The sequence below is a fragment of the Diospyros lotus genome, chromosome 2 (assembly GCF_014633365.1).
Source record: "Diospyros lotus cultivar Yz01 chromosome 2, ASM1463336v1, whole genome shotgun sequence".
Taxonomy (NCBI): Eukaryota; Viridiplantae; Streptophyta; class Magnoliopsida; order Ericales; family Ebenaceae; genus Diospyros; species Diospyros lotus.
Genome location: NC_068339.1, coordinates 26,023,649 through 26,167,827, shown reverse-complemented (window position 1 = coordinate 26,167,827; position 144,179 = coordinate 26,023,649). Strand labels below are relative to the sequence as shown.

At 37.1% G+C, this 144,179-nt stretch overlaps 3 protein-coding genes and 1 long non-coding RNA gene across 10 annotated transcripts in view; 3 read left to right on the top strand and 1 right to left on the bottom strand.

Moving 5' to 3' along the window:
* The window catches only part of LOC127795814 (uncharacterized GPI-anchored protein At1g61900-like), a 13,480-nt gene extending 5,408 nt beyond the window's left edge, over nucleotides 1–8,072 (top strand). For 2 of the 3 annotated variants that reach the window (XM_052327720.1, XM_052327721.1), the window contains 5 exons: nucleotides 678–923; nucleotides 1,076–1,087; nucleotides 1,769–1,912; nucleotides 2,046–2,090; nucleotides 7,692–8,072. In XM_052327720.1, coding sequence (XP_052183680.1) covers nucleotides 678–923; nucleotides 1,076–1,087; nucleotides 1,769–1,912; nucleotides 2,046–2,090; nucleotides 7,692–7,762 — 518 coding nt within the window. In that variant the 3' untranslated portion in view covers nucleotides 7,763–8,072. The remainder of the gene's footprint in view (nucleotides 1–677; nucleotides 924–1,075; nucleotides 1,088–1,768; nucleotides 1,913–2,045; nucleotides 2,091–7,691) is intronic. The other variant, XM_052327722.1, reaches the window with a different exon arrangement.
* Nucleotides 8,073–46,873: 38,801 nt separating this feature from the next.
* Nucleotides 46,874–87,759, top strand: LOC127794282 (protein DETOXIFICATION 40-like). Of its 2 annotated transcripts, XR_008021595.1 has the most exons (8): nucleotides 46,874–47,272; nucleotides 47,690–48,321; nucleotides 49,249–49,305; nucleotides 81,215–81,453; nucleotides 81,578–81,696; nucleotides 81,901–81,987; nucleotides 87,297–87,528; nucleotides 87,616–87,759. XR_008021595.1 is itself a non-coding variant. In XM_052325263.1 (7 exons), the coding sequence occupies exons 1-7, from the start codon at nucleotides 46,967–46,969 to the stop codon at nucleotides 87,396–87,398; spliced, it is 1,542 nt and encodes a 513-aa protein (XP_052181223.1). In that variant the 5' UTR covers nucleotides 46,874–46,966; the 3' UTR covers nucleotides 87,399–87,720. The 2 variants fall into 2 exon arrangements, 1 of the variants encoding a protein (XP_052181223.1); XM_052325263.1 differs by having other exon boundaries at nucleotides 87,297–87,720.
* A 13-nt stretch (nucleotides 87,760–87,772) lies between these two features.
* Nucleotides 87,773–117,958, bottom strand: LOC127794280 (heat shock 70 kDa protein 16). Of its 4 annotated transcripts, none has more exons than XM_052325260.1 (10): nucleotides 117,754–117,958; nucleotides 116,282–117,563; nucleotides 113,977–114,189; nucleotides 95,041–95,136; nucleotides 94,804–94,950; nucleotides 93,561–93,776; nucleotides 91,390–91,536; nucleotides 91,138–91,266; nucleotides 90,881–91,011; nucleotides 87,774–88,345 (listed from the first exon to the last, which is right to left on the bottom strand). In XM_052325260.1, the coding sequence occupies exons 2-10, from the start codon at nucleotides 117,449–117,451 to the stop codon at nucleotides 88,243–88,245; spliced, it is 2,352 nt and encodes a 783-aa protein (XP_052181220.1). In that variant the 5' UTR covers nucleotides 117,452–117,563; nucleotides 117,754–117,958; the 3' UTR covers nucleotides 87,774–88,242. The 4 variants fall into 4 exon arrangements, 3 of the variants coding, with proteins under 3 accessions (XP_052181222.1, XP_052181220.1, XP_052181221.1); XM_052325261.1 differs by having other exon boundaries at nucleotides 87,777–88,345; nucleotides 93,561–93,764; XM_052325262.1 differs by lacking the exon at nucleotides 113,977–114,189 and having other exon boundaries at nucleotides 87,773–88,345.
* Nucleotides 90,044–90,815, top strand: LOC127794283 (uncharacterized). The gene is made up of 3 exons (XR_008021596.1): nucleotides 90,044–90,112; nucleotides 90,425–90,484; nucleotides 90,599–90,815. It is a non-coding gene; the product is annotated as an uncharacterized LOC127794283 (long non-coding RNA).
* Nucleotides 117,959–144,179: the final 26,221 nt, after the last annotated feature.

Below are 144,179 nucleotides of genomic sequence, written 5' to 3'. Positions count from 1 at the left end.
AATGTTTTGGATATATTACTTGGTTCCATAGAGCCAATAGTTATCTTTAGTTAGTGCTTTTAGGAAAGGACCATGGAGTTACATCTAGTATCAAAGTGAACCCAGGACCACTACTGAGTTGGTCAGGGAAGCATTTGAGTTAAGTCATATTAAGATATGAGATTTCTACTCTGGCGAGGAATCTAGGAATTAAAGGAGGTGAGTTTGTCACATACCTAATCCAACATTGACAGTATATTGGGGAGGCACTGGGTTTATATATTGCTTGGTCCCATTAACCCCATAGTCACCTTTAGCTAGCATTTTTTGGTGAAGACCTGAGATGTTACAGTATAGGATTGTTCATCTGCCATGAATAGTGATATCCTTTGCAAGAGTTAGATACAAAAACCATTCAGTACCCAAAAATATTTCACCATTGAAATTTGTAAGAATCAAAATTAATCATTTATTACAAGTTCCAGAATTAGCAATTGTACTGACTGGAAAGGAGATCTTCAGCACTTGGGAGTTTCTTAACTTTTCATGAAGGAAGTATTTTTTCCCCCGACACAGAAAATTATGTTAGCTTACAGTATACAACTGTTGTTTTTCTAGAGGTATCAAAATATCTTAACCTGGTCTAACTTTTATTTAATATTATTTCATTTTTTGATCTCTTTTTCCTTCTGCTTCAGTTTGCCCTTTGGTTTTTCCCAGCATGAGTCATGTAACCAAGAGCTGTGGAGATAGCATGAGGAACCAGACAGCTTGTTGCAATGCAATGGAGAGCTATGTTTCTCACTTGCAAAAACAGAGTTTTACGACAAACTTACAAGCTTTAAATTGTGCTGCATTTCTTGGCATGAAACTACAGAAAGCAAATATTACTGAAAATGTCTATAACATCTGTCACATTAGCCTGAAGGATTTTTCACTTCAAGGTTAGTTTTATTCTTCTTTTCCATAATATTGCTTTGATGGGCAAAGGAGGAAAATCCTTTGATTGTTTTGAAATGGACTTGACATTGACGTGTGATTTGCATGTCATTGTTGACGTTGGTGTAAATGGTGATTCTACAATTTGATGCCACAGCTGGAATTCAAGGTAAATTACATACTTATTTCTGTAAATTTCTGCTCAATAACTTCTTACATTCATGAGGTTGGTTTCTCAAATCATCTCCTGCAAGACTTGCATATAGCTGCTAATTTTGTGAATGGCTTTTTTGCCAATTTTTTTTTTTTTGCTTTCTTGTGTCCTGTTTTGTATTTGTGAATGATATTTAACTCCTCAGCTGGTTTTTCCACCAATATGATCTTTGTGTTCTTAAGTACGTGTAGATAATCCTCAATCTTCAGTGTCACAAATGGGCTGCCTACGAGGCCTTTCTTTATTTGCTTATACTAAGGAATGTAATTTAGTGAGAGAGTACTATCCAAAAAGATTTTGTGAGCCCTATCCCCATCCTCTCCAGTTTACTTTGCTAACAAGGAAACTAATAGAGATGACAAAAATGAGCTCTCTTTTCCTCTTTATATGTTGCTTCTTCGTCTAAGATAGAAACCAAATAAGTTAGATGATAGAAACATGTTTTTTCTTTTGTGTATGCATGTGTATTTTTCATGGGAGGACCATAAAATACTTGGAAATCTATCAGCATATACATATCCATATATTATTTTCTGCATGATAATTTGCTTGAACTTACTCCTTATTTTGTACTATCTGTAACTCAATATTATACGATACATAGTATCTGACTTGCCTTGCCTATTTTTGGAATAGAATCTGGATGCCTTTTGCCAAGTTTGCCGTCCGATGCAACATTTGACAGATATTCAGGAATCAGCTTCCTTTGTGATTTGAATGACAACATTCCTGCTCCTTGGCCCTCTACTTCACAGATACCAGCTTCTTCATGCAATAAAAGTATGTGCACCTGTAGCATTTATTCATCTACATGGAGCCATCCAAATCCATTTCCCTTGTATAATTAAAAGCGATATCTGCAATCCTCTGTGATCCTCTTACTAATTTATATCTGATATTCTTGGCATTGCAGCAATCAAATTGCCTGCACTTCCTGCTGCAGCATCTGGGCAAAGTGGTAAGCATGCCAGTTAGTTTATCATGTTCCACCATTTATGCATGTTTTTCTTTGTTGCTCCATCTTTGGTTATGGATATTTGTGGCATGCTTGATGGATTGCAGCTGTTAACTTCATTCAGTGATTGTACCTTTCTTGGTTATTGATACATTTTACTTAAACAATACCAAGCTTTAATTCCAAGCTGGCTACATGGATTTTAGCTCGCCAATTATCTCTATCCACCCTACATCTTATGTAAAAGTTCTCCACCAAGTTTCTTTTGGCTCCCTCTGTCTTTCTTATTACAAGCATCTTTTGTTCCATCTATTCTCCTCACAATTACATGTTTTTTGATCCGAGATATTTGTACTAATCTTTTCTTAAAATAACTTGATTTTCATGTCTCAGCACAACACGATTCCCATTATTATTAGCGATTTTAAGTTCAGCAAATTGAAAACCAAATACATGGAATATAAGTTAGTAAAAATATAAGTATCGATGATATGGTGAAACTTGAAGATAAATTCATCTAAAGAAGGCATCAATTCAAACATCTTGGATCAATCATCCAAAAAGATGTAGAAATTTATGGGGATGTTACCTATATTAAGGCATGATGGTTAAAATGAGAAAGTGCATTTGGTGTTCCATGTGATAGTAAGATTTCGTTAAAGTTAAATATAAAATTTTATGAGATGACTATAAGATCAATGTTGTTATATGGAATAGAATGTTGGATGATAAAGTACCAACACGTGCAGATAGATGTGCATAACAAAGATGTGGATGTTACAATGAATGTGTAGCCATACAAGAAAAGATAAAATTAGAAATGAGGTTAGTCATGTGAAAAAAAGACTAATAGAGGCTCTTGTGGGGGGAGTGTATGGGATAGAATAAGTCTTTACTTTAGCAAAAGAGATAGAGAAAGACTAAGAAAAACTTCGTGGGAGACTCTTAAGTATTATGAGTTAAAAGGGCCTAACAGAAGATATGGCCATAGGCTATAAAGGCTTGACATTTGTTGTTTAGACTTGCATCTACGTATTTGATTTTTGATTTGCTCAATTTGAAGCCTTTTGGATTTTAAGTTGCTTCTCCATAACTTGAGTTTAGTATTCATTCCTTATTTTATTTCACTCACTAAAACAATGTCATTTGTAAATAATGCACACTAAGGCACTTTTTCTTGGATGTGCTTAATGAGTCCATCCATGCTACAGCAAAGTAGTAAGGGTTATCCTTGATGTAATCTAATTTTAATTGAGACTTCAAATGCAAAATTTTGTTCTATGATATTTGTCTTTAATAACCTATATATATAAGCAATATGGTCTCTTTTTTCTCTAAAACTATACACAAAACTTTTCTAGGATTTTGTTGTAGGCTTTTCAAGTATATAAAAATCATACGCAAATCTTTTTGTTTATCTCTATATCTTTCTCTCAAACCTCTCAAAAAGTAAATAGCTTCCATTTTTGATCTACTAATGAAACCAAATTGATTTTTCAATTATGGCTCATTAGCTTGTTCTTTCTGTAGTAAATGTTAATATCATACTGTCACACTATTGGATTTTCATTGGTATGGTATGATACTGGCATAGGATGAAATTCGATACCATTTTTAATACATCCTTATAATGAATTAATAGTATATATCATAAAAATTTATACAAAATAGCATTGTAGAAGGATATACAAAATAGCGTTAAGAGTATGTCCTCAAGATATAATTTAACATAACACTACAAGGCATTTAAAATGATTATGACAAAGTAGGGATGAACACACTATGTTAACCCTAATTTTGGTTTAATGGAAATGTTGCTGTGAAGTTGAATTTCATATTTGAATATTAAGTACTTATGAAATTTTACAAAAACACAAAATATAAAATAAAATAAGATGATTGCAGGGCCTGGGAACTAGGTTTCCCGGGCTAGCATCTATCTTTCCCTTAGTTAGAAAGCTAGCTTTCCCTGGAACGTACAGCTTTGGAAAAGCTCCTTCTACCTTTCCAAGACTAAAAATCTAGTCCTTGGGATATAGAGCCTGGGAAAGTTATCTTTCCTAGTGCATCAGATCATTTTGCCTTTTCTTACAAGTTCTTTTTGGTACTGATGACATGTCAATACTACTGATACTGATCAATGCTTAATCAGAACAGAATTTTCATTTTTCTCCCCACCAATTTGTTTCCAGTATGGTGTGTGTAGTCCCGACTATCTGGTATGGGATGGAAATTATAACTGTGCTCTGAACTTCTTCTTTGTTTTTGTAAATGGGCTATGAGTACTGTCTCCACCTATGAGACAGTTTTTGATTTAAGGATCAAGTTAAGTGGTTTGATTAACCATAAAATGCCTTTTTATGCTTTTATTGAGATATTATCTGGTCCAATTGCTTTGTCATTCTTCATCTTTTTCATGGACTAATTCACTTCTTTTTGGCAAGTACATCTATGGCAAAAATAATTCATATCTCCTTCACAATTACCAAGGTGGCCTGATGTAATATTTTTTTCTCCACATTGGAGAATTCTCCTTCTCTGTGTCCTAAATCACCCCTTTATTAACTAGTACATTTTGGTCTCTGTCTTTTATGTATTTGATTTGACACAAGTCCATTATTTTTCTTTCTCTTGCTTTAGTCAGCTTCTGGATATCTCTTTCCTTGTCTTTTCTGTTAAGTTGTGGTGTAGATTCTGATTTTCAAAAGCTTTTGTGTTAAAAATTTAAGTTTTAGAAAATGCAAATGAATCATAATGGAGTGGCTCCCTTAAACATATATCTGTTAAACATATATCACAATTTTAGGATTTAATCATAGACTGAGAAGAATTTTAGGCGGTTACTCAAGAATTATGGATTGCAGATAACCATGATAAATTTTGTGAATGAACTACACTGGCTTCATTTTCCCTAAGAAAAATCCTGTTGTTTGAGTGGTTAAAAATCTTGGATGATCATAAAGATTAATCCATCAACTTGGCTCAGAATCTATTGGATGCTATTCCCAGACTATGCACGTCACAAGACTCACAACACGTAAAACATGCAAAATGAAACTGAATTGGGTGATAGTTTACCCAGGCTGATTTGGTACTAGTTGCTAGATCACAATAAGGGTGTTACTGTCAGCAGACTTGTATACTATATGCTTCTTTGGTATTAGCTAGCCACCACGTTCTGGAAATTTTCCTTTTGTGTTGCTTCTGGTTTCATCAAGTCTTCATTTCTTTAACTCCATTTCTCTAATGCTACCTTTTATTCTTGCTTCCACAACCAGTAGAAATCAGCTTTGATAGAATTGGTCTCCTTCAGAGTTTTGAGAAAAATATGTTAAAACTTTTTATTTATCTTATTTTACACTAGGTGTTCCCTGGATTATAAAACAACATATGAAGCCTTAACCCCACTAGGTGGGGTCAGCTCAATAAATTCCATCTATGGCCATATTTTGTGCAAGACCCTTGTATAGTACCAAAAAGCTTCCCACCAAACATGTCAAGCTGAATGTACCTTGGAGCATACTAGCAATATTTGTCCCATAATTCACCCTTGATTTTATGCTAGATTCGATGCGGGCACCTATATCAACCCGTATGCTTTCCCTTTCATGCATGCCTTTGATATCAATTTGATCTCTTTGTGTTGTCCGGCTATCTTTTTCTTTGCCACAGTGCAAGATCTGTTAGATCTGATTTTAGAGATAACCCATCCCCAAGAAAAAAAAAATAATCAATCTCCAAACCTTATTGTACATATGCTAATAATCTACAGCAGCATCTGCCGTTGTCACTGTTGTATGGTGACAAAGGTTGCAGGAAGCGCCAACTAGTCATCGAAGCAGATCCAGAAACTGGCGCTCCCCCCCGCCCCCGCCCCCCCCCTCCCGGTCAGTGGTTGGCTGCAGCAGCCCTTGCCTTGGGCAACTGCTGCTGCATTTTCCTTTTTCTATTTTTATAATTAGAGAGATTAGGAGAAAATTAAATAAAATTTAACTTAATTTTATGTTAATTAAAATCGCTTGTACTTAAAACTAATGGAGGGGGTATCCAAGCAACGAAGGTAAACCATTTGGAGCTCTAGGGACAAAAGTAAAGCACAAGGGGTCCTTTTGCAAATGACCAAAACCACAGAAGGTCTGGGTGCAATTTACTCTTTTAAATAACATTGAAACTTGTGTGGAAATTAACCAATATTTTTGTTACCTTATTATTTAACATTACCAGAAGAGGGGTCTCAGATACTTGGATTAGAAAGTTCCTGAAGACTGGCTCACGAAAATTCTCCTCTAGATTCATTGACATGAGAACCTAAGAAGTAAGGTTTTGAGTGAGTCGCTATCTTGGCAAATTTAGTCAACCACATAACAATTAAGAGGGGCAGAACCTTCTATGAAATGCGGATAGATATGGATTGCTGAAAGTTGGTATTTGATGATGAGTGACTGCTTGCTCCTAACCATTTTTAATGAACTGATAAGCAACAAGAAGAAATGAAAGATTAAATATCATGATGTTTGGAGTTCTACACTGTGGCTACGGGAACTTAAATTGGACACAAATTGCTGCAAGCTGCATGCAATAAACCTGTCATCCAGAGCAGATCTTAAATTTACATCCGTTAAACAGCACATCGATGGTAGAGGCATCCGTGATCTCCATCTGGATGTTGATGAGATGTGAACAGTGAGACCGGGAGGGTAAATCAGTTGGGTTATGCTTTGTGCTTAGCCAACCACTGTGAAGTTCACCTCTTTGCTTCCCTTGCTCAACTGTATCTACAATTTCAAGTTTAGGCTAACATTATTTTAATATGGTACAAAATGAGGAACATGTTTGTTTGACTTAAAGGTACATAATAACAGAAGAAAAGATGAGAAAATTACCATTTTGTGCACTTCTTCTCCTTTTTGCTATTACTAAACATGTTGGTCCCATGAGTGACAATGATTTTGTGGGAAGTAAGTTGAATTGCAATTACATCTTATTTACTGATAAATAATTCATAATCCTCTTAGCTGTTCCTCAAGTCATTCATGTTCATGATGTTGTGTTATAACTTCCAAAGGAATCAAATTGCTCTTTCCACTTGAATTGACACGTGAAAGTCTAGAAAATATTTCCAAGATTATGAAACTTGTTTTAGCACATACCATAATAGGGAGTATAGATGATCTCTACCTGAACTGATTCATCATTCAGCCCGAAATGTATCAACGCGACATAGATATGAGCTGTGAGCTGTGAACTGTTGGCAGTGATTGGTGACGGGATAGTCGAGTATACTTTTGGTTACCAATGGAAAGTTAGCCCATGATGTACACTGTTCTCCTGTTTCCTTGACTTTCTTCATTCTCTCCCAGCCCTTCATTCTACTGAATTTACTCCTATTATAGGTCTTCCAAATTTTATAGCATTCAGTGAATTTAGAACAACCCGATGAGTGGCAAAACTGTTTGGAACTTCTTTCATGATAATTTTTCTTCCCAATTTGAGAGGAAAGTCCAAGGATTTCTGTTGAACTTAGTGCGCTCATCTTTTCCATTTCTTCTTATTCTTTTCCTCCTCCTCCTCCTACAATCTCAAAACTCTTGTGCTCTTCTGCAGGTCTCTACGATGCAGATTCGCGGGCTTGGCTGCTCTTTGCGGTGGCGGCAGCTCTCATGGTTGTCCTGTAAATTCCAGTTGAGACAAAAATTGACGGAACTTGAGTTTCTCAGGCCTTGCAGAAGAACAAGTAAGAATTAGTTGAAGTTAGATGAAGGAAGCTCTCACCCCCTTCAATCCAACAGAGTTACAGACCAAGGTAAATCTAAGTTTGAGCTCATCATCACCCTCTATTCATCATTCATGCAAGCTTCCTACAATAAAATCTGTATAGCAGCTTTAAGAAAATCTATGAAATTGCCATGTAAATCCAGAATGGGTAGCTGTGTTGTAAGGATAATCCTCCCCTTAATTCATGACTAATTTCTGTTTCTCTTTGCATCTTTGATGTTCTATCTGGAGGGCTTTTTCAGTTGGTATGGACAAATATTTCTTCTTCTTTTTCCTTTCGGAAATGCCAAAAAAATGCAAATCACTTCTACTGACAAAGGAGTAAGTAGTTGACAATTAATGTAAATTTATCATATCAAATATTATGAATTTTAGTCAAATAACGAGTTAGAATTTGTGTAATAAAAACAATTAAGACTTTAACATTTTATTGTATAGCAAAAAAAATATTTTCAATGCACAAAGCTACCTGCTAATGCAAGGGTAAAAAAAGCGTCCTAGTTTATCTTTGTTTTTTTTGCAACTTCAGTGTATAATTTTTCAAAAAATTAACCATACCATTGTTACTGTAGATGGCAGGGATATTTACTAAGCCAACTCAAACCAAAAATGTGGATTTGAAATATGTTTGATTAGAAAAAATAACCTAATTGGTTAACCGTTACGGTCTTCTAAACCGGCTAACCAAATTGATTTGAACTGATTACATACATACATACATGCAAAACTATCTCGTTTAAGTTGTAAATATATATTTCGATTTTTTGTTAGTTGTTTTTTGTTTATCGGTTTGATTTGAACTTATAATTTTGATTTGTAACTTTGTTGTTTGTTGGTTTGATTAGACTTATAATTTGGATTTGTAAGTTTGTATTTTGTTAGTTAGTTGTTAGTTTGGTTGAATGTTTAATTTCAAATTTGTAGTTAAGACTTATAATTATTATTGTATGTTGTGTATATATATATATATATATTGATTGTTAAATGTTTAATATTATTTATAGTTGATTTAAGTTCATTAAATTTAAATTGATTGACATTTTAGATTAAAATTTATTTAATTTAAAAAAAATTAACTCAATAGCATAAAATCGACAAATAACCGCCCAAACCGAACCGAACCAAGAATGGTTGGTTTGGGTGGTTATTAACAATGGTTGGATTGGATATGAAAATTTCATAAGCGAAGAAATTAAATTGGTTATGATTATATCACATAACCGATCCAAAAACACATCTAGTAGATGGCAATGTTGTGTTGTCACAGTGGGTACGACACCAAGAATCCTCCATTGGAGCACAGCCCTGGGGTCATATAATTTTTGTTGGAAAATATTTCAAGATACTGTGGATAGTATAATGTTTTAGATTTTTAGTAAATTTGTGTATTTTATAATAATTTTTAATATTTATTTAGACCAATCAGTGTGCATTATGTCACTCTGGGTTTGAAAATCTCCTAGGTTATTATGGCAAGGTTCATTCTTATTGGTCAAGGATTAGGTATAGAGTCCCTATTTTATATAGAGAATAGTTTAATTTTGTTAGAAAGATTATTAGATAACTCTTTAATTTTAAATTTGATAGAAATACGAGTCTCAAGTAGAATTCAATCTAAACATGAATAGCGAAACGTAATATCATAAGGGTTGTTGTCTATAAGTAGGCTCTCTTTAGTATTGTTGATCGGCCCTATCAATAGTTTATAAGATGATGTAATTAGATCATTATGATTGTGTATCAAAGTATGTTTCATAACTAGATATACATAATTATTAAAGTATGTGACCAATTATCCAAAGTAAGTTTTGTTTGTGTAAAAATTGTGAGATCCTTGGTAACCATAAGAAGGGATGAAGTTGGATCTCCCGAAGTAGTCTTTAACGCTAAAGTCAATAAGGAGATTTGGCAAGTGATATGTATTGAGTAAGATGAGTTAGATTTATTTGTAGGGTTTTTATTTTTTAAATAAGTTGGGCGAGACAGAATATTCAGTCTTATCTTTAATATTTATAAGACTCGACAGTTGTAGGCTTGACGGATGATTTTTTTGAGTTAGATTAAAAAAAAACAAGGAATCTTTCAAATCCCTTTTGAATCAAATTAATGAAGATGGCATTGTGGTCATCATTTGCTTAGGTCTCCATCACGCAGAGTCTGCAAAATGACAATGGAACTTGCATTATGTATGGTTTGCGGTCCATCATGGGATCCCATTCATATCAAAATCCAACCAAACTTTTTTGCTACCATTTATTGTGTTCTTCTTTTCATTTTTAATTCGAAAGCTAACATTTATTAAAGTTGGTTTGATTTTGACATGATTTTGATGATAAGTATCTTTATATAAAACTTTAATAAGTGTTGTTTAAGTAAATGTTTCGGTCTTTAAAGTTGCGTTCTCTTTACTGTTTTCAAGTCCTCTTTACTGTTTTCAAGTCATTTTTAGTTTTCGATTTTTTAAAATAATGAAAATGCCTTTTCTTTACTATTTTTAAAAATATATTTTTGAAAATAAAAAAAAATTGTAAAAAAAACTCAAAACAACAAAAAATTATTTTGAGTGTTTTCATTTAAATCAAATTCTAAACTCAAAATACATTTATTTATTTATTTATATTTTATTATTATAATGAGAAAAAATATTACAAAATTTATTAATTTTAAAATGTATATATGTTTTTAATAATAAATTAACATTAAATATTTCTAATTTACTAAATAATCAAATTTAGTGAATAAAATATTATTAAAAACTTATTTTCAAAATTCCAAAGAGAACGCGTTTTCTAATTTTCTGTTTTGAGAAATAATTTTTCAAAATGACAAAGAGAACACGTTATCAATTTTCTAAAAACAGACTATCAAAACAGAAAACTGAAAATTTATTCAAAACTCAAAATTGAAAATTAAAAAGTAAAGAAAACGCAGCTTAAGATTTTAAACTCAAAATTACTTTAAATAACTTTTAAAAATGTCCTAAAATTGTCTTTTCAGGTCTGATGCATTTGAAAATATAATCAAGTTTTAAAAAGGAAAAGAGAGTAACTCGAATATGTGAAAAATATCAACTAATCATTGAATCCATTGTTAACTTAATTTTCATGATGTTTTGATGATGTATGACTTGGAACATATTTTAATGATGCGTTGATAATATTGAATTTAAAAATTTTGATGATGTATGACTTTAAGCTTTTGATTTTAAATAATTCTTGAAAATGGATTTAAAACTTGTCTTTTAAATCTATGAAATCTTGTAAATTCTAAAATATTGTTAGAGATTTAAAAGACGAATAAAGTAGCTTGAAAATGTAAAAAAAAAAAAAATCAATTAAACATCGAATTAGTGAAAAATTGCCTACCTATAATTTATAACCGTCGACTAATTTTCTAAACTATTGAATTTTTCTTTAAAATTGCTGACTGATTATTTAGAACTGTTGGGTAATTCTTAAAACAAGTCATCTGATTTAATAGGCACATTCTCGATCAATGTTTAAAGAGAAAACGATATTTAACTAATTTTGATTCTTAGAAAAGCTGTCAACTAATCTTTTAATATTTTGAAATAAACTATTTACTGCATGCAGCATTATGAAACTATCAACCATTTCTATTAGGAATTTACTAATGATTAGTTTTTTGTAGATTGATTCTTTGTGTTGTGCCATACTCATTGTATTTAGTATATATATACAATGAGTATGATTAATTAAATATAAAATATGTATAAGATTAGCTCCACACGCAAGTGCCCATGGGCCACGTTTTGACTTGGTCCACGCTCTCTCCAATTGTCCTTTCCATTTAATATATGTAAAAATATTAATATAATTAATTAATTATATATGATACAAACAATTAATTAAGTGGAGAAGAGTTAATTAATCATATTGCGACCCCTCTTGAAGAAATTTATCCTCACCGTATACAATCAAGATCTCATCTCAAAGATATGTCAAATTTAGAGTAATAAAGAATATCTAGAAATATCCTGTCAATCCGGATCTTCATCCGGCTAGGCTTCGTAGAGGCCAAGAATTTGCTCTTGTAGCTTGCCGTAAGGCCCACCTTCTTTTGGAGGACTCATTAGGCAGTTCAGCCCTCTGGGGGGATTCTTCTTAAGCCCACCTGAGTGCTCTTGACATGATTAGACCCTCTTTGTCAAGAAGAGTACACATTAATATTTGTTAATCATCTATTTTATTTATTACATTATTTTTCTTCCCGTACTGATTTAAGTATCGGAAGGCATACGCGGGTGAGGAATCCCCGCATGCCTTCTAACTTGTTCTTGTGAGTGTAGTTATGCCCCGAACACAGGAGAGGCTACTCCTAGATGAATTAATTCAGTACTGAAAATACCCTTGATGGCTTATTCTAGACCTCAATCAACTAATCGGAGACTAGAGCTACCTGACGCACACTTCCAACAACAGACATCTAACAACTGTTTGCCTCGCTCTACCGCGACTCTAGCATTCCTACATTATAAATTATAATTGTTGTATTTTTGACAACAACACTTTGCTATTTTGATCTCCAACGACTATAGTTTTGCAAGGGACATTCAAGAATATAAATACCAGCCATGTTGAAGATCATAAGAGTGGTTGAAAGAACGGGCTTTCTCATCTAAGAGATTATATTTTCAATTTTTTTTTTAGTTTAATTATTTCAATCTTTTCTCATTTAAGTCTTTTTCTATTATTTTTTAAATTTTATTTCACCTTTATTGTAACAAGATTTCATGTTGAGATTCTTGTGTTTAATTATATATTTTTAATTATTTTTTTTTGTAAAAAGTTTTTTAGGCGGGTAGTAGATTGTATTGGATTGTGATTTGCGGTCTTCGTTTTTGAATTAGTAAATTTGGAAATATCTAATGAGGAGTTAGAGTAATGGATGTAGGCTGGAGATAGCCGAACCACTCTAAAAATTTCTTGTTTTTTGTGCTTTTATATTTTCTCAAAACTTTTCATTATATTACACTTTATTTACACAATTTTCAACATTCCTTTTACTCACTTTTTTTAGAAAAACCCTATTTAAGATAGATTTTTAAAACACCCGATTCACCCTCTTCTTGGGTGTACGGTGCCATACAAACAAAGGTGATCTAACAATTAAATATTTTCAAGATTTATAATTTGTATTATTAATTCTTTTGTATTTTTTTTATCGAGAATTCTCTTTGACATATTAGATTTTATATATCAAAAAGAAAATGACCACATTGCCCTAATTAATCTCAAATAATTACACACAATTCTCTTATTGCAAATTAACTAAAAGTAAAAATATCAAATTTACCTTTAAATGGAGGAAAGTGCCACCAATTTATGAATTTTGAGAGAAAAAATGAAAAAAAGAAAGTAGAAATGTAACCACTAATCCTAATAAGTTCCTAATCAAACCAATTTATCTAAAAAAAAAAAACACACAAAAGCCAATTAGTTCATGACCTAATTAAAATCCAATTCATGTTTGAATCACAGAAGTAAATTAGTCCCTAATTTATGTTTAAATCGTGGATACAAAGTAATTCCCAAAGAATTAATTTTCTTTAGTAAATATGATTTTTGATTGAATTTTCAAACACACAATTCTTTAAATTTTCTTTTTTCTTTTTCAATAAATCCATGTTTCAATTGAATTTTCACACTATATTCGTGTTTATAATTTTAAAAGTTGGAAATTATTTTGGTTCCACAATTCAAAGATAAATTGGATACTAATTTACTTATGTGATTCAAAATTGAATTGAATTTCACTTAATTTATGAATTGCTTGAATTTTACATTTCTTTGACGATTTAGAGACTAATTAATTAGGGTTTAGGGTTATTGATTATATTTTCTCACTTTTTTTTTTAATTTTTTTTTTGTCAAATCATGAAATGACACCACTTTCCTCCACTTTACGGTAAGTTTGGCATTTTCTTATTTTGAATTGATGTATAATAATATAATTATTTGTAATTATTTAAGATTAATTAGGGTATTATGATTATTTTCTTTTTTTGACATGTATATCTAATTTTTTAATTGAAAAATGATATCAAATGGGGGTTCTTGGTTAATAAGAAAACTACAAGGGAATAAAGGAGAAGGTCGAGATTGGGCTCGGACGGTCCACAGCCCCTTAGGTCAGATGCTCGAGTAGCGAGCATTCGAGCTAGAAAATGGAGGCCTGGGCAATTTTTTGCTGCATGTGCTAGTTTTGGAAAGTTGGGTTAAAACGTGATCGAGGCAGTCGGCCGAGCTAACTTTGGCTTTGCTTAAATGGTGGCCCTAGAGTCGTTCGAGGTTGGCCTGACCTTGAAAGCAAGGTGATTTTCTTCGTGTGCTGACCTGTAATGCTCGTGGCTTCAGGATTCGAGGCATTAAACCTAGGAGATAAGGGTGCTATTTGGGTGACATTCGAGTGCAGAGGGCGGTTGGCTACGGTGAGTTCGCGTTGGCTAGGTCTCGTGTTATTGTTGGGACGTGTTTGGGGTATAGCCGAGTCCTTGTTCGCATATGTTATCTAAACTTGAGAGGAAAAGATCACGCTCCCCTCAATGAGGTTTTGAGTATGCTTTTGGAGGGTAGGTGCTCTGGCTATAGCGGCCTCTCCGTCCTTGTAAGGTGGGGATTGACTCTAGTGGAGGAGGAAGCCCCCCCGATGCATATGTCATGTGGGACTTCAGGGTATGGAGTGTTATGCTAAGAAGGCGCACTGTCGTAGGTATGCACAGTGCTTATGATTTCCCTCGAAAGATCTGTATGTGTGCCGGGAGCGTGACAGGTGGCATGCCTCTAGTGCTTACCAAGCGCCTGATGGCATTTTTCTTTCTTTATGGACGCGACGTGTGAAGCAGTATAAAAGGTGCATCTCCTCTCTTTTGGGTTTTTCATTGTTTCTTTCTCCTCGTCAAATGTGCACTATTTTCCTTGTCTTTCTTTCTACTTATTCCTTACAGGTATAGGCAGTCTCCTATTCTAGTAGGAAAATGTCGAGGGCTATCGTTGATGGACAGAGGGAGAACATTAGCGACGACGATGAAGGAGGCGCCAACCTTCCAACCATCAATCCGATGTCTTCTACCTCTACACCAATTCTTTCAACTTCTTCTGATGCCTATTTGTCGTTGGTGGGACTTGCTGCCTGCGAAGGGTGATTGTCGGTTGGGAAGCGCCCGATGGATGCCATAAGAGTTGAGTCGTCCGCTAGGGAGCCTCCTGTGGGTGTGTTCGATCCTTTCGCCTTGGGGGATCGTTGGGTGGCGTATCGTTGGGTAGAGGATCGGGTTCTGGGGGTTTTGGAGGAATGTCGGGCGCTGGAGTTTGAATTCCAATTGGAGGTGGTTGCTCTCAAGCGATCGCATCGAGAAGAGGTAAGACGCATCCAAGAGGCAGTAGAGAGCAAGACGGGGGAAAGAGTGGCCAGGGTGACGGCTGACTTGAGTCAGTAGCTAGAGGGGTCGGAGGTGTCTCTAATTCGCTGTCGTGAGGTCATAAGCCATCTCGGCCGCCAATGCAAGGATGCCAGAGCGGCGCTTCGCGATTTGAAGGAGGAGATTATCCATCTGCAAGCAGCGCTTGAGGCCACCCGATCGATAGCGAAGGCTGGGAAGGCTCAGATGTTGGAGGCCATGAACGAGTATCTGGAGAATTATGAGACAACTCTTCTCCATGTTCGGACTTTGTTCCTAAGCCTAGACTTGCAGCTTTACAAGCCATATATGAGGGTCGAAGGCGGCTGACTTGTTGACCCGACTGAAAAGCCGTGTACAGGGACTTCAAGGGGAACTTCAGGGGCAGACTGAGCTGAGGGAGGTGTTGTCGACGATGCCGAACCTTTGGCTGAGTTGGGCTAATTTACTACCTTCTTTTTTTATAGTAGCGTAGGTTTTCTAGCGTTTTCTTGATAGCCCGGTTTCATCAGGGCTTGTGATATTGCAGCTTGCTACTTTGTTGCCTTTTGTCTTGTCATTCGTGATGAAATGTCCAATTGATTTTCTTTTTCACAAGGCGCCTTCTTTGTTTTCTTTCTAGTATGTTATGCATTTTCCCAACCGAGCCTGGGAGCTTGAGTGTTGACGTAGTGGTTCTTGAGTTAAGTGGCATGGCTGGTGCCCAATTTTTTTAGAGATTGGGAGGAAAAATGTTTTTTGGGGTGCCAACTCTAGAGTTTGGTAGAGGTTTGGGGGAATTGTGCCTGTAGCACGAGATTTGAGGTTATAGATGAGGCGATGTTTCGGCTGCTTCAGGCATGTTACTTTGGCGAAACGCTTCGTCTATTGGGTGTCTCTATTAGCATGTGGAAGGCGTTGATTGGTCATGGTAGGAGTGACCCTTCGCTTTCAGAGGTGGGGATACGACCGTATTGATGACGCAATTTTTTGGAGCTTGTCCGTGCTGAGAGGTGGGGTTTCATCTGGGTGGGGTGTTTTTGTTGGTGACCTCGCCACTTCCCGAGTAGCTCGACAAGGGTCGAGAGGTTTGAGGCTAAGCGTATTAGGATGAGAGCAGTACTAGGATGTGTGAGACATGTTGTGTCTAGAATAGGTGATGTGGCTTTCTTGGAGTTTGCCTCTGGTTGAAGTATCGTGCTCCGGCGTTCAAGTGCTTGGGTCTTTAATGTCAGCATTATTAGGCAAGAGGTGGGGGATCGTCTGCCAGCTCCAAGGTTAAAAGTAGGGAATGTTGGCATCGCCTAGGCGCCAATTCGTCTTGAATTTGTTTCTGGGGCAGCTGCCTTGCTAGCGGAATCCGACCCTTTGGGGAAATGATGTCAAGCAGTACAAAAGGGTTCCATCTTTTCTCAAGCGGCTCATGGGGAAAACGATTATTGATGATTATCAGAGGAGCACGCCCTGCAACGACTACTGCTTGGCCTTGCTTTACTCCAGTTGTGTTTTCAGGCATTTGTGCTGTGTAGTGGTTGTAGTGTGATAGGCAAGTGTAACGTAAAATTATTATAGATATGAAGCCTATAATCAGATCTAAATTTCATAATGAAATGTAAGTGTCTTCTGAGTACCTTGTTTTTTATTGTGTCTTGTATACTCTTTTCGGTGGTAGCATCTTTTAACTTTTCCGATTGTGTCTTGATATAAAGTACTCTGGGATCGGACTGGTGTAGTTTCAAAGTCCAGCGTGCTTGTTTGCTACAAAGTACAACTTCGAGGTCGAACAGAGGTAGGCTCGAGGTTTGGCGTGCCTGTTTGTTACAAGGCAGGACTTTGGGATTGAACCGAGGTAGGCTCGAGATCCGACATGCCTGTTTGTTACAAGGCTCAACTTTGTGATTGGACTGAGGTAAGCTCGAGATCCTGTGCGCTTGTCTGATACAAGACGTGGCTCGATAGGGCCGAGGTAGGCTAGAGGCTCCTAGAGCAATGACGGGGTTGTGCCCGAGGTCCCCGTGGGGTTGACGACCATATCAATCTGGGTCTCGAGATGGTCCTGTACGCCTATTTGATACAAGGTGTGGCTCGATAAGGTCGAGATCGGCTCGAGGCGTCTAGAGCGATGACGAGGTTGTGCCCGAGGTTTGTATCAGGCAGACTGACCATGTCAGTCTGGGTCCTGAGCATAGTTTAAAGGAGGAGCAAGTCTGGCTCGAGATCCTATGCGCCTGTCTAATACAAGGGGTGGCTCGATAGGGCCGATGTAGGCTCGAGGCGCCTAGAGCGATGATGGGGTTATTCTTGAGATCCGCGTAGGGCGAACTGACCATGTCGATCTGGGTCCTGAGCACGGTTTAAATGAGGACCGAGTCTGACTCGAGGTCTTGTGCACCTGTCTGATACAAGGCGTGGCTCGATATCGTTGAGATAGGCTCGAGGCGCCTAGAGCAATGATGGGGCTATGGCCGAGATCTGTGCGGGGCGGACTGACCATGTCGATTTGGGTCTCGAGCACGGTTTAAAGGAGGATTGAGTCTGGCTAGAGGTTCTGTGCACCTATCTGATACAAGACGTGGCTCGATAGGGCTGAGGTAGGCTCGAGGCACCTAGAACGGTGATGGGGATGTGCCTGAGGTGCACGCGGGGCAGACTGACCATGTCTGTCTGGGTCCCGAGCATAGTTTAAAGGAAGACCAAGTCTAGCTCGAGGTCTTGTGTGCTTGTCTGATATAAGGCGTGACTTTGGGATCGGACCGAGGTAGGCTCGAGGTTCGGCGTGCCTGTTTGTTAGAAGGCAAGACTTTGGGATCGGACCGAGGTAGGCCCGAGGTCTGGAGTGCCTGTTTGTTATAAGGCAAGGCTTTGGGATCGGACCGAGGTAGGCTCGAGGTCCGGCATTCCTGTTAACACCTGTATTTGAATTTGCTTGATAAAATTGGAGTTTTGGAATACCTTGTTATTTTGGTCTGCTTTGCCAGTGGTTCGTTCGAACATTTGTCTTTGTCGGCGTGTGCACAAGGTGAGCTGAGGTTGCAGATGACTTGGTCTTGTATTTAGTTGGTCAGGTAGGGCCAGGGTGATCCTGGTTGAGGCTGTCTTAGGGTGATGGGGAAAACGAGAGTATGCCGAGGGTTATTGAGGACTGCCAAAGGAAAGTCTGTGTTTTGCACTTTGTGAAGCTACGACAAGTAATAAGTAGAAGCAACTATCTTTATTTAGTAAGACGTATTGTAACAGTGACTCCCCGAAAGGATGGTTGCTTAGCTATGGTGCGCCTTTGCTTCCCTACACCTTTCGGTCTAGGTAAAGGCTTCTTCTTGGGTTTAGCTAGGTAGTGGGCTTGGTTGCTGGTGCTGATCCAGTGATTTATTTTTTCCATAGATGATTTTCTCTGGGTGGGGGTCCAATCCTTTGAGATGGGGTTCTATTATGGGTTGACAATGGTCATCTACTGGTCGGTTTCGCTTTTCTAACTCTGCCATGTCCACGCTAGGGTGCAGGGCTTGGCTATTTGTTCCTGTCGCTTGACTGCTGCTCTTAGGAGTTTTGCTTCCCTTATTGTCCTTGTCGGGCTCGGGGCTTCGAATGCTGAGGCTGTAGTGGTAGCATTGCCTAGCCTCTTTCTGATCAGCGTGAATGGCTCCAACCTTGGTGTTTGACTCTGGGAACTTCATGGTTAGATGGGGAGTGGAAACTATTCTGCCTAAGTTGTTGAGAGAGGGGCAGCTGAGCAACGTGTTGTATGGTGTCCAGCAGTCAATAACTAGATATTAGATGCGGATTGTTTTAACGAGGGGAGCTGTCTGGAATGAAGTTTAAGTCGACGTAGCCCCTAATGCATACTTGTTCTCCAGAAAAACCAATCAGGTTTCTGTCAAATGGTCTTAGCTCCCTTTCGGAGATTCCCATTTTCTTGAGGGTTGGTAAGTATAACAGGTCAGCCAAGTTGCCCTGGTCCATGAGGACTTTCTTTACCAAGAAATTTGCGATGACGACTAAGATTACCATGGGATCATCAAGATTTTTGTCGATACCTTCGAAGTCCTCCTCAATGAAGTAGATTGTGGGGTGGCGGGCAATTCTCTTTGGTTTCCTCTCGACGTTATCTATTGACATTACAACCCGGAGGTGTCGTTTCCTTGCGAAGCTTGATTCGCCTTCGCCTGTGAAGCCTTCAGAGATGGTGTCAATGACCTCGATTACTGGATTTCCTGGGGGTTGTCCTAGTTTCCTTGTGGGGATTGCCTTCGGTCCGGTCTATAAATGTATTAACAGAGATAGCCTTCCCTAACCAACCGTTCTATTTGCTCCTTTAGGGCGACGCATTATTCGGTCGTATGTCCAAACATATGGTGGTAATCACACCGCTTACCGGTGTCGGTGTTGCGGCAAAGGGGTCATTGCTCGCTGATATCCGAAAAAGGGATGACTCTTGCGTTGTAGACTTTTCAGAAGATCCGATCATGCCTTGTTGTGAGGGTGGTGTATGCATTGTAGTGCAACTGGGCTCGAGGGCCCATGGTGGTTTTCTCTGCCCTTTGTTGTGATCTCAGCTTTCTTGGTTTCGGTAGGAGTCCCTCATGTGGTTGTGTTGATGCCTGGTAGAAGGTCCCGACTAGGGGGCTGGCTGCGATAGTACTTTTAGCTCAGCTTCGTTGTGCCTGGCGACCGAGGCTTCTTCGATGTTGATGTATCCTGTCGCGTGCATTCTGAATCAGCTAGGATGGCGGGGGGCTTTTAGGCCAGTGAATCGGAGAAGGGGCCTGCTCTTAGTCCAGCATAATGGCGTGTAAGGATACCGTAGGGTTGAGATCCTTGATTTGGAGGGCTTCCTAAAAGAACTTGTTCATGAATGCCCGTAGTAGCTCATGATCGCCTTACTTCAGGTTGATAAGACTGGCCAATGTCCTGTGATGGGCTCGGCTAGTGGAAAAATGAGTGAGGAAGTGAGTGGCTAGCTCGGAGAAGTCGTGGATAGAGTTCAGCTCCAAGGATGAGAACCACAACATGGCCGACTTTCTCAGGGTGCTAGGAAAGGATCGGCACATGATCGGGTCCGAGCCTTCGCTTATCAGCATGGCGACGTTAAATGTGGTGAGATGGTCCTGAGGGTCAGTAGTGTTGTCATAAGGTTCCAAGGTGCAGGAGGGCGAAAGCCGTCGGGTAAGGGGATGGCCATGATAAACTCGAAAAATAGGTGACTGAGGGAGTACAAGGGCACGGAAGGTAGGGGAATAGTGGTGTGGGTAGCCTGGTGGTGTTGGTGACGACTGCCTTCTGCATTGCAATCAACCAGCTCTTTGGGTTGGTCGCGATGCTGGTTTTGAGTCAATTCAGTAACTTGATTCTGGAGTTGTTGGAACATCTAAAGAAAGACTTCTATGACAACAGGGTTTTGCGAGAGATGGTCGACGTTATTTGATTCTTGGGAGAGGGCGCTTCTAGTTTGCACCATGGTATGGCAACGAGGAGGTTGGTTTGAAAGGTTCTAGTGAAATTATCGGGAGGTAAATTTTACCGAGCCCCATGGTGGGCACCAGATGTTACTTCCTGACCAAAAGAGGACGATCAGAGGCGGGATTGCAACGGCAGGGCACTGGTTCCAGCGACCGGTCCATCCGGGGGGCGGATGGCACTTACAAGCGGTAAGGAAATAATAGTGTATTAGTAGGTCAGAGATCAGAACATACATTGGCTCTGAAAAGAGCTGATTGATATAAGAGGAGGAGACATCCTCCTGTATGCATGCGTCGTGCATTTGCAAGTGATGAGACTGGCTATCCGGCCCCGGTGGGGATTCTTAGGTGGCAACAGGGTGGCAACGTGACCCTCATTAATGTGGATGGGATCCACCATTAATAAGAATGGGATCTGAGGCAGCCATGCTGATACCCAGCGAGGGTTACAATTATGCCATGGCAGGCTGGCGCTAGGTCGAGATTGGGCCCAAGGAGAGGGCCAAGGTTGGGCCTAAGGAGAGGGCCGAGATTGGTGACTGCTACGCTACCCTACACATTTATTTATCAAAACTATAACTAAATTCATCAGAGGTCAATCCTTTTATTAAAGTAGGTGTAGGGCGATTATACTCGCCAGTGTGCGAGTGTGCATGTAGTACAATTTTAAATTTATATTTCGGTGAGTCCGAGTCGGTTCACAGGGAGATTATTTATGGTTGAAAGAAAAAAACATAGAATATTTGATTTTAAGAGGTGATTAAGATGATTTAATGACAAAAATTAAAACTAAACTAATACTGAATTTAAGTAGCTTGGGTCAAGACAATTTCAGTGCCAAAAGTAATTAATTCTCAATTTAATAGAAAAGATCAATAATATTCATCTGATTTAAGTTTTGCAGATTTGTCAGTAATTTTAGTTCAAGATAATGATAGTTCTTGTTTAAATCATCTCCATACATGACATGAAAATTCTAAGTTAAGCAATTATCATAAATTGAATTATATTCCACAGACATAATTTATAGATATAGATTAACCATTTGGGCATGGGTATGAAAACATTTCCAGATCTAGCAATCTCCATACGTGGTATGAAAATTCTAAGTTGGACTTATGCTCCAATCCAAACTCAAAGATACACTATACGCACACTGCTCAAATTAAATCAGATTAATATTACATATTTGAAGCGTAGCTTTCTTTGGAAATCATTGGTGTTGGACACTGTCCTTGCCTTAACCCAAGATTGGATTTAGCTACTTATCTTCATTTTTAAATAAATTGGCAGGAATTTAAAGTTAGAAAATTAAAAGACAGTATTTAAAAGACAATTTTATAACCGACCATATAGGCGGTGTATAATTAAAAAATAATATTCAACCGACCATATAGGCGGTATATAATAAAAAGAAAATATTTAAAAGATAATATTCAACCGACCATATAGGCAGTATATAATGAAAAGACAATATTTAAAAGACAATATTCAACTGACCATATAGGTGGTATATAATAAAAAAATAATATGAATAACATAATACAACTATATGGAAACAAAAGTTGAACATTTGAGAGAGAAATTCTAAGAACGAAACTATATAAAAATAAAAGTGAAAAATTTGAGAGAGAAATCCTAAGAATACAACTATACTTTCATTATAAGAAAATTGAATTGTTACAAATGCTCCCTAAGTGCTCTATTTATAGGGTAAAAGATGCAATAGAGACCACTCAATTATATAATTTAATAATACAAAATATCTAAAGAAAAATAAAATAACTAATTTAAAAATACAAAGATAAATAAAATATTTAATTACTTAAAAAGTCCGGGCCAAAGTGTAGTTCTTGAAACTTTATGACTTGATGTAAGCGATGACATCATTCCAACCCATGATATAAGCGATGATGTCATTCAAACCCATGATGTATGCGATGATGTCATTCCAACCCATGATATAAGCAATGATGTCATCAATTTGTGAGATTTGGACTTTTCATATTTTTGGGCTTGGCCTTCCTTGTGTTGGGCTTGGTCCTTTCTTGTGTTGGCCTTAGGGCTAGGCCTTCCTTGTGTTGGGATTGGGCTTGGGCCTTTCTTGTTTTGGGCTTAGGTCTGGGCCTTTCTTGTTTTGGGTTTGGGCTGGGCTTTTCATATTTTTATATTATTATATATATTATATTATTATATATTATATTTATTTTTTTTTATTTTATATATTTTTTATATTAATATTTTTAAACCTGCACAAAATCACAAAATGCATAATAATATTCAATTTAAACCATTTTAAGATCAAAATAAGGGTGAAATTATAACAAAATTTTTAGAAAATTAATCACTAATCACACCCCCAACTTAAACATTGCTAGTCCCATAGCAATTAGACTTTACACTGGCCAGTATTTATTCACAATAATCGCATGAATATAGAAATTTCAAATTCGAAACCAAAATACATATAATAGAGCAAGTTATTTAACATACAATCGAATATTCTAAATCAGATTTCGATCAAAGGTCATACAATCTTAGGAACAGCAATTAGGATGACCATCATTCTACCTTACTCCCTCGAAGTTTCGACTTCAAACCTTACTATGGATTTTCTCTCCAATAAAAAAAAAAAATTCCTCTAGTGTACACACAAGGGGGTGCACCGTTTTAAGAGTAAATGCAAAACAAGTTCAAACTAGGTGTCATCCCAAATACAAAGAATGTATTTTCATGAAAGAACAGGGAACTTGACATAGTTTTATGATTGGAATAATGCCATAGATAAATAACTTTTGAATTTAAACAAAATTCCCTACTCCGAACTCGAATCCTGAGATCACATGATTTATAGCATCAAGAGGGACCAGATTGGGTTATAATGGGGCTATGAGGTTAATACGGGTTGTCAAGAAAAAGGGTAAAGTGTGCAAATGATGTGTTGAGATTTTTTTTTTTTTTAACACTAATATCAAATTGGACATATTGTTTTCTTCAACATTTATTTTGAAACACGTGCTGAAAAGCTAAGAGAACTTCCCCCTTTTTTTCTTTTTTGTTTTTTTATATGAAAATACCGAGATAGACTGATTCCTAAAAACACACCAGGTTGGAAAAACTTCATATGGTTATAGGTTAGACAAGGGTAAGAAAATGAATGGAATTATGCTAAGAACAGCTCAAATGGGCTAGCAAGAGAGGTTAATGTAAAGAAAGAAAAATGTTAATAGGTCCAAATTGAAATAAATTGATCCCCTATCATGCTTCTATAAAACGATGTTACTTAGTCAACTAATTCAGAGTTTGAAAGCAGTCAAATTCATCCGCTATCATACTAGACATTCAAAGCAAATTAATGTTTTGAAGCTATTGAAAATTTGAGATCAACAATAAAGCTCATTTAGAATAAGTGTTATTTCACTCAGAATTAATAATTATTAGGCTCAAACACTCACTCAGGTAATAGTCTCCACTTATGTTGAGGGATCATGCAGTGTACTAATTAACTAATTACCATTGCCTTTGACTTTATGATCGACAAACCAATTTCTAATTATTGAACACCCGATGCATGCAAATCACTTATTCTAATCCCATATATGTACGTTTTTAAATAAGAAATTAATGCATTCATGATTCATACTGCAAATTCAACTGGCTATCAATATATAACTCCAAAGCTTTAGGGATAACATTATTTAAAGCACACACAATTTTTTTAATTTTTAATAGGAGTAGATAAAAGTAAATAATTCACACAAAACTACAAGCATGCAGTTACAAATTCACAGTTAAACATGGACCAAATAGTTCATAAATATACCTTACTTCCCCTTAACTTGAATTGCAGTAATAAAATAGGGTTGTTAGGAATACCTGTAGCTCCACGAGTCTGTAAGTTTACTGTGAACTGCTAAATCTTCAACAAACAAGTGAGAATACCCTACATATATTTTTATATTTTTTTTTACACCGAAATAAGAAAAATTCATGCAAGTCATATAATTAAGGGATGCGTCTCAAGAGTACAAAAAGTACTCCTTACTCAGCCATCTTATCATAAACTTGCCTAGCTAACAACATTCCACAATTTTTGAAAACAAAACATAAAATAAATTCAAGCAAGTCAAAATGAACAGATGCGTCTCAAGAGTACAAAAAAGTACTCCTTACTCAGCCATCTTATCGTAGACTCTCCATTTTTAGAGGGATAAATCTAAATTAATCGGACCCCTTTGACACTTGCTTCCAATTGCCTTAGACCAGTCTATCCGAGGCTCGTAAGGATCGTGATGTGGAACATAAGCGTGTAATTTCTCTAGCAACTCCTCAATGGTGGATGCGAAAATGAGAATATTTCTTGCAGAAAGAGAAATGAACTTTTGCTCCACAGCCTGATCAAGTAAAGAAAGCAACCCATCAAAAAAATGGTTAATATTTAAAAGTCCAATGGGTTTGGTATGGAGATTGCTCTTAGCTTAGGAGATTATACAAAAAATTTCTTCAAGTGTACCAAAACTTCTCGACAAAGCAATGAAGGCGTCTGACTGATAAATCTTATAAGCCATGCTCTCAGACATAGAAGTCGTTCTTATAAGTTGACCTCGTGTATACTCGGAAATCTGTGGATCAACCAAAGGGATTGGCATAACACCTACCACATATGATTGCCCAAGATGTGCAGCCTGTGAAACAAATCCATTCAATCCACGACTTTCTCTTCCATAGACCAAATTAAATTTTCTCTCTCCCAATTTTAGGCCAAATTCGCTTGCTGCAAGTGTGTAACAAATATCGCTCCCAAGTTGAGAGCCACATAGTACACATATGGTATTGATTCGACGAACTGGTTGGCCTTCCATTTATGTTAGTTCTTTATATATGCCCTGAAAGTAGAACTGGTTAAAGAGGTTTGACAATCAAAAGTAACTACATAGAAATTCAACAATAAATAAACATAAACAAAAATCATGCGTATATACAAGTAGTTGTGATTGTGGCTCACATTTTTCTCTGGTTTTACGTCCAGAAATGGCTTAAACACCTTCTATGAAGTGAGGATAGGCTTCCTATCCAATTTTCTTATAGATTGGCAAACAAGGTCAATTATAGTCAGATTCCCAAAACTGTAGCGTTGGTGGTCACTTCTAAACTGGGTCCATAAAGTAAGAAATTCTCGTTATACTATTCCACACGGATGCGTCTCAAGAGTCAATCGGATATCATCCAAAGACTCCTTACTCAGCCTATCCTTTATGAAACAAATTTTATCATCTCGATTCATGGAAGTAAACCCCACATATTTGCATCGTGTGTTACAAGTCCATCGAGCACATTTGTGACAACCATTTAATCTTTTCACTCTTCTTTTTTTTCGAAAAACTACTCTTTTCCAAGCCTGAAAAATGCTTAAAACTAAGTGAGGTTTCGCCAAGAAATCGAACTTTTGCTTCAATTAACCAACGAATATCTTCAGGGATATTTTTACACATCAAAAGCCTAAGTCTTTCACACCTAGCGACATCAATCTTTTCAAATCATTTTGTGGGAGAGATGGATAGTACTTGCGAATTTTCAAGAGCTGAAGATCCATTTTTTAAAACAAAACTATAGTTAGAGAAAAGTAAAACAAAATAATGAACCTTACAAAAGGAACGGGAGTACCTGATCGGAGAACAACACAAAGGAGAGAAGACTGAGCTCAAAGAAGTGTGGCTTGCCTCATGTAGATACATGTCTCTTATAAGGTAGTGAAAGTCACCATTCTAATAACCACACTTGGCTCGAGGCGTACCACAAGTGTAGGGTCACGTCTGGCATCTCCTTTTTCAACGTTCGGTGTTTCCTTTTTCAACTTTCGGTGTCTCCTTTTTCAATTTTCGGCGTTTATTTTTCAACGCTTGACATTTCTTTTTCTTTATAGGGTATTGTGTCCTTTTTCTTTATAGGGTAGTGTGATTGCACTGTCCCAAAAAAGTGGTTGCCGTCAGCGATAAGTTTGTCTCCCTCTTTCTCTATCTCTTTTTTTTTGTATATATATATATATATTTATTTATTTATTTAACAAAATTATTTATTTTATTATATATTTTTAAATATTTTTTTAGAGTTTTTTTCTTTTCTTTCAGTTAAGGATCAGATAAGTGTTTTCCCATCTATTCGTATAATAACTCCCATTCATTACTCCACTTTCAAAGTTATTTTCAAAATTATGTAAATTGATTTTTCTCATAAATGCACATACATATTTTAAAAATATGTCATCCGAAGGTGTTGGTTTTATTACATTAGAGTACGGCACATCAATTCACACAAACACCTCACACATGTCTAGTTTAATTTGATCTCCAATAATATAGACTAACCTAAAAGACATAAATTTAGGCTCAAGTTTGGCTAGGCCCATGGTATCTTCACATTTGGACTCTTGGGTTTTATCCTCTTCTTCGTCCTGGGCTTCTTCTTTTCTCACATCATTTTGGCCCAATTTTTCTTCTATGATTGCTCGTACCATCTTAGGGTCATCAAGTCTCTCAATTGGTTCATCATTCCTAGGGATAGGTGTAGATTGGAACGACTCTTGACCTATGGGTGAATTGAACGACTATTCCTCCCCAAGACATTAACCTACAAAATTTTGATTGGGTTGGTTTGGAAACTCTCCAAGTTCACTCACGCTCAAGGTCTGTGTAAACTCGGTCAATTGTTCTAAAATGTCACCTATAGCCCTAGTGGTTTATTCTTGAAGTTCGACCACTTGTGCATTAAAACTCATTTGATCCTGCATAAACTCATGAAGGGTGTCCTCTAAAAATTTTTCATCCTGAGGTTGATAAACATCAAATCTAACCCTTTGTTCTAACTCAAATTGGTGAGGTGGTGGACGAAAAGGCTCATGAGATTGGAACATAGAGTCATTGTTTCAAGGATAATTCCAATGGTCGTAGGAACTGGGGTAATTAGTGTAAAGATTTGGGTCGTAGCCCAATAGATAAGAATTCTCCCTCTGACTCTGGTTAAAAGAAAACCTCTCATCACTGGGATCGGGATAGTCAAATGCATTAGAAGTCACAGACATACTAAAATACTGAGACATAGAGAATATGGAATGACAATTCAATGGTAGATAATGATGCTAATGAGTCAATTAATATTTCAAAAATCATACCTGACCGTAGTCTTTTGCACTGTTTAGTAACTAAAAGTTATTTAAATAATTTTTTTTAAATTTAATTTTTTAATTTATATATTTTTTATTTTATTTTTTTAAGTTTTTTTTTCAAATATATATTTTATATATATATACATATTTTTGAAAATATTTTTTTTTAATTATTATTTTTTTAATTTTTTTTTAAACAACAAAATTCAACCAAATTTAATTTCTCCGGCAACGGCACCAAAAACTGATTGCTACGCTACCCTGCACATTTATTTATCAAAACTACAACCAAATTCATCAGACATCAATCATTTTATTAAAGTAGGTGTAGGGCGATTATACTCGCCAGTGAGCGAGTGTGTGTAGTACAATTTTAAATTTATATTTCGGTGAGTTCGAGTCGGTTCACAGGGAGATTATTTATGGTTGAAAGAAAAAATCATAAAATATTTGATTTTAAGATGTGATTAAGATGATCTAATGGCAAAAATTAAAACTAAACTAATACTGAATTTAAGCAGCTTGGATCAAGACAATTTCAGTGCCAAAACTAATTAATTCTCAATTTAATAGAAAAGATCAGTAATATTTATCTGATTTAAGTTTTGCAGATCTGTCAATAATTTTAGTTCAAGATAATGATAATTCTTGTTTAAACAATCTCCATATATGGCATGAAAATTCTAAATTAAGCAATTACCATAAATTGAATTATATTCCATAGACAAAATTTATAGATACAGATTAATCATTTGGGTATGGGTATGAAAACATTTCCAGATCTAGCAGTCTCCATACGTGGCATGGAAATTCTAAGTTGGACTTATGCTCCAATCCAAACTCAAAGATACACTATACGCACACTGCTCAAATTAAATCAGATTAATATTACATATTTGAAGCGTAGCTTTTTTTGAAAATCATTGGCGTTGGACACTGTCCTTGCCTTAACCCAAGATTGGATTTAGCTACTTATTTTTATTTTTAAATAAATTGGTAGGAATTTAAATGACGAAAATTAAAAGACAGTATTTAAAAGACAATTTTATAATCGACCATATAGGCGGTGTATAATTAAAAGACAATATTCAACCTACCATATAGGCGGTATATAATAAAAAGACAATATTCAACCGACCATATAGGTGGTATATAATGAAATGATAATATTTAAAAGACAATATTCAACCAACCATATAGGCAGTATATAATAAAAAGACAATATGAATAACATAATACAACTATATGGAAACAAAAGTTGAACATTTGAGAGAAAAATTCTAAGAATGAAACTATATAAAAATTAAAGTGAAAAATTTGAGAGATAAATCCTTAGAACACAACTATACTTTCATTATAAGAAAATTGAATTGTTACAAATGCACCCCAAGTGCTCTATTTATAAGGTAAAAGATGCAATCAATTATATAATTTAATAATACAAAATATCTAAAGAAAAACAAAATAACTAATTTAAAAATACAAAGATAAATAAAATATCTAATTACTTAAAAAGTCCAGGCCAAAGTGTAGTTCTTGAAACTTTATGACTTGATGTAAGCGATGACATCATTCCAACCTATGATGTAAGCGATGATATCATTCCAACCCATGATGTATACGATGATGTCATTCCAACCCACGATGTAAGCAATGATGTCATTCCAACCCATGATGTAAGCAATGATATCATCAATTTATGAGACTTGGGCTTTTCATATTTTTGGGCTTGGGCGTTTTTCTTGTGTTGGGCTTGGGCCTTCCTTGTTTTGGGGTTGGGCCTTTCTTGTGTTGGGCTTGGGCTTGGGCCTTCCTTGTTTTGGGCTTGGGCCTGGGCCTGGGTTTTTCATATTTTTATATTATTATATATATATATTATATTATTATATATATTATATTTATTTTTTTATGTTTTATATATTTTTTATATTAATATTTTTAAACATGCACAAAATCACAAAATGTATAATAATATTCAATTTAAACCATTTTAAGATTAAAATAAGGGTGAAATTATAACAAAATTTTTACAAAATTGATCACTAATCAATTGGGCCTAAGGAGAGGGCCGAGATTGAGTTGAGGAGAGGGCTGAGATTGGGCCTAAGGAAAGGGCTGAGATTGGGCCCGGACGGTCAATATCCCACGTTATAAACTTAGGGAATTTAGTATATTTTAATCTAATTCAATTTATTTACCTATTATACATTTGCATCAAATTTATTAAAATTTCAAGAATGTGTTAAATATGTTAGATTGTCACAATTATATCGCTAAACACCCAATAAGAGAATAAATTGGGTGATTTAAAAATAGGTGGATTTTTATGAACATTTTAAGTGAAAATGGGTTTTTAGCACAGTGAAACAATGAGTATAAATCAAAATTTGCAAAGCGTAAGAAATTGAACGTAAGGAAAGTGATGGATACAAAAATTTATTATGGTTTGGCGAAACTCACCTACATCTACTCCCCCAATTACTTGTTGGATATTTTGTAAATCCACTAAAAATCTCCTACCTTAAATCAAGTAGACTCTTTAGCAAACCATTAGGGAAAATACAATCTCCTACTTATAATCAAATAGTTCCTCTAGCAAACCACTAGGAATTACAAGTTTACAAATGAGATGATCTAAGTGTTCAAACTCTCAATTACAAGATCTTTCTAAATATACAACAAGCCTTTAATAAAATATTACAAATGATATCTAGCTTTGTTTGAGAGAAAAATTGAAAGAATAAGCACTAGTATGAAGGATGAGAACAATTGTAAGCTTTTTATATGTTTGTAATCTTTTTTAATGCATTATTGGGGTGGTATTTATAGCTTTCATTCAACCTTTGAATTAATTAGCCATTTGACAAGTCATTGAAAGTATTTAATGCCTGAAAAAACTAGCTATTTAAACATATCAATAAAGAAATTGTTAACAATCTTTCAAATCGGTCGACTATTTCCATCGAAAAATTTGAAAACCACTTACAGATTTAGGCAAACATTAGACTTCTTTTAAAAATGGTTGACTTCTTTAAAAATCAGTTGATTGTTTTGGAAAACAAGTCGACAATTTTGAGAAACTTTTGACATGTTATAGTCACGGTTGACTCTTTTTGAACTTTCGTAAAAAGTACAAAGAATGTAAATTTTTCCTATCAACAATTTATAACAATAGTTGACTCTTTTTGCATAAGGGTCAAAACTAGTCAACTCTTTTGGCAAAGAGGTCGATAGTTTTCCTTTGTTTCGTTAGCCCATTACCAAATGCATAAAATGGTCAACTACTTTTCATGGAAAAGTTGATAGTTTTGCCTTGGTGTTTCAAAGAGTGTTTAACTTTTTGAAAATGTTTTGACATTCTACTTTTGTAATCATTTAATTTCAAAATAAATTCTCCTTTAAGAATATACTATTGTCTTTCAAGTTGAAAATTCATGCCACCAAAAATTTTGTATATATTGAAAGCACGTTTGGAATAAATTTATCTTTTGGCATGATTTTGATTTTTCATTTTCAAGTTCCAAAGATATAAAGTTTTTCATCATCAAAACATTATAAGAAACAAATCAACAATCTCCCCCTTTTGAAGATGATAAATCTTTTATGTAAAAACCAAAAATCTCCCTCTTTTTTGTTATTATCCAAAAAGGGCATTTTGCAAAAAATTGAAAAGAACTAGCCATTAGTAGAAAAGGGGAATTGGGGTGAAACAATAAAAATTTGATACCCCCCCCCTTCTCATTGAGTACTCCCTCTTAAACATAGAGAGAGAGAGAGAGAGAGAAGTATTTATTAGAATCATGAAGCACATAAGAAAAAGAACAATGTATACAACAAGAATGTAAATGAGAATCATATATTCAATAAGAACATAAGTTAATGTGACATCAATCACAAACACATGCAAAATATGCATAGCATTACATGTGAATCAAAACACATTTATCAAAAGCGAATCTTAAAAAGAATTTTGAAAACATATAAAAAATAGAATATGTGAATATCATCTGAGAACATAAAAATAATAAGGATTACGAGGTGGCAAAGATAGATCAGATGGAAGAGGTCAAGCGAGGATAGCTATAACGAGAAGAATAAGCTATGCAAGCTAAGAAGACTCATCTTATTGGCTATGTAGAGAACTCATCTCGCTTTTCAACTCAACCATACCATGTAACACTAATTGAAGGTCTTCTCGTAGTCACTCGTCTCCAAATAGTTGAGATGATGATGGCCCTAATGCATCACGAGTAGTTGGCCACTCATGACCGTTTTCATCAGAAACTATAACCTTTATTCTCCTTCTCCTAGCCCATTCTCCATCTTTATTTTCTTTGAATTCAATTCTCATGGCTGTGGTGACATTTAAATGTTGTGTTGGATTGATACATACTTTTCTCACATTTCCCAAACTAAAAATTTTATTTTTCAAAATGGTACTCACAACCATTCCATATGGTAGTGATCGAGTTTTCCCAAAAAGGCTCGTATAATTTGATTTACCACTAAAAGACATGAATTTAGTCTCTTTTTTTGTAATAATACAATGCATGAGCCATAAATCTTCCTTAGTAACTTCAGCAAAATTTCCTTTTCTAAGTAATAGAACTTGATTGCATATTATATGTAACAGTCGATTGTGCTAAGATATCCTAGTGGTATCATTTATAAATTCAGTAATTGAATCATCTTCAAAAATTAATTGGAAGGCTTCTACAAGGTTGAACGTTTAGGGTGTGTGTTGGTCCCTTGACACACACAATGGCCACTCAAGGGGGGGTGAATTGAGTGATTAAAAACTTATTGAATCGATTCTTTCCTTTTTAAAACTCTTGAGATTTTCTTATACACAAAATACACTTATTATAAATATATATGTTGTTTGGAAATGATAGCAATATAAATACACAAACAACCACAATATAAACACAAGATATATAGTCATTCGGTGTATCCAACACCTACTCCACTCTCTCAAGGTCAAACCGCAACTTGAGGTTCCACTAAAACTACTACAAGGTTTCCACACAAGAACACCTAGCAAACTTGTACACCTCGAGATTTCCCCTTAGCTCACCCTGAAAACTATTACAACACAATAATACACCTAGATTACTTGGGCTCTAGGATGCCACTCACAATCCACAATCTAATACAAATAAATCAATCCTATGTCCAACACACTTGGACTATAATGGATATCAATACAAGAACAATATACAAAGCAAAATGAAATGATAAAAGTTACCAATGAGAAGAAAACTTCTTCTTTGCCTTAAGGCTCCAATGGATAGATCTTTGAAGCTCCTTGGGCCTTGGATTGCTTCGATTGAGTGCTTGAGAGCTTGGGTGTGCTTTAGGAAGATAGGAAACGATAGAGCATTAGCCTTCTCAAGATTTCTCCTTTTGATATTTATATTGAGGCTCCCAAAATGACATGCAACGGCTCCAAAAATCCGATCGTTGGAGTCTGACAGTCGGTTGCTCTAATTGACAGTTGACTCCTTGACACCCACAGTCGACTCTCACTGCCTACAGTCGACTCTCGCTGCCTACAGTCGACTCTCGCTGCCTACAGTCGACTCTCGCTCAACCCACAGTTGACTTTCTCACAGACAGTCGACTCTTATTGGCCTACATTCGACTGGACAAAACCCACTCTTGGCTACCTCGACTCTACATAAACAAGGCTCGGCTATATCGACTGATGCACATCCACAGTCGACTGCCATTTTAACTTACAGTCGACTGTCCCTCACCGGGAGTCGACTCTCAATCCAGATTTCAGAAAAGTAAGATTTGCTTTAATAATACAATACATAGCATAAATTCATTACAAGATATTTACGTTCATTACAAATAAATGTCCACATTTTCTTTTATTTATATTTTACCTTCCATTTATTTTAATACATAAATGTAAATAACAAAGCACCCCCTATTTAGATTCAATAAAAATATTTAAAAAATCAAAATCCAAATAGATAAGAAAGTAGATTTTGGATTTTAGAACAAATTCTGGATTTGACGATTTTAGCACTTCCAAAATACATACTTTCCATTACTTGAAAAATTCACTAAAAATCATTTTCACAATAATGAATACTAGCTATGAAAATACCGGGAGTTAGTTTTCCAAAAAGAAAACATTTTATTATATGTTCCCTTATAGTGTGCTAATATTCTACTTAGAATTAAATAACATTTCTTGGTTCGTTTTGATACACAAAATACTATAATACTTAACAAGTATCAAAAATCCATTAGGAATTTTAAACATACTAAAAATAGTTTTACTAAAATTATGTTTTGTTAAACATCAAAATACACAATAGGTTGATTGGAGCAACTTGGCTCAATAATGTGTATCCTTCACTTCCTTTTGATATTCCAAACATATTATGAATCAGGTTCCTGTTAACCTCAAAGAATGTGAATCCAATGTTGGTCTTGAATCTCTTTTCTGATTTCCTATTGTTAAAAGTGTTGTTTCTGTTTGTGAAGAAGACCTTAACCATATCAACCAAAATATCTCAATGTATAGTCATGAAATTCCACTAACCAAAATCCTTGAATGTGTTTATACATGGAAATCCAATAGATTAAAGAAAATCAACATCTATGTAGCGGCCAAGAAGTATCTCACATTTGTTAAAGCTGTATTTGAACCGATCTCGTTGTTGATCATTTTGGAAATACTCTCGAGGTTTGCTAGTAAGTTGTTGAATGGGTTCCAATTTTCGCATGCCCGACCCTTGCTTGGATTCTTGGTATGATCCATCATTTGATTAAGCTCACGGGATCAAAGGTTTGTGCAGATTAAAGCTTGATCTGGCACGAAGTAAATGATCACACAAAAAGAGAAAAAGCTAGGGTTTTGTTGATAGGACATGAGATGAAATGGGAAAAACGAAGAGGTTTGTTAACTTTTATAGCGGAGGATTCAACAAAAATGGTCAATATTACAAGGCTGTGGACTCTTTTATGAAACGGTTGACAGTTTATAGAAAATGGTTGATAGTTTTAATGTAGCTATTCTTTTGATAGTTTTAATGTTGTTCTTTTCTTTTTTTTACAATGGTGAAAAACGGTCGATAGTTACACCGAAAACCGTTGACAAATTTTCTATGTCATTTTGAAAATCTATAAAAACTGCTTTCCAAAAATAATTTAAAAGCATATGAACCACACGTTTCATAAATTTCGAACCTTCATATAGGAACAATCATCAACCATATTTAATCTTAAGAACTAATTAAACCTAATTCACTCCTAAAAAATTCAAATTTGTTTTTGTCCAAAGGCTTTGTAAAGATAACAACAATTTGATGATTGATGTCTACAAATTCAAGTTTGATGTCTTTTTTTGGGACATGATCTCTAATAAAGTAATATTTAATTTCTATGTGTACTTTGTTCTTGCGTGAAAAATTGGATTTTTTTTAAGAGCTATGGCACTAGCATTCTCACACTTTATAGGAATATGATTTAGTAGAATTCCATAGTCCTCTAATTGATGCTTAATCCATAAAATGCGTGCACAATAACTACCAACAATCACATATTTGGCTTTAATGGATGATAGTGCAACAGTGTTTTGTTTCTTACTAAACCATAACACTAATGAATTTCTTAAGAATTGACATGATCCACTAGTGCTTTTTCTATCAATTTTACACCTACCATAATCGACATCGGTGTATGCAACTAAGTCAAACTTCTTAGATTTAGGAAAGAATAATTCAATATTAAAACATGATTTTAGATGCCTAAAATTATTTTGACAGCTATGAGATGAGATTCCTTTGGATTTGATTGAAATCTAACACAAAGATATACACTAAACACTATATCCAGTCTAGATACAGTTCAGTATAGGAAGGAACTTATCATACTTCTATATATAGCTTGTTATCAATAGATTTTTGTAACTCATCTTTACTTAGGGATAGTGAATTACTCATGGGAGGGAGTTGAAATAGGTTTACATTCATGCATGATGAATTTCTTTATAGGATCTTTAATGTATTTTAGTGTCTTATGTAAATATCTTCATCATTTTACCTAATTTGTAATCTAGGAAAATATTTTAATTCCCTCATCATACTCATTTAAAATTCCCCTTGCATTAATTTGATGAACTCATCACAAAAGGGCTTCATTTGAGGCTTCGAAAATTATGCCATCAATATAAATTTGTACTAACAACATATCTTTATCATGAGTTCTAATGAAAAGTGTTGTATTGATATTTCATCTTTTAAAAGCTTTCTCCTATAAAAATTTAACATTTCATACTAGGCTCTAAGAACTTATTTTAAACCATATAGAGTTTTAGTAAGTTTGAAAAAATGATTGGAGAGTAAGGGATTTTCAAAATCGGAAGGTTGCTTAACATAAACCTCCTCATTTATAAAACCATTTAAGAATACATTTTTAACATCCATTTGAAAATTTTTAAAATTCTTCTAACATGCAAGGGATAAAGGCATTCTAATGGTTTTTAGTCTAGTTACGGGGCATAGATTTCATCATAATCAATTCCTTCTTTTTTATTACACCCTTTAGCTACTAGTCTTGTTTTAATTTTGATAATTATTTTGTTTTCATCCATCTTGTTTCTAAATATCCATTTTGTTCTTATGGTTGGTGTTAGTGTCCAAATGCTAGATTTACATTACATGGGATATATGTAGGTGACACTAAATGATGTAATCTTGTTCATATATATTTTATATATATAGGGTCACATCTTCATTCATTCTTTCTGTCTTTTTAATAAATGAGTCTCTATAATTCTTGGTAAAGATATTATTTTTAAATGTTAAGAATATGCGACAAAGATTTTTAGTTTAGGCAATGAAGTCAAAATTCAAGTAAGCCTATTACAGTTAACGATTATCTTGTAAACAATCCTTTTATCACCTAATGTCTCGATCAAGCAATATCATGGTACGACAAACTCACAAACTCAGTAACTATATGTCAAATCTTATCGGCATGACCAAATGATACATCAAGAAACACTTTCCTGATTAATCATACTGTCTTGGTCAAGGACTTTTCTATCACACTAATAGTAGACCACATAAGACATTCGCCTCACCAATGACGATGAAGGTGACTGTAAGGCTGACTCCCGAATAGTCCCGCTAGCATAGGATATTCGAAAGGAGGTCATCACAGTGATGATATAGAATAAGACCACGTTAAAACAACCCACTCACTTCATTACTAAAAGAGGAATATAATTAGTGTTCCAATACATCTCCAGTACCTCATAAATCTAGGTGTGAAGGCCATACATATAATTAAAAGCCTCTAGAGAATTAACAAAATAAAAAAAAATCATCTCATTACAAGCCTCAACGAAATACCACTAAGGATTCTCAAGTTAGGACGCGTCTCCGTACACCACTATCCCTGGGCCTTAATCCCATTGGACTCACCCCTAATAACAGTCTTTCCTTTACCTGGAATGGCGAAGAAGATCAAGTGAGCCACAAGGCTCAGCAAGTTCAAGAACAATGAACGGTAAATAATAAGGTCCAAGGATATGGTGACACCAAAAGAGTAATCAAGAACTCAACAGTTATATAAGACCCATAATTTGTGACTTGATCCATTTCAAGTTAAATGCAACATATCATCATGTATAACTATGCAAGTGTGCAATCTTTATCAGTGACAATATCACAATTCCCATGGGCTCGTAAGTCATCATGCCAAGCATACATAAATGCACCATGTTAAAGATTTACACAAATAATAGTGAGCATTACCTGTCGGGCTATGGCTACCTCGTCCCGTGCTAGGCGCTCCTAAGGTATTCTTTTCTACTGCGCAAAATACTAGGTGTGCTAACTTATAATAAAATGATGCGTCATAATGAGATCATGCTACTTATGCACATCTTATTAGGTTCCCAATAGTACTGTCATGCTCACAATGTATATATATATATATACACTTTAATTTTGACAGAACTACACATGCACTGAGACTGTGTGTAACCCATTATAATAAATTAATTAATGCAAAGATGACAGATGCAATAAATTAATTAAATGTAATGCAATAGACAATGAATGAAATATATATAAATTAAGTGCGGATGTCCAACGTCTCTTTTTAATTAAATTTTCTCTTTTACTTTTAATATATAAATTATATAATATCTTATTATACTTTTATAATATATTATAATATATATTATACATGTATGTGTTAGGCTCTACCCCATTATAGGTATATATGATATTATAAATATCATATTATAATATAATATTATATATACTTATATGTACGTTCATTGCCCATTTTCCCATTTCAATTTCTGTTTAATAATATAATATGTGTTACATAGCTTCTATATATACACTACACATATATATATATGTCCCCCACATAATTGCGGCTTCCTTTTTCCCTTATTTCCTTATTATATATATATATATATTTTCTCTTTAATGTAACATACTATACGCATCAAATATTATAATAATATTTATCAATATTAAACATCTAACTGGTCATTAAGAACGCTAGTGTCTCGATAGTATTAATAAATAAAATAATTAGACTTATGTGTATTATGAATTTATACATACCATTTGAATCGAATATCATGAAATAATTATGATTCATCAAGGATCCAGCTATAAAAAAAGAAACATGGATCATAGAAAGAAAAACACAATTCCTTTGAGAATATAGGGTGGATTAAAACCCTATTTAAGCTTTTGAACATAATTCAAATACTAGGATCAACAAGATTAGACTGATAGAGTAGGCATAAACAAAATATCAAATTTATCCAAATTTAAAAATTCTAAGAACATAAATTTAGCAATGACAGGAATAAATTTACTGAAATAAAAAAAAATAGATATAAGAACTTGCCTCAAAATAAAAAAGACAACAGAACTTGTAAGGGATTAGGACTTGCACTAAATTAAAAATATGGTGCAAGAAAAATTTGCCTTGATGAATGATTAAATTAGGAGAAGAAGAAACCTGCCAAGTGTTGTAATTTATACCACTTGTAGCTATTACTAGAGAAGAAGAAGAAAAAGTAGTAGAAGAAGAAGAAGTCGTCGGAGAAGAAGAAGAAGAAAAAGAAGGGGAAAAATAAAAAGAAGGAGAAATCATTTGGGTGGAATCAAAAGAAAAGAAAATGAGGGAACAAGGGGACAAAAAAAAAAGAAAAGTAAAAAAGAAAAATAAGGAGAAATTTTGGGGGGATGTCTGCCACCCCACCTCCCACAAATCTCTTTCCAATTTTTGCCCTTCCCAATTACACATATGCACGAGTTATGCCCCTTTATGACATTTACTAACCTATTTTTTATTTCTTTATTTAATTATTTATCATACACAAATCTCTAAATTTCTTAATGGGTACGAGCCCACTTGTGAGTCCACCATCAAATTAATGTAGGCCCAACTCACTACTTCAACTCATAAAATTTTTAGCCCTTTCATTATAAGCCCAATGAATTTATTCTCATCCCTAGAAATTTATATCATTAGAATTTTATCGTTTCCAAAAATTTCAAGAAATATAAATCATAAAATATTAAATGCTCTAGACCTACTAATGGGTCGTTACAGTGACATATCCTATCCTTGAACACCTTCCTTTATGCACCAGCAATACGGAACCACATAAATGAACATCCTCACCTCACAATTGGATAGTTCAATGAATTAGCAAATCCTGTACACCAATATACAAGACAACTGTGTCAATTCAAGTCTAAGGATTAGTTATACAATCGCAACTTGATGACAAGATCATTATCCACAATGCCATATGATCAGTCATTAGTGTCACATTCAGTATATTGTTCTCTAACAATCACTCACAAGTTTATTAGAGACAACCCCATGTTATATGGCATGTGACTTACCACCTCTAACGATTAGTATCTCATATTAATCAAGATAGTAAATATCATGTCAGTCCATAATCGACTAATTAGAGTTCACATTCGATTAATCTAAGAACTAGGAATATTTAAAAAATCCCGTCGCTAGAGAATCTCGTCACATATTCTTAACATCTTAAGAATAAAACTCTAAAATAGGAAATCCAAAGACTCATTCATATAACAAACTGAAGAGTTTAATGAATGATGATAAACTTGCCTTTTATTAATTTATAATATACAAAGATACATCAAATGTATTTTATTACAAGTATGCCAGACATTATCTAAATCTACCATTAGGGCACATCACTAACAGAACTCACCTCGAACATACGCAGATAATAAGAAGACTATTAAGATGTTAAGGGGTCATTTGCATCAATAGACGAAAGACTTGCCCCAAACATGCGTGAGTAGTTAAGAAATTTAACAGCACTCATAAGCAAAAGGATCGCCTCGTCAAGACCTAATGACTAGGGGGGTAACAAAGTAATCTTCCTAAATACATGAATAATATCAATAAAGTCTTATGATGAAACCAATCCACTTGAAGAACTAGGGAGCAACGAAGGAATCTTCCTAAAGGCATGAACAATGAACTAGGGAGTAGTCTACATAAATGTGTATACAACATCAACATCACAAAGAAAATCAAAGCAAGTAAAGTGAAAAGATAACAATGTCATCAAATAACAAAACCGATACAAAAATAAAGTCTACAAAGAAGAAATCTTTACACTAAAGGAAAAAAGTGTTTGAACAACACAATAAAAAATCGTAAAGGAATAAAGATAGCTTAGGGGTTAATCATGTTTTCGAAAAGATCTATAAACCCAAGGCAGAGAAAGAGCCAAAGCTACAGAAGAATGAGTTAAGCCACTAATTACATCATTATCTAAACCTAAAAAGGCACCCAATCTACTCAAGATCTCTTGGCCCACCTTTATACGGCTCCCAAGGACCCAATAGATTCTCCAAAATTACTCGAAGACAGACTTGAAGAAATACTTTTTGGAAGACTAAAACAATAAAGGGAATTAGAAAACTAGCAATGACGATGAACAAACTTTGGGAAATGCCAACAGACTCTGGGAAATGCCATGAACAAACTTCTCAAAAATCGGAAATGGCGATAACGGATCAGGAAAAAGAAAAAAAAGATAAGTCATACCTTAGTCTACTCTTTCCGCTAAGAAACTCAAATGAAAGAGTGGGGAGCAATTGACGTGTCAAGATAAAAAAAAAAAGAGGCTAAACTCACCGTTAAAGGGCTGTGGGAGATTAAGTGTCCCATGGCATACAACCTTCACGAGGGTCTCATATGGGCATTGGCCCCTGCAAGCCTACCATTGCAGTTGCGGGGCCTCTGGTGAAAGGCAACCCCCACCAGCTTGCTAGGGGTAGTCCCCTGTCTCCCAAGGCCGCCGCAAGCTAACCACGACCCATGGTTATGGAACACTAGCCATGGCCTAAAAATCAGTTCCAGAGACTGCCCCACTAAAAGTGGATTCGCCACCAAAACATTCCATCAGGGACGAAAGGTCCCACGCAATGAGCAAATTAGTATAGCTCTAACATTCGAAAATCTCTCCAAGAGGATAAACATCATCTATAAGGGATAAATATCATCTGTAAGAATCTCAATCTTAGAGGACTTAGGATTACTCCATGCCCCTCTACAAATAAGTAGACCCTCATTCTAGAAAAGACATGTCTCTAATAATGATATGAATACTGTTCTTGAGTTTTCAACATCTACAATGCCTAATTTAAGTATCAGAGTGTTTGCACAGACTTTCCTACACCAATATTTGATTGTTTCTTCTCTTGCATATTCAAACGGCTTGACAACGACATTCTCAGTCAAATAAATCTATCTTATTGCATCAACCAATAAGAGTGTTTTGTAGTTGAAAATAAGATACAATATTTGTTTTATGTTTAGCATTTCCCTTTTATTAAATACTTCCCACATGTTTAAATAATTTTAATCTCTTCTTTCATATTTTATCTTCAATTGATGTGATTCTAATTTTATTAACTAATTGAACAAAATCTCAAATAAGCTAATACACTTTGACTTGAGGTTTCAACTGACTACTCTACTTTAAAAATGGTGAAATAAGTCAGTACAGTTTCAAACATTTATGTTAGTCATTGTGGTAGAAGTTATCTTAATGCGATCGATAATATTTTAATTCCATTAACAATGTCGACTTTATCCCAATCAAATCTTAATTTGAAAATTAGACTCAAAATCATAATCGAGTGCACCGAAATGGAAATTGCCCATGATCACAATTTATAATTATTACATTTTGAGACGTCTAGAACTGCATGGGTTTGGAATTTGATTTGGGATTTAATTTGGGCATTTGTGATTATTCTTCAAATTTGAATCACAATTGTGGTGGATTTCAATAGAATTAGAACATCATTGATGAGATTAAGATGACATCTACTACCATAATGGCTCATGATTCTAAAAATATAGCGGTCAATTCCACCTCAGATTTAAAAGTGTAGTGCGACATTTGTCTATTTTTAAATATGTTGACCAATTTAACCTTAAAATAAAATATAATTACTTATTTCACATTTTATTCTAAATTGTTGTAAAGGGAACCCTCAAGGGGACCTAATCAGCTTGAAATCAAGACCGATGATATGTAATATCCTTCTTTTTAATTATCCCCCCAATTTATAAATAATATGAAAATATTTCTTACTTCAAATTAAAATCAATTAATTTGAATATTCAAATATAATGAGATCAGTTTACACAGTGAAGCCGTACGTAAATGGAAATCCCATAGTTTACCTTGTTGGTTGCCCAGTTGTACGGCTCGCATGAGACAAGTGTTACCTACTACCTTATATATATGATTTTAATTATTAAATTAATTTGAACCTTCATATAAAATCATCATGAGAATTTTACCAAGACTAGAACATCCATAGATCAACCTTCCGCAAAAGTACAAACTCCAAATGACATCACTTAAGCCATTGACCAAAACTTCATATAAAATCATGAGGATTTTACTAAGACTAGATGAAGATCCATATATATATATATATATATATATCGACCTTCCCCAAAACTTCATATACATCATTTAAGCCCTTGACTAAAACTTCATATAAAATCATGAGGATTTTACTAAGACTAAATGAAGATCCATAGATCGACCTTCCCCAAAAGTACAAACCCCAAAAGACATCGTTTAAGTCATTGACTAAAACTTCATATAAAATCATGAGGATTTTACTAAGACTAGATGAAGATCCATAGATCGACCTTCCCCAAAAGTAAAAACCCCAAAAGACATAATTTTCGTACTTTTTACAGTTGAATGACTAAAATATATCTTTTGGGACAATTTATACACCATTGGAAAACTTATTTTATTTTATTATAAGAAAGTTTAACCCTCTTGAGTTAGACACAAAATCAGCTCGTCTAACTAAGTAATCGTCTAGATTTGTTATACACACTTTATTTTTCATCAGGTAAAATTTTTCATGCCATCCACGATTCCTAGAAACTCATCGAAATATACTAATGCACAACTGTGTTTTAACTTAAACTATTTAGATAGGGTTTACATGAAAAATCATAACTAATTGAAGTTTTTTTTTTTTCTTCTCATGCTTCTTGTGCCAAAAGTTTTGCAAGACATTCTAGTTTCCAAAAAAGATATAATTTAAGACAACTAATAACGACCCCATCCAAGGCCAAAATAGTAGTATCAAAATGCTATCACATAGCAGCTACCACAATCAAGAGGTCTCTTTTACATAAATATGGGAAATCTTATAATAAGTCTCTGATCTTGCAATCTCCCCATGAGTATCTAAAAATGATAGGTATGCAACTATGAGCTTTGAAAGCTTAGTAAGTCCAAGCACACAAATTATGAAATGCAACCCTTAACCTTATCCTCCACATTCTAAGGGTCTTTATGACCAAAGACATTCGAACTTCCAAAGATGGTAGCCTCTTAGGTGTTCTTGTCTTGAAGTCTTACATATCAATCCTTTATAGATATGGTGGCATCTAACCTCGGGCATTCTCATCTCAAGATTGTTGATTTGCTTTTGCAGATGTTTTGAATCTTTTAATGATAAAAAACTTTGTTTTTGGAATTTGAAAATGACATATCAAAATCATGCCAAAGGACAAAATTATTCTAAATGTGCTTTAAATGAAAACAAAATCTTTTATGACATGAATTTTCAAATGAAAGACAATATTAAAGAAAATTCATTTTGAAATCAAATGCTTTATAGATTAGAGTGTCAAAATATTTTCAAAAAGATAAATACTCTTTTATCACCAAGGAAAAATTGTCGACCTTATTAGAAAAAGAGTTGACCAGTTTAAGTCTTAGGTGATGGGCTGAGGAAACAAGGCAAAAGAGTTGACCACTTGGAAAATCAATCGACCTGTTTTATACAGAAACAATTGACTGTTCTCAAGAACTATTGACATGGCAAAATCACACTTTCTATACTTTTTATAAAATCTCAAAAAGAGTCGACCATGACTATAACATGTCGTAAGTTTTTCAAAACAATCGACCTAGTTACCAAAACATTAGACCATTTTAAAAAAATTGTTAGCCGGTTACTTAGATTGTCGACTGGTTTTTCAAGAAAGTCAACAATTTTTTTTAAAAAAAGATCGACCATATACCCAAAGCCATAAGAAGATTTCAAATTTTCTAATGGAAACGTTCAACCAATTTGAAAAACTGTTGATCGTGTCTTCACTAACATGTTTAAACGGTTAGTTTTTGCAAGCATTAAATGCTCCCAGCGGCTTGTCAAATGGCTATTAAATTTAAAGATTGGACAAAATATGTAAGTACTAGCCCAAAGATACACTAAAAAGGGTTACCAACTGATAAAAGCTTACAAGTGTTCTCATCTTTCTCACAAGTGCTTATTCTTTCATCTATTCTCTCAACGAACGTCGTTCATTATTTATTTGCATTATTTTGTTAAAGGCTCATTCTATATTTAGAGAGATTTTGTAACTAAGAGTTTCAACTCTAAAATAATCTCATTGTATATCTTAGCGGTTGCTAAAGAGTCTATTTGGTTAGAAGTAGGAGGTTGTATATTCCTAACAATTTTTTAGAGAGCTTACTTGATTTAAGTATGAGGTTTTTAGTAAATCTGCAAAATCTACAATGAATAGTTGAAATAATGGATGTAGGTGGAGTTTGTCGAACCATTATAAATTCTTGCGTTCATCTCTTTTCTTACTTTAAATTTGTAAGCTTGTGAATCTTGCTTTATACTTATTGTTACATTGCACTAAAAGCTTATGTTCACTCAAAAAGCTTGTAAAAATCAATTTATTTTTTTAATCACTCAATTCATTATCTTTTTGGGGTACGTCCCCTCTTGAATGTGTGGTGACATTAATGTGTGACATCTACTTAAAAGGGCCCACAATGCACTCAAAAAGAAAAACCTACAATATGTCATGACAATAAATGTGGTAAATCATATAAAATATCACTAAACTTTGGTGTGTTTTTTATTTTAGTCAATAAACTTTAATTCTTTGTAATGTGATCACAAAGTTTAAAAAATTTTACAATGTAGTCACATATAAAATTTTTCGACTGATGTGACAAATAATAAAAATTATTATGTAATGACAATCAATCAGAACGTGTCACGTGTCAATATATAATAATATTATATTAAAATATTATTATACAATATTTTTATTATTTGCCACATCAACGCCGGGTCACCCACTTTGGCTATAAAGTGGTTGAAAAATCTTATATGTAACCACATTACAAAATGTTTTAAACTTATGTGATCACATTGAAAAGAATTAAAATTTAATGATTAAAATAAAAAACATACTAAAATTTTGTAATTTTTAGTGTGATTTACCCATAAATGCTTCATGCATTATGAAACAGAGAACTTAATAGAATGAGCTTAGGAGCTAAAAAAGAACAAACTAGTGAGCTGCCCACCTAGACGAGGAATGATCCAAAACTCTAAAGGAAGAACCCTCCAAAACTATCATTCCCAAACTCACTCTCTTTGACTTGCACTTATTGATAAAAAGATCCACCACGTGTTTGTATTGCACCCTTGGTTTTGTCCTTTTCCCCTCAAACCTCTTTTTCTTTTTTAAAGAAAAAGGGTGGGAGGGCACACAAGTGGTCCCCTTAATTTATTTCCTCTTGCCAAAGCAGCCACAATCACTAATGCCCCTTGAGACCTTTTCCCCTTGATCTTTCTTTCTCCAGTCCTTTGTTTTTTTCCCCGGGCCCCTAATTAGCTTATCCCAATCCTTCTTGTCTCCCTAATTGACCAATAATTTTACCATCTTTTATCTCTTAGTTCTAGTTTAAGTTTACTCTTTAACTAAGGGTGCGTTTGATATGAATAAAAAATGAAAATATAATTCATTTTTTATTTAAATTCTAAGAAATTTCATCAAAGATTTTTTTTTTTTTTTTATAAAATTCGAATTCCATCTCAGTTCAAAAAATAGAGATTTTTCTTAAAATCAAGGAATTGAAATTCTTAAGAGATGAGGTGAAAATTGAAATTACATAAAATTAGAATTTCACCTTATTTTTTACCCTCCAATCAAACGACCCTAAAATGTAAATTAGATTCCTGCGATGAAATAAAGTAAAAAAATCATCACTCACTCCATAAAAGTATTCAACGGATCACTTTATCCCTATCACAAACTTAATTTTAGAAATCATCGACTTACAAAATTATTCTTTTTATTTAATTATTTTAAATAAAATTACGAGGAAAAGGTTTAGATCTCATTATTACATAATTAAAGCCACATTACATATGCCCATAATTCACCAAACTCCAAACCCAAAATAGTAATAATTTAGTAAAAATAAGATTTAGATCACATTATTTAATTGTTTAGTAGTAATTGTTTATTTGACCACTTTCTATAAATAACTTCTGGAGTGCAACGTCATAAATTATACAATAACAATTCTATAAATTATACAATTAATATATAATTATAAAAATATTGGTCCTGAATAAGCCGCCACCAGAATGCCTATCATTTCGAACGGCCAGTGAGAGAGAGAGGGAGAGGAGAGAGAGAGAGAGAGAGAGAGAGAGAGAGAGAGATGGAGCCTCACGACGATTTACGCCAACCCATCTTACAGCAGCCGTCCACGGCCAAAGAATCAAGCTCGGAACTGGAGAAGGTGTTGTCGGACAGCCAAGTCCCACGCTTTAAGCGGCTGAGAGTGGCCGGCTGGATTGAACTGAAGATGCTCTTCCGGCTGGCAGCGCCGGCGGTGCTGGTGTACTTGATCAACTACGCCATGTCGTTGTCCACCCGCATCTTCGCAGGCCACCTGGGCAATCTTGAGCTCGCCGCCGCCTCCCTCGGCAACAGCGGCATCCAGTTGTTCTCTTACGGCCTCATGGTACGTGGGGCTCGTGCTTATCATCTCCCTAGCTAGATTTTTATTTAAATATTATTATTATTATTATTATTATTATTATTAAATTTAACTTCAAAAAATTGTCTTTTACCAATAGACCCATTGGAAGCTAGCCGAAATTGGGCAAGACAACAAGTGGAGAGGTCCAGCTACTTCTACTACTACTACTAGCATTTGATGCTATGTTGGTTATAAATTATGTTTTGTAGGGTTAAAATAATTCCTTTGTTATGTGATAGAGACCACAAACTATGTAGCATCCACTGTATTAATAATTTAAATATTATCCCTAATAAGAGTCAATTGAATTAATTTATATATGGGGAGACATTTATTTAATATTTTTATTTATGATAAATTAAACTCATATTTTACACGTGCTAATACTCTACCGCGCAGCTCGGAATGGGCAGCGCTGTGGAGACGCTGTGCGGCCAAGCGTACGGCGCCCGTCGCTACGAGATGCTGGGAATCTACCTCCAGAGATCAACGATCGTCCTAACTCTAACCGGCCTGCCGTTGACGGCGGTCTACCTCCTCTCGAAGCAAATGCTACTGGCATTGGGCGAACCCACGGAGGTGGCCGTAGCGGCGGGGACGTTCGTCTACGGCCTGATCCCGCAGATCTTCGCGTACGCCGCCAACTTCCCCATCCAAAAGTTCCTGCAATCGCAGAGCATCGTGGCGCCGAGCGCCTACATATCTGCGGCGGTGCTGGTGGTGCACGTGGCGCTAAGCTGGGTGGCGGTGTACCGTATGGGGCTAGGACTGATCGGGGCGTCGCTGACGCTGAGCCTGTCGTGGTGGATCATAGTGGTGGCCCAGTTCGGGTACATTGTGATGAGTGGTCGATGTGAGGAGACGTGGAGGGGGCTGAGGTGGGAAGCTTTGACGGGGCTCGGGGAGTTTGTGAAGCTGTCGGCATCGTCGGCGGTGATGCTGTGCTTGGAAACGTGGTACATGCAGATCCTGGTTTTAATTGCCGGGTTGCTGGATAACCCGGAGATGGCCCTCGATTCTCTCTCTATTTGGTACGAACTTTGAATTCAGTTTTAATAATAATAATAATATCCTTTTTAAAGTAGTATTTATTTTTTAATATTTTGTTAATTCTTTTTCTTTCATAAATTTTTAATATCCTATTTTTGGTATTTTTTATTTTTTATCCAACTTAATTAATTAACCCACATTTGATTCTGAAATTGATAGTGGCAAAGGACACCTTTTTTTAAAAATATATATATATATATATTCTTATGACTTTAAATAAAGTTGACCATAAATTTAATTTAAACCGAATAAGTTCTGATGACGTCATAACAAGTTGAGGGCACAATATGATCGCATCAATTGGCGTGCCCAATATGGCAGCTCACTTTTTGGATGCTTCCCCATGTGGCTGCTATAAATGGTGTAGTCAGTGTGACTTAATTGGTTGTAGTTTGTCGGTTAAGTCTATATTTTTAATTTTTATGTTTTTTTTTTTGTGATTATTTAAATTTTTTATTATTTTGATTATATTTTTAAATTTAATTTAATTTTTTTATATAATAATATAATCTTTTCATTATTTCAATTATACTTATAAATTTATATTTTTGTGTGATATAAATATAAATGACTTGATTGAATTAATTTAAAAATTATATTTAAATAGAATGTTTATACGAGAATGTGTAATTGTTTAAATCATATTAAAATTAATCTATAATTACTATCGGTCCTGATGTAGAAAAGCATTTTTGTACCAAATTAAAGTAAGAGATTTCTAACCTAACAAGAATATAGTGGGGAGGGCGTTTGTCACAATCTAATTCCAAGTGTTGGGGGATATATTCCTTGATCGTATAAATTGGTAAGTATACTCTTAAGTAATATTTTAAGTAAAGAAGTTAAAGAATGTTTTTGTGCTTCCTACGGGGGGGACAAAATAATGACTGGGTGCAGTGTGGTTGCAGCATGGCAATCAACGGGCTGATGTTCATGGTTTCAGTTGGGTTCAATGCAGCAGCCAGGTCAGTAACTTCTAATTATGGATTTCAACCCAATCCCCCTTACTGTAGTCTCTGTAATGTTGTGTTTCTTATTTTAAAAAATAATTATTATTTATATTAATAAGATTTAAATTTATAATTTTAAATAATAATTACTTTTTAAATAATTTTATTATTATTATTATTATCAAAATACAATAATGAATTTATAGTGTGGGAGAGGTGATCTTGGTAATCCTGTGTGATGATAATTAGAAGACTTGGAGGACTTGTCACAATGCTCAGGGGATGTGGGGGTCTTGTTGCAATAATCAAGTGTCCTGATGAATGGGTGATATCTGATGATCGGGTGACTATTAATGAATGAGAGGCTCATGATGATCAAGAGATCCTGAAATGACTGAGAGGTCCTGGATGATCGAGAGATCTGTCAAGACGAACAACCAATTGGGGGCGTAGGTAGAGGTCCCCGCGCAAACATTTCAATGCTTAAATTAGTTTTCGAGTGTTTGAGGGCAAGAATTGGAGTCAGAGTGGCAAAATAAGCATACTTGAGAGAGGAAGAGGTCCTTCTATTTATAGAGGAGGGAGAAGGGGACACGTGGTAACCATCTCACGTTTTTAGGATGGAATATTTTTGGCATATTTTGTGGAATCTTGACATATTCTATAGAATCTTAGAATATTCTTGTGGGTCCTCGAGAAAGTCTTGGAAAAAGGCTCTTGAGTTCAATTTGCGGAATGCCTCAGGAGGGTCTTTTGGCAACAAGAGAGGCTCTTAGGGGTGATGGATGGTACGGTCAGACGGAGATAGGCGAGTAGGCATGTTCCACTCGGTCATGGTCGAGTGTAAGGTTTTCTTTTGGATTCTTTTTGCTTGTTTGATGATATATATATTTTTTTCTTGGTTGATGGTGTTGTTTCTTTTTGTTCGATTTGTTTAATTTTTGCTCCTTGTTTATCACTTAATGAGCCCTTTCTTGTTGTGTTCATCTTCTTGACTGAGCGATGGTCACTTGATCATTTCCTTGCTCAATGCACTTGCTCAACAAGTTGTGCTTATGCTTTATCAATGGATTGATATGAAGTCTTCAATTAGGTTATGCCATCCATGACTGAGTGGGGGGTACCCACTCGCCATGGCCGAGTCCACATTTGGCCTTATTCTTTTTGCTTTGGGGTTGTTGGTTTTTGGCTCATTTAGGTATGCACTTTGTCTAGATACCTATTTGCATATTTGACACAGATTTTCCACTTGGGTCTGTTCCATATCCAAATTGTCTATTGTTTGCAGGGCATATCAATTGCTCCTTATTCTTTTTAACTAAGGATAAGAATATTAGGAAGAGGAGTACTAGGAAGAAGAGTATCTCACCTTGCAAATCTTGCGCTTGGATTCCTTTCACTTCTTTCTCTTAAACATTTACTCCAAGCAGGCAACTTTCAAGTCTCAGGGTCATTTCGGATCATTTCAAGTTTGGATCATTTGTAGCCCTAGCATTTTTGTATTTCGACTTTCCATAAATGCCAATGGCTTAAAGATGATGAGGAAAATGCTTCAGAGGATGCACGCCGAGCTGAAGCTTTTACTCCCAAAATAAAGATCCCGGTGTTTAGTTCTCCATCCCCTGAGAGTGTAGACACAACTCTTTCATGCGCTCTTAGCTCCTTAAGGGGGCATGGACTCTTCTTCTCCTTATTTCTGGTGATGCTTATTGATGAGTCAATGCTTCATTGGAAAGATCTTCAAATCTGCTCTAGAGTGTTAGACACGAACGTTGTAACTGTGCTTGGTGTTAGCTCATATACGTATCTATATTTCGCCAAAATGAGCATTGGCATATTGGGAACTTTTCCCAAACCGTGGATGTTTGTGATGATTGGCGTTCCATTTCCTAGTTGTTGGGTTATAATGAGACAAGAGACATTACTCCTTTTCGTTGTCGAGCTTCTTGTAGGACAACGAATATTATACCATTTGGTCACTAGGTAAAACAGTGTAAGTCACTCGTGGGGCAATGGATATTACATCTCCTCACTATCAAGATACTCGTAGGATAATAGTCTTATACTTTCTTACTGCCAGGCTACTTGTGGGACAATAAGTCTTGTTTTTTCTTGTTACTAGGCTATTTGCGAGACAACAATTTTGTTTTCCTCCATCATCGGGCTATGCATGAGACAATGGGCTTATTTTTCTCCTCATTGCGAGGTTATAAGTAGGGCAACAGGTTTGTTTTCCTTCTCATTGCTGAGCTATTAGCGGGACAACAGGTTTCGCTTTCTCCTCATTGTCGGGCTATGTACAGGGCAATTAGCTTGTTTTTCTCCTTGTTTCTGGCCATAAGAATGACAACGGGCTTTTTTTTTTTTACCTCGTTGTCGGGCTATTAGCAGAACAACAACCTTGTGCTTTCCTCTTTGTTAGGCTATGCGTGGGGCAACAAGTTTCATTTTCTCTTCATTGTCGGGCAATACGCGGGACAATGAGTTCCGTTTTCTCTTCATTATTGGGCTATGTGCAGGGCAATTGGCTTATTTTTGTCCTTATTGCTAGGCCATAAGAAGGTAATGGGCTTTTTTGTTTTTACCTTATTATTGGGCTATTAGTGGGATAATAGGCTTGTATTTTCCTCGTTGTTGGGTTATTAGTGGGATAATAGGCTTGTATTTTTCTCATTGTCGGACTATGCGCAACGCAACGAGCTTTGTTTTTACCTTGTTGTTGAGCTATGCGTAGGGCAACGGGCTTTGTTTTCTCCTCATTGTCGATCTATGTGCAAGGAAACGAGCTTTTTATTTTTGCCTCATTGTTCGACTGTTAACGGGACAATGGGCTTGTGTTTTCCTCGTTGCCGGGCTATATGTAGGGCAACAAGCCTTGTGTTTTTACCTCATTGTCGGGCTATGCGCAACGCAACGAGCTTTGTTTTTACCTTGTTGTTGAGCTATGCGTAGGGCAACGGGCTTTGTTTTCTCCTCGTTGTCGATCTATGTGCAAGGAAACGAGCTTTTTATTTTTACTTCATTGTTCGACTGTTAGTGGGACAATGGGCTTGTGTCTTCCTCGTTGCCGGGCTATATGTAGGGCAACAAGCCTTGTGTTTTTACCTCATTGTCGAGCTATTAGCGAGATAATGGGCTTGTGTTTTCCTCGTTGCCAGGCTGTACATGGGGCAACATGCCTTTTGTTTTTACCTCGTTATTGAGTTGTTATTGGGATAACGAGCCCTTTATGCAAAAAAAAACTTTTGATTAATCTTTTCTTTCATTCTAAAAAATGAAACAAACAAATTACGATGGACAGATAATGATAATGTAGTGCACGATAAAATACAAGCATTTTTTTACGTGGTTTAGCCAAGTGTGCTTATGTCCATGATCTTGCCTTGGGCTCATATTATTAACAATTATCATGTATACAATTCATATAAAGGGAACAATACAACTTGGGATTTATGGACGATTAGTCTTGCACAACCTGCTTGGTAATGGATAAAGTCTATTTTCTCTTCTTCCCTTGTGTGAATGATACATAACAAGTTCGTGTCTTTCGCTAATCCCCTCGAACTTGTCCCACACCCCGAGACGTAGGAAACTTCATCAACAAATAGAAGGAGGAGACTACAACCCTCATGTTGTTGAGTAGGGGTGACCCAAAATCACATTGTATGCATCGAATGTGGCTTTAACCACCATAAAGTTGGCTTGTTATGTTATGCTTTGAGCATTAGAGCCTAGTGTGATTAGTAACTAAATTGAATTGGCTACCGGGATAATCTGCCCAATAAAACTGTATAAAAGGAAAGAAACCTTTTTTAGTCTGTCATGGTCAATTCGCATATGTTCGAAGCAGTTTAAATAAATAAGGTTAACTGAACTACCACTGTCCATTAGAATTCTTTTGATGGGATGTTTTGCAATAACGACTTAAATTACCATTGGATAATCATGCAAGACGATTACGTCTCCCCTGTCAGTCAGTGTGAACGTAATGGATTCTTCATTATTTCTAGTCTCCATTACCAAGTTGACTTGGTAGGTCAGACGGGTATAGGCCTTTGGGGAAGAGAAGTTGTCTCTAGCCAAGGTTTCGCCACCCGAAATGATGTGTATAGCTTGGTGTTGGTTCATTATCTAGAGAGGGATCCTTTCTATAGTCCCTTCCTCCCTCTTGGTGTCTTCGATACTATCTCTCATGTCCCTCAAATGGCTCTTGTTCCTTCTCGACTAAAAGGAGGGTGGTCGAAGGCAGAGTCGCAAGGGCAGGGCGCGGCCTCTAGCGACGGGTCCGTTAGGGGAGCGGCTGGCACTTGCAAGCACTCCGACGCTTGAGTAAGTAAGAGTAAGAAAAGGGGTAGTGTATCAATAGGTCAGAGGGCAGAACATATCTTGGCTCTAAAAAGAGCTGGTTGATATAGGAGGAGGAGACGTCCTCCTACATGCATGTGTCATGCGTTTATAGGTGATGGAACTGACTATTCGGCGCTGGTGAAAGTTCCCAGGTGGTAGCATGGTGGCGACGAGACTCTCATTAATGTGGATGGGATTTTCCATTAATGAGGATGGGATCTGAGGCGGCCGTGCGAATACCCAATGGCAGTTACAATAATGCCACGACAGGCTGATGCAGGGCCAAGATTGGGCCTAGAGAGAGGGTCGAGATTGGGCCCAAAAAGAGGGTCAAGATTGGGCCCGGACGGTCCACAGCCCCTCAAGTCGGATGCTCGAGAAGCGGGCGTTTGAGCTAGAGAAGAGAGGCCTGGGTTATTTTTACTGCATGTGCTAGTTTTGTAGAGTTGGATTAAAATATGACCGAGGCGGTCGGCCGAGCTGAATTTTGTTTTGCTTAAATAAATGTTAGCTCTTGGGTCATTCGAGGTCTGCCTGACCTCCAAGGTAAAGTGGTTTTCTCTGTGTGCTGGCTCGTAATACGTGTGGCTTCAGGATTCGAGGCGTTCTACTTAGGAGATGGGGGTGCTATCTGGGTAATGTCCGAGCATGGTGGCCGGCTGGTCGGGCTGTCGAACACCGATAGATTAGATGAATAATGATTTGGATTTGTAATAAGGGTGCAACCCAAAGTCGTCTCCCAACGAACCTCAAATGGATTTGTCAAAACAAGACTAAACGGGGGGGGGGGGGGGGGGGGTTTATGAAAAATAGAAAACAAAATAAACAAGAACACAGTAAACCGAGATGCAACCAGTTGCAACCTTTCCTCCCTACCCGGGTGGTATCATCCACCATATAAAGAACCTATTTATCTTTAATCCCCAGATCTAAAAAAAATGCTTGACAATCGCCGAAGACTAAATCAAAACAAAGATAAAAATCACAAAAGATCTTCTTAATCAATATACAAGTTTCAATTTTTTAGCACACATATCTGAAACCGACATGAACAATTGCCCACTAAGTTTATGTTGTTTCTTGCAAACCAATGCCCCAATCGATCCTATTAGTCAAATATGTCCAAGCATCATGCATGCATTCATACGATCGCATAAAATACATACACACTTGACAAGAAGCAAAGAAACAAAACCATAAGATTAAAGATGAAAACAGATATACAAAAACGTCCAAAGATTCAAACCGGATAAGGAGTATGGCATGCAACCGGTTACAAAATCCTTAGCCTTCCATCTTGATAAGAACAGTGGAGAAAAGGAAAATTGGCTACTGTTCACGTGAGAAAAGAATAATCCTCCCCTAATGGCCTCTTAATGTGCTTAAATAGAGCATAGGGAGGAAACCCTAGGTTATCGAAACTTCACAGCTGATTTCGAATAGGATAACGTGAGTTATGGGCTTCGGCCCCTTCATAAAAATTGTAGATCAGGAAGATTAGATGAATTTGGGATTTTTAATCACTTGATTTGGATATCGGACGCCCAATTTATGGCCTTTTAAAGATTCAGCGTCTGTGCAGCTTTCCTAATTTAACCCAACTTTTCGGTCCCAACTTTGAAGCGATGTTTGGAGGCCCAAACGAACTCGGATTTCAACAAACCATACCATTACAGAAAGCCCAAGAAGTCCTATACAATATCTCTGAAGACATCATTCACGTTCTAGAATTATAACTTGGCCAAAAATTTGAAAGAAGCACAGAAGGTCAAATTTGTCAGCACACTTTTGCTTCTTTGTCTCCAATCTCCTTGTTTCCCTTCTTGCCATCAAAATTCCTCTTGACCCAGGAAGCCCAAATCTGTCCAAAATAAAATAAAATAGTGTGAAGCTCAATTCCTATAAAATAAAATAAAACAAAATCAAGATGAATAAAATGACACAACTAACGTGCAAAAAGACTAAATATGAGGACTAAATAATATGAAAATATGCGCTCTATCAAATTCCCCCACACTTAGACTTTTGCACTCCTGGGCAAAACACTAGACTCTATGATTCAAAACCAAAGATGTGGAATGGTGCAAAGTTACATGCGAGGCAAGTCTTCAAGAATTCAGCATTCAAATATCATCTCTCCTAAACTTCCAAGAAAACAAGTAGTATGGCAATTCATTCAATAGGACAAATCAAAAGAAGCAGTCTCTCACAGGACAAGTGTATGCTCTCAAATCTCTCAAGAGGTGGTGGTAACTATTTCGCTCAAATTCACCCAATCACAATTCCATTACCATAAGCTTGTTTATCTTCTCAATCAACACTATCCATGTCACATGCATACCACAAATCAAAAGGACTTTATTCAAGGGTTGTAATGTGGGGAAGAAAGAAATGGAAAGACAACAATGAAGGAAAACATGCCTTAGGTCAAGAAAACACTTCATGCAACTCCAAGATCAAGAGATAGAATTTCCAAGCATAGACATTATGAAAAACTTTGCATCTTTATTTGGTTGAGTGCGTTTTACGCTCCGTCTCAACTTTGCGTTCTTCTTTTTCTCATCATTTTTTTTCATCATTTTTCATTTTTTTTTTGAAAGAGGTGAGTGCGTTTTACGCTCCTTCTCACCATTTTATCCTTTTGCTTGCTTTTCTTTTTCTTTTTTTTTTTCGCAAATGCAAATGGCCTTTAGCCTTATGACTTGCTTGATGAATTCAATCTCTCTCTCTAGAATGCATTTAATGTCTTTTTCCTAAGATTGGAAGGCTCAAAAGGAAAAAAAAAAAATATGAAGGGTAAAAAGAATGGCTCAAAGGGGCAAGCAAAGGGAAAACAATGGGTTTTTTTTTTTTTTTTTAATTGGGTTAACCAAATGGCTGAATGGGTTTGAAAGAAAAGAATGCCTTAATCATATTTAGGTCGTGCATGAACAAATATAGCCTCAGCCAAGAATCAAAACAAGTTTTAGAGTGGAGATCATGACAGGTGAATGCACACACAAGAAAGACAATAGGCTCAAAATCCTCACGGCTGTAGACTACCCAATCAATCTATAAAATCAAACTTATTGCCAAGTCACTTGAAATCAAGGAAGATAAGATTGAAGTTCTAATCATGCTGGGTTCTTTTAGACTTAATTGTTTAACTTGCATTTTCAAGCAAAACAGACTCAACTAGACCCAAGGAAAAAGAAATATGAAAAGATAAAGAAAATGCTGCTAAAATAAGAATGTTGCCCCCCCCCCCCCCCCACACTTAAACTTTGCATTGCCCTCAATGTAAACATGCAATTTCAATCAAGAATAGGACAAGTAAATGTAAAAGATTAGGGAGAGAGAAACAGCCTGATTTTGTCAATTTTAGGCGACGTTGAGGAGATGCAGCTCCTCCATAGTATGCTCCTGAAAGCTCTCGTAGAATGGCTTAAGCCGCTGCCCGTTCACTGTGAATTGCTTTGCATTGGACTCGTCCTTGATTGCAACTGCACCAAAGGGAAAAACATGAGTAACTATGAAAGGACCAGTCCAACGGGAACGTAACTTACCGGGCATCAACTTGAGACGGGAATTGTATAGCAGAACTTTCTGGCCAACTTCGAATGTCTTCCTCACAATAAGCTTGTCATGCACAGCCTTGGTCTTCTCCTTATAGATGCGTGAGTTCTCATATGCGTCCATCCTAATCTCCTCAAGCTCTTGAAGTTGGAGCTTTCTTTGGGCACTTGCGTGAGCCAGATCCATGTTGCAGTTCTTCACCGCCCAATATGCTTTATGCTCTATCTCCACTAGCAGGTGGCATGCTTTGCCAAAAACAAGCCGGTATGGGGACATGCCAATAGGAGTCTTGAATGCGGTACGGTAAGCCCATAATGCATCCTCCAATCTCTTGGACCAATCTTTCCTATTGGGCTGGACTGTCTTCTCCAAGATGTGCTTGATCTCTCTGTTGGACGCTTCAGCCTGCCCATTGGTCTGTGGATGATATGCTGTCGCCATTTTATGCAAGACTTCGTACTTCCGAAGGAGGGTCGCCATTTTTCGATTGCAGAAATGAGAGCCTTGATCACTGATGATCACTCGGAGAATGCCAAACCTGCAAAATATGTGAGAACGAACAAAATCTGCAACCACAGAAGCATCATCAGTCTTGGTGGCTTTAGCTTCCACCCATTTAGACACATAATCAACAGCAACAAGAATGTACACAAAGCCAAACGACACAGGAAATGGATCCATGAAATCAATGCCCCACACATCAAATATCTCACAAAATAACAAGGGTTGCTGGGGCATTTCATTCCTACTTGAGATAGTGCCTGTGTGTTGGCAATGTGAACAATGCTTGCAAAACTCATATGAATCCCTAAAGAGTGATGGCTAATATAATCCAGATCCAGGACTTTCCTCGCTGTGCGTTGGGGACCGAAATGACCACCACATGCAAGTGTATGACAAAAATTAAGGACAGATGCAAACTCATGGTCAGGGACACATATCCGAATCACCTGGTCACTGCACATGCGCCATAAATAGGGATCATCCCACACATAATACCGAGCCTCACTCTTAAACTTATTTAGTTGCTATTTCTTAAGATATGCAGGTAATTCAGAAGCGACTAAATAATTTACCAAATCTGCGTACCAGGGCTCAATATCATGAATGTGGTAGAGGAACTCATCTGGAAAATCATCTCGGATAGGCTGTGAGCCCATGACTATGGAATCTAAAGAAGGAGGGACCCTGCTCAAATGATCAGCTACTAGGTTCTTGGCCCCACTCTTATCTTTTATCTCAACATTGAACTCCTGAAGTAGGAGCATCCACCGTATCAACCTGGGCTTAGCATCGGGCTTCTTCAATAGGTATTTCAAGGCTGCATGGTCAGAAAACACAACAACATTAGAACCCAGAAGATAGGAGCGAAATTTATCTAAAGCAAACACAATAGCTAAAAGCTCTTTCTCTATCGTGGTGTAGTTTGCTTGAGCAGCATCCAAGGTGCGCGAGGCATAGGCAATGACATGTGACTTCTTCTCCACTCGTTGTGAAAGAACGACACCAACTGCATAATTGGAAACATCACACATGAGCTCGAATGGCAAGTCCCAATTGGGTGGTTGTATGATAGGTGGGGAAGTCAGGCGTCTCTTCAACTCATCAAATGCCTGCTTGCAATGTTCGTCGAACTGGAAATCCACATCCTTTTGGAGTAGGTTGGACAAGGGACGGGCAATCTTGCTGAAATCTTGGATAAACCTCCTGTAGAATCCTGCATGTCCAAGAAAAGAACGAATCTCCCGCACAGAGGTGGGGTAAGGCAGAGAAGAAATGATATCGACCTTAGACTTATCAACCTCTATACCCCTCTTGGACACTACATGCCCCAAGACAATCCCCTGCTCTACCATGAAGTAACATTTTTCATAATTTAGTACAAGATTCTTTTCAATGCACCTCTCCAACACTCGACCCAAACTAACTAGGCAGTCATCAAAGGAGGTCCCATACACAGAGAAATCGTCCACGAACACCTCCATGCAATGCTCAAGAAGGTCGGAGAAGATACTTACCATGCACCTCTGAAATGTACCTGGAGCGTTGCAAAGACCAAATGGCATCCTCCTATAGGCAAATGTGCCGAAGGGGCAAGTGAAGGTGGTCTTTTCCTGATCTTCCAGTGCTATGCAAATCTGAAAATATCCAGAGAAGCCATCAAGAAAACAATAGTGTGACTTACCTGCCAGCCGCTCCAACATTTGGTCAATAAATGGGAGAGGGAAGTGATCCTTCTTCGTGGCGAGGTTGAGTCTCCTGTAATCAATGCACACTCTCCAACTATTTTGTACTCGCATCGGAACAAGCTCATTCCTCTCATTAGGCACCACTGTGATGCCCGTCTTCTTGGGAACTACCTACATTGGACTCACCCACTGGCTATCAGAGATAGGATAAATGATACCAACTGAGAGTAGTTTACTTACCTCTTTCTTTACCATATCCAGGATGGTGGGGTTGAGTCTCCTCTGGGGCTGTCTCACAGGTTTAGCTCCTTCCTCTAGATGAATCCTATGCATGCATATGGAAGGGCTAATCCCAGGTATGTCTGCCAATGTCCAGCCGATGGCTCTCTTATGTTGTTTCAAAAGAGCTAATAACTTCTGTTCTTGGTGAGGCTGCAAATTATTTGCAATGATGACCGACAACTTCTCGCCATCCTCCAAGTAGGCATACTTGAGATGCTCGGGTAGGGGCTTGCGCTCAAGTGTAGGTGGCTGCTATAATGAAGGGACTAACCTATTTGGCTCTAACTCAATGGCAGCAAGGTTAGTAGAAACAATATCCTCTATGGGGGAGCCATGAAGATTAGAATGTGCATGCTCATTTTCAACTTCAGTATGATGATTATCTAGAAATGCAGCAATCTCAGAACATGCATCACATGGATCACTCTCATTACTACAATCAGGATAGATGAAAGAATCTGGAAGGTCATGAATAGTGGGGAATGCATCAATCAAATCACAAGACTTAGTGCATGCTTCATCAACCAACAATTGAATCAAGTTAACTTGCAAAGTGGAATGATCTTCAGGGGGACATTTCATGGCATCAAGTATGTTAAAATGAATGGTGCTACCAGCAAATTCCATGGAAAGTGTACCCTCATGCACATTGATGATAGTCCTTGCAGTTTTTAAAAATGGTTTACCTAGGATGAGAGGTGCATGCTCATGTGTGTTATCATCTTCCATGTTTAAAATATAAAAATCAGTAGGAAAGATGCAATCCTTAACCTTAACCAAGACATCCTCCAAGACTCCAGAGGGGTAGGTTGTGTTGCGGTTGGCTAGCTGGACAACCACTCCTGTTGGCTTCAAAGGACCACACTGCAATGAAGCATAGATAGAGTTAGGCATAACATTAATGGATGCACTTAAATCTAGTAAAGCATTGGTAAATTGCATGTCTCCTATAGTACAAGGAATGGAAAACGTCCCTGGATCTTTGCACTTCCTTGGCATGGCAGGTTGTACAGAGCTGAAACATTCCTCCCAAGGTTGACTTTCTCATTCCCCTTAAGCTTCCTCTTGTGAGTACACAATTCCTTGAGAAATTTTGCATACTTAGGAATCTGCCTAATGGTTTCAAGGAGAGGGATGTTGACTTCAACTTTCTGGAATGTTTCCATAATTTCTTTATCTAATTCAGCTTCTGCCCTCTTCATACTTTGGGTGACTCTATGTGGGAAGGGCAGGGGTTGGCTGATGGAAGCTTCTCTCTGTTCGGATTCATTGCGGGTGGATTGGATGCCTTCTTATATTGGAGTGGGCTGATCTTGTTTTCTGCTACCAGCATCTTCTTTTTGATTTTCTGATTGTTCGCTTGTTGGACCAGCTACTTCTTTGCCGCTTCTAAGGGTGATGGCACTCACATTACTTCTTGGATTGGTGATAGGTTGAGAGGGTATTTGGCCAGAACCTTGACTCCTTAGCTCATTTATGTTGGAAGCTAGCTGCCCAATTTGTGTCTCCAAATTCTGAATAGTAGTCTCTATTCTCTGTTGGAATTGGAGTGTGTTGGCTGCTAGTTGCTTGACAAGATCATCCAAGCTAGGTTCCGATTTGGGTGGTGGTTGTGCGGGCTGCATAGTTTGATTTGGCCTGGGTGGGGCATGGTTGCTGGAACTTGGACCTTGAGGATGATTGAATCTTTGTGGCTGCTGAAATTGTTGCTGCTACAAGTTGTGATTCTGGTATGGATGCTGCTGGAATGACTGGTTTGAAGACCCTCCATATCTGAAATTTGGGTGATCCCTCCATCCAGGATTATAGGTGGCTGAGTAGGGATCATACTTGTGTTGTTGTTGTGGTTGATGATGTTACTGGAATGGTCTACCAGGAAAGATTCCAGCACATGACTCTGTGTTTTCTTACAGCTGGGGGCATTGGTCGGTGGCATGTGAAGGTAAGGAGCAAATTCCACATACCTGTTGAGGTTGCTTTCTCTCTAATGCCAACTGCCTGACCATGGAAGCTAATTCCTCAAGCTTGTTTTCTATCCTCTGCTGGTCCATATTGGCAGCTACACTAATTTCATTGGTGGCCTTTTCAGGGATGTTCATCCGAGTGCCGAACTGTTGCGCATTTTGGGCCATCTTTGATATGAGCTCTTTGGCAGCAGCTGGGGTCTTTTCTGCCAGGGCTCCTCCACTTGCAGCATCTACCAAGTACCTGTCCATTGGGAGTAAGCCTTCATAAAGATATTGAACAAGGAGTTGGTCACTTATCTGGTGGTGTGGACAGCTTGAGCAGAGCTTCTTGAATCTCTCCCAGTACTCATGTAGAGTCTCACCACTCATCTTCCTTATACCACAAATTTCCTTCCTTATTAATGCTGTTCTGGAGGCTGGGAAGAATTTTTCCAGGAAAATCCATTTCAATCCATCCCAGCTGGTAATGGCAGCTGGTGGCAAGTAATACAACCAGTCCTTGGCTGATCCATTAAGTGAGAATGGGAAGGCTCTCAGCTTGATTTGCTCTTCATCTACTCCTTGTGGTCGCATGGTTGAGCAAACAACATGAAACTCTTTCAGATGCTTGTGCGGATCCTCTCCTGCAAGACCATGAAACTTGGGCAACAAATGGATCAGTCTAGATTTCAATTCAAAATTTGCATCTAGCTGGGGGTATTAGATGCACAAAGGCTAGTAATGCACATCAGGTGCGGCCAGCTCTCTAATTGTTCTCTCATCCAAATGACCATGATTTCCATTTCCATTGTTTCCATTCCCATTATTTCCATTACTATAATCAGCCATATTGATGAATTCTGGAATAGGTTCGGATGAAGTATTAGAAACACTGCTAGGGTTAATCCTATCCCGAGACTTAAGCTCTCTAGCTTGCCTTCTAAGAGTGTTCTCTAATTCAAGATGAAAATCAAGTAATTTTTCCTTAGAGGACCTGGTTATGCACTAAAGATCAGCACAAAAACAGCACACAAAATGGCCTATGCACACCAAAAACTCAAAAACACAAAACGTATCAATCAAGAAGCCCTTAGATGATTTTTTTTTTAAGCAGTTTTTTTTCACAAAATTTCAACACAAAAACCTTGAGGGACCTAAAAACACTAAAAACCACACAAAATTAGCCACTGAAAAACACAAAATGGCCCAAAAAGTGGTCTAAACGTTGGAATTTGGCCAACCGAGATAGTCACTTTGGGTGCTGGTAGTGTGCAAACGAATTAGGAAATGCCACTATTTTGATGCAAAAACCACTCAAAAGGCAAGGAAAATAAAAAGGAAACACACACAAATAAAAAAAAATCAAAAAAAAGAAAAGAAAAGTGAAAGAAAGAACTAATTTTCCTTAGGTGAGTAGGTTGATTTTGGAAGTTTCCTCTTGAAGGCAGATTTTGGTTTTGCAAACCTTCTATATTGTGTCACACAACTAATCACCTAAAAAGAAACCAGAAAAAGAAAAAAAAAATGAAAGTTAGTAATATTAGAAGAAAATCAGTGAAGGAAAAAGGAAAAGGGTTAGAAATTAGTATCCTGTTATGACAGAAACAGTTTTGACGGTTCCTCGGCAACGGCGCCAAAATCTGGTCGGGCTGTCGAACACCAATAGATTAGATGAATAATGATTCGAATTTGCAATAAGGGTGCAACCCAAAGTCGTCTCCCAACGAACCTCAAACGGATCTGTCAAAACAAGACTAAATGAGGGGGGGGTTTATGAAAAACATAAAACAAAATAAACTAGAACACAATAAACCGAGATGCAACCGGTTGCAACCTTTCCTCCCTACCCGGGTATCATCATCCACCATATAAAGAATCTATTTATCTTTAATCCCCAGATCTAAAAAAAATGCTTGACAATCGCCGAAGACTAAATCGAAACAAATATAAAAATCATAGAAGATCTTCTTAATCAATATACAAGTTTCAATTTTTTTAGCACATAGATCTGAAACCGACATGAACAATCGCCCACTAAATTTATGTTGTTTCCTGCAAACCAATAGCCCAATCGAGCCTATTAGTCAAATCTGTCCAAGCATCATGCATGCATTCATACGATCGCATAAAATACATACACACTTGACAAGAAGCAAAGAAACAAAACCATAAGATTAAAGATGAAAACAGATATATAAAAACGTTCAAAGATTCAAACCGGATAAGGAGTATGGCATGCAACCGGTTACAAAATCCTTAGCCTTCCATCTTGACAAGAACAATGGAGAAAAGGAAAATTGGCTACTGTTCACGTGAGAAAAGAATAATCTTCCCCTAATGGCATCTTAATGTGCTTAAATAGAGCTTAGGGAGGAAACCCTAGGTTACCGAAACTTCACAGCTGATTTCGAATAGGATAACGTGCGTTCTAGGCTTCGGCCCCTTCATAAAAATTGTAGATCAGGAAGAGTAGATGAATTTGGGATTTTTAATCACTTGATTTGGATATCGGACGCACAAGTTATGGCCTTTTAAAGATTCAGCGTCTGTGCAGCTTTCCTAATTTGACCCAACTTTTCGGCCCCAACTTTGAAGCGATGTTTGGAGGCCCAAACAAACTCGGATTTGGACAAACCATACCATTCCAGAAAGCCCAAGAAGTCCTATACAATATCTATGAGACATCATTCACGTTCTGGGATTATAACTTTGCCAAAAATTTGAAAGAAGCACAGAAGGTCAAATTTGTCAGCACACTTTTGCTTCTTTGTCTCCAATCTCCTTGTTTCCCTTCTTGCCATCAAAATTCCTCTTGACCCAGGAAGCCCAAATCTGTCCAAAATAAAATAAAATAGTGTGAAGCTCAATTGCTATAAAATAAAATAAAACAAAATCAAGATGAATAAAATGACACAACTAACGTGCAAAAAGACTAAATATGAGGACTAAATAATATGAAAATATGCGCTCTATCACCGGTTGGCTACCATGAGTGTGCCTCAGAGGGGTCTCGTGCTGCTGTTGGGACGTGTTCAGGGTATGGTCGAGCTCTTGTCTACATACACCATCTAAACTTGAAAGGAAAAGATTACGCTTTCCTCGATGAGGTTTTGAGTATGCTTCTGGAGGGCGGGGCGCTCTAGCTATAACCAACCTCCCAATCCTTGCAGGGTGGGGATTGGTTCTAGCGATGGAGGAAGCCCCCCGATGTATATGACGCGCGACAATTCAGGGTATGAAGCATTATGCCAAGAAGGCACACTGTCGTAGGTATACACGACGTCTCATAATTTCCCTAGCACTTTGCTAAGTGCCTGATGGCTTTTTGCTTTCTTTTGGACGTGACGTGTGGGAATAGTGGAAAGTGTGTGTATCCTATCTTCTGATTTTTCCAACGTTTCTTCTTCCTTACGTCAAAGGTGCATTATTTTCTAAGTCTTTCTTCCCACTCATTCCTTACAGGTAGAAGTGGTTCCCTATCTTAGTAGGGAAATGTTGAAGGCTATCTTTGAGGGAAAAAGAGAGGCCCCTAGGGGCAATGGTGAAAGAGGTGCCACCCTTTCAACTGTCGATCTGATATCTTCTACCGCTGCGCTAGTTGTTCCGACTGCTTCTAATGCCTTCCAAGGGACTTGCTATCGGTGAAAGGCAATTGTAGAATCGGAAACTCCTGAGGGATGCCAAAGGGGTTGAGTGGTCTGCTAGCGCGTTTTCTGTGGGCGTGTTTGATCCTTCTTTGTTAAGGGATCATTGGGTGGCGTACTATCGGGTAGAGGATTGGGTTCTAGGGGTTTTGGCAGAATGTTAAGAGCTAGAGTCCGGATTCCAATCGGAGATGGTTGCTCACAAGCGATCGCATTGAGAGGAGATAAGACCCATCCAAGAGGCGGTGGAGAGCAATGTGGGGGGGGGGGGGGAGAAGTAGCCAGGGTGATGACCAACTTGAGTCAGCGGCTGGAGGGGTCGGAGGCGTCGCTGATTTGTTGTCATGAGGTCATAAGCCGTCTCAGTCGCTAGCGCGAGGATGCCAGGGCAGAGTTTCACTATTTGAATGAGGAGATTGCCCATCTGAAAGTGGCGCTTGAGGCCACCCGATCGATGGAAAAGGCTGGCAGGGCTCAAATGTTGGAGGGGAGGGTTACGAGGAAGCTCTACTCCACATTCGGACTTTGTTCTTAGGCCTAGACCTGCAGCCTTGCAAGCCATATATGAGGGTCGAAGAGGCGAGCGCTAGGACTTCAAGGGGAATTCCTGGAGCCGGGGTGGACCAAGCTAAGGAAAGTGTTCCTAATGATGTCTAGCCTCTAGCCGAGTTGGGCTAATTTAGTACTTTATTTTTTATAGTAGTGTAGGTTTCTTAGCATTTCCTTGATAGCTCGATTTTGTCAAGGCTTGTGATATTGCGGCCTGCTACTTTTGTTGCCTTTTGACTTGCTACTCGTAATGAAATGTCCAATTACTTTTCTTTTTCGTAAGGCGCATTCTTTGTTTTCTTTCTAGTGTGTCATGCTTTCTCCTAGCCGAGCTGGGGCCCTTGAGCGCTGACGTAGTGGTTCCTAAGTTAAGTGCTATGGCTGGTGCCTGATCTTAGAGTTTGGGGAATTGCGTGCATAGCAAGAGATTCGAGGTTATAGATGAGGCGATGCTTTGACGGCGCTGAGCATGCTACTTTGGCGAAACATTTCATCGTCTTGGTGTCCCTATTAGCACGTGGAAGACGTTGATTGGTCATGGTGGGAGTGACCCTTCATTTTTCGAGGCAAGGATATGACCATATTGATGGCACAATTTTTTAGAGTCTGGCCATATTTAATTTTTAGGGAATGGTGAGGATCTTCTGACCGTAGGGCAATTGCGCTTATAAGAAGAGGAAGGAAAGCCCTTGATTTCTTTCCATGCTATCTTTGCTCATTTGCATCCTAGTTCTGGGAGATTAGGGAAATGGGGTCAGTGTTTCGCGGTGGGGGTTTTCCATCTGGGAGAGGTATTTCTATTGGCAGCCTTGCGGGTGGGGTTGAGAGGTTTAAGGCTAAGCGTGTTAGAACAAGAGTAGTACTAGGATGTGTGAGACATGTTGTGTCTAAAATGGGTGATGTGGCTTTCTCGAAGTTTGCCTCTGGTGCAAGTACCGTGCTCCGACATTCGAGTGCTTGGATCTTTAATGTCGACATCATCAGACTCGAGGTAGGGGTCATTTGATAGCTCCAGAATTGAAAGTGGGAAATCTCGACATCACTTAGGAGCTGGGTCGTCTTGGATTTTCTTCAGGAGCAGTTGTCGCGCTAGCGAAATCCGACCCCTTTGGGGATAGGATGTCAGGTGGTACAAAAGAGTTTCAACCTTTCCCAAGCGGCCTGTGGGGAAAGCGATTACCGATGATTATAAGAGGAGTGCGTCCTGCAGCTACTATAGCCTGGCCTTGTTTTACTTCGATTGTGTTTTTAGGCGTTTGTGCTGTGTCGTGGTTGTAGCGTGATAGGCAAGTGTAATGTAAAATCATTACAGATATGAAGCTTGTAATTAGATGTAAATTTCGTAATGAGATGAAGGTGTCTTCTGGGTACCTTATTTTTCATTGTGTCTTAGATGCTCTTTTTGGTGATAGCACCACTTCTTGACCCTTCTAGTCATATTTGATATAAGATACTTTGTAATCGGACCCAAGCACGGCCATGTCGATCTCGAGCATGGTTTAAAGGAGGATCGAGTTTGGCTCGAGGTCCTATGTGCCTGTCTGATACAAGGCGTGGCTCAATTGGGCCGAGGCAGGCTCAAGGCGCCTAGAGCAATGACGAGGTTGTACCTGAGATCCGCGCGGGGCAAAGCCTTGCTATAAGGTGTGTCTGCTTTACTTGTATTTGAATTGCTTTAGTAAAACATGGGATTTTTGAAATACCTTGGAATATCCTATTATTCTATTAATTTTGTTTGAATGTTTGTCTTCACTGGTGTGAGTATTAGGTGAGCTGAGGTTGCGGATGACTTGGTCTTGTATTTAGTTGGTCAAGCAGGGTCGATGTGATCCAGGTTGAGGCAATGTCAAGGTGAAAACGGGGATATGTTGAGGGTTCTTGGGGACTGTCGAAGGAAAGCCTGTGTTTGTACTTTATGAAGATATGACAAGTAATAAGCGGAAGAAACTATTTTTATTTAGTAAAGTGCATTGTAACAGTGAGTCACCGAAAGGATGGCTGCTTAGCTATGGTATGTCCATGCTTCGCCCATGCTCTTCGATTTGGGTGAAGGTTTCCTCTTGAGCTCGGCTAGGTGGCTAACTCCATTGTTGATGCTATTGATGATCTAGTGAGGTATGTTTGCCATAGACGGTCTGCTCCGAGCAGGGGTCCGGGTCAACGAGGTGGAGTTCTATTACGGGTTGACAATGGTCATCCGATGGCCGATTTTGCTGTTCTAACTCCGCCATATGCACGCTAGGGTGTGGGGCTTGGCAATTTGTTCCTACCACTTGGCTGTTGCTTTCGGGGACTTTGCTTCCTTTATTGTCCTTGCGGGGCTCGGGGCTTCGAACTCTGAGGCTATCATGGTAGCATTGCTGAGCCTCTTTCTAATCAGCGTGGACAGCTCCGACCTTGGTATCTGACACTGGGAATTTCATGGCCAGATGAGGAGTGGATACTATTGTGCCTAAGTTGTTGAGAGAGGGGCGGTCAAGCAGTGCATTATATGGTGTCTGGCACTCAATGACTAGATATCGGATACGAATTGTTTTGACGAGGGGAGCCGTCTCGATTGAAGTCAGTAAGTTGACGTAGCCTCTGACGCCTACCTATTCTCAAGAAAAACCAATCAAGCTCCCGTTGAACGGTCTTAGCTCATTTTCGAGGATTCCCATTTTCTTTAGGGTTGACAAGCATAACAGGTCAACCAAGCTGCCATGATCCACGAGGACTTTCTTTACTAAGAAATTTGCTGCGATGACTGAGATTACCATGAGATCATCGAGATTTTTATCGATACCTTCGAAGTCCTGAAGGAGATTGTGGGGTCTCAGGCTATCCTCTTCGGCTTCCTCTCGGTGCTATCTATCGACATTACTGCCAAGAGGTGTCGTTTCCTTGTTGAGCTTGATTCTCCTCCGCCTGTGAAGCCTCTAAAGATGGTGTTAATGACTCCGGCTACTGGATTCCTTGGGAGTGGTCCGACGTTTTGTCTATTTCCTGTTTGGTGCCGTCTCTGAAGGTTGCGACTCCTTTACCTGTCCGGGTTGTCTTACGGGGATAGCCTTCAGTCCGATCTATAAACATATTGGCGGAGATATCTTTCCTTGACTAGGTGTTCTATTTGGTCCTTTAGGGTGGCACACTCTTCGGTTGTATGCCCAAACATACGATGGTAATCACATCACTTGCTGGTGTCGGTGTTGCAGCGAGGGGGTCGCTGCTCGCTGATATCAGGGAGGGGGATGTCCCTGGCATTGTAAACCTCTTGGAAAATTCGATCCCGCCTTGTTGTGAGGGGGGTGTATGTGTTGTAGTGCAACCGAGGTGGTTCGAGGGCCCGGGGTGGTTCTCTCCCCCATTTGTTGTGATCTCAGCTTTCTTATTTTCGGTAGGAGTCCCTCCCGTGGTTGTGTCGATGCTTGGTAGGAGGTCCTGATTAGGGAACCAGTTGCGGTCGTGCCTGTAGCTCTGCTTTGCTGCGCCAAGCGGCCGAGGCCTCTTCCATGTTGATGTATCCTACTGCGCGCGTTCTGAGATCATCCAAGATGGAAGGGGGCTTTCGAGCCAGTGAGTTGGCGAAGGGCCTGCTCTCAACCCGGCAATGATGGCATGTAAGGAGACCGTAGGATTGAGATCCTTGATCTAAAGGGCCTCCTAAAAGAACCTGTTCATGAATGCTCGCAGTGGCTCATGTTTGCCTTACTTCATGTCTATAAGACTGGACGACGTCTTATGATGAGCTCGGCTAGTGGAGAAATGAGTAAGGAAGTGAGTGGCTAGCTCGGAGAAGTCGTGGATGGAGTTCAACTCCAAAGACGAGAACCACAACATGGCCGACTTCCTCAGGGTGCTAGGAAAGGATCAACACATGATCGAGTCTAAGCTTCCGCTTATCAGCATGGCAGCACTAAATATGGTGAGATGGTCCTGAGGGTCGGTGGTGCCATCATAAGGTTCCAAATTGTTGGGGAGGCAAAAGCCGTCTGGTAAAGGAACGACCATGATAAACTCAGAAAAATGGTGACTGTGGGAGTACAAGGACGCAGGAGGTGGAGGAATGGGGTGTGGGTGGACTAGTGGTGTTGGTGATGACTACCTTCTACGTCACAATCGACCCACTCGTTGGGTTAGTCGCGCTGCTGGTTTCAGGTTAATTCAGTAACTTGGTTCTGGAGTTGCTAGACCGTCTAGAGAAGGACTTCTATGACAACTGGATTTTGTGGGAGATGGTCGGCGTTATTCAGTTCTTGGGCGGGGGCACTTTTGGTTCGCACCATGGTATGGCAATGGGGTTAGCTTGAAAGGCTCTAGTGAAATTATGGGGTAGGTAAGTTTTACCGAGCCCCATGGTAGGCGCCAGATTTTTCTTCCTAATTAAGAGGGGCAGTTGAAGGCGGGGTAGCAACGGCAAGGCACGGTGTAACACCCCAAATTTTTCGGGTGTGTTATAACTTAGGATTTCAGGAATTTCTTTTTTTTTTCTTCACAACACATCCATCGATATACATCACACAATTTTCTAGAAACCCTAATGTTCACCTTCTCAGCCTAACAAACCCAATAAACAAATAGCCAAGATAGGTGATATAGTTATGAATACGTAACCTAGATCGAACCTTATATAGTACGCAACCATAATACTTTATTTATAATATAAGAAATTGTTCAAGACGTCTACAAACGTATTACATGGATATCATTTCTCGAAAGCAATAACCAAACGCCTCAACATAACCAAATCATACTAAGGTTCACATCAACTGAATTTCTCATACATACATAAAGATATGCTAAACATGCTACAGACAGCAAAAAAAGCTTATCCTTCAGCCATTTCTTTTCCCTTAGAGCCACTTGTCGAACCTGGAACGTTTGGATATTCCAGGGACATAGTCTAATTAGAAGATGAACCTTATAGTGAGAAACTCCAAAACAGTTTATATAAATGCATGAACAGGTATAAAACGTATGAGGAAATAACGAGGACTACTCCGAAGTGCCTCGTGAACATATCAGCCTCCTCCAACGAGAGCTTTATCAATGACGCACGCATAACGCCTCTCGGGAAGTCCCTAACCATGTCACCTTGGCCCGACCTCATAGAACTCAAGCAAACACCACATTCATTGTCCCTTAGACTCGCGGTCTTTCCCACGAGAGCTTTCTCAATGGCGCACGCATAGCGGCTCTCGGGGGTTATCTGACTTTTGCCCTTGGCCAACAACAAATAGGTGCAACAGTATAGCCACACGAATTTCATAAATGCAATAGTTGAAAACTAATAGCATATATTTTCAAAAAAATACATTTCATATATGCAACATAATTTCATGTAAGAGAACAACAAGAGTTTACGTATAGGAACTTCACAAAACACGTTTCATGCAATAGAAGTCTCTCATAAGAGAACAAAAATAGGATTTGGAGTATAGGAGTCTCACCTTGAACTTAATTCGGGATTCCTCAAAATTCGTGCAAATCCCCAAGTCTTTTGACCAAACCACCTCCTCACACGTCCTCACTCATTGCCCAAGTGCTTCTTCTTCTCTAGGAACAAAAGCCTTCTATCCACTAAGCTCAAAGCACTCTCATTTAGCATGAATTTATCACAACTTAGAATGAGGAAACCCTTGGCCATGAATACCTTATTTATAGGCTTTAAAACTTGGCCACCAAGTAAGTCACAATCATTTCAAATCTTTTTTAAATCTTCCAAGATATTCTAATCATTTCAAATTTTCTAAAATATTCTCTAATCATTCCAAATCTTCTAAAATTTTCTACAAACATTCTTATCTGAATCAAATTTTATCTAAATCAAATCTTATCCAAATCAAATCACATCCAATCAAATCTCATCAAATCTTATCCAATAGATCATCATGAGGCTTTATCCTTAATCTCCCAGATGCCCCTAGAAAAAAGGTTTCAATAATTACACTTTGGCGTAATTGCACTTAGACCCCTTCCAACTTGGTCCCATGCCATTTTTTAATTGCATTTTAGTCCCTGAAGACATGACTAATTACGCTAATACACCTGGTTTTAGGTAAATTACACTTTTATCTGAACCTCAAAAATTATAATTTTGCCCCTAGCTCAAAAACTGAACTTTTGTCTCTAGACTTCCACAATCCCTTAAAATATCCTATTTCCTCAAGTATCTGAGTCAAAAAATCTCGAGTATTACATCTTTTATGATCATTCGATTTTTCAGGATGAAATTAGCTGTACCAAAAAATTATCTATGTTCCGACTACTTTCAGTGTCATAAATCCCGTCTTGAGATGCTCGTCAATGACATACCCTTATCCTCAAGTATTTACGCTTCAAGGCGCTCCCTACCATTGATTCGACGATTTATTTTGCTATCAAGCTACTTTTTCGATATTTTGAATTCACTTAAAATACGTGACAACCTCACGAAAATATGGGGTATTACACGCGGGCTCTGGCGACGGGTCCGTCCGGGGGGCGGTTGGCACCTGCAAGCACTCTGACGCTCTAGTGAGTAAGAGCAAGAAAATGAGCAGTGTATCAGTAGGTCAGATGGCAGAACATACCTTGGCTCTGAAAAGAGCTGACTGATATAGGAGGAGGAGACGTCTTTCTACATGCATGCGTTGTGTGTTTGCAGGTGATGGGACTGACTATCGAGCACTGGTAGAGGTTCCCATGTGGTAGCATGGTGGCGACGAGACCCTCATTAATGTGGATGAGATCTACCATTAATAAGGATGGGATCTAAGGTGGCCGCGCGAATACCCAGTAGGGGTTGCAATGATGCCACGGCAAGTTGGCCCAGGGCTAAGATTGGGGCTAGATTGGGCCTAGAGGAAAGGTCGAGATTGGGCCCAGAGAGAGGACCAAGATTGAGCTCGAATGGTCTAGCTCTCTATTGTTTCTTTCTTCTCCTCGTATGTATTTCTGTAAATGCCCTTTCCGAACAAGCATTTCAATCTTATTTTTTAATTCCCAGCATTAATTAGTGGAATGGCCATGAGTTCTATAGTATCTGCAATATTCATCTTGATTTTTTCCTATAGGTCAATCCATCCTTTTTGGAAGTCTGATGAGGCCTGACCCCTCTATGACCGTCAATATGGCTGACCGTGGTTGGGTGAGTTGGGCATAGTGATTAACTTGGGGCCTAACAACATCCAGTCTTCATGCACTTTCTTGTCACCGATTAATGTCTTCTTCAACATGTCGCTACTTTTTTTTTTCACTCCTAGTCTTCATCTATTGCCATAGTCCTCATTACCTCCACATGATGTATGTATTTATTTACCATGTCGAATAAATCTGCTAAGGACTTTTGCGGGTCTAGAGATAGCGATTCTTGTAGAGAAGTTAGCTGTGTCCCTTGCAACATGGTGGATATTTCCATTTCAATTGGTAAGTCATGAATCTCGAGGGTAGCATATGAAACTTGTCCACGTACTGGTAAAGGGTGTTTTTGCCTCCCTATCAAATCTCGAGAAGATACGTTATTTTTTCCTTTTCCAATAATTAATAACAAATGCTTTAATGAACTTCGTCCTCAACTGCTCGAATGATGAGATGGATGCTTCAGGTAAACCGCTGAACAAAGTCCAAGCGTGCCCTGTTAGAGTCAGTGAGAATGCCTGACACATAATTTCATCGTCTCAACAATGAAGAGTCATCAAAGTCTCGTAATTCTAAATATAATCGTCGAGATCATCTTTATCGGCATAGATGGTCATTTGTGGCATCTTAAATTTTCTCAACAGTAGCTTCCCCAATATATTCTCAGTGAATGGGGATCTCCTTCTTGGTTGTTCCTCCGTGACTGGAACCAATCTCTTCTATTCAAGCATTTCTTTCACCACCATCTTCATAACGTCCTGTATACTCATTGTGGTGTGATTATTAGCCCTTCTATTTCTTAGCATCAAACCCCTAATAGGGCTTTGCCTTCTTCTTATAGGCATACTTGCCACAACTTTTTGATGTCTTCCTTTTCTTAGGCTTTGTCTATCACCTCCCGCTCCCTGGTAATTTTGCTCACGCTCCCAATTATGTTATGGGGAAGCATTAGTGCCTCACAGCGGGGGCTTTTGGTCGATTTCCTTGGTGAGGAGAGGACCAAGAGTAGGAGTTAGGTGCAGCTTCACAATAAGAACTAATTTCCTCATCTCTTGGCTAGGCTTTCCTTGGTGAGGCAACCTCTAGTATGAATCTTCTTAGTGTGACGGGTAATGCTGCATTGGGGACCATGCTTTGAAATATTCCCATCATGTCTCCTAGTGCTTGCATTCCCTCAATATGTTGTTATTGTAGTACTTCATATTTTGCCCAGGAGACTATGGGAAGGACCTGCTGTGAAGTGCTAGGAAAATTATGACGTCTATACTAATTAACCTCTAACAAATGTTGGAAGCCTGGTGGAAGTAGTTGAGTCCCCATATGTTGTTGAGGGTTTCTAGGAGTTAGCTGAGTCCCAATCAGCTATTGGGGATCTAGAGGAGTTGGTTGAGTGCTCCCTTATTGCTGAGAATATACGAGAGGTAAGTGCACTCCCATTGGGTGATGAGGGTTTCGTTAAGGTGGGCGAGTCTCCGCGCCTTGGATGAGAGTTCGTCGATTGCTTTGGTGTGTCCCATCAATAGTGATATTTGTTTTGATTTTTCATTCTATTTCCTATAGATGATGTCAACTGTTGTTGCCAAAATACAACAATGAATTTATAGTGTGGATATAATGACCCTCTCCCAGATAATCTTGCTAGCATAAGAAATCTGAAAGGAGGTCGTTAAAAGTATAGGTATAAGCAAATCTCAATTTAAAATCATCTACTTAGAACATAAAACAACTTAACCACAAAAGATCATATACATTCCTTTAACAATCAACATTCTTTAACAACTTCGTAGGCTAAGGCGCTCATACATTACAAAATAAAAAGGCAAGAATGGAAATTTAGAGCATAAACTAATCTACCTTCCCCCTCAAAATATCCCCAAGATCTTTTTGGTTGGGAGAGCCTTGTACATGTCTAATCATGCCTCGCTCGGACCAACCCTTTCTTTAGCAAGTAATGAATGATAAAGAATTGAGACATGAATAACTACCTTAACATGGAATATAGAATTATCATCATGATTCATATATTTGTTTCACCGTGCCTCATAATCACCATTATTACATGCCATGCAATGCTTAGGAGTATCATACATCATCTTGTGGACCATTATCCACCCGCGCTCTAATCCTATGTTAAGCGCGCCTTATGAGCCGAAGCTCCCACAATAGACAAAAGTTCATCGGCTTGCTAAGATATCCTCTTTCTCACATACATAAATTGCCATGCATATGCCAACATCACATGCCACAAATATTAGTTAATACCAAATTAAACATTTGTTGACATTTTTGGAATTACAGATTACACAATACACTCATTAACAATTCACATTTAGCATTCATTTTACGTTATTCCAACACTTCCATACAGTAGATTTTCCCACCCTTCAAGTATATCATTTAAGATTATGAGTTGGTGCATCATCTTATTAAGGGCTCACATGAGGGTTGGGAGGCAAATCAAAGCATCAAAAGAAAGACTAAGCCATCAATGGTAACAATCAATTGACATATGAGAGGTATCTGTTAACAGCCAAAGGCCAACACAACCTATCGGTCGACAGATGATCCACAATCTGTCGACTAACAGAACAAAATTCAAGAATCAGTCGACAGATGGGAAGCGTTTGTCGATTGACAGAATACCAAACTAATATCGATCGACAAATAAAATAAATTCGTCAACCGACATAATATAATTCCTCAAACAAGCAACAAGAATAGCTCAATCGGTCAACAAATTAAGGAGATTTGTTGACTGTCAACCCTTGAAACAACCCAACAGTCGACAGATAACCCACCATCTGTCAATTAGAAAAACCTGATATGAACATCGATCGACTGATGAGAGAAAATTGTTAACTAACAGAATGACAAATCAAAGTTGGTCGACAGATGGAGGGAATCTGTCGACTGACAGAATACAAAAATCCCAAACGATTAACAAGTATCACCAAATCGGTTGACAGATCACCATGAAAAAGCTAGGATTATAACAAAAATGTGTGCAAGTAGTCCATATTCTTGCACACCATTGCCCATTGATAAACAACCCATCATTCCCTAAAAACATGGAGTAAACCAAGACTCCATTAAGGTGTTTAAACGTTTATCCACAATTTTCCAAGGATGGCTATACAAAATACAAATGAAGGGCTACAATACTCCCCAATGATAAGGTAGAAATTCAAGGATCCAAAAACCCACAACGGACTATTTTGAGGCACCGCATTCAAAGAAAATTGAGCTATGCAAATGGAAATCAACAAAAAGGATCTTGTTATATCAAAAAGAATAGGAACTTGCCTTTTTTTTTTTTTTTTGTGCTAGAACCAAAAGAACTTGTTGTTCCAAAGCTAGAAATCCTCACTTCAAGCCAAGAAAAATGGGAAGAAAACAATGGAGAAGAGGAAGAGGATGGCCGATCGGGAGAGGAGGGGAAAGAGAGGGAAAGAAGACAAGCAAAAAGAAAAGGCATGGGTGAGGTATGGGCTGCCATCAACTCTCCAACCACCCCTTGTCTAAATTACCATGTTGCCCCTCTCTTTTAACACACATAAGGCCTCCATTAAACCTATTTTGGTCTTTTACCTCTTTTTCTTTTCTTTTCCGTTTTCCTTTTTACTCCATAATACACACAAATTCATTTATAATAAATACCCATTTATGAAATTCCCATTTCGCCCTTAGCTTTATCACACACAATGAACAAACCTCATGCCCTCACTAAACTTTTCATAATTCATTTTTTTTATTAAATAAGAAACACAAATTTTTATGCACATGGCCCCAATACCCATTTCACTAGCCCAACTTAATAACCCCACATTTCTTTAGGCCCAATGGGCTTTACAACTTTACCATAATGAAAACACAACCCAATACACTTGGCCTCAACCCAAAATTTTAAAAGCCCAATCACATAATTTAGACACATCACAATAACATATGGCTAGGCCCATTTGACAATACCTTTTTCCTTATCACTAAATATTTTTCCCCAATAAAAATTTTTCCCATAGTTTGACCTCTTAATCAACACTCAAAATATTTCCAATATTTAATTTCATAGAGGAAAAATTTCCAATGCCCAAAAATAAAATTAACAAGCACCTAGACCCACTAACAGGTCATTATAGTGGGAAATGTGATCTTGATAGTCTTGTGTGATGATGATCAGAAGACTTGGGCGTCTTGTTTTAATGATCAGGAGACCTAGGGGTCTTGTTGCAATGAATAGGTGCCTTGATGAATGGGTGACCTTTAATGACTGGGTGGCTGCTGATGAATGATAGGCTTCTGATGGCCGAGAGGCCCTGAAATGACCGAAAGGTCCTTAAATGACCAAGAGGTATGTTAAGATGAACAACTAGTTGGGGCACGGGTGGAGGTCCCCATGCAAACCTTTCGATGCTTAAGTTATCTTTGAGTGCTTAAGTGCAAGAATTGGAGTCAGAGTGATAGAGTGAGCATACCTAGGAGAGGAGAAGGTCCTCATATTTATAAAAGAGTGAGAGGGGGACATGTGGCAGCCATCCCATGTTTTTAGGATGGAATATTCTTAGCATGTTCCTGACATATTTTATGGAATCTTGGCATATTCTATAGAATCTTAGAATATTCTTATAGATCCCTAGGAGGGTCTTAGAAAGAGGCTCTCGAGTTCAGTTTGTGAAACGCCCCAAAAGGGTCTTTTGGCTAGAAGAAAGGCTATTGGGGGTGATGGATGGCATGGTCGGATGGAGACGAGCGAGTAGGCATGTTCCATTAAGTCATGGTCGAGTGTAAGGTCTTCTTTTGACTTCTTTTCTGTTGTTTGATGATATATATTTTTTTCCTTGGTTGATGGTATCTCTTCTTTTTGTTCGATTCGTTTCATTTTTTCTCGTTGTTTATCACTTAATAAGCCCTCTCTTGTTGCTTTGATCTTCTTGATCAAGTGGTGGCCACTCAATTATTGTCTTGCTCAGTTGTGTCCTTGCTCAACAAGTTGTGTTGCATGCTTCATCAATGGATCGATTGGAGGTCTTCAATTATTTTATGCCATCCATGACCGAGTAGGGTGGTACCCACTCGGCCTTGGTTTAATCTTCAGCTTTGTTTTTCTCTTCCATTGTTTCTTTTGCTTTTGGGTTGTTGGTTTTCAGCCCATATAGGCATGCACTTGACTTAGATACCCATTTGCAGATTTAACCCAGATTTGTCACTTGGGTCTGTTTCATATCCAAATTGTTTGTTGTTTGTGGGACATATGATTTATAATTACACTAAAGTTATTTTGTTTAATTTACATAAAAAAATAAAAAATAAATTTTAACTATTAAATATCACCCAATAATTTTTTATTTTTTACACGTGTATAGCATGAGTCACCCCTCTAAATGTGTGTGTATATATATGCACACATATTATATATATATAATATATAAGTTAAAATTTACTACTCCCTCAATGTTTATAATTTGAGATACTTAACTCCCTCCTAGTTTTATTTTTAATACTACTTTGACATTATTTTTTACCAAGAAACCTGGATTTATATGTTAAAAAAAAGAAAATGATTGTAATCTCCTAATTAATCTTAAATAATTACACATAATGCTCTTATTACAAATTAATTAAATATATATATATATATAATTTACCTTTAAATGGAGGAGATTGGTTCCAATTGATGATTTGAGAGAGAAAAATAGAGAAAAAAATGAAAAAAAAAATGTAATTGCATAAAAATTATGCGTTTGATTAACTTTTTTTTTTTATTTTGAAAACAAATATAGGTGATGTATCTTAAGTCAAACCTATAAGAGTGAAAGGCCGAAAAGGCTCAAAAAAGACAAAGCCTTTAGGTTAACAAGCCCACGAAGAGAAAAAAAACACCTTAAAATCTAAAAAATTGATCAAATTGTCGACAATCTCCTGAAGAGTATCAACAGTTCTTGAAAATTTTTGAGAGATTGTTCTAGATTGTCGATAGTTTCAACAAACTAGATTCTTTCAAAGGATTTATGACAATCTCGAAAAGAATGCTAATTAACAAGTAAGGCTCCAGGAGACTGGAAGATCTTCTAGAGTTCTTCTCTCACGAGAAAGTCCCAACTAATACACGAGTATAATGTAAAAAGTCCATTCGAAAAACAAGCAATGGATAAGCCTTGTCCATAAAAATTTCAAATCCTAGTCGATTTTGAAATACCATTAATGCTTATCCTTAAATCTTATGTTTCTCTATAAATAGAAGAATTCTCATTGCAAAAAGGGCTATTAGTACCAAAAAGCCAAACGTTTTCGAGTTTTGACAATTTTATCTAATGCTTTCAATTTTAGCAAGAAAAGCTCAATTTCTAAAATTAGTTGCAATTTTAGCCAATGCTGAAATCAATTTTGATCGACGTGTGGCTGTACCCAAGTGGCATGCCACTTGGTATTTAATTTATTTTTTAATTTTTTTCATTATTTTCTAAAAAAAAATGCTCTCTTTTCTCTTCTCTACACATACACACAACATATATATATACACACACACAACAACACATATATATACACATACAACAACATGTATTTATATACACACACAACAATATATATATACACACACATACAAAAATATTTACACACAGCAACATTTATATATATAAACATATACACACAATAACATATATATACACACAACAATATATATACAGTGGGGGGGATGACAGCGGCGTTGGTGGGAGGGAGAGAGAGGCTGAAAGAGAGAGATCGATGATGAAGTTCAACTTCTCTAATCGGACTTCTACAGCCTTCATTATCAGACTTTTCCAATCGAACTTTTTCGATCGGGCTTTTTCGATCGAACTTTCTAGCTTTCATTATCAGACTTCTACACCCTTCATTATCGGGCTTCTCCGATCGGACTTTTTCGATCGGACTTTTTCAGCCTTCATTATCAGACTTTTACGCCATTCATTATCGGGCTTCTCCGATAGGACTTTTTCGATTGGGCTTTTTCGATCGGGCTTATCCAATTGGACTTTTCCAGTCTTCATTATCAGACTTTTACGCCCTTTATTATGGGGCTTCTCCAATCGAACTTTTTCAGCCTTCATTATAAGACTTCTATGCCCTTCATTATCGGGCTTCTCTGATCGGGCTTTTTCGATTGGACTTCTCCAGTCTTCATTATCAGACTTCTACGCCCTTCATTATCGAGCTTCTCCGATCGGACTTTTCCAGTCTTCATTATCAGACTTTTACGCTATTCATTATCAGGCTTCTCCGATCGAAAGTCCGATCGGACTTTTTTAGCCTTCATTATCAAACTTCTACTCCCTTCATTATCAGGCTTCTCCGATCGAGCTTTTCATATCGGACTTTTCCAGCCTTCATTATCAAACTTCCACACCCTTCATTATCGAACTTCTCTGATCGGACTTTTCCTTTGTGTATGTATATATATATATTAATGTGTGTGTATATGTTGTTGTGTGTGTGTATATATATATGTTGCTGTGTGTGTGTGTGTATATATATATATGTTGGTGTATATGTTAGAGAGAGCATTTTTCTTCAAAAAATAATGAAAAAAAAATTAAAAAAATAAATAAATACCAAATGGCATGCCACCTAGACAAAGCCACACATCGGTCAAAATTAATTTCAGCATTGACTAAAATTGCAACTAATTTCAAAAATTAGACTCTTCTTGCTAAACTTGAAAGCATTGGATAAAATTGCCAAAACCCGAAACGTTTGATTTTTTGGAGCTAATAGCCCTTGCAAAAAAGATACGCTACTATTATTATTCAAGAGGTCTATAACTTCTTTAAGCATTCTCAAGAATTTGACTTAAATATAAGAGTAGTCACAGAGAAATTGCTTTGCTCCCCTTGACGATGTCCTTCTTTGCAGGAATTTACGGGTTTGAAGATGATTTCTAACATACAAATTATATTGTTGTATCTGGACAACAATAATAGGAAAACAACATTATTTGATTTTTTTTTCTTTAAAAAAAATTTGAATATATTTGAAAATAATAGAAACAATAGAAAACTAGTTAAAGTAAATGAAAAATTAAATTTTAAATATTATGATTGTTTAAAATATAATTTTTCGTCATGAGTGTATAGCAATTTTTGCCATGGTTATTGCTAAGAAACAAAATAATTTTTAACTTTTGAAATTAGAAGCACAAATATAATAGTTAAGAATTCAATCAAAAATCATATTTATTCAAAAAAAATAAGAAAGGTGTGTGTATTATATATATATATATATCATGAAAGTTGAAGTAATTAAGAAGATTGTTGTGTTGGAATAATGCAAATGATTGCAGTGTGAGGGTTGGGAATGAGCTTGGAGGTGGAAACCCCAAGTCTGCAGCTTTCTCAGTTTTGGTGGTGAACTTGGTGTCCTTGGCCATTGCGGTTGCTGAAGCCATGGTGGTGCTGGCGCTGCGGCACGTCATCAGCTTCGCCTTCACGGGCGGGGAAGCGGTGGCCGACGCCGTCTCGGACCTCTGCCCCTTCTTGGCCGTCACTCTCATCCTCAACGGCGTTCAACCCGTCTTGTCTGGTACGGAACTTGGAAATAATAATAATATATATAGAAATTGAATAGAATATATAAGGTGTAATTAATGTATAACGTACGTAGAATATTGATGGAATTAAATAATAATAATATAATTAATTTGAAGGTGTGGCTGTTGGGTGCGGATGGCAAGCATTTGTGGCATATGTGAATGTGGGATGCTATTACTTGGTTGGAATTCCTTTGGGCTGTCTTCTGGGCTTTAAGCTCCACCTTGGTGCCAAGGTATGTATGGAAAACCAAAATGCATGCATACTAGCCTACCTGTTTGTACTTACGTAAGGTATATAAGGCTGTTATATATATATATATATATATTCTCTCATTGTTATATTATATTATATATGTATCCTCCATGAATAAATATTGTAACTTTAGTTTCGGAGAAGTTAAGAATGCGTTGGTGTTGTGTTGTGTTGTGTTTGATAGGGCATATGGTCAGGAATGATAGGAGGAACAATGATGCAGACCTTCATCTTGGTCTGGACAACCTATCGCACTGATTGGGAGAAAGAGGTAATTTCTTAATTAGACGTGGTTATTTAATTGTTAATTACATTGAGCTATATATATATATATATATGTTCATATCTTAAAAACTGAAAATGTGTTTAAAAATGTCTTTGGCTAAATCTTGTGCTCGATTGTTACATAACTATAGGCCAAATTTTCAAATATAATATAGGTCTTGGTCGGTGCATAAATTTATGTTTAAATCTTATTTATTATTATTATTATTTTTTTTTTGGTCTTTTAAGTAACATAATTGTAACACTGATATTCAGGAGTGTTATGTTCAAGAGAATTCAGCATTTTTTTTAATAACTACACTTAGATCCAAAGTTTATCATTTTTTTGTTTACCCCTTAAGATTACATTCCCATAAAATCAAAGTTATAGGTAATTAAAAAGATGCACGAAACGTAATATTGATTGCAATCTTAAACATATATACATGAAGTAGATAATGAATTCAAACCAGTTTGCATACATCCAAACTTCCAAATTATATTTCAAACCTAGCTAGGCCTCGTGACACATAAACACAATTAACGATATATTACAAAATATAATGAGGTTGTCCAAAATAATAAAATCCATTATTGGGGTCTAATCAACCATATTTTCCTTTTGCTTATTAGGGTTTGAGTTACCCAATATATACATTTGAATATGTCATATTAAATGTTTAATCATTTACTAAGGGTTCAAAAATATTTGTTATGCATAGTACATGAACATAATGTGACTCGACTTAATCATAAATGTTCAATGTCCAATGCACTAACCCCAAGTTATGATCCAGTCATAACGATTATCTTATTAATTGTCGCTTGAGGAATAATGCTATTGTTTCTAGAAATATAACAAGTAAAATTTGTAGACTCAAGCTAAGGCAAAGCAAGGCAAGGAACGAGGGACTTGGTTTGCATGTCGAGAGGTAGGTGGCTAGCTACTTGTCCAGGGAAGAGTTCTTCGTTGTCTGGGGAAACTTGAGCCTTTATCTGGGGGAGAGATCATTGGCTTGATTCTCTTAAATAAACAGCTATTGAACTTGAACAAACAACATTGGGATTAAAGAGGGAGAGTGAAGTAGTTGCTTGGGGAAGCTCCTATACAAGAGAGTGATTGTGAGGTAGAAAACAATAAAAAGGCATGTGGGAATTCCTCCCAAATGGGCTTTCCAATTTCTAATTCAGATTTAGTCACCACAGTGCTATGAACAAGCAGGTAAATGTTATGAAGAAACAACTTAAGTTGCTCATGAAGAGTATTATGACATTCTTCTAGAAGGATAAACAAGTGAAATACTGTGTTTTGGTGTAACTAGGAAGATTAATAGTCAAAAGATTATAGAAAAGATCCCTAAAATAACTAGTTGGGGGGTATTTATACCTCATCGATGTCGATGAGTGGCACACATGCATAGGAGGTACATGGTGTTGTCTTGAGTTAAGCATGAATTAGGCCGAGTAAGAAACCTATTCTTCTAAGACAATGAGTTCCTTGTGAGATGGACAGTCATTGTGCAAGGCAATGATAATGTATAGTTGTCTAGGAGAAAAAGTCTCCCTCATTGTTCCCCTGAGAGAATGACTCGATCGAGTTTATGTAATGTAATGCTTGTGTGAAGGTTACTTTTTCGAGAGAACTTCATTATTTGGAAGAAATTTTTTCTTTAATCTTCACTGGGAAAATTCTTTCTCTCAAGAGAAAGACACTTTCTTTGGGAGAATAACGCATTTCCCTAGAAAGTAGGCTACAACAAAAGCAAATAAGCTTCTAGACTAACTTCTCATTCTCATCATGGAAAAACAACTCCAAATGATCTCAATCTCTCACTCACACTCATGAGAACAAAACCCTCTCGTTTCAACCCTCAAATCACCTTAAACTAGCTTCGATTTCATACTTTTTCTTTAACAAACCCTTGCTTTATTTATTGATGAAATCTAGCTGACCTAGTACTTAAATCCATCACATCAAAGCCGTTCCTTGCTGACCAAGCTTGTATAGCCCACTAATAGCCTATCCCTTTAGTCCTTGTTGGCTATCACATCGCTAGAGAGGAAGCATAAAGCCTATAGTGCAATGACTATTTTCTATCATGTTCACACTGTAGGTTTAAAAAATTTTAATTTTTCCCTCATTGTTCTTATAAATTCTAGTTAGGTTATTTCCCTCAAGTCCTTAGCTTTTGTTAATTTCATTAAGACCCAAATTATTTTAAAGTATTCTTTTACACCAGATCTTTTGGGAAATTGCACTTATAACCCAAAATTTTTGATGAATTATATTAATACCCCTAATTTCAAAATTATTGAAATACCCTTGAGATGGTAACCCAAATTACCAAAACGTCCTTGAGCTATTTTCATTTTATAATCACCATATTCTATTTTTCAAATGTTCTTAAAAATTTTGGGTATTACATCTAATTCTCCTTTAAAAAATTCCATTCTTGAATTTTTATTTTTTTTAGTTAAGGGTTTGGATACATTTTTCAAAATTCCTTAAATTATTGTGTCATTTTTTTAATTTTTTTATTTTAAAGGGTATTATGTTAGGGAGTTTCGAACTCGCTGGAAAGTTGTTGGACTTGCTAAGAAATGAACTAGTCCAACGGCGTTAGGCTCATTGGGTAGTTGATATTTGGCGAGAAAATATGGAAAAGAGAAGAATAAGGGAAAGAAAAATAAAACAAGAAGAAAAAAATAAAAAAAATCACACAAGAAAACAAGCTAGGATCACACTGACAATGATATGAGAATTGAGAAATACAATCAATAAGAGCGCTTGTAATACATACACACTTATTGTAGAATGCGCAAGAAAAAGCACTAGCAAGAATGTAAAAAGTACAATTTTGGGGGAAAAAACACATATGTTGCAATTTAAAACATATGGAAATTGAATTGAGTATAATGACTTTGGCTTAATCGCATGTTGAGTCATTGTTTGACCATAATGGTAATGGGAAGTTAGTCTAGAAAGTTATTTATATTATTCCCAAAAGGATGATTAATGGGATGACCGCCATAGCTGCATTTTGACTTAAGGTTAACTCATTGGATATTAAACCTTTATGACTAGGTAAAGTCATAATATTATGCTCAAAATAAATTTATGAACCCTTTCTAAATGATTAAATACTTAATATAATATATTCAAACATGTCAAGTAATCTAGATCATAATAAGGGAAAGAAAAAGATGATTGATTAGACCCAATAATGGATGCTATTATTTTGGACAACCTGATTATTTTGTAATTTATGTCATTAAATATTTTACCATGCCTAAGTTTGAATTATATTTTGGAAGTTTGGATATATGCAAACTAATTTGAATTTATTATTTACTTCACTATGTTTAAGGTTGTGCTCTATACCATGTTTTGTGTGCCTTTAATTACCTCCTTAATCTTGAATATAATGTTAATGGTAAAAAAAGATATTTTGAAAAACTTAGGCCCTGTTCTCTTTGTCGTTTTCGTGCTATTCTCTGTTTTCAATTTTTCAAAACACTCAAAACGTGTTCTCTTTGTTATTTTCGAAAACACATTTTCGAAAACAAGTAAAAATTTTGTAAAGGAAATCCAAAACAAGAAAAACTCGTTTTGGCTGTTTTCAGCCAAAACACGGGTAAAAAATGAAAACACGAAAAACAACATTTCTTCTCACGCACTGACAGATGCTCCCCCCCCCCCCGAGCGCCAACCTCCATTCTCGAATCTCCTCTCTCTCTCCTCTCTTCTGTCTCTCTCTCAAACCTCTACCAAACACTGCGCCCGCCATCTCCGTTGCAGCCAGAGCCGCCGTCGACCTCGCGTGCCATCTCCGTCGCTGCCAAGGCCGCCGTCGACCTAGCCCGCCACCACCGAAAGCCGCCATCGACCCACCCCTCTCTCCCCAAATCTGGTAGACCCCATCCATTCTCTCTCTCTCCTCTCTTCTCTTCGAAACACCCAAAAATCGCAAACCCAAAAACAGAGCACTGTCTCCGCCATCGCCGTCGACCGCATCAGCCACTGCCACCGCGACCACCGCTGTCGACCGCGCCCGCCACCGGCCAAGAGAGTCCCCGTCTACCCCCCACTGTCGCTCCCCTTGCATCTCGCATCCACCATCATCGCCTTCCCTCTGTGCGAGACCCCATCCATTCTGTGTTCTTTGTTTTGAATTCTTTTTTTATTTGATTTTTGTTTTGTTTTGTTTTATTTTATTTGAATACGAATGTGTAATATGATATGTAATATATTTTTTTATTAATTTATAATTTATTAATAATTGTTTATAATTTATTTTAAATTAAATTTATTGAATAAAATATTACAAAATGATGTTTTTCAAAATTTCAAAGCAAACGCATTTTCTAGTTTTTTGTTTTAAGAAACAGTTTTTCAAAATGACAAAAAGAACATGTTTTCAAAAATCTCAAAATAGACACTTAAAACACAAAACTGAAAATAAATTCAAAACTCAAAATTGAAAACTGAAACACGAAGAGAACACCACCTTAAAGTCTAAGTGTAATTATTAAAAACATCTTAAATTCGATAGTGTTACAATATTGGAGGGTATTTTAAGAATAAAAAAGTTGTCACAAAAAGTTTGACAGGCTTCACAACAAATTTGATATTTTCATATTTAATAAAATAGTTGTAACATATTTTTATTATTGATATTGTTAATTAGAATATGACTATAATATTAAAATTACCAATACAACATCTATGGCATTGATAATGTTATAATATTAATTACAATTTAAATATTTATGATAAATTTTATAATTTCAAAAATTTTGCAACTAATATAATATTTTCAGTCCATTACTATAGGTCAATTTATTATTTACTAATTTTTATAATTGTACTATTATTACATAAGATTAAGTTACCAATACAATTTATTTTGAAAAATTTTATAATACTAATAACAATTATATTTCTAAATTATATTTTAATTTTTTGATTGGAAATTTCAATTTTTTTTATTATTTTAATATTTAATTTCATCAATTTTTTTTAGATTTAAACTAAATCTTTCAATTTAAGAACACATAAAAAAGAGTACTTCCCTTTCTATGAAAATACATTGAAAAACAGTCTAAAAAATAGAATTTTTTATTTTATATCTTCAAAAAATTTCAATTTTAATTTTTGATAAAAAAATTTCTGAAAAACAGCCCATTATTCAAAAGAGAAAGCACATTAATTTTTGTATTCGTGTATTCCCATAATAATAATAATTATTATTATTATTATGTAATTGTAGAAGTTAGTTTGAAGTTTGTAAAGCGGTTGGAATGGTGAGTTTTCAGGTGGAGAAAGCCAAGAAAAGATTAGACAAATGGGAAGGCGTGAAACAGCCGCTTCTGAAGGACGACTCCATCAACAATGCTGAAGAAACTTTCAGAGATTGATTGCATTTAACTGATAGCAACTCAGCGATTCAGAGCATTTGCAATTATCAGAGAATTACATTTGCTGCTTCAGTAATGAATCAAACTATAAACAGGAAATGAAGAAGACGACAATAAAATTGAGTCAAATGTGAGGATCAAGATGTTAGTTTATCCTAAATACTTACAGGCATTATTTAGCAGTTTCAAGAGAGCTAATGATTCACAACCATGGCAGGACCGCACAGTTTGGTGATGCTTCCTGCTTATTATCTCGTCGATGCAGAACAAATAAACAGCTCAGAGATTTAAAACTCAATAGACTTTGATGATGAAAAGAATCAAGAACTGACATAACTAATGGAAACGGTTATTATCATAACGTGCGCAAATGGCTTCATTCACTTATATTTAGAGCCAGGAAGATATATGACTAGTTACATTGAAATAACACAGCGTTTTTCCAGCCCCCATATCTAAGAAATGAGTTGCGACAAAATTAGCTATACTGGCCAAAAAATGTACAAGAAGGAGAATCCAGGCCAACATTATATCTTCTGCTTGAATAGAATTCCAAATAGCAAAGGGTATTGCCAAATACAAAAGCATTAAAGGAAACAACAACATTGCAGGTCAGAGCACCCTGGCAAGATAGGTAACAGGCAAAATTCGCTTATTTAGCTTTTCGCAATGAGCAGGATGCCACTTCACTTAAAGAATGGCCACCTTTTAGAATTCTTGATTAGCAAGAAGACTTTGATTGGGGCAACTAATTTGAGCAAAATCCACATCAAGAGAATTGCATTTCATCTGGTTGATTCTCAGGTCCAGTTCATTTGTATTACTTGCCTCTGTTAAATGTACATCAATCTTCTCGCATATCATCCGGCTTGTCCCTGTGGTCTGACTCCATGGCATCCTCCATTCTTTGGGCTGAAACCTTGGATCTAGTTATATGTTTGCACATCCTGAAGTTCCAAGCATATAATGCCATCAGATTCTTGGATAAAAAAGGAAAGAGTAAAAACATAATCATAAAAAGGCCATACATGTATAAACCACTAGCAAAAGGAAAGGGCAAAAATTATACAACTTATGCACGTGCATTTTTACATCTAAACATTCATTTTTACATGTAATAGTAATAAAGATGAGGATGTTAAGATAGATATGCGTTCATACAAGAAAAAGTAGAATTATCCTAAATAAGGTTAGAGAAGCTCTTATTTAAGATAAGATGTGTGAGACACTATTAAGATGGTTTGGTCATATGAGAAAAAAACCAATAGAGACACCTATGAAGAAAGCGGATGGAATAAAACAAGTATCTAGCCAAAAAGAGGTAAAGGAAGACCAAGCAAAGTTTGGTACAAGACACGTATGATATGAGTTATAGGGGGTATTACGGCAGATGAGGCCATATATTAGAAATAATTGGAGAGCTAGAATTCATATAGTTGATTCCACATACATATTGTGATAAAAACTTGATATGTTATTTTTCTTGTCCTTCCACACATCCTAAATTCCAGTCATAACATTAATCTACATGCTATATGGAATCTTGAAATGAGTACAGAAGTGTATTTTAAATACTCGCTGATATATAAAATCCAACATGCATGTAAGTTCGAGCAAGGCACATGTAAATTATCTTTGAACAACATCATCACTAAACTAAGCCTTTATATGTCCTAGGAAGGCAGTTATATCATGAACATAATACATTTTGAGTTACCTTTTCTCTTGCACAACTCTACATAGGTGAACTGCCTTCCTAGGTCCTGTAAAGGTAACTCAAGACGTATTGTCACAATCTCTTTTACTTTATATCCTCAATTAATTGAGAAATGTATTACTAAAATTAAATATCCATTAGTTACATGGGGACCAACATGAAAAGGGAAGAAGCAAAACCACCTATTATATTGGCTATCCCACATTCCATACCCACTAATCCACTTTGTTGAAGCTTCACAAAGTTTAAGCAATTCAAACTGTTGATTTTCAGATCATAGCTGAAGAGTTCATTACAGTTTCATGTTTGATATCAGATTTTTTTTGGGGGGAAATTTTGTAGCCATAAAGATCACTTAATTGTGCATTTTACAATTTTCATATTTATTCAAAACTCCTGTTGAGTTATTGGTGGTGGTTCTTCATCTTCTTGGAATTGTTTGGGTCTCAGGATTTTGAGCACAGTCTTATGAATTCATTGGTTCGTGGTTCTTGAGAATGAGTCTGGTTGAATAATGGGTGCTTTGTAAACGTTTCAATCATCCTTTTTTGTTTCCAATCTTCCTTTACTTCGGTGGTGAAGGTTTGATTAATTGCAAGTTGCTTTCCTCTTTACCTGTCATAGATGCGTACACTGCCAAGATCTTCCACTATGTCTTACAACAACTGTGTTTATGCATGGATGCATATATATGTGATGTACCTACATGATTTGTTAGCCAAGTTGGTTTTTTGGTTTATAAGATTCATTGATCTGCAAGTTTTCAATTGTTAATCCATAAATCAATTGAATTATCCTTTGGCTCATGACAGTTTCACTCATCCAGATGTCTCAGATTGATGGTCTTCATATATTACTACCAGTATTCAAGTTATTATCAGTAATTCATTCTTTTATCCTTTTAACTTGCTCTTTTCAATACAGTATACAGTTTTAACTCTCACATTCAAGTCAGCTTATTGAATTCATGTACCGAACCCTGCATAGTGGAACAAAGGTCGGTACATCATTGTTGTACTTAAGTTGGCTTATTGCACTCAAATTATTTTAATCTACCATCTTCATTATTTCATATATGTATGGGAAAAAATTACATTAGAAAAGAAATATTTAGTGAGTTGTAAAAAGATACTTCCACATTTGATTTCACTCTAATTTAATTTTACCCTTAACTTGCTCTTTTTAACTGTAATTTTATCAAATTTTTTTTATTTAAGTCATCCTATCATACTCATTAATTACCACATATTTATCTATTATAACAATTATGATAATTGATTAGTTAATTATTACCTAAATCTTCTCTTAGGATATAGAAAGGGTTGCTTCAAAACATCTTCAATAAATATTTGCAACCATGATGGATAAGGTGAGTTAAGGTTACAATATCTTCTTTTTTTCCTTTTCTGGCTAACTCTTGTTTATCAAAAGTTTTATTATATTTTTTTGCTCATTACCGTTCTGCATCAATCATCCATCTCAGTGGTTTTCAGGTCAAATAAGAACAATTTCATCCATCAGCGTCCTGTTCTAATAAATTGTCAATGAAAAGGTTGGCATTGCCTAACTATCATTCTATTTTTCTTTTACTCATAACTCTAATGTAGTTTCCTGTAATATTTTCATTTTTTTAACTTGCAAACTTTATTTATATTTTGATGTATAATCCATTTGTTAACTTCTGCATGCATAGTATTTGCCACCCCTCTAGTATGGTATAAATATATAAAAATCATTTTGTAAAGAAAAGAAGTAAGAACCATACGCTTGAAGAGCATCAGTTCTTTTCTTGATTTCACTTGACCAAAGTATTGGGTCCGTGTTCTTAGGTAATGAATCCTGCAGCTGGGTTTTCTCTCGAAGCCAGTGTTCTGCTTTAGAGCATTCATTAAGAACCTACAAAGTAAAATGTAAAAGCAGTTGACTGATCAGTTAGCCACCAAAACTTATTATCATTAACTTATCATTATCATTTCACATATCCTACATCAAGTATCATCTAGTACAGGATAAGGAGCATACAGCATCTTTCTCACTAGCTGGAAGAGATCCTGCAGCCATCCGGTACTCCACAATGCAATTTAAGAGATTCCTTGTTGCTTGTGCTCGAGCCTCTTCATCTTTAAATCTATTTTCAATGGGATCCACCAACTAGCAAAATTCAAAGAAATTGAACATATTATTTAAAAGAAAAGGGACCATCTAAGCAAGAGAGAGAGAGAGAGGACAAAACAGATGAAACAAAGCAAAAAAAGGAAAAGGAAAAAAAAAAACCTTCTTCAGATCCTCTAGCTTCTTTGTATAAGCATTTTCAGTTTCATCATCTCCATCCTCATAGAGCCACTCCTCTGTCTGTTGTAGATTGCTTGAAATCCCTTCCTTCTCTGGATCACTAGCAAAGCTCCGATATGTATTCAAAAGCTGTTCACATATTTGAGTTATTCTCACATCCAACAAACAAAATATAAGAAAATGGACTAATAAGGACCCAAAGTCAAGTCAATTAAAGGTGAAGCTGCCCATGCTTGCAGAAAAGGGTAAAAGATTTTGCTGCAAATAGGCAGAACCACCAAAACAAGAAGAGAAAATGACAACACAATCACATATTCTCATTCAAGATTCAAGACGCCAATCAAGTGACTGAAATTTAGATTAAAAAAAAAAAAGGAAATGCATTAAATAGAACATGAACTTGGCATTTTTATGATAGAAGCGAACAGCCCATGGAACATGGAATCTTCACAACCTCCACAAGTTACGGGCATTGAGCGCTAGACATGCTACAACCACATACAAAGCCGTAGGCCTACACAGATCACCTAGTTGAAATGCATTGGGTTATTTTTTTCATAAAGGATGTTTTTATTTACAGTTCAGCCTAAAAGATATAAGAACAAGTTGGAAAACCAATTACAAAATTATAAGATAATGTGACTTTATCCAATAGTCAAAGCTTTCAACTTCACAAAATTAAGAACTAGGATTTATTGTTCATGCTTCTTCTATAATATATTAAATGTCAAAAATAATTTCTTATTATTTCAATATAATTCTAAACATATTTTGCTAAAATGAAAGGAAAACAGTTTTTCTTTTATGTATGAACATATATAATATATATGTATATTTGTCAATAGATGTGTCCATGCGTCAGGTCCTAACTTCTCTAAAAGATTGTTATCCATGTCATGTTGTGTCTGTAATAACAGCAGTTTGGTATTATATATTCCAAGCTTCTTTTTCATTGATGTAACAAGTATAGGAATGCCAAGGATCTTAGGAAAAGGGGCTTAAAATCGTATTGAACACTGAAAAACTGAAGTAGGCAAGGAAACAGCAACAGCAACACCACCAATAATCTCATGCCTTACTACTAGGTGAGGTCAGATACATGAATTCTAGTTGGCCGATCATTTCTATTTATGGCCATATCTTGAAAGACCATTATAACCCCTCATGCTTGAGATTTTTTTTTCTGTTCTTTTACTTTATATCATCTAGAAAGACTTGAGTTAAAAAGTATGGGTAAAGAGCATTTCCCAGTGGCACCGCAGCTACTATATTATTTTTATTAGGTATTACAACAAACAATTTTTTTTTTTTCTTTTTGCAAGGGCAACAAATATCCATATTGAATACTTCACATTAGAGAATTGCCAAGAAAATATACCATATAACATATACATGGCCTATCAGCATTTTGTGGCAGCTCCAACAGCTATATTTTGATTTAAAATTAAATTGCAAGAAATCTCAAATAGAAATGTGCATGTCTGAGATATGAAAAATTAGTAAGAAAGGAAGAAAAATTATAAAACATATCAAATTTGAATAGCAAACCCCAGAAAGGAAGAAAATTAGGGGAAACAAAAAAACTCCTTGTCAGCTATGCATATGGTACATGCTTCAAACGTTAGCCACACCTTTACTAACAAGTTCAGGCTCACTGGATGGGCCTAATCATTCTTTTCAAGCATCATCTGTCATGCCTAAAAGCATATACTAGGTACAGAGTGAAACATTTGATAATAAATTCCCATGGAAATTTTTTAGAGGCGTTCAGCAAAGGCTTTGGATGAAACTTCGAGAGTTTCCAGTAAATTGATTCTGTTAAATTGATAACTGCCATCACATAGAAAAGTTTAGCTATTAGATAGAGGATTAACTTTATGTTATTATTTTTAGTCTCAATATGCACCCTCGCATATGGTCAGGCTTCACTATATAACTGGTCCAAACATGTGTAACTATTTAAAATATTGGTCATGGTGAGGTTTGAACTTAGGACCTTTGCCTACTCTAATATCATGTTTAATTGTTAACCACAATCTTGTCTAAAAGCTTGAGCTGTTAGATGTTAACTTTATCTTTATATTATTATTATTCTTACTCTCAACAGATTTATAAGCCAGGAGCTGACTGCTGAGCACAGAGAGAATTGGTACCTTATTGCGTGTCTCATAGACGTAGGATTCCAGTGTGTTTTTCTTATCTTTTGTTTGCTCAATCTTCAAGTCTTGCTGGGCCAACTGAAATTCTCTCTGTTGAGCTTGCAAAAGCTCATCCTTTGTCATGCCACCATATACATTTTCGCTAACTGGTAAATCCAATCTCCTCTTGGTCTTGCCCTTTTCCAGTTCATCAGCAACCTGCAATTGAAACTGGAATGTCTCACTGGCAATGTTATGCATATCAAAATCATTACTTACATTACTACTACATAACTATATATAGCTTGAGTTTGGCTTAAATTTTGTCCAAAATCAACACCAATAGGCCAATAAAATAATTACCTTAAATAATTAACTCCAGGTTAAAAAAAAAATGCCAAGTACTCCATTGAAGATGGACACTCTACCTAGGTGGAAATAATAAATAAGGAAAATTATAACAATTACCAGCATTTAGAAGCACATCAACAGAATTGCAGGCATCATAGATTTTAACTAAAAGCTTAAGGCAAGTTCACCATATAGCTTAGAGCTCTAAAGGGGAACACATTCTCACTGAACACATCAGACAAAATCACTTCTAACTTCCTGGATACGCATCAAACAAGTCAGGATGCATTGAGAGATAATGATAACAATGATTATGGTTTGGCTACTCTTCCTTTTCACCACTTCTCCAAAATTAAAGCTAACTACCTGGAATGAAATGCTGAGGAACCACCTAACTCAGGATAGGGATTCCGTCAAAAGAATTGAATAAGAGTTTAACTTGGAGTCTTCAAGAGCATACTTCCAGTACAATGATTAAAATATTCTCAACCAAAATATCTAGTTCAGAGCATGAAATCAACATCCTACAACATAGCTTTATTTCAAGCAGATCAAGGAGCTTAAAAAATACTATTGTTTAACTACACAGTGTAGCTGTTATGGTCTTAACTAGAGCACATTAGTAAGAAAATCTGAACAGGAGAGATGTAACAACACGTTTCATCCTGGCCACGTAGGCAAACCAGCCAAGCACGTGCAATGTCTCCACACCTATGTAGTATAGATTATCAACACCAAAAAGGAAAAAACATTTAAAATTTCACTTGAGTAAAGAAAGAAAAATGGAAGGAGAATGGTGGAGTTTGACAGGGTGACAGCATGAGACAGAAATGAAAAGACAAGTTACAGATGAAAACTAGAATCCAGAGAGTCATATAATTGGACTGCAAATTCCAACTGAACTTACAGCAGATGTGGGCACAGTGTTGGAATGTGCAAAACGAGTATCTTCGGCACTACTTGCTGTGACATAAGACCCATGATTGTCAGTCTCCATCTTCTCTGAAGTTACCGAAGCACTATTCCTTGAATCATCCCAATGATCTTCTATTAGCTGAGATTTATCAGAAAATTAGCATCAACCCCCACAAAAGGGCTTAAGCCAATATGTTCATAAAACAAAATGTTAGAACAACAGACTTACTGAAGCTGAATCAATGGCAACAATTCCATGGAGGTTTAGTTGAACTCTAACTTTAATTTTCACTTTATCAGGATGAGAGATTTGGAATGGGCCAATCTAGAGAAAAGAAAATTAATATCAACTTAGCATTAATAGAAAAAAGAATTAAATGAATTAAAAGAGACAGACAAATGGCAGATATTCCACAAACAAACATGTCGAAAATGATGACCGCTAGCAGAGTGGAATATGAATAGTTACAAATACAGAGAAAGAAAAACACTTGCATAGAAACACTGAAACAAAGCCATCTGGAGTATTAGGAGATCAACATAAAATAACATGAAAGGAGGACAGCACAAAATCTCTACAAAACTGACGCATATCTAAAAAAAGTAACAACAGCAGAGAACTCTAAATCTTTAAAAATTGTTAGCCACAAATATTTTGAAGACTTTGAAGAATAGGCATTCTTTAATATTCAAGTTAAAGCCAGTGTAACCACGAGACAATATCCTAATTGCTAATAGTTAGAAAACATGCAGACAGGATGATAAATTTCCAAAAACGATCAAGAAAAGCCATTTCTTACTAGCTCCACAAGATTTGGTAATTGCTTTCCGTTAGGTAATGATTAAAGCAAGATATCATACCATTGGTAATTTCTTTATTGCACTCACGAGTGCTTCATGGATATCAATTCATGTTTACATCAAGATAAGTTTCTCATTTTTGTCCTTTATTACCTGCTGAAATAAGTAATGGAAAATTGTAACTTATAATTCCATATTTCAATAACTTATACTCAATTGATAATCCACTACATTAAAAGGCACTTTTTTTTTTTTTGCTAAGAACATGAAAAGGTACTTTAACTACATAATCAAACCTAAAAGAACTCATGACTTAAATAATACTTCAAGGTACATACCTACATATTATATATCCAAGAAAAACACAGTTTTCTAGTCAAAGAATCATCAGAATCCTCTTATTTTTCCTTTTGTTTTTACGGGCAGTCAAATATGATGTTTTACTCTTGTGTTTATATTGTGTTTGGTTTTGATGATAAAAAACAAAATTGATAATGACAAATAATGGAATTCATGTATTAAATGTATTCTATGCGTTCAAAAATCAATTTCATGAAGTATCTCAAAAAGAAATGAAGTTGGGCTATTTTAAATCCAAAGGGTTTATTTGAGTCAAAGACTCAAATTAAATTGGTTTAAGTTGTTTTTAATATCTCAAATTGTTTCAATCCTAAAGCAAAGCAAGTCGACAAGGTTTCAAGATTATTATGCAAGTTGGTCGACTAACAGTATGCTCATTTATCTTTTAAACCTTGACTTGATTGACTAAGTTATAGGCTTTGTCGACCAACAATATGCTTGTTTATATCTTGGTCGACTAAGGTATAACCTTTGTCAACTAAGGTATAACCTTTGTCGACTAACAGTGCTTGTGTGCTAACTTGGTCGACTAACTCCTTAAGTCTGCCGACAGAATGATAGACTTGGTCGACTAAGTGCCATACTCATTTATGTTTTGGTCGACTAAGTGTTCCGTTGTTTTTATGACTTGGTCGACCAACTTATTTTGTCTGTCGACCAAGATTGTTATTTTGCCTGATTCTGTCGACTAACCATTTTTATCTGTCGACTAAGTCTCTTTCGCAGAAATCACAACAGCTAGTTTTTCAAATCCCAACGGTCACAAACGGCTAGTTTTCTCTTAGATCTTTTAGGATGCCTATAAATACACATCAAGGATGATGAAGAAGAGGTTAATGGATGAGAACGAGTTGATCTAAAGATTACAAATCATTTTATTCGAGCTTAAAAGAGATTGTTCTTTCATTGTTGTATTTTTCTCTCCAAGGTTTTGCTCTATCATTGTAAATTTATTCTTAACCCTTGTTTTCATTGTGAGAGAACTTGTAATTGTAGAAGATAAAGAAGAATTCAAAAAGAGGACTACTTTGAAGACTCCTAAATTATAGGAGATAAGATCTATAAAGATAAGATTATCTAGTTCTAATTATTCTCCTAAATTTTAGAGATAGATTTTTTGTATTTTAGATAACATAAATATCTTGTAAAGTAGATTAGATCAGACTCCTACATCATGTAGATGTCTTGTGTATATATTAATATCATATCCAAGGGAAATAATATACGATTTTATTCTCTCTAGGATTAATTTTTTGCATGGTATCAGAGCAGAATTCTCTTCTCCTTTTTCCCTGTTAATCCTAGCCAATTTCCGCCAATTCACTAAGGCATTTCTGTCCGATATGTTCCCTATCATAGCTGCCGAACTTGATCAACTTGTGTCATGGCCAGAGTGAGCAGCCAACCCTCTGAGATTGTCCCTTTCCAAACCACCAATTCTGTGAACATGGACAATAACAGTCCATTCACAATCACCGGTCATAAATTGAATGGCCAAAATTTCATTCAGTGGTCACAATCCGTTATGATGTTCATATGCAGAAAAGGGAAGGATGATTACCTCACTAGAGCAGTCAGCAAACCGAAGGAGGATGAAGCACAATACCGGATTTGGAAGGCCGAAAACAACATGGTGATGTCTTGGCTGATTAACTCAATGAACAATGAGATAGGTGAGAATTTCTTGTTATACAATACAGCCCAAGAAATTTGGGAGGCTGTTAAGGAAGCTTACTCCCATGTTGAGAATACTTCCAAGTTGTTTGAGATAGAAAGTGTTCTCAATGATTTAAGGCAAGGTGAGTCCCAAGTCACTCAATATTTCAATTCTTTGAATAAGTTTTGGCTTCAATTGGATAAGTGTGATACTATCCAATGGAAGGGCACTGAAGATTTAGCCAAATACAAAGAAATAGTGGAGATTTAGCAGCTGTATAAATTCTTGATTGGTTTAAATAAAAAACTAGATGGTGTGAGGTAGGATTCTAGGCACAAAACCTCTACCAAGCCTCAGGGAGGCGTTTGCTGAGGTTCGTAGAGAAGAAAGTAGGCTGAAACTAATGTTGAAGCCCTCAAATTCAGGCCTAGAACATTCTTGTCCTATTTACCCGAGGAGGCAACCTATCAAATCCCAAGCAGAAGAAGGGTCGTCCTTGGTGTGATCATTGCCACAAACTTGTTCACACAAAGGATACATGCTGGGATATCCATGGCAAGCCCCTGGATTGGAAACCAGCACATGAAAGGAAGAGTAAGGATAATTTTACAGCAACCGAAGAGACAACTTTTTCCTCAAACTCAAGCTTATTTAGCAAAGAGCAGATGGAGTGGCTGTAGCATAATTTTGGGAAAACCCAGTTGCAGGGTTCTACAGTGGCAGCAGGTTCTATAGCTCACAAAGGTAATCCTCTACATGCTTTTATTGCTAATAGTAAGCTATCTATCCTATGGATTGTTGACTCAGGAGCTTCCGATCACATGACTAGTAATGGTGGATTGTTAACAAATATTCAGCCATGTGACAAAGAGTGGAAGGTAAGGATTGCTGATGGATCATTAGCAAAAGTAGCAGGAATTGGATCAGCTATTCTGTCCACTGGTTTGACACTAAAAGATGTCCTATTTGTGCCTAATCTGGACTGCAACCTTCTATCTGTTAGTAAGCTCACTATTGATATGAAGTGTGTTGCAAAATTCTCAAGAGATATATGTGAATTTCAGGATCGGATTTCGGGAAAGATGATTGGCAGTGCTGAGGCATGTGCGGGCCTCTACATTTTCAAGGGACTGACTCCAGAAAAACTGAAGTAAAATCCAGCTATTGTCATTCCACTTCACCTCTTTGTTTCTCTAGTTTTCATTCCAATAATAGTGCAATTATGTTGTGGCACTATAGATTAGGACATCCAAACTTTGCTTATCTTCAGAAATTGTTTCCTTCTTTGTTCAAGAATTCAGATTTACACATGTTTCAATGTGAAATTTGTCAATATTCCAAGCATGTTCGGACTCATTATCCTAGTCTCAAGGATACTCCATCCTATCCGTTTTCTTTGATTCATAGTGATGTGTGGGGGCCTTCTAAAGTAAAAAATGTTATCGGGGCTTGTTGGTTTATTTTTTCATTGATGACCATACCCGTCTTACTTGGGTTTTCCTCATGTAAGAGAAATCTGAAGCTGGCCACATTTTTCAAACCTTCCATACCATGGTGAAAAGACAATTCAATGCTAACATTCAAGTTCTTAGAATAGATAATGCTAAAGAATATTTCAATTCAATTCTAGGCACTTATCTATCCCAACAAGGCATCATTCATCAAAGTTCTTGTGTTGATACACCTCAACAAAACGGGATTGCAGAACGCAAAAATAGACACCTATTGGAAGTGGCCCGATCCTTATTATTTTCTTCTCATGCTCCTAAACATTTTTGGGGTGAAGCTATTTTTACGACTACCTACCTTATCAATAGAATGCCCTCACGCATCCTCAAATTTCAAACTCCTAGTCAGCTTCTTCTTGCCTCTTTTCCTCACACCCAGGTGCTTTCTCACCTTCCTCTCAAGATTTTTGACTGCACCTCATTTGTTCACATTCACTCTCAATTTCGGAGTAAACTTGACCCAAAATCCATCAAGTGTATATTCCTTGGCTATTCGCCACACCAACGAGGTTACAAATGTTATTCTCCCAGCCTTAAGCGATTTTTCACATCCATGGATATAACCTTTTTTGAAACACAACCTTATTATCCCAAAACCGATATTCAGGGGGAGAATACTTCAAATCCTCAAGAATATTAGTTTTGGGATTCTTTTTGGGATCCTCAGCCTAACCACCAACAACCAGAACTTGGAATTTCTCTATCTAACCAACAACAATAGCCTGAAAATCAGCCACTGCCACCTGTAAACTCTATAAATCCGTCTTCCTCTCCTCATGAACTTCAAGTTTATTCTAGAAAAATGTCTAAACAGAAAGAATGTGGGGAACCAACATGTTCTGAGACTGACAAAAATTTTGATCCGAATCTGGAATTGTTGGAAAAGGGGAAGACTATGCCTGCTGGACAAAATTCTGAAATTTCAGAAAATTCAGCCTTGGATGAGGATTTACATTGGCCTATAGCATTGAGAAAGGGAGTAGGATCATGCACTCAACACCCCATTCACAACTACATTTCCTACAAAGGTCTCTCACCTAATTTCAGTGTTTTTATATCAAATATCAATAAGGTGCAGGTTTCTAGAACAGTTCAGGAGACTTTTCAACATCTTAAGTGGAAGGAGGCAGTTCTTGAGGAAATGAAGGCTTTGAAGAGAAATGGGACTTGGGTAATTACTGAATTACCTCTCAGAAAACATCTTGTAGGCTGCAAGTGGGTATTTACAATTAAATACCGAGAAAATGGAGAAATTGACAGGTATAAAGCTCGTCTAGTGGCAAAAGGGTTCACTCAATCTTATGGTATAGATTACCAAGAGACTTTTGCTCCAGTAGCAAAATTGAATACAATTAGAGTCTTACTATCCCTAGCTATAAACCTAGATTGGCCACTCTACCAATTGGATGTGAAGAATGTTTTTTTAAATGGAGACCTCGAAAAAGAGGTATATATGGAAATCCCTCATGGATTTGAAACTAATCTCACAAGGAACAAGGTATGCAAACTAAAGAAATCACTGTATGAGCTCAAACAGTCTCCTAGAGTCTGGTTCGAGAAATTTACAAAGGCAATCAAGAAATATGAATATGTTCAATGCCAGGCAGACCACACCTTATTCATCAAAAACTCCTTGGGAGGTAAAATATCCATACTTATTGTATATGTTGATGATATAATTGTTACAGGAGACAATATTTCTGAAATCAGGAAGCTTAAGGAAGTGTTGGCAAAAGAATTTGAAATCAAAGATCTTGGAAGCCTAAGGCATTTCTTAGGTATGGAAGTTGTAAGGTCCAAAGAAGGAATATCAGTTTCTCAACGAAAGTATATCCTAGATCTCCTTACTGAAACAGGAATGTTGGGATGCAAACCAGCTGATACACCTATAGAAACCACTTTAAAGCTGGATAAGGGCAAAGAAAGTGCTCCAATGTACAAAGGAAGATATCAAAGATTAGTAGGAAAGCTTATATACTTGTCTCATACAAGACCAGATATAGGCTTTCCCGTGAGTGTGGTAAGCCAATTCATGAATGATCCTAGAGAAGGACATTTGGAAGCTGTATATCGGATTCTGAGATATCTTAAGATGACACCAGGCAAAGAGCTAATGTTCAGGAAAACTGTTAATCAAGGGGTGAAGATTTATAGTGATGTTGATTGGGCAGGATTAATTTGTGATAGAAGATCAACCTCCGAATATTGCTCATTTGTTTGGAGAAATTTAGTTACTTGGCAAAGTAAGAAGCAATCTGTGGTATCTAGGAGCAGCGCAGAGGCTGAATTTAGGGCCATGGCCCATGGGTTCTGTGAGGATATGTGGCTAAAACGATTGCTACAAGAGTTACAGGTATCTATGGCACAACCAATACAAGTATTATGTGACAACCAATCGGCTATTAGTATTGCCAAAAACCCAATCCACCATGACCGAACAAAATATGTCAAAATTGACAAGCACTTCATTAAAGAGAAGTTAGAAGAAGGAGTTTTTCAACTAAACTATACTTCCACAAATAGCCAAATTGCAGATATTCTAACTAAGCCACTACTAAGAATTGTGTTTGATGAGCTAGGTACCAAGTTTGGCCTAAATAATATATTCAACTCAGCTTAAGGGGGAGTGTAGAAGATAAAGAAGAATTCAAAAAGAGGACTGCCGTGAAGACTCCTAAATTATAGGAGATAAGATTTATAAAAATAAGATTATCTAATTCTAATTATTCTCCTAAATTTTAGAAATAGATTTTTAGTATTTTAGATAACATAAATATCTTGTAAAGTATATTAGATTAGACTCCTACATCATGTAGATGTCTTGTGTATATATTGATATCATATCCAAGGGAAATAATATACGATTTTATTCTCTCTAGGATTAATTTTCTGCAGTAACTAAGAGTGTTAACTCTTGACTTCTCTCTTTCATTTGTATCGTTCCTATTTTCCTAGTTTGTTGTGCTAGAGGACTTACTCTTTGAAATAAGGGGTTGAAATACCTAGCTAGGTGCTAGAAGGTTTGCTTGTATAAGCAAGAGATTTGTAATTTTCTAGTCTTGGAGTAGAGGGCTTACTTGGTTAAGTAGGAGGTTTTAGTGGATTGTTTGAAAAATCCTCAGTGAGGAGCTAAGATAGTGGATTAGACTTGGGTTAACCCGAACCACTATAAATCTTTGTGTTCTCTTGTGCTTGATCTTTATCTTTCCAAACATCTCTATATTCCTCACTTGATTTAAATATTTAACCTTTCATATTTCATATTTTTCAATCTTATGTTCTCCATTGTCAAGACGAGATTGTCTTTATACGGTTGAAACCTCATCGTGCCATTTCAAGGTCTTGAGGTTTAACGAAACTGTGGTCTTCATAGACGACATCTCCTTTTTATCAAAAGAATTTTTAAGAAAAAATAATTTTTATATACCAATTCACCCCCCTCTTGGTGTGTGCCATAGCACTTCTATTCCAACAAAATAACCATAAGAAAACAAAGAAATGAAAGAGAAAACTATTTTCCAGGAGGAAGCACTGCCTTTATCATATGAAGCATAGTTACATCATATGGTTGTGATATCCATGTTGGGCATGCAATTGAAGAATTAACATAAAACCTTGTTGAACAGCACAAAATACTGTGCCAAAATAGGTGGCAGATAGGCCATGTGGCATTTACAGTTGTGATAACTTGCAACAGATATCAAAGTACTTGTTTGCCACGTGGCCTGCTGAATGGTAATGATTGAGTTGAAGTTAAATATGCTAGACTCTTTTTCTTTTCTTTTTGGCCTTTTTTTTGTGAAATTAAGATTATAATTAATGTTTCTAAATTTTTCTTATATATTGGATTATGATCTTTCTTGACTCGTGAACTTGTATATATGTCATATAATTTATTCATTACTGAAATTATGTATTTAATGCGTTAGTGCCCTAATTATATTATGATGGATGAAATAATGTTACTTTCATAGAACTGCAATATTGCAAACCTGGCCATTTAAAAAGTAATAGACTGTCACGGACAAGGGCAAGGGCGCCTATTAGTCGAAGGGGTAATGTTGTAATAAAGGGGGTAGGCGGTTGGAGTATAGAAGTGTGTAGAAGCTAGTAGTTAGCTAGTAGTTAGCTGCTTGTAATTCAAATGATTGGCACCTTCTTGAGGAGGGTATATAAGGCAGCTCATACCACTAAAGCGGGTATCTGAAAATACAATTGAATCACATTTTTCCCTCACTAATCTCTCTCTCTATCTCTATCTCTCTCCTTCTAATTTCACTTCCTTCGGGTTTCTCATTCACGCGCAATTCCTTCTGAATTGTAGGAGGAACCATTGCCATATTGGAGATCTGACAATCTGGTATCAGAGCACGTTCATGGACGATCAGGAGGGCCATGGCAGACGGAACTCGGATGAAGCATATGGAAGCGCAACTCCAGCAAGTGACGGCGTCGGTATCAGAGATGCAGAACTAGATGGAGACGTTTGAAAATTCGGTGGAAAGAAGGATCGATGGAGCAGTGAACTTGTGGCGGGAGGAGAGTCGATCACAGACTGCTCGGTTAGAGAAGCAGATGAGAGAACAGAACCAAACTCTCCGGGATCACATGCATCAGTTTATGCTGATGCTTCACGCCAAACTCAGGTACAAATCTCTCTGGAGTTCCCTTTGAGGGAGCATTCGGAACCGTTCCTAAATGATCTAGGGGGTAATAGCAGATCGGAGGGATCTGCGAAACTAGAAACATAGCAACCAATGATGGAAGAAAACGCGAGCGTCAGGAGATCAGGCGTAGCACAAGGATCGAACTAGAGCGAGACGTTGATGTTGCGTATGGAGATTCCTTTATTTGATGGCCAGAATCCGCAATGGTGGGTGAGGCGTTGTGAGAGAGTGTTTCGTCTCTATAACGTGGCCGAACAACACAAGGTAACAATTGTTGTGGCCTACCTTAACGATGTGGGGGATGCATGGTACCAGGGGTGGATGGGAGTGAAAGACGAGTGCTCTTGGGAAGATTTGTGGAAGGAATGTGTGGAAGATTTGGGGAGAAAGGAATGTTGGACGTAGTAGAAGAATTTAATAAACTGAAACAAGGAGGATCTGTGCAGGTCTACCAACAAAAGTTTGAGGAATTAAAGGCCTCATGTTGATCTCCAATCCCACACTTACAGAGGGTTACTTCGTGTCAAGTTTCATCAGCGGCTTGAGCGAGGAAATCCGCCCCATAGTGAAAATGTTTCAACCGAAAACAGTACAGTAGGCTACGGAGTGCGCTAAGCTGCAAGAACTAGCGATAGAGGCATTATCGAAGAAGTAGAATGGGGTGAGTAGAGGATGGCAGGTGCCTATTCAACAGAGTAACAGGGGGTGGAATAAGGAAAGAGGAACAGGGGGATCAACGGTAAGGCGTTAGCTTTGCCAGCTCCATCTCCATCGTTTGGGAACAGTTTGAGAGAACATAAGAGGTTAGCAAGACTTTGTTTCAGGTGTGGAGACAAGTACACTCCAGGCCATCAATGCAAACGCCAATTACTGCTACTAGAAAGAACAGAGGATGGCGAAGAAGAGGTTGAAGAAGTAGAGACCCAAGAGAACGAAAGAGATGAAGAGAAAATGGAGATTTCTCTCCATGCGCTAAGGGGAGTATCCACAAGTAAAATCATAAAAGTAGATGGTAAGGCACAGGAGGATGACCTGTCTATACTCATTGACAGCGGAAGCACACATAGCTTCCTGGATGAAAGAGTAGCTAAGAGGCTCCATTGTCGACTCACCAGGACACTTCCACTGTTTATTACGGTGGCTAATGGACAAAAGGTGATTTGTAAGTCTGCATGCATGGGATTTTGTTAGCAGATGCAGGGGGAAAACTTCGAAGCTAACCTAAGACTTCTCTGGTTAGGAGGTTGCGATATGGTCTTAGGCGTGGATTGGATGAGAGAAGTAAGCCCCATTTGCTTTGATTTTAAGAAAATGGAAGTCACTTTCAACAAAGGGGGAAGACGAATGACTATCACTAGCGGTGCAGAGGCTGGTACTTGCAAACTTATTTCAGGAAAAAGATGACGCAGCGTGTAGCGCGAGTGTGAAGAAAACACACCAAAATAAACCCTTGAAAGAGCAAACTTCAATGGCCGAAGCTTGGCTTTCAAGAAGACGCAAAAACAAGACTGTTTTGCTAAGAAAACCTAAATAGGTTGCTGAAATTTGATTAAGAAAAACTTGATTACAAACTCTAGATCCTAGGCATATTTATAGTATTTGGCTAATCCAAATCCATCTAATATTTGGAAAACAAAATCCAACTAGAATCCTAATAGAAATAAATCTTAATCCAACATGAAGTAGAATCCTAAATCAAGTAGAAATATGAAATTGAATCCTAAATCAAGTAGAATTCTAAAAACTTAAGAAGTATTAAAATATTGTTCCGGCGTGGTCGAGAGTCAGCTTTGGGCCGGGTCTTGATTGGTGACCGCATCATTCACCTCCACTTGAGAAGAATTCGTCCTCGAATTATGATCTGGGTATGACAACTCAACGTCCGGCAAATACAAAGAAAGATCAGCAACATTGAATGTTTTGGAAATACCCATATGATTTGGCAAATCCACAACATAAGCATTATCATTGATCTTCTTTGTAATCTTGTAAGGACCATACTTCTTTGGCTTGAGCTTGTTCTGTTGTCCTGTAGGAATCCGTTCCTTTTTCAAGAATATCATGACTTCATCTCCAACCGCAAATACCTTGTGCTTCCTATGCTTGTCAGCTGCTGCCTTGTACTTCTTATTCGCTTCGTGCAACTTTTGCCTGACATCTTCCTGAACTGCTTGAACGTGTTCGGCTAAGTCACTGGCTGCAACACTGAAACCTGGTACCTTTGGCAATTTTACCAAATCCAATGCATGATTAGGAACTTTCATGTATACGATAGAGAATGGTGATCTTCCTGTTGAGCTATGTACGGTGTTGTTGTAGGCAAATTCTGCTTGAGCTATGACTAGGTCCCATTGTCTTGGCTTGTCTTTGCAAACACTGCGAATCAGATTTCCTAAGGTACGATTCACCACCTCTGTTTGTCCATCAGTCTGGGGATGTGCTGTGCTACTGAAATTCAAAGATGAATCGAACATTCTCCACAAGGTAATCCAGAAGTGACTCAAAAACCTTGTATCACGATCCGAAGTAATAGTTTTAGGGACTCCATGTAGTCTAACAATCTCCTTGAAAAACAGTTTGGCTGTAGCTACTGCATCTGCCGTCTTCTTGCATGGGAGAAAGTGCGCCATCTTGGAAAACCTGTCAACCACTACAAAAACAGAATCCATACCTCGTTGGGTTCGCGGTAGACCCAACACGAAGTCCATAGACAAATCTTCCCAAATAGCATTGGGAACAGGCAATGGCATGTAAAGACCGGCGTTAGAAGAGTGCCCCTTAACTGTTTGACATATATAACACCTCGCCACAATAATAGAAACATCTCTCCTTGCTCTTGGCCAATAATACCTTCCCATAACAGCTTCAATAGTCTTGTCTCTGCCAAGATGCCCTGCTAAGCCACCACCATGCAAATCCTGAATAATTTTCTCACGAAGAGATGTGCAAGGGATGCACAACTGATTTCCCTTCATGAGAAACCCATCATGCACATAAAAATCTCCTGATGGTTGCTGAGACATGCATTGTTCCCACACATGTTTGAAATCCTCGTCTGTCGCATATAATTCTTTCAAGCACTCAAACCCAACAATCTCAACACTAAGGGTCTTGATCAAATCCACACGCCTACTCAAAGCGTCTGCCACTCGATTATGTTGTCCCGACTTATGTACAATTTTATATGGAAATTTATCAATAAAAGCAGACCATCTAGCATATCACTCCTCAATTGCCTTTGGCTACTCAAGTACTTAAGAGCTTGGTGATCCGTGTAAAGAACAAATTCTTTGGCAATCAAGTAATGTTCCCATATCTTAAGAGCCCTCACTACTGCATAAAACTCCTTATCATAAGTAAACCACTTTCTTCTGGCTTCACACAACTTCTCACTGAAAAATGCAATTGGTCTCTTCTCTTGGGACAACACAGCACCTATACCCACTCCACTCGCATCACACTCAACCTCAAACAATTTGTCAAAGCTTGGCAAAGCTAAGACAGGAGCGGTACATAATTTATCTTTTATCAAGGTGAAACTTTGCTCTTGTTCTTCACCCCAATGGAACTTTCCTTTCTTTAAACACTCAGTAATTGGAGCCACAATACTACTAAAGTGTTTGATAAACCGCCTATAGAAAGTTGCTAACCCATGGAAACTTCGCACATCACTGACATTTTTAGGAGTTGGCCACCCTCTAATAGCTCGCACTTTTTCCTCATCTACCTTTACGCCCTCTTTACTTATAACAAAGCCCAAGAACAACAAGCTCTCACTCATAAAAGTACACTTCTTCAAATTAGCATAAAGTTTGTTTTCCCTCAACACACTCAACACCTCTCGAATATGCCCCTCATGCTCATTAATAGACTTACTGTATATCAAAATATCATCAAAATACACCACAACGAATTTACCAATGAAAGGGCGTAATACTTGGTTCATTAGTCTCATGAAAGTGCTTGGTGCATTGGTTAGTCCAAAGGGCATGACTAACCACTCAAACAACCCATCTCTTGTCTTGAAAACTGTCTTCCACTCATCTCCAGGTCGAATTCTAATTTGATGATAACCACTTCTAAGGTCAATTTTGGAAAAAATCACAGCCCCATCAAGTTGATCAAGCATGTCGTCGAGCCTAGGAATTGGAAATTTGTACCCAATAGTAATTTTGTTGATGGCTCTACTGTCAACACACATCCTCCAACTCCCATCTTTCTTTGGTGTCAATAATGCTGGCACTGCACATGGACTCATGCTAGTCTGAATGTGCCCTTTTCTCAACAATTCCTCTACCTGCTCACGCAAAATCTCATTCTCCCTAGGACTCATCCTGTAGTGTAGTAGGTTAGGCAAGCTAGCACCAGGAACCAAGTCAATGTGGTGTTGAATATCTCTCATAGGAGGTAGCTCATTAGGCAACTCCTCAGGAACCACATCATGAAATTCCTCCAACAATCCCTGCACCTCCACTGGAATTTGATTTACCTTCAGTAGCTCACTCACACTCTCTCCCTTGATAACCAATAAGTGAACCTCTCGAGTATCCTTACACTCCCTCACAAACTCTGTGTGTTTATGTGTAATGGTAAGAAAATTTCGCCCCTCCACTTTAGAAGTTTTGGTTTGATTCTTTTCCACTATAGGTAACAAAGTATAACGCACACCTTCTGTCTCAAGCTGATATGTGTTCTTCCTACCCGAGTGCTTAGCATCCACATCAAATTGCCAAGGCCTCCCAAATAAAATATGGCAAGCATCCATATCAACAATATCACAATAGACTTCGTCGGAGTACTTACCGATAGAGAAAGGCACCCTGCAACGTTCATTCACATGTATGCCACCAACTTCTTTGATCCATCCAATCATGTAAGGGCTTGGATGTTTTTCAGGAGTTAACTGCATCTTTGCCACCACGTCTCTTCCTATGATGTTCTCCTGACTTCCACTATCAATAATCAACTCAAAGATTTTTCCTTTCACTGTACACCTCGTGCGAAAAAGTTTATGCCGTTGAGTAGTATCTTCATTCTTTTGAGATAGCATTAACTTCCTCACTACACAGGTATATTGCCCATGTCCATAATCTTCTTCATCATCCTCCCCATCAGGCCCGCAATATACTTCCTCTTCAGCAACATCTTCCTCTGCCTTTTCAACAATGTTAACTGTTTTCCTCCTTGGACAATCACTAGATCGATGCCCAACCTCATTGCACTTGAAACATTTTAAAAGAATAGGCTTTGCATAAGGATTAGGGGATTTTGGAAGATTAGAAGTAGTACCTCGAATGTTTCCCCCCGTTGTAGCCTTATTAGGGTTGACTGTATGGGGTGGATTGGAGGGTTGCGCTCCTTGAACCGACTTACCTTTATCAAAAACTGGTTGTTTATTTTCATTCCCATTATACCGACGATAGGTGTCATTACGAGATCTCTCACTCAACATTAACTCAGCTTTTAAAGCTAAGTTCCTTGCTTCTTGCACACTTAGAACCATCTGAACTCCAATTTTATCACGAATAGCAGGCTTCAATCCATTCAAGTAACGAGCTGCTTGTTGATTGTCACTTTCTGACAATTGGTTTCTCTCCGCTAATCGTAAAAACTCAGAGGTATATTCATTCACACTCTTCATTCCCTGTGCACATCTTTGATAAGCTTCAAACATATATTGTTCATAGTCAGGGGGCAAAAACCTACCTCTTAACAGTTGCTTCATTCGTCTCCATGTCTGAACTGGCTGTCGGCCTTCCCTCAATCTCGTTTCTCTTAATCGCTCCCACCAAACAGATGCACCGCCCTTCAACCTGTAAGCCACTAACTTTACTTGTCGTTCATCTGGGATCTCCATGTATTCGAAAAAACGGTCAACCTCAGTGATCCAATCCAGGAACCCCTCAATATCAAGATCTCCACTAAAGGTGGGAGTATCAACTTTTAGTTTATACTCATCGTTGCTCCAGTGGTTGTGCTGATGCGCATTCCTCCTAACCCCTCTACCACCAGGGTTAGCTATTGCTCGACCAAAATCATCCTCTTCATCGCTATCTTCAATCACTGGTCTTCTAGGATTAACAAGGACATGATTAATAGGTGGTCTTCCCGCTCCGGCTTGATTCACCCCATTATTCAGGTTCCTGTCATCATCAACTCGTAGTAAGGTGCCCAATTGGTTGCTATGTTGCTCCAATCGCTGCTGGATAGTACGAGTTACTTCCCGCTGTTCTTCAATTGCTCTCCAAACTGCGGACAACCCCTGATCACCGTCACGAGGCTGGTTGCTACCGTTACCTTCAAGATTGGCCATCTGATTGGTTGATTAACCGCTCTGATACCACCTGACGCAGCGTGTAGCGCGAGTGTGAAGAAAACACACCAAAATAAACCCTTGAAAGAGCAAACTTCAATGGCCGAAGCTTGGCTTTCAAGAAGACGCAAAAACAAGACTGTTTTGCTAAGAAAACCTAAATAGGTTGCTGAAATTTGATTAAGAAAAACTTGATTACAAACTCTAGATCCTAGGCATATTTATAGTATTTGGCTAATCCAAATCCATCTAATATTTGGAAAACAAAATCCAACTAGAATCCTAATAGAAATAAATCTTAATCCAACATGAAGTAGAATCCTAAATCAAGTAGAAATATGAAATTGAATCCTAAATCAAGTAGAATTCTAAAAACTTAAGAAGTATTAAAATATTGTTCCGGCGTGGTCGAGAGTCAGCTTTGGGCCGGGTCTTGATTGGTGACCGCATCAAAAGACTACATAAGCTATTTAAAAGCAAGTGGACCCAGGTGGCTCAATTGTTCTCGATACAAGCAATTGAGCAGGAGGAGGAAGAACCGGACTATGGTGGGAAACTCAAACTGGAAGCAACGAAGAATGGCTCCATCCCTCAGGAGGTAACTCAACTGGACTTACTTGATGAACTCTTAGCTGAATTTAAGGATTTGTTTGAAGAACCGAAAGCTCTACCCCCTCCCAGACCATTAGACCACACCATAAACCTTAAACCCAATTCCGAGCCGATTAACATTCGTTCTTACCGGTATCCCCCAAAACAAAAGGCTGAGATTGAATGCATGATTAAGGAAATGCTTCAGCAATCAGTCATTCGACCCAACATCAGCCCATATGCCTCTCCTCTTCTCTTAGTCTAAAAGAAGGACGGCAGTTGGCGGTTTTGCATAGACTACCGCCAACTCAACTCCCTTACCATAAAGAATAAGTTCCCTATTCCTATCATAGAGGACCTATTAGATGAGTTACATGGAGCCAAAGTTTTCTCCAAACTCGACCTCCATTCAGGATATCAACAAATTTGTATGAGCCCCCAAGATATCCACAAAGCAGCCTTTAGGACTCACCAAAGGCACTACGAATTCTTAGTAATGCCTTTCGGTTTAACTAACGCACCAGCAACTTTCCAAGCCCTCATGAATCAGATATTCGAACCCTATATTCGCCAATTCATTCTGGTTTTCTTTGATGATATCCTAATTTACAGCCCCAACTTCCCTAAACACATAAAGCACTTACGGATGACCTTGCAAATCCTTAGATTCAATAAGTTGTTCATCAAGAAGTCCAAATGTGCCTTTGCACAAACCCAGGTGGAATATCTAAGCCATGTTATATCAAAAAAGGGGGTGAGCACTGAACCCCAAAAGGTTGCAGCAATGAATGCCTGGCCACGACCGACTAACGTGAAGAGTTTGCAGGGATTCTTGGGCCTTACGGGTTATTACAGGCGATTTGTTAAAAATTACAACATCATCAGCAAGCCATTAACTGAGTTGCTTAAAAAAAGAAGGATTCTGTTGGGATGAAACAGCTGAAGCTACCTTTGATCAACTGAAGAAAGCCATGAGTAAGGTTCATACATTGAAGCTCCCTGATTTTAATCAACCGTTTGTTTTAGAAACTGATGCCAGCAACTATGGAGTTAGAGCAGTGTTGGCTCAGGGAGGAAGGCCCATAGCCTTCATCAGCTAGGCTTTAGCACCAAAGCACCTCGGCCTGAATGTATACGAGAAAGAACTACTGGCGGTTTTGATAGCAGTAGAAAAGTGGAGGCATTATTTGGAAGGGAGTAAGATCATTATTCGAACTGATCATGAAAGCTTGAAATTCCTATTGCAACTGAAGCTACACACACACCTCCAAAGGAAATGTATGTCTAAGCTCATGAGTCTTGATTACACCATTCAATACAGGAAAGGACACGAGAACAAAGCAGCCGATGCCCTTTCCCGCTGTATGGAGGAAGGAACAACGGCAGCCATGAATTCTGTCATACCAGAATGGCACCTAGAGGAAGTAGCCAGTTACGAGAAAGTAGAATAGACCAAGGATCTAATGGAGCAACTGACACTAGACCCCACGAGCAAACTGGGCTATTCACTAAGGAATGGGCTACTAAGGTACAAAGAGAAGCTGGTAATTGGAGGTGACGAGCTGCTACGAAGGAAGATCCTAACAGCACTGCATGATTCGCCCGTAGGAGGCCATTCTGGGGTCCAAAGCACATATAACAGAGTACAGCAATTGTTCTATTGGCCGGGGTTGAATAAGGCAGTGCAGAGTTACATAAAGAGCTGTGACATTTGCAGCCGGTGTACACATGAGAACATTCACCCTCCAGGGCTACTGCAACCATTGCCTCGACCGGAGCAAGCATGGTCCAGCATCAGTATGGACTTCGTGGAAGGATTACCCAAATCAGAGGGCAAAGACTGCATATTGATAATCGTGGACAGACTCACCAAATACAGCCATTTCTTAAGTCTAACTCATCCCTTCATAGCCCAAGAAGTGGCACGAGTGTTCCTAGATCAAGTCATTGTGACCAATCGAGACAAAGTCTTCACCAACTTACTATGGAGGGAGCTCATGAAATCACTCGGTACCATGTCATCAGCATATCATCCGAAAACGGATGGATAGACGGAACGAGTGAATCAATGCCTTGAGACCTACCTTCGGTGTGTGTGCTTGGTGCAGTCCACAAGGTGGCACAAGTGGCTGCCTTTGGCACAATGGTGGTACAACACCAACTACCACTCATCCTTGAAAATGACCTCGTTTGAGGCCTTATTCGGCTACAAACCACCACTACTACCTATCAGTGGAGGCCTCAACTTGGTAGCCACAGTGGATGATTATCTCACTCAAAGGCAACAAGTGATGCAGACACTAAAGAGGGAATGGGCAAGCGCCCAAAACCGAATGAAGCAATACGCTGGCAAAAAGCGGAGTGAACGAAACTTCTCAATTGGGGACCAGGTTTATCTGAAACTGAGGCAAGCACAATTGAAGACTCTCTCACCAACGGCAGTGTCCAAACTCAGTCCTAAATTCTATGGGCCGTATGAAGTGTTAGCTTGGGTGGGCAAAACAGTGTATCGATTACAACTTCCAGCAGAGACTTCCATTCATCCCGTTTTCCATGTCTCTCTCCTCAAACCATCTCTTTGTACCAACCCAATGAGTGCAACTCTACCCCTGGTTGCTCAAGCATCACAACAGGTAGCTAAACCTGTCGCTATCGTGGATAAACGAGTGATATACAAACAGAACCTTCCCCTCACTCAAGTGCTAGTCCACCGGTCCAACCTCCATCCGGAAAACAACACTTGGGAGTATCTACCAGACTTACTCCAGCAATTTCCGAGGGCAGTAGGACTCCTATAAACTCTTCTTGAGGACAAGAAGAATCCTAAGGGGAGGGGAATTGTCACGGACAAGGGCAAGGGCGCCTATTAGTCGAAGGGGTAATGTTGTAATAAAGGGGGTAGGCAGTTGGAATATAGAAGTGTGTAGAAGCTGGTAGTTAGCAGCTTGTAATTCAAATGATTGGCGCCTCCTTGAGGAGGGTATATAAGCCAGCTCATACCGCTAAAGTGGGTATCTGAAAATACAATTGAATCACATTTTTCCCTTACTAATCTCTCTCTCTATCTCTATCTCTCTCCTTCTAATTTCACTTCCTTCGGGTTTCTCATTCGAGCGCAATTCCTTTTGAATTATGGGAGGAACCATTGCCAGATTGGAAATCTGACATAGACTTCTACAGAAAAAAAGGAAAAAAGGGGGGGGGGGGAAGAGAAGAAGAATTGAAAAAGGAAGAAAGAGAAGAGGCATAGACAAATGGTAGTGGTTACCATAAAATTGCTGATATTAGGGGATACGCCAGGAGGCAATTCATTCCGATCAGCATAAAAGGCTTCCATATTGAATGTGTTACTTCTATGCAATGTAAGAATCTTAACACTTGGAAATGGATGTCCTCTTGGAAACAGAACATTATTTGACAGAGTGTAGATTGGACCTTCGTGTGATGAAAGTCCTATTGAGAAAGGAAAGGAATCCTGAACCTGCAGAACAAAGATGTGCAAATTTTAAAAATGATGAAATATGAAAAGCAAGAAGTATGAAGACACAATCTCACAACTGCATGAAAGGGTATTTGCAGATTAAATATGGTGCCTACTAACCTATGCCAATCAAAGCAAAAGAAAATGATTTTGAGACATGTCCATGAAAGAAAGAAACAAAGACACACTTCCCTAGTTCACTTTCTTGCACAATATACTTCTGCTAAGCATAATTGCCCCTTTCATTGAACTAAAAAATGCACTTAATAATGGATAAGCATATCAGAAAATAAAAGCCGACCATTAAAAGTAACATTTAAGGATGACATGATAATTGACCAGCATTGGTAGCTATAAAACCAATAAAGAAATTAATAGTTTGGAAGATATCAATATATCATATCACTAATTGTCCAAAAGCATAAGTCATTAGGAAATGGATACAACAGTTTGTATCAAGTTATCTAACCCTGTGTTCACTTATCGTGGCTCCTCTCACACATGCACTGAAGAGGCAAACTGATTAAAAGATAAAAAGTGAGCAGACAGATGCAGCAGAGTGTAAAATAATCCATATATAGAAAGCACCAAAACTTCGACAAGGGTGATGTAAGGTACCAGAAGCTTTGTGGATTGAGACACGCATGCACACAAGGAGGACATGTGTCTATCAAGTTGTCCAATTATTTTATAAATATATATATATATATATTCTGGGCACATTTTTACCATGTGGGGATGCATGTGTCAAAAAATTGGACAAACACCAAACACCATTGTGAAACTTATTTCAGGAGTTATTATGTTAAATATTCAAAAATGAAAGTTTAAATAGAATATTTAAAAATTGGTGTTTTCACAATAATTTTACTTGTTCTGAACCACAAACAATACCAGCCAACATAGCTATAGAGGAAGATGCTAACAATAACAAACTTGATTCACCCCATCTTTTCCCTCTTTTCCTTCCTTCTTTTTCCTCTCAGCCAATTTTTCTCCTCCTTTCTCTACAGAAACTTTTTCTCCTGCCCATTTTTCCCCCTTTTTCTTCTTCATTTGAATGTGACCCTTGGCACAATGGTAAGGTTGCTCCATTGTGACCTAGAGGTCACAGATTCAAGTCAGAAGACAGCCTGTTTTCTAAGCAAGCTTAAAGCTGAGTACAAACTGACCTTTCCCACAGCCCGCAATGTGGGAGCCTCATGCACTGGGTTCACCTTTATCTTCTTCATCTCTCTGACAAAGTCTCTTTTGCTACTGAAGTTTTCTTTCTTTCTTTGCTTTTCCTTCTTTTTCTTCTCTGCCCCATTTTGTTCATTCTTCTTCTTCTTGAATTAAATGATGGTAGGTAAATTGATGTATTATAATTTCATTTTTAATTCTTGGTTTACTCGTTCCCTCCTTGTTTCTATTGGCTTAAAATTATACCATTATTTATGGCATGTAATTGCCATTCGAATGGTATGCTCAACATTTGCAGTATAACAACTGTTACTTCTTAATTTGAAGTTGTCATGTTGAATTTTTAGTATATTTGCATAACAAATTTATGTGAGAAATATAAACTATATAGGTTAAATATATTTAAGTGTGCTCCTCATGCGTTGTATTCAGCAGTTTTTTGAATCACAAGGTCTCTGTGTCCATTTTGTGTCATATCAGAACTGTCTATATATGTGCTTCATAGATTGACATAATGAAGAAACAAGGATATTAAAAGACCTGGATTTAAAATCTCCTTGGACCAAAGCTCTGATACCAGTTGTGCTAATGTTGGATTACCAGTTGTGCTAATGTCTTATATGTCCAATAATATATATCAAGTTCTGAAACAGTCAAGGAAAAAATTCAAAACAATAATTTAAGTCTATCAGGCAATACCAATGATCATTGGGCTAGGGTTGAAATTTTGCATCCCCAAGAACCATTTCTAAAATGGTACCCTAGAGAACACAGAAAAACATAAAATAACTGCACCAAAGTATAATGATGCAGAGATCACCATTAGTAATTGAAACTAATTACAGCAAAGATCAACACGCCATTGTCCACAAAAAGTGATGAAAATTGAATAGCTTGAAAAGACACAAACCTCATATTCTCTAACACGAAATGTTGGGCTAAGCATTGCACATTGAAGAGCACAACCACGAGCCACACATTCACTTGCATTTATTGTCCGGCCGGGTTCTCTTCCAAAAAGAGAAGCCAAAATTCGTGCAATAGCAGGTATCCTAGACCCAGAACCAACAAGTTCAACAGTATGAACCTTCTCTCTAGTCAACCCAGAGTCAGCCAAAGCTTTACAACAAGGAATGCTTATCCTTTCCAACAAATGTGATGACAGTTTCTCAAAATCCTCCCTCTTAATGAAACCCCTAACATCTTTCTCTTCCATCAAGCACTCAATGTTAAGTGGTGCCTCTGCATTTGCACTCAGGACTTTCTTCAATTTCTCACATGATGCCCTCAGCCTTATAGAAGCCCTGGCATTAGAATAAACATCAATTTTGTACCGTTCCTTGAACTCTGCTGCAAAATATCTGAACAAAACGTCATCAAAGTCTCTGCCCCCCAAGTTACTATCAAAAGCATGAGACAGTATCTTCATGCGTCCAGGTTCTAAAGATGCAACAGCAACTTGTGTGTCACAATGACCAATGTCAACAAACATAACATGAATTGGCCCCCCATTAGGAAAATCAGTCTTATAAATACCATAACCTAGTGCAGTAGCAGTGCAATCATGCATCAATCTTAATGGTTTCAGCCCTGCAATCTCTGCAGCGTGCAAATATGCTCGCCTTTGCAAATCTGTGAAGTAAGATGGTATCCCGATCACGCAATCTGAAATAGAAATCTCAAGGTTCTTATCGGTGATCTGCTTTAAATGTGCCAACAGCATTGCCAAAATCTGAATTGGGGTAAACGTATGTGTTTCACCTAAATACTGCAAATGAATCAAAATGCCACCATCTGGACCTTCAGAAGTCTGGAAGGGGAACAGCCTAATGTCATCTTGAACACCGGGCTCCATGAATTTCCGGCCAATAAGTCTCTTTACCTGAGAGATAGTCGATTTCGGGTTCATGGTTGCGGACGCATCCCCAGCTGCTCCCAAGAACCTTTGCTTCTCGCCAAATGATACAACAGCGGGCGTTTCACGCTTCGACTCATCATTTAACAGAACATCAATCCCCCGTTGCTTCACCACCGCAATTACGCAATTCTCATTTCCAATATCAAATCCCAACACACTCATTTTCACAAAGAATTCCCCGCACGGAATCGACAACCGGAAAACCTTGGAAACGCTAACTCAACGGTCAGCTTGGCAGCAAAATTGTGACGCCAAAACCAACCTAGGCTTTGACCTTGTCAAAAAACACCAAAAGCACATAACGGAAATTCAATCAGAAGTGGCCAAAATGAAGACGATTACCATAAACTTTCAGAAAAAAAAAAAAGCGCATGAAATCACGATAGCCGACAGAAAAAAACATTAGCCTGAAATTGAGGAAAGAAAAAAAAAAAAAAAAAGATTGTTAAGAGATTGAGGCCTACCTGGTTACAGAGAGAGAAAAAGAAACCCTAAAAATGGAGGGAGAAGGTGGTGGACAAGAGAGACAATCTCTCTCTCCGAATAGGTTGCGAACTGCGGGCAGGCTATCCCTCAGAGGATTTATATATTAGCGTCCAACAATCGAAAAGAGAGAGAGAGAGAGAGAGAGAGAGAGAGAGAGGCTACAATACACAGCTTCGCATGATGTTATTTTTCGATTTGTATTGGACTTGCAATACTACTTCAAAATATATATGAACCCATTTTGAATTTATTTTTTTAAGTGAAATGTATACATGTGTTACAAAGATAACTTTTACCCTTGCATGAATTCTCAATTTTTATATATTTTTATTTGTGATTATATCCATTGTACCATCATTATTTTTTATGTTATGTTTAAGAGTTCTTTCACTAATTTTTTTTTTTTAATATTTCACTCATTTTGTTATAAATTTCTTTCATTTTATTGACTCACTTCAAATAGAGTATTTATGGATCTTCTTCTCACATTTAACTATCATAATCATAATTTCTTGTATGTTATCTTTAGTAGGTATTTGTTTGATTTTAATATTTGTTGCATATTATCATTTGAAAGCCCATAATTTTGAGTCATATAATAAATATATTTTTGTTATTGTCTAAAAAACTTTTCCTTTAAGATTTAAAAATAATTTACAATAACATAAAATGTTATATTCATTTCATTATTTTAAGTATCCTACATTGGTTATACGAGTCATATTCATTTTTCATGAGTATTTCTTTCTTTTTGAGGGTTAATAGCCTGATTTATCCTTGTTGTTGCATTATTACAACAATTAAATTTACTTATCTTGGTAATAGCCAAAAAAGTGAGAAGGCAGAGGCCGGGCACCGCCGAAAAAGACGAGTAGTAGGGGGCTCGACTCGTTTACTAGGGGTGCTAAAGGGCAAAGTATCATAAGAATAGTAGGGTTTGCAAAATAGAAGACAATTAAGGGGTCCATGAGAATTTCTTTCCCGTGGGCCATCCGATGCCTAAATCAGTACAGGTCATGATAAAAATAGAGATACAGTATGATGCAATGTGCTCGTGCATATGAGTGTATCATGTAGATGAAATCTTGATGTATGTGGTCCAAACAAATATAGAGATAGAGTTTGTATTGCCCGATTGACATGATTGGAACGTGCAGTTATCACATGACACGTAGATAGAGGGAGCACAATTTTCCTACTGCATTTAGTGGTCCTGAGGTTCGACATGCTTGGAGGCCCTTGAGAACCCCCATGGGGAATGGTCCTAAGAGGAATGAGAGCCTTCACGAGTTGGGCTAGTCGTTGTGAGGCGACAAGGGGTGAGAACTTTGGGGGCCTTCGAGTAACTTGGGAGGTCATCAAAGACTTAACTGAATACGTGCACAGATGCCCGAGAGGGCCATCCACGAATACTTACAAAATTGAGGCTCAACGCTCGCGACGCAACATGAGGTTACATGGGCACACTAGAGCAACACGTAGACGTTGTTAAGGCCGCTAAGGCTAATTCTCCTACTAGGTCTTCCCCAAAAACTCTCAGTCTTTCGGGGTCTGAGGACTCCTCCAGGGTCTTCTAGGATCTTAAGAGTTTTTTGGAGCTCCCAAAGACACTTTCCTTACGCAGCCAAAGGGCCAAAAAGACTCATAGCAAGGCTATGGGTGCTTTTTTCATAAGGTTGCACCTTGCCATTTCTCTTTCCTTCTTTATATATATATATATATATATATGATATTTTTTTTAATATTTTTAGCTTTTTCCCTTGGCTCTGAAGGGCAATACCCCAGCAAACAAGCCTCTGACCACGAGAACGCTTCTTGAGGATTAAGGGCACGCTTCCCAATAACTTCTTTAAGGGGAACTATCTCAGGGACTACCCCACAACAATAGCTCCCCAACTCTTGCCTTTAACTGCAAGGCAAATGGAAGAGTATGTAGAACGCAAGGGAGTTGTCCCCAGATAAGTCGGAACTTACTATGAATAAGCAACTCAATTAGATAGGCTAAGGGATATTGATAGGTCGGAGCAAGGTTGAAGTAGGAATCCACAAATATTTCTTGCCCTGAAACTATGTAACCCAAGAAAGCTACTTCTCTCAACAGAAAATCACACTTGCTAAAATTAGCATACAACTTGTGATGCCTTAACATGGACTAAGTTATCCTCAAATGCTCCTTGTCTAACAAATCTTGCAATTACACCTTAAGTTCTTGTACCTCGACTGGAGCTATTCTATAGAGAGGAATAGATATAGGGTAGGTTTGGGCCTTAGGTAATAAATTAATGGCAAACTCAATCTCCCTATTAAGAGGAAAACCCAGTAGATTCTCTGGAAACACATCCGGGTGTCCTTTTACTACCTCAATATTCTTTACTCTTTTTGTGACTTTTCACAAGTATTTTTGGGCTCCTGTTGCCAATATGATCTTTAAAGGTTACCCCAACTATGCACATTTAAACCTCACAATTCGCCCACTTGGGCTAACTAGACTAATTGTCCTTTTTCCCATAATCTAATTGTATCTGATATTAGGACAAGAAATTTATACCCAAAATTACATCAAAAACCTAGATCTCTAATGAATATAAAAAACTTGAATCTCCAATAAATTCAGGTCTATCATGAACCTAGTTTCTGCTACTACAACCTGACATCCTATCACATAACTTATTTCTCTTTCAAGTGTATATGGAAGATTTACATAACAAATATCCAACAATCATATTCAGGTTGTTTCAACACAAAACTCTCATATAACCACGTATATCCATTAAAACTATTAAATATTCATCAACCATACTTCAACATTCATATAACCACAAAACAACAACCCACAAGTACTCCACTAGCTAGAGAAGATAACGTCGAGCCCAGAGTTGGCGGATGCTATGTAATGCGCATGAGAAATATTAAGATGTGCAGAATTTCTCAAAGTCACTTTCAGCGAGAGTGAGATAATGTTATGGATCGTTTTAGACGTAGATTTTTTCTAGCTCACAGCTTTTTTGAGGAAGAAGCATTTTAGGTAGGATTGCTCCCCAGAGCGGATATTTTTCTTTGGGGCGCTTAGCGAGGAGGATGATTTGTCCTACCTAGCGGGTCCTAGGACCTCGGATAATGTTGGGATTAGAGCGCGAGACATGAAGTGGATTTAAGCATCCATATATTTGAAGTGGATTAAGGAGTCCACAAATAAGAGAATGATTGAGGCGTCCATGAATGTCAAAGGTGTTCTACATATCTTTAAGAGAAAAAAACTAATCTAGGAAACAACTCGAAACTTTGGTAACGACTATCAAGACGTCTGAGGCACTTTCTCGACTAATTATGGCCTAGACGCGCAGACTTTGCACTCCCAAATTTCAGGGTGCATTCCTGATCTCACGTTTTCATATGGGGAACTTACGCTAACGACATTCGCGCGAGGATGGACTGAAACTCTTTCAAGAGACTGGCTGATTACTTATTGCTTAAGGCTAGTGCTTGCATACAAGTATGCATTTCTATTATGCAAATAGCATAAGCTTGGTGTGCATGTATGCATTCATAAAAGTAGAGTAGGAACACAAAGTAATAGAATATTAGAAGACAGTAACAGGTTACTAACAATAGCGCTCAATTTTTGACTGCTCCAAGTAAGAATTACACATTCCATGAGTACCTATGTTCCTAAGTACACATAGGCACACTAAGAAAACCCGATTCCCCTGTGTAACTATTCTGGGGAATGCCAGTTCACCCCAACTTGTGGGGAGGTAAAGCAGTTGCATATATAAAATTATGGAAATAGTAAAAGTATGAAATGTCTATATGAGCAAGTGATAATCATGTAAATGATGACTTTAATAAATGTATCCATTGGACATATTGTGAGATGAAGAATCATGTCAAAGTTTTGATGCTAGCGGGGGTATTATTGTTTCAATCCCGACTAGGGGGATTGGTCATACTCCACCTTCTTGGGCAACCTTAGACTTTCAGATATCATCAAGGTTGACCGATTGTCGCCACTATTCCTCGTCTTTTTCATCCCTGAGGAGCTCCGGAATTTATATGTCCGACGCTTGCCCTCGCAGAATGCAAGAAGGAGGACAGTGGAACCCATAAAGTTTCTATAAGAAGGAGCTAACCTCGAGGAAGTATAGTAATGCCCATTACACACCCCAGCACATTAAGTAAGAGTTAAGTTCTTCCTCAACTGCTTATGAATCAATTGTTGGGCTTATAGATCGCCAGGTTTATAGATTACTAGGCTTACAGATTACCAAGCCTATAAATTGCCTATCTTACTCCTCATTTCTTTAGGGTGTATTTCAAATGTATGTTTACCCAATAGGTATGTTTAAAGATGACAGTAAATAGTACAAGGTATAAAACAAGATAGTGATACCTGGTTGCTTATAGATTAAGTATGCTTCCTTGAGGCCTGGATAAAATAATAGTAAGGTAAATGTGAGTTGATACCATCTTTTATGATTGTGTGCAGAATATAACATACAAAGTTTAATCACTTCAAACTGGGCACTTATATTTTCCTATTACCTGCGCACAAGGAGAAGCCTATCTCCCCAGTGTAACAATACAGGGGGAGGTTGGCTTATCTCGAGGATCAAAACGTGAGATGCATGTAAGAAATCCAATGTAACTAAAGCACTTGCATTGATATGTAAGTTTAGAGAATTATATCTTAAGATGTACGTCTAAGTCAAGGTCAACAAACTTGAAAAATTACTTATCATAGGGTGCGAGATGAGAATAAGCAAGACTTAGGCCAAGCGAAGAGGTGTTATGCACTTGGCTCCCCAGTGCGACTCAAGCTTATTCCTTGGTTTATTTTCATGCAATGTTGTGCTGCTGCAAAATAGGGTAGACAAACAGAACATGAAAACAAAAATTAGTAGCAGGCATCACACACGCATACGTCACTATCCACTATGATTTTAAATACATATGTTTTTGTTCAGGTAATTCGATGCATTTCACCTACGTCCGCAATCGGAATACCAATATTTTGTTTTGGCATTTTGGCGTCATTCCTATATCTACAGAATACCAATATTTTTTGTTTCAATGTCATTTCGGCGTCATACCAATATTTTGTTATAACGGTTCGATGAAATGCTTACGTCTCCAACCAGAATACCAATATTTTATTTTGGCGATTTAATGTAATGCCTACATCCGTAACTCAAAAATGGCATGAGACACACTTATCTTGAGAGGCATATTATCTCTTTGGTTATGTCTTCAAAGGACCTACCAACCACAAGGGTCAGTATATAAAAAATAGGAGTGTCATCCTGCTGATGATCACGCACTAGTTTGTAATCACCTGAATCTAGAGTTGTGCACTTTTGAGTGCCTACATACCTGTGCATACACATATTAAAAGAAAACCTAGCTCCTTAGTATGACCATCTTGGGGAGTCCGGTTTGTCTCAAGTAGTTGCATATGAAATGTTGTATAAGGGATCAACATGTAAAGGATAACTTTAATAAATGTACCCCCTTGACGTGTTGCAAGATAAAGTGTCCATTTAAAACTTTGAGGCTAGTTGGGGGTATTGTTGTTTCAATCATGACTGGGGGGATTGATCACACCCCACCTTCCTAGGTTACCTCACACTTGTAGATATTTGTCGGGTTTATCGGATTCCTCGACTTAATCATCGCCAAGGAGCTGGGAATTTGTTCATCCAGTGCGTACTCTCATGGAATATAGGAGAAAGGACACCAGAACCCATAAAATTTCTTTAAGAAAGGGTCATCATTGAGGAAGTGTGGTAGTGCCCATCACACGCCCCAGCCTAGTGCATCAGAGCTGAGTTCTTCTCCCGCTACATTTTCCTGGCATACAAGTGGGCGTTGGCTCCCCAATCTTTAGTGTGTGGGGAGCTGTTTATTTCTTGGCATAAGAATGAGATGTACATTGATGTATGCGAGTGATTCTTGATTGCTCTCATTTCACATAGGCTCTTATACAATCTGTCAACCATAAGGGTTAGTATAAAGAATTGGAATGCCCTCAGCTGCGATATGTTACCTTAGGCTGGAATGTAAGTGGACACTGGCTCCCCTGTTTCGAGTACGTGGTAATACCAGAATACCAGAATATAGGTGCAAAAGACCAGAAGGCCAAAATGTAAAGATGTTGAAGAACTGAGACGTTCTTGGAAAATCCGCAAGATGAAATCTAGCTCCCCAAGTGTCTCTTTAGGTTGTAGTAATTCTCTAGTGTGCATAAACCTTTCCTTTCTCACCACGAAGGTTGACTTTTTGTATGATTCCCACAGACAACGCCAAATTGTTCTTGTACGACTACAATAACTAAATTTATTTATCTTAGGAATACCTAAAGTAGAGCTCAGGTGAGAAAGCAAAGGCCGAGCACCATCGGAGGAGACGGGCAGCAAGGGCTCGACCCGTTGGTCGGGGGAGCTAAGGGGCAAAGCATCATAGGAGTAGTGGGTTTGCAAAATAGAAGACAATTAGCGGGCTCACAGGAGTTTCTCCCCATGGGCCCTCTGATGCCTAATTGAGTATAAGTCAAGATGAAATAGATATATAGTATGATGCAATGTGCTCATGCATATGAGTGTATCATGTATATGGAATCCCCATGTATGTGGTCCAAATAGATATAGATATAGAGATAGAGTTTTTATTTTCAGGATGGCATGACTAGGATGTGCGGTTAGCACATGACATGCAGATACAGGGAGCACAATTCCCCCACTACACTTGATGGTCTCAAGGTTAGGTGATATTTTACTCTTGTATTTGATTTTGATGATGAAAAACAAAATCAATTTATTCCCTATATCATTTGTCAAGAATATGAATATGATTTGTTGGAGATTATGTTTGTCAAGAATATGAAAAATGAAATGATCTATAATTTTCTATACATGGAGATTTACACAAACAAGCTTTAAGATTTAAAAGAATCTCTAAAATGATTTCACCAAATTGGTTTTGAACAATTGGATAGTGAATGTTTTTTACCTTTAATATAATTTTTCTAAGTCTGGGATATTACAGCATTATAAAGAGACATATATGAAAATATTTTCATTTTGAAAAATTATCTCTAGGTATTTTGATATATAGTATTCATTTTTGTTAAAACGATTTTTAATGAATTTTTCAAGAAATATAAGGTATGTATTTTGGGAGTGGTAAAATTGCTAAATTCTGAATTTATACTAAAACCAAAATTCTACTTTCTTATTGTTATGGATTTTGATTTGTTGGATATTTTTATTGAATTCAAATGGGGGGTACTTTCTTATTTACATTTATGTATTAAAGTAAATGGAAAGTAAAATATAAATTAAAGAAAATGAGGACATTTATTGTAAATATGTTGTAATATTTTGTATCATCAAGTTTCATCTGTCGACTACATGCTTTCACTTTGTCGACTAATATACTGACTTGGTCGACTAACTATAAGCATTGGTCGACCAACAATGTACTTGTTTATGTCTTGGTCGACTAAGCTATAAGATTGGTCGACTAACAGTGCATATATTATGACTTGGTCAACTAACTCTTTAAGTCGATTGACAGAAGGATAGCCTTAGTCGACGAAATGCCATGCCTATTTTTATCTTGGTCGACTAAGTGCTCTGTTGTTGTTATGACTTGGTCGACCAACCTATTTTATCTATCGACCAAGCTTGTTATTTTGCCTAATTCTATCGACTAACCATTTTTATCTGTCGACTAATTCCTTTCGCAGAAAGCTTCCAACGGCAAGTTTTTCAAATCTCAATGGTTACAAACGGCTATATTTCTCTTCAATCCTTTGGGATGCCTATAAATACAACTCAAGAATGATTAAGAAGAGGCTAATGGATGGGAACGAGTTGATCTAAAGATTACGAATCTTTTTATTCGAGCTTATAGTGTTTGTGCTTTCATTGTTATATTTTTCTCTCCAAGGCTTTGTTCTATTATTGTTAATATATTCTTAAACCTTGTTTTCATTGTGAAAGAACCTATAACTAAGAGGGTTAACTCTTAGCTTCTCTCTTTCATTTGTATCGTGTTTATTTTCCTAGCTTGTTGTGCTAGAGGACTTGCTATTTGAAGCAAGGGGTTGAAATTCCGAGCTAGGTGCTAGAGGGCTTGCTTGTATAAGCAAGAGATTTGTAATTTCCTAGTCTTGGACTAGAGGGCCTACTTAGTTAAGTAGGAGGTTTTAGTGGATTGTTTACAAAATCCTTAATGAGGAGCTAAGGTAGTGGATTAGGCTTGGTTTAAACCGAACCACTATAAATCCTTGTGTGTTTCTTATGCTTGTGTTCCTTGATCTATTTATCTTTCCAAGCATTTCATCATTTCTCACCTGGTTCACATATTTATCTTTGTTCATTAGTCATTTTATATTCCTTATGTTTTAAATCACTAAAGCCTTAATTTGTATCAAAAAGTTTTTTAAGTTCAATTAAGTTTTTAAATTACCCAATTCACCCCCCATCTTGGTGTGTGTCATAGCATTTCAAATCTAACATTAGGCGTGCTTGAAAGACCTTGAGAAACCCCCATAAGGGAATGGTCTCGAGAGGAATGAGAGCCTTCAAAGGCTAGCCTGGTCGTTGTGAGGTGATAAGTGGTGAAATATTTGGGGGAGGTCATTGGAGACATGACTGAATATGTGTGCGGATGCCCAGGAAGGCCATCCACGAATACATGTAAAAAGAAGGCTTGAGGCAAGGTGCGGTGCATGGCACGAGGCCGCGTGGGCGTGACAAAGGCCGTGAGGATGTACTAGACCATGGCATAGGTTCGGTTGGTGCGTGGTTGGGGGTTATCGGGGCTGACTCTACCATTGGGTCTTCCCTGATGACTCTCAATCTTCTAGGGTCTTAGGAGTCTCAATAGTCTTAGGGGTCTTCCGAAGTCTCAAGAGTCTTAAGGGTGTTAGGAGTCTTCTGTAGTCTCAAGGGTCTTAAGATTCTTTCGGAGTCTCAAGAGTTTTTTGGAGTCTTAGGAGTCTTCCGGGGTCTTAAGAGGTTTTTGGAGCTCCCAAAGACTCTTTCCTTGAGCAGCCAAAGGGATAAAAAGTCCCCTAGCAAGGACATGGCCACCCCTTTTATAAGGCTGCACCTTGCCCTTTCTCTCTCCTCCTTTATATATATATGATAATTTTTTTAATATATTTTATCCTTTTCCCTTAGCTTCGAAGGTCGGTACCCTGGCAAACGAACATCCAACCATGAGTATGCTTCTTGAGGATTATGGGCACATTTCTTAAGGATTATGAGCATGCTTCCTAATGAATTCTTCAGGGGAGTTGTCCCTGGGACTACCCCACAACAATCCTGAACTTTGGGTCATTTTTTAATTTTATCCCATTTTAAGAATTGCTTTAATTTGGGCTTAATACTTTAAGATTGATGCCAATTTTATCCTATGTTGCCTAGATGTGTGTTTTAGCTGACGTGGCAAATGAAGTGGCGTGTTGATGTGTCAAATAATTCACACATCATCAAAACATCGTCATTTTGCCTTATTCTTGTTACAAACCATAAGATAAAATGATGTTTTTGCCTTATTCATATTGCCCCAATTGTTGAACCGATTTAGGGTTTTATTTGAGAAGGAAGAGGAAGGAGCTACAGGACAGCTACTACACGTCGACACACAATAAGTAAGGTGATAAATCAACAATGAAAGATGATAAATCAATGATGGAAAGTGAGGAATCGAAGCAACATTGCACATCGACTGCAACAGACAGAGATGAATCAAAGCGACATTGCTCAATGACTATGATGGAAGGTGACACATAGAAACAAAGACAAAAGCAACACACAATGACAGTGGAGGAATCGATGACTCACCCTAACTATTGCATGGCGATGATGACTGAAGCAACACACGTTGATGGCAATGGAATCGAAAACTCACTCCATATCTTGCTACACAATGACGATAATGGAAGCGACTCACAACGACTAGTGCACGTTAGCTTCTCTCTCTTGATCACATGCCAAAATTCTCTCTTGGGTAACCTGACTTCTCTTTCATGGTCTAATTGCATAGAGGTCAATGATTATATACAACACATTGCCATACTTTAATCATACTTTGATGATATGTGTTAGTTAAACCCATGGAAATTTGGGAATTTGATTTGTTTATTTGGAAATTGACACTATCTACCCTGTCCGTGGTCCCCTAATTGTGGTTTGTTGTCATGGAAAAAAGCAGAAAAGATAAATAAGGTAAGATTCTTTTACTCCAAATGTTGTAAAACACAATTTGGGAAGGCTAATATTATATGTTGCTTTTGTATTCTTTTGATAAAGTTGTAGTTGTGTCAATAGTTTGTGCTTATAAAATATTATTTGATTACTGTAAGTGTCATAACATATACTTTTCATGGTGACAGCATACATGTGGAGTTATGACATGGGTGTTCTTTTGTAAGTGAACCTCTGATGATGTATCAAGCTGGTCAGGTTGTTTTGTTACAAAATGTGGAAGGTTTGACGTTGAGGGATTTATTTAGAAGAATAAAAGATTTGGGATGCATATCATGAATGTGGTATATCAAAATCCTAGATCTAAAGCTTGGGAAGGATTGGTGTTTGTTGCAAGTGATAAGGAATTCTTCAAGATGTCTGAAGATGGTTTATGGTATGGGTTCTTGAAGGTTTATGCTGAAACTACCAACAATAAGAATGCTCAAGTTGAAGATGGGCTACATACAATTGATATATGTAAAGAAATAACAGATACACATGTAAGAGCTAATGAAATACATGATGAGGGTGACGACGATAATGAAGATGATGACTACTAGCCTGTTAAGGTAGAAGAATAAGAGATCTTTTCTAATTCTGTTCTAGGGTCCTCCGATGACAACGACTATGAGATTGCAAGGCGAAACAAAAGGAATATGAGAAGATATGTTATAGACCAATGATATGGTCTAAGGCTTGATAACATAGACAATAGGACTACACATGACTTGATTAAGGGTACTAAAGATAAAGATGTATATAAGATTAATGGTAGTGATGACAGTGGCTACCACAATGTATATAATGACACTGAGGATGATGCTAATACACCAAACAATAGTGATGAAGGGAACCTAACTGTTAGGGTGCGAAGGAAGAAGAAACTGAACATTTACAATCCTAGGTGTGACCACAAGGTGTTTGAATTTTTTTTTGTTGGTATGAGGTTTAATAATGGAGCACAGTTCAAAAAATATGTTCAAAAATATGGAATTAATCAAGGGTACAACATTAGATGGGTTAAAACATGTGAAACGAGGATGGAACCTAAATGTCATGAGGTGTGCAAGTGGAGGATATATGCCCCTAAGAACAAGACTGAGAGAACTTTTTTAGTTAAGACCTATGATTCCAACCACACTTGTTTTAGAGCCATAACCAACAGGCAAGCCACAATAGAGTGGTTGGCAACAAAATATTTATTAGAGAACCCTAACTATCAAGTGTAAGCAATAAAGAAGGATTTGATGGAGAGATATACATTGTATGTGAGTAAAGTTTGGTGTTATAGGGAAAGAAAAAGAGTTTTGAGCAAAATTAAAGAAATCTTGGAAGAACATTATGGATGGTTGAGATACTATATTCTTGAGTTAAAGATGGTGGATCCTGAAGGCACATTTGAGTTGGGAGTTGATAAGGACAATGAAAAGAATGAACCTGTATTTAAATCGATGTATGTAGGATTTAGTTGTTTGAGAAAAGGTTTACTGAAGGTTGTAAGCCTATGATTAGTATAGATGGTGCTTTCCTTACAACTCTAACTGATGGGCCCTTTTGAGTGCAATAGGAAGAGATGGAAACAACTAAATGTTTCCAATTGCATAGGTAGTTGCCAGAGTTGAAAATGAAGAGGTTTGCGAGGAGAAGAGCATTATTCATCATCAGCAAGACAAAATTATGCAACTTCTTGGAGTTGTTCTCTCTTGTTTGCTGCCATCTGTACCATCTTTTTCATCTCAGTTGCCTCTAGAGCCCTACTTGATTTTTCTCCTATGTTCAAACATTTATATTCTATTAAAATATATTTTGTTTTTGAAAGGTGTATGAATGATAATGTATGGTTAGCTCTTGTGTTTTGGTTGTATGGAAAATGAATGTATGGATTTTATGTATGAATCATGTATGAATTGCTAGATCTCTTTTGAATGGATCATGACATTAATGCTTCCTTACATGATGAATGAATGGATTTTGGTTTGGCTATTTGGGTACTTCATTTATATGCCTCTCATGGTTTTTCTCTTGTTTGGTTGGATATTCTATGTATTCTCCCTTATTGTTTCTCATTTCACATGACTATCATTCATTTCATGTCCGTTTAAGGGGGAGTATATGTGTTATTGGTCAAATTATTTTTGAAAAATCCTTCTTGATTTATAACAAAAAGGGGGAGATTATATTGAAATTGATTTTAAGTAAGTTTTGTCATCATCAAAAAGGGGGAGAATGTTATTTTGCTCATGGTTTTGGTTTTGATGATGAAAAATATTATTTTTCTTATTTGTTCTTATCTTATGCCCTAAATCATTTTACAAGATGATTTAGCTTCAAAATGAAACTCAATTTCAATCTTTGTCAATCCTATGTAAAGCATCTTGAGGGCACTTGAAAAATCAAGTTTTTTATATCATAAGATTCATTTAAATTTGTTTTAATCAAAATGTGTCTTAAAGTGTTTGGGATATGAAGCAAAAATCTTTTAAAAGCAAAGGACAAGTTTTCGACCAGTTCTAAGGAACTATCGACCGTTTTGGTCCTTGTTGTCAACTGGCTTCAATAGCCTGGTTGACCGGCCTAAAATTGGCTCTCAGCCATGAACGGTCGACAACCATTGCATACAAATCGGTTAATTGTTGTTTATCATGTCAAACGTTTTTACTTCTCACGTCGATCGATTTTTAAATTTTTGAACTAACTTATTGATCAATTCTTAAAATTTGTCATCTGTTTTTCTAGCAAACTTTTCAACGGTTAGTTCTGGAAACTCATTTAATGCCCCCAACTACCACCAACGGCCAAAATTTTCAAATGGCTCGTCATGCTCTATAAATTAAAGGCTGATGGATCATTTATGAAGCTTAGAGAATTTATTACAAGCATTCAATTGTCCTAACTTCTTTCAAGTGCTCAAAATTATTTAGATTTTTCTCTTAAATCTTTGCTCTTTAATTGTATTCATTGTTTCAAGTCTTGTGTTATTTTTGAGAGAATTTTGTACCTAAGAGATTCATCTCTCAGATCCTTTCTTATTGTAATCTTGTTGTATTTTCCTAGCAGAGGGCCCACTTTAATAGTAAGAGGTTGTATTTCCTAGCCTTGGAGACTAAAGGGCTTACTTGTGATCAAGTAGGAGGATTTAGTGAAAGGTTTGAAATCCTTAGTGAGTAGTTAAGGGAGTGGATTAGGCTATTTGACTGAACCACTATAAATCTTGCTTGTGACTTTATTGCTTTTATTTTTCATTCCGTTTACTTTGTCAAACTTTCCTATCAATCACCATTTTGTTTACTAAATCCTCATTTTTTATGAAAAAGATTTAACGTTTAATTAAATTTTTAAACAACCTAATTCACCCCCATCTTGGGTTATGGTGCCATTGCTAGACAATTCTATTAATATTCCTTGTTATCTTGCTATTTCCTCCAATCATTACATGAAGCAAGATGTTTTTGATTTTGTGGATGATTGTTATAAAGAGAATTATTACTACTTGGCTTACAAGTATGTGTTGGAGCCTTTAAATGGTAGAAGGGTGTGGCCTGTTGTAGAGGGAGAAAAAGTAAAGCCACCACCTTATAAGAAAGGTCTTGGTAAACCTAAAATCAATACGAATAAGACTGTTTATGAGAGCGAAAATACCTCCAAAAAGATGTCAAGAGTTGGGGTTTAAATGCAATGTCGGATTTGCTAGGAATGTGGGCATAATAAAAGGGGATGTCTAATAAAAGACAATCCTCCACCTCCACCGTCTAGGTAAGACAATTCAATGAGTTTTCTAACTCTTTTATTTTTATATTCCTGGTGTGTTACATTTTCTAACTTTAGTTATTACATTTTGTAACTTTTTCTAACACTTTTATATTATTATAGTCATTGAGAAGGAAAAAGGCCAAAGGAAACTAAGCTAATTCATCTCAAACTCAACATCTTCCCAGTTCATCACAAACTTAGTCTATTCCTATTAAGGCACTTCAACAAATGGAAACACAAGCTAGTTAAACAAGTTCTAAGAAAGTAAAGAACAAAAAGAGAACTTAGGTATAATTGTTAAATACAGTTTCTAAGAAGTATGTTCGATTGCCACTTTGATGTATACATTTTAATTTGATTTCCATAAACTAGAAAAGGATATGGAGTGAAGGTGTTCTTTGAGATTGGGAATATGTATTTAAGGGCAAGGGTATAAGGCTTCTCAATGTTTTGATTTAAAATTTAATTTTCATTTATTGAAATTTGATTATTGTATTTAATATTTTCCATAAATGCCAGGATAGAGGAATGTGAGATTTGTAAATGGGCCTTTTGCAGCAGCAATTGCTAAGGTAGTCCCCATTGGAGCAGTTGATATGGTAATCCCCAATATCGAGTTTTCTACTTCATCCAAGTCTCAAAGCAATTATGTCCAACCAAACATTTATCTTCTTTCTCAGGAAGATACCAGAAATAAATCTCAATCTGTCCAACCAAATACTACCACTCATTTGCCTTATTTCCAACCACAAAGACCAAAACTACCATTGAGAAAGTCATCTAGGATTGCAAGTTAAGTGAAGAATAGTTGTAACAAGAGCATTGATGAAATTATTATTGATTGGTAAAGTTATTGTTATTTTTAGAATTTTTCCTATTATTTCAAACTTTTTCAAAGACTGGTTTAGAAACAGGAATTTATGTTGGTGTTTTGTGATTATTGATGTTTTCAGGATATGAATGCTTTTGTTATGAAACAAACTTTTTTAAGATGTGAAACTTAATTTCTTTTGTCATATACTCTTGGAGCTTCATTTTCAATTGAAAATTTTCTTCCATAATACACCTATGATCTTTCTCAAGCTTCAGTAGCTTTTCTTTTCTCCTTCAGGATTTTTCTTTAATCATCCTTGCTTATTCTTATAGTAGATATTTTACTCTTGAAAAATAAAGTAGTTTTGATAATGACTATATGAAAATTAATCGTTAAATCTATACTTTAAATATGAATCAGTTTGAAAGTAAAGTTTATGAACATCAATCTTGAATTCTATAAGGAGTAAGGTTGAGTGTGTTTAAATTCAAAATGAATATCTTTTTGATAATCTCAACTTGCTTTCAAAAGAAACAAAGTTAGGAAATGTTAAGTGTTCAAATTTTCAAAATGGATAGTCGACTATGTGTATAAGCTCTGCAGACTATGCCTATGAATAGTTGACTATATCCTTAAATGCTGTTGACTATGCATATGAATAGTCGACTATGTGCCTAAGTGCTGTTGACAATGCCTGTGGATAGTCGACTATGGGTTATGATCTGTCGACTATGCCCAAGCTTTTGTCAACTATATTGTGTTATGTTAACTATTGTGCAGGCTCTGTTGACTATGAAAATTTCTCTATCGACTATGCATGTGCATGATGTTATAAAATTTCTTTATATTTATGGATATGTCGACTATGTAAAAGTGTTTGTCGACTATCAGTAAACTTGGTTGAGCATCTGTCGACTATGCCTTCTTATTTTTCTACTATGCCCAGTTTTATTTGAAAATATAGTCGACTAACCTATTTTGTCTGTTGACAGTTTGTTACTCAGAAACTTGTAACGGCTAATTTTTGGCACATTTAATGCTCGCCTAACCACCGCAACGGTCGAATTTTTGGATTTATCTACCATCAACTATAAATATGGGTTGGGAGAATCGATTGAAGGCTGTTGAAAATATTTAAGATCTTCAACTATCGAGCATTCAAGTTTACATCGAGCATTGAATTTTTCTCTCTCTCTCCGTATTTACATTTATGAGGCTTTGTATACATTGTTTCATTCATTGTAAGCCTCAATTTTTCATTTAGAGAGAGCTTATAACTAAGAGTTGTACTCTTAGACTCTCATTCTCATGATTACTATATTTATCCTAGAGTACGCTAGAAGGCTCGTTAGATTGGGAGGATTTGTACATTTCTTAGTCACGGACTAGAGGACCTACTCGGGTTTTGAGTAGGGGGTTGATAGTGGATTTGCTTCAAAATCTTTAATGGGTAGCTAAGGTAGTGGACTAGGCTTAGAAAGCCGAACCACTATAAATCTTTGTCTCTTGTGCTTTATGTTTTTATTTGTCCATGTTAGCATTTTTATTATTACTTAATTTCTTCATTCATTCATAAGATTTCATATTTATTTTTCACAAAACAAGATTATCTTTACACGGTTGATATCTCATCATGCCATTTCAAGGTCTTGAGATTTAACAAATCTGTGGTCTTAACAGACGACATCTCTATTTCTCAAAAGATTTTTTAATATACCAATTCACCCCCCTTCTTGGTGTGTGCCACGTCATTTCAATTCTATTAGTATTCTCTTATTTTCAACCATTTCTGCCATGTTATGTTTCATTCCATTCAACTTATCCAACAAAACTCCACATAATGCTTTCTCACAAGATGTGCATTTATAATTAATCCAGTCAAATCATCTACAATCATCATCTTGTCCACCACACCATCCAAGGATCAATTCTATTCACATTAAATACTTTTTTTATTTATAAAAAAATAAATTTCCTTTTATAATTGACACTTCAAGATTTTCCTTCCAAGATTAGCCTTACACCATGATGTGTAGCACCAAACAGATACACTATGCTCACACATAATTCTTTGATGTACGGTAGAGGAGTTGATTGAAGCTTCACCCATTTGCAAATTAGAAGCCATCTTAACTGAGAACAAATTTAATGATAGAAAAGAAAAAGGGTTGGAGCCATTGTAGGCACACTTGTAATGAGTCTTCATTGCAAAAAAAAAATGATTAAAGTCATTGACTAAAATCAAATCAATGACATGTTAGTATAGTAGAATGGCAAGTTGAAGATGTATAGGATAAAAGGACGGGATTTTAGAAACCAATCGAGATAGTGGAAGAAGTCAAGTTACCCAAGAGGGAGAAGTCGATGTGTAGTAGTCGCCATGCATCACTTTCATCGTCATCATCATGCAACAATATATGGAGTGAGTAGTTGATTTTTCTACCATCACCATGCGTTGCTTTTGTTTCCATCATCATGCAAAAGTTAGGGTGAGTCATCAATTTGGCCACCATTGCCATGCGTTACTTCCATCGCCATTGTCATGCGTCACCTTCCGTCATAATCACCGTGTAGTGACACTTCTCTTTGTCACCATTTGTTGCAATCGCCGTGTAGCGTTACTTTGATTCCTCACCTTCCATCATCAATTTGTCATCTTTTATTACCATTTTTTCTTCTTCGATCGCCATGTAGCCTCTTCCTCTTCCTTCTCGCTTGAAACCCTAAATCGGTTCAACAATTGGGGCAATTAAAATAAGGCAAAAATGACATCATTTTGCCTTATGGTTTGTAACAAGAATAAGGAAAAATAATGTTCTTTTGTTGATGTGTCAATTATTTGACACATCAGCACACCATCTCATCCGCCACGCCAGTTAGGCCACACACTTGGGTAACATAGGATAAAATTAACATCAATTTTAAAGTATGTGGCCCAAATTGAAGCAATTCTTAAAATGAGATAAAATTAAAAAATGACCACAAGTTTAGGATAAATTAGGCTATTAACCCTTTGATTTAGGTCTTAGGTTCATGTATCTTCCTGACCAAAATAATGAATGCCTTCCCTCTCAAATACTAAGGCACCTTTCATTTTAATTGCTTCATGCATAATTTTCTAATTTTTGGTCACATCCATTTTTTTGTCTTTCTTCTAGCCCTTCCACCACTTGTCTACCCCATTTTTCTTTGGCCCTAATTTTGATTTTCAATTTCTCTTATATCTATTTAATTAGGCTATTAACCCTTTAATTTTCATTTTAAAAATGATGCATACCCAAGTAAACTAACCAAAAGTTGAAAGGGCTAGATGGCACAAACTTTAACTATTGGTTTCTCTCTCTACCTTAAGAGGTTTAAGTTTTCCATGGCTATCCTTAAGCCAACCGCACATATGGTGCGTTCCCATCGATCTTTGTAACATCTCGCATCGAGCGATAGGAAGGACCAGAACAACTTATGTTGATAGGCCTACGCCACCTTCCCAGGGGGTTATCCATCATTGAACTTCCCCAGCTCAAACACGCTTAACCTCGGAGTTCTTTGCCTACATTCAGCCCAAAAGGTATCCAGCTGCTGTTGTTTCTTTCCTTACTTATCCTCGATATATACTATCCTCCTCTGGGCTCCCGGGTATTACATTCTCCCCCCCTTGAGCACATGATGTCCTCGTCATGTAACCTTACAACTGGCCCCAGATCTCCCCCCATTGCATGATCGATGTGGAATTTGCCTAAGGTGCCTACACGCACCCCCCTTAAGGACCCAGCATCCTCGCTGAGGTTTGCCCCACCACCGCGCTCAGAGGCTCGGGGGTCGTCTCTGATACCACCTGTAACATCCCGCATCGAGCGATAGGAAGAACTAAAACAACTTACTCTGATGGGCCTACGGGAACTTCCCAGAGGGTCACCCATCTTTAAGCTTCCCCAGCTCAAGCATGCTTAACCCCAGAGTTCTTTACCTACATTCAAGCCAAAAGGTATCCAACTAGTGTTGTTTCCTTTCTTACTTATCCTCGATATATACTATCCTCATCTGGGCTCCCGGGGTATTATAATCTTCACTGGCGAGATCACATCCAAGGAGCAAGCCTCCCATAAGCCGAAGCAATGGGGGTATTTCCAAACAGATTCATAGGTCAAGATCGAGAAATACACCTATAGCGTGTGTGATTGGAACGAGTGTTGAAGGTGTTCCAATGGCTGGAAATGAAGGAAATGAATTCTCCAGATTGGAAGCAAGTTCAATTGAGGAGTTTAATGGTTACGAAACAACTGGCATGATGTTCGAACTAGAGGAAGGTAGCGAACAGGTTCGAATTAACAATGGTACTTTCAGTAAAGAAGAATGAGTAATGATGAAGGGTGGACAGGTGATAATGGTCGAGGAAGCCGACCTGTTGTATGTGGACCTCCCTTAGCAAGGTGGAGTTAAAGGAGTTTCTGGGCAAGGCGACGAAGAGGCTGGAAGGATCGACTTGGGTGACCCCTCATCATTTCCTCCTTTGAATCGTGGTCGGGCACCAGCTTCCCCATTGTGTGCAGAAGGCGTCGTCGACATGAGGTCATCTCCGACACATACAAAAGGTGTCGTTAAAGTGAAGTCATCCATGTTCGGTGGGGAGAAAAGCAGTGGCAGTGCGAGAATGGAAGTAATGGAAGTGTAGTCATCTCCGAAGCATGTAGTGCGAGACACGAACTAAGAAAATGATAGGAGCTCTGGTCGCCTCAAAGCCGCTTCAAGCGCCGTCATAAACACTATAACCAGCTTGCAGATGAGAAAGGCAGTGACTCCGGTGGTGGAAGATGACACTAGTCCTTGGTTGTAACTAACTGGTGACGTGATAGAAGCTTAAATTGGCAAAGCCCAAGCCTCTGACCACGCCACCTTTTGAGCACCCACCTACTTCCAGTAAAGCCCCACTCCATGAAGTGATGCCCAGTCACATTAGATGTGGCGCAATTTCAGAAACACCCATGTCGCTGTAGGACGAACTTTGGGAGATTAGGCTACTCGCAGAAATTTTGAAAGTGGTGGGCCTTACCTACGAAGGGCTCTCTCTCAAGAAATAGGTTGACAAAATCATTGCCTAGATGCCCCATAAGGGCCAGAAGCCTTTATTAAAAGGCAACCTCTAGCCCATCATCATGTGACCTCCTGTAATAGGGCAGGCCAACTACAGTCTGGGCTTGCTCATGGTGAGCAGCACACGGCCTATGGGCATTCTTCCTTTGGGCAGCAGGCCTTTGTTAAGCCCAACTAGAAAATTTCACCAGGCTAGCCCATTAAATCTTATGCAAAAATTGCTGATGATCAGCCCCAAAGAATTCCCACCCGTCTTGAATATTTTTTACCTTCAAGTACGCAATTTGAAATCCTATTAGTTCGTTTACCAAGCGATGTTATTGATGAATGCACTGATTATTGGATGAATACTCTTGTTGGATATTTTATTAAAAATGTTTTCTTTTCCTTGTTGTTCAAAATATTGCAACGCTTATGTGGCAATGCCACAACCTTCTTAAGGTCCTTTCAAATAATTGTGATTTTTATTTTTTTCGTTTTGATTCCCGTGAAAGTATGTTGAAGGTTGTTGATGCCGATCCATATCATTTTGTGAATTGCCAGTTATTATTAAGTGTTGGGAACTAGGAATGAATTTGGCTAAGGAGTCCCATTCATCCATCCCATTGTGGGTTAAAATTCATAACCCCCATTAGAAGGATGGTCCTTGAAGGGGATTTCAATTATGGCCAGTCAAATTGGAAGACCTCTACATGCAAACCCAATGACATAAGATAGATCAAGATTAGGTTATGATAGGGTTGTGTCGAGGTCAATGTTTTGTCTAAGTTTTTGAAGCATATTGATATTGACCATGGTATTGATGAAGCCACTGGGGAACGTTGTATCTCTAGGCTTCCTATTGAGTATTAGTGGATTCCATCTATTTGCTCCCATTGTAGGGTCATTGGTCACTTGAACTCGCGGTGCCCAAAATAGTCGAAGCCTAACCTTCAAGAGACTAGTGAGAAAGGAGGTGAGGAAGGGGGCTTTGTTAAAGTGCAAAGTAAAAAAGGTAAGGACAAGATAAAGGTTAGGGGTGAGGAAGAAGGGCCATCATCTAAACCCTCTGAGCTTGATTATGCCTCTATAACCACGACAGATTGTCTAGATTTATAAACTATTACAGTTCCTTATGACCCTAAGGAGGTTGATGCCCAAATTAAAAAAAGATTATGTGCTCTTGCGAAAGAGGATAGGGACATTGCCTCTCCAATGGTGTTAGAGGGAGAGGCAGATGAAAGGAATGCTCAAGAAGACTTGAGTGAACGATAAGAAAACGAAGAAGAGAGCTCGGAGTTTGAGCAGGCAGTGAGCATCAGCTCTGATGGGCATCGGTCTAGGACTAGAGCTCTGGCCAAAAGAGATAGGAAAAAGATGCATGTGCATGGTGAGCAAAGGCAGGGGCCCATGAGAATGGCCCCAATCCCCTAAGAGTGTCAATGATGTAGATAGGCGCTTAGAATGTCAAGGGCTTGAATCAAGCCCTTAAGTAGTGGGAGGTTTGGTCCTTTATCTCTAAATATAAGTTGTTGATTGTTGCTTTTCTAGAGACTCAGGTCCAGGAAAGGCATGTTGTGGACGTTTCTCATGGCATTATGCCTTCTTGGAATTGGGACTTCAATTATGATGTGTGTGATGAGGGTCGCATCTGGACTGGTTTTGATCCAATTGCCCTCAATGTGAAGACGTTGTTCAAATCAGACCAATTTATCCATATCGAAGTGACGGGATCTGAGATCCCAAACCCTTTAGTCCTATAGTGCATATATGCTAGGAATGAAGAGATGGACCAAACCAGATTATGGGACTCCCTCAACAGAGCTGTGGTGTCAACAGCGTCTGATCCTTGGCTCCCCATAGGGGATTTTAATGTGTGCCGCAATTGTTCTGAGATGAGGGGTGGTAACACCTTTTTCTTTCTGGGTATGCGCAGGTTCAATGATTTTCTTTCCTCCGCTTCGCTTCAAGATCTAGCATATAATGGCCTCAAATTAATTGGAGCAACAAAAGATTTGGTGATGATTGTATTTTTCAAAAGCTGGATAGAGCCCTGGTCAATAATGGTTGGCTTGGCCATTATCCAGAAAGCAAGGCTTTCTTCCTTCAACCCGTGATCTCTGACCATAGCCTTGTTGTGGTGTCTCTGTCTATCTAGTATCAGTATAATGGGAGCCCATTTCGATTCCTTAACCATCTTGTTGATCACCCCCTCTTCCATCCTCCCATCAGTATCCCCATATCAAACGAGATAGTAACCTTATGTTAGTCCATACTCGATTAATCAAAATCCCCATCCAAAGAATCTAAGGACTATGAATAATTTAAGATGTTCTGTTACTAGATAATCCTGTTACATAGTCTCAACACCTTGAGAATAAGATTCTTACATAGAAGATCCAACGACTCATTCAAATAATTGATTGGATAAAATATGAATGAAGAAAGCCTTACCTTTTTATAGATTTATACAAAAATACAATTAATGCATTACAAACAAGCCTTCTAGATGTCATCGAAATCTAATATTAGAGCACACAACACTAACAATCTAGTGATAATATAGCATTGAAACAATTAGCTTAATAGGAGGTGAATTAAGCTCACCCTAAATTTAAAAAACTTACTAAAGATAAACAAAGTAAAAAATGTAGTATATTGAATGTATAATTGTTCAACCCCACTGCCTATGTCCACTATTGTAACTCCTCGGTTAAGAATTTTCAAATAACTTACAACTTAGCTTTTAGCAAGCTAAGCCAGAGCCACTTACACAACTTTTACCAGGAGCATCTGGAACCTGTATAAGGTGTTTTTAATGGCTTAAGCACTAACATTTACAACTAAAACAAGTTCAGATTTGATCCAGTTGGATCACTCGGAGAAGCTTATATAATATGACACTCAAACAAGAAGTGGCTTCTCACAAAGAAATTAGAGATTGAAAGATATAACAGTTACAAATATCACTCTATCTAATAATAGAAAATAAGGATGTATGGATTTGAAGTATTTTTGGCTCTAGATTGGTGTTTAAGATATTCAAATCAGTGTATACTTTGTATTGAGTCTCCTCTGCCTTTTATAGTTTTTCCCTCTTCAATGTTTTTGGCTTGTTGTCTAGTGGATAAAAGCTCACACCTAAAATTCTGCATAGACATTCTTTCTTTCTTTGCAAAGTAACGGTTAGTATATAATTTAAACTTCAAATTTCATGCCAAATATATGAGGGAATTATTAGAATGCATTAAATGAAACTGAAATGTTTGAAAAAGTAAAATTTGCGTGCATTTAATGTTTTGTAGCGACCAATTTTTTGAACATTAGTCGAGTAAGATTTGGTATTATTCAAGTAAGATATCCAGTTACTCAAGTAAGCTTAAAGGTTAGTCGATTAAAAATTCAACTACAAAGACTCACTCTGTATCTAATAATTTTTACTCAACTAAATCACTTACTTACTCGACTAAGTTCAACTTCTTAGCCGACTAAATGTTCAAGTATAGAGACTTGATATTTTGTTCATGAATTATTACTCGAGTAAGATTTTTGATTACTCGACTAAGATGTATCATTGCTTGATGTTGACTTAGTTAACTAAGAGTATAAGTACAGAAACTTGTCATTTTAGCCCTGATTTTTTGGTCGATTAAATAATACTATTATTCGACTAATATATCATTTAATCAATTAACATATTGATTACTCGATTAATGGTATTTCATCGCATACATGAGTAATATAAGCGTATAATCGATGAATTTAGGTCTTACTTGATTAAAATCACAAATTAGTGGAATAACTTTTTTGTTACTTGTCTAAGACATTTTCGTACTCAATTAAATCTTTTAGAGTTGAACTTTACTTGATTAAAAGATGTTTATTCAAGTTTTACATTTAATTCTCATCATCAAAACATTTTCAGAATCAAACTCAACAATCTCTCCATTTTTATGATGACAAAACTTTAATGTGACATGTGAACATTAATCCCAAATGTTCCACATTCTCTCCCTCTTTTTTTATCAGCAAAAAGGATAAGTTAAAGTTGGAGATGATATGAATACATCATTTGAAATACAACTTTCTTCTTTTTAAAAGACAAGACTTTCCCTGAGTTGGTGTCTACTACCTTTGACTAAATGAATTTTCAAGGTACCACTTAAAAATGCCTGATGTCACTTGAAAATTATATAGGAGAATTAATTAAAATAAGATTATAGAATAATTTTAGTTTCTCCCCCTATTTATATTATTTCTCCTCCTATTTTGTAACGGTATGTTTTCTATATATTTCTCCCCCTTCGAACAATGTTCTCCCCTTTTCACAAATATACATCTTTGAAGATTATAGATATCTCTTCATATCTCTTTCCTTTTTTATATTTTTTCTCTCCCTATTTGTCAATATTAAAAAGATTATGCAAATAGGTAGGATTAAAAGAAATATTTTATTCCAAAATTGGAGAGAGCTCTTGAAGCCATGATTCAATTATATGGTTTTGAAGAATAATCGACTAATATTGTTGTTAGTCGAGAAATAATTTAATTACTCACGTATAGTGTCAAAGACAATCGAATAATAAATTGAGGGATTTTTATCCCTTTTCTAGTTTGAAAATTTAATCGACTAATCTTTTTTGTTAATCGAGTAAATATTATTGAGATCGCTCGATTATAATCTATCAATAGTGGAGGAATAAATAGAGAGATTTCCTGCCCCTTTTTGTTTTGAAAAATACTCGATTAATTTTTATTTTACTTGATTAATTTCATATTTTACTCGATTAAATCTCAATCCCTTAGTCGCATAACGAAACTTTTATTTGAGTAATATCATGCTTTACTCGAGTGATTTCCATGTTTACTCGCGTAACTTCAATGTTAATCTTGTTTGCTCTAACATCAATTTACAATTTATGCATATATCAAATGGATGTGAAAATAACTTTTTTAAATGGTGTCTTGGATGAAGAGGTGTGCGTGTGTTTGATTGGAAAAACATGGAAAAGGAAAATATTTTTCAATTTCACGAAAAACAATTCCCACCTCCTCCTGAGTTGCAATTTTCTATGGAAAATGAGTCAAAATATGATTCAATGCTTTGTGCCATGAAAATTTTTCATAGAAAATGTTTAGCAATCAAACATGCAAGTATGGAAAATTTTTCATTGATATGACATTTTTAATAGAAAATAATTCCAATCAAACACACTCTAAAGGAATTATCTTACCTAGAAAAGGAAGAAAACAAAAAAGCTTGCAAGCTAATCAAATCCTTGTACGGATTGAAATAAGCTCCAAAACAATGACATGATAAATTTGATTTTGTTATATGAATTATCAACTAGTTTTCAACATATTGGTGCCAATAGTTGCATAAATTCAAAGTTTAATAATAATTAACTATGGAGTCATGATATGTCTATATATATGTAGATGATAAGTTTATCATTGGAACTAATGTGCAAGGAGTAAAAGAAACTAAGGGGTATTTAACTTCAAACTTCAAAATGAAATATTTAGGAGAAGTTGATACTATCTTAGGTATTAAAACTAAAGGACATATCAGGGGTTGTTCACTATGTCACACTCATATTATGCTGAAAAAGTACTTAAGAAATTTCAACATTTAAATTTAAAAGAAGCTAGCACTCCATATGATGTATCATTTAAATTATTTGGCAACCACAAAAGATTTCATTCACATTAGTATGTAGTGTAATTGGTTGTTTAATGTATGTCATGGGTTGTACTAGCTAGACCATATATTACTTGTAGCATTTGCAAGCTTTCTAGGTATACTATCAACCCTAGCACAACTCATTGGGAAGCTAATGGTAGAATTCTTGGATATATCAAAAGAGTAAAGAGTAAAGAGTCTATTTTAGAATAGATTTCCTACAATGCTGGAAGGTTGTACTAATACTAGTTCGATTACTAGAACAAGTGATAACAAATCAATAATTGGATGAATTTTTAAGTTGAGGAGCTATTTGTTGGGTTTCTAAGAAATAGACATGATGAGTACAACTCATTCCACAATGAAATATGAGTTTATAGCTTTTTTTGGTCATAGGTAAAGAGGCAGAATGGTTGAAGAATTTGTTTTATGATATAAAGTTGTGACCATAACCGATGCCATTAATTTCTTTACACTACAATAGTCAAGCAACCATGTCTAGGGTATTAAGTAAAATACACAATGCATATTAATTGCTTTAAGACATAATTATATTAGATAGTTGCTATGAGATAATGTGATCACTAAAATATTTATAGTGATAAAAATAATGTACTAGTAATGTGACAGGAACCCGACTTTTATTGATTCAATAACTAACTAAAAGTATAATGGGTAATAATAAGTTACTAATATGTGGTTGTAGCATTATAATTGATTTAATGCTATTTGTTACGATTTGAGGGTGAGTTTTATACTCTTAATAAAGTTCAAATGGTATAAACATGCTTGTAGAAACAAGAGCAAGCAAAATTTATATTTTAATTCTTGTAG

Coding starts and splice junctions, on each gene's coding strand:
- LOC127794280 (XM_052325260.1), bottom strand. CDS start 117,451: ATGAGTGTGTTGGGATTTGATATTGGAAATGAGAATTGCGTAATTGCG. Junction 91,012..91,137: donor CAGCTAGTGAGAAAGATGCT/GTATGCTCCTTA, acceptor TTTACTTTGTAG/GTTCTTAATGAATGCTCTAA. Junction 88,346..90,880: donor AGAACTGATGCTCTTCAAGC/GTATGGTTCTTA, acceptor TTGGAACTTCAG/GATGTGCAAACATATAACTA.
- LOC127794282 (XM_052325263.1), top strand. CDS start 46,967: ATGGAGCCTCACGACGATTTACGCCAACCCATCTTACAGCAGCCGTCC. Junction 81,454..81,577: donor CGTTCAACCCGTCTTGTCTG/GTACGGAACTTG, acceptor ATTAATTTGAAG/GTGTGGCTGTTGGGTGCGGA. Junction 81,697..81,900: donor AGCTCCACCTTGGTGCCAAG/GTATGTATGGAA, acceptor TGTGTTTGATAG/GGCATATGGTCAGGAATGAT.